The sequence below is a fragment of the Rhinopithecus roxellana genome, chromosome 16 (assembly GCF_007565055.1).
Source record: "Rhinopithecus roxellana isolate Shanxi Qingling chromosome 16, ASM756505v1, whole genome shotgun sequence".
In the NCBI taxonomy this organism is placed as follows: Eukaryota; Metazoa; Chordata; class Mammalia; order Primates; family Cercopithecidae; genus Rhinopithecus; species Rhinopithecus roxellana.
Genome location: NC_044564.1, coordinates 37,049,459 through 37,193,637, shown reverse-complemented (window position 1 = coordinate 37,193,637; position 144,179 = coordinate 37,049,459). Strand labels below are relative to the sequence as shown.

The 144,179-nt window shown below is 43.1% G+C and overlaps 1 protein-coding gene and 1 pseudogene across 7 annotated transcripts; one reads left to right on the top strand and one right to left on the bottom strand.

Annotated features, from left to right (window-relative positions):
- Window positions 1-53,381: 53,381 nt before the first annotated feature.
- On the bottom strand, window positions 53,382-142,149 carry SPIN1 (spindlin 1). 7 transcript variants are annotated; one of them, XM_030919549.1, is made up of 7 exons: window positions 141,937-142,070; window positions 124,917-125,057; window positions 104,894-105,103; window positions 84,494-84,542; window positions 70,070-70,323; window positions 64,232-64,465; window positions 56,202-57,006 (listed from the first exon to the last, which is right to left on the bottom strand). In XM_030919549.1, the coding sequence occupies exons 3-7, from the start codon at window positions 104,943-104,945 to the stop codon at window positions 56,807-56,809; spliced, it is 789 nt and encodes a 262-aa protein (XP_030775409.1). In that variant the 5' UTR covers window positions 104,946-105,103; window positions 124,917-125,057; window positions 141,937-142,070; the 3' UTR covers window positions 56,202-56,806. The 7 variants fall into 7 exon arrangements, with proteins under 7 accessions (XP_030775408.1, XP_030775409.1, XP_010369487.1 ...); XM_010371185.2 differs by lacking the exons at window positions 124,917-125,057; window positions 141,937-142,070 and adding exons at window positions 112,337-112,510; window positions 141,053-141,395; XM_030919552.1 differs by lacking the exon at window positions 124,917-125,057 and adding an exon at window positions 97,945-98,063 and having other exon boundaries at window positions 56,723-57,006; window positions 141,937-142,078.
- LOC115893936 lies at window positions 119,739-120,667 on the top strand (annotated as a pseudogene).
- Window positions 142,150-144,179: the final 2,030 nt, after the last annotated feature.

The following is a 144,179-nucleotide window of genomic DNA, read 5'->3' as shown; positions in this document are numbered from 1 at the left end:
TCCACCAGGAGTTCATCTTGTATCATAGTTGATGGATCCCGTGTCTCATTTCTAAGTTGGAGCATCACTTTGCAGCTCCCAACCAGGGCCAGCCACGTAATTTGAAAGGCTCGGTGCAAAATGAAAATGCAGAGCCCCTTGTTCAAAAAGCAGGAAAAGAATGGGCCAGCAAAGGAACTAAAATACACAAAGGCTTTTCCCTTTCTTCCATGGTCTCTCTTTTGACCGATCATGGTGTTTTTATTTGCTACTGAATATCATGTTTTCTTGGGACAGGGTGTCAACTTTCACACTTGCCCAGGGGCCCTGCCGAGTGACATGGTGGGTACACAGCCCACCAGCTGCTTGCATGGCCATGCCCACCCTGAGATGCCACAGGTAGTGCAGTAAAAGCATCTGATGTCAACCCCACACCCCACCACACATACACACTCAGGCTCCCACTGACCATGGAGGGCACCAGTGGTTGCTGTGTGAGGGTGGGGATGGGGAGGCCATGTGGGGCCCAGGACACCAAAGGGAGGGAGATGAGCAGTCAAGAATGTGCCTGGGGGAGGTAGCGAATCAGCAGCAGATGGGAGCACACATGAGACAGGCTCCAAGTGCTCACATATGCTCCACTGTGCAATGAGGCCTCACTCATACCACACAAATTCAAAGATAAAATAATTAAGAATTTTTTTTTTTTTTTTTTGGAGACAGAGTCTCACTCTGTCACCTAGGCTGGAGTGCAGTGGCACAATCTTGGCTCACTGCAACCTCCACCTTCCAGGTTCAAGTGATTCTCCTGCCTCAGCCTCCCAAACAGCTGGGACTACAGGCACCCACCAACATGCCTGGCTAATTTTTTGTATTTTTAGTAGAGACGGGGTTTCTCCATGCTGGCCAGGCTGGTCTCGAACTCCTGACCTCAAGTGATCTGTCCCCCTTGGCCTCCTAAAGTGCTGGGATTACAGGCATGAGCCACCATGCCCGGCCTGATAAAATAATTAAGAATTTCAAGACAGCAACCACAGAGCACTGAGCTCCAAGGGAAGGGCTCTGTGCCTCCACGGGGCTGCATGGCCATGAAGCCACCCTGCTCCAGCATTGGCAGCAGGAAATACAGTCCATTCCTGGATGGAGGTTGGGTTAGTTCCTCAGGGCTGCTGTAACAAAGACAACCTGGGTAGCTCCAAACAACAGCAATGGGCTGTCTCATAGCTCTGGAGGCCAGAAATCTGAAATCAGGGTGGCGCAGGGCCGTGCTCCCTCTGAAACCTAAGGGAATCCTTGCTTGCCTCTTCCTGGCTTCTGATGGCTGTCGCAATCTTTGGAGTTCCTTGGCTTGTGGCTGTGTCACTCCAATCCTAGATCTTCACCAGTCTCCTTTTTATAAGGACACAGTCACAATGGGTCCCTCCAGTGTGACCTAACTTTAACTATTACATCTGCAAGGATCCTGTTTCCAAATAAGGTCACATTTTGAGGTCCTGAGAGTTAGGACTTCAGAAGGGTTCATCTTTTGGGGGGATGTAATCCAACCCATAATAGAGGTGTGGAGGAAGGAGAGTTTCTTCAAGGGGCAGGACTGGGAAAGAGTTTGTAAGGAGGCTGGACCTTGAAAGAGGTGGCAAGAGCGGAGCCAGAGCGGATTGGGAGAGGGAAGAGTGAGCTTCTCTGTTTGGCTACTGTGAACGTGGTGTTTGGGAGGTAGAGAGGACAGTGGGAAGGTGGCTTGTGGCCAGGGTGGCCCTGGATGCCTGATATAACAACAATATATATATTGTATAATAACAATGATGGTGTTTATTGAGTGCCAGGTCCCCTTTTAGGCACTTTACCTATTTTATGTTAATTTGTTAAATCCTCAAAAAATTCCTGTGAGGTATTTCAGAAACAAAATAATATATGTAACTCCTCACTCTGAAAAAAGAAACTATGATATCAGAAATGTGGACTTTGGTTTTATTAAAAATGAGAAACAGGCTAGGCACAATGGCTTACGCCTGTAATCCTAGCACTTTGGGAGGCTGAGGCAAGAGGATTGCTTGAGGCCAGGAGTTCGAGACCACCCTGGGCAACATACTGAGTGAGACTCCTCTCTACAAAAAATAAACCTAAAACTTAGCTGGGCTTAATGGGACATGTCTGTGGTCCAAGCTACTCAGGAGGATGAGGTAAGAGGATCACTTGAGCCCAGGAGGTCCAGGCTGCAGTGAGCTGTGATCACACCACTGCATTCCAGCCTGGAGAAGAACAGAATGGAATTTTGGCACAGAGCAAGACCCTGTATCAAAAAATATATAAATAATAATGAATAAAAATATAAATATAAAAATGAGAAACCATGAAGTCCAAAAGCAGTCTGCTTGTTCAGACGCTGTAGCTTTCCATGGCTAATCCTGCCTGCCACCCTCCACAGAAGCAGGACAACACAACACGTCCTTTCCAAGCCTTCCCCAGGCCTGGCCAGTGGGAGGATATAAAGCTCTTCCTGAATGATGTACTTCTTTCTGATACAAGAGGAATAAGAAGAATCCCCTGCCTCGTGCTGCCCCCTCTTCATGACTTTGAATCTGAATGAGGACATGATGTCTGGAGCTCCTGCAGCAATCTTAGCACTGTGGGAAAAAAAAAAGACCAAAAGAATTTCAGAGACATCTGCCTAAACTTCTGATATTGTTGTATCTACAAATCCAAACAAGTAATGATCTATCCCCGCACAGCTCACCAAAAAAATACATCCCAACTGTAGACAGTTCTCAAAGCATGTTCTGCAGAACTCCAGGTGATGACGCAAGACCCATGGAGGTGGTTTGCAAGGTCAAAACTTTTCTTTTTTGTTTTGTTTTGTTTTGTTTTGTTTTGTTTTGTTTGTTTGAGATGGAGTTTTCACTTGTGTCACCCAGGCTGGAGTACAATGGTGTGCGATCTCGGCTCACTGCAACCTCTGCCTCACGGGTTCAAGCAATTTCCTGCCTCAGCCTCCCTAGTAGCTGGGACTACAGGCACCCGCCACCACGCCCAGCTAATTTTTGCATTTTTAGTAGAGATGGGGTTTCACCTTGCTGGCCAGGCTGGTCTCGAACTTCTGACTTTAGGTGATCCACGCCTCGGCCTTTCAAAGTGCTGGGATTACAGGCATCAGCCACCACTTATTATACAGAAAAACTGTTTTCTTAATAACACAAAGATGATATTTGTCTTATTCGCTGTGCTGACATTTGCCCTGATGATGCCAAAGTAATGATGGATAAACTGCTGTCAGGACCTGAATCAAGCCAGTGGCACCAAACTATACTCAGTAGTCACTGTATGCTTCTCTGCCAGATACACAATAAAAAATAAGCCAGTTTCACTTAAGAATGTTCACAGTGATGCTCAAGAGTTACTCATTTTATGACATCTCAAACCCTGAGTACAAATCTTTTTAATATTCTGTGGGACAAAATGGGGAGTTTGCAGAAGGCACTTTTGCATACCAAAGTATGTGGGTGTTCTTGAGGAAATGCAGTTGTGTGATTGTTTTAGTTACCAGCTGAACTAGCCACTTTTTCATGGAATATCATTTCTTCTTGAAAGAACAATTGAGGCTGGGTGCAGTGGCTCACACCTGTAATCCCAGCACTTTTGGGAGCCCAAGGCAGGCAGATCACTTGAGGTCAGGAGTTTGAGACTAGCCTGACCAATATCGTTGACACCCCATCTCTACCAAAAAATACAAAAATTAGCTGGGTGTGGTGTTGGGTACCTGTAATCCCAGCTACTCAGGAGTCTGAGGTGAGAGAATCACTTGAACCCAGGAGGTGGAGGTTGCAGTGAGCTGAGATCATGCCACTGCACTACAGCCTGGGTGACTGAGTGACACCTTGTCTCAAAAAAAAAAAAACAAAAAACAAAAAAGGAACAAATGACAGATGAACTATGGATATTTAGACATAGGTATGTGACAGACATTTTCTTAGACATGAATAATTTGAACCTGTCCATTTAAATGAATCAACTGACACCCTTTGTTGCCAGTGATACCATTCAATATTTCAAGCAAAAATTAGGATTTTGAAAAGCTTCTACCCAGCACCAAGAGCTTGACAGCTTCCCAATACTTATAGACTTCTCGTGACAGACTGGTGGTGGCATTAACAAATGTGATTTATGTTTTATGTTATATGAACTAGGTCAACATTTGAAGTTCTGGCCGGGCACAATGGATCACACCTATAATCCCAGCACTTTGGGAGGCCGAGGTGGGTGGATCACCTGAGGTCAGAAATTCAAGTTCAGGATTTCAGCCTGACCAACACAGTGAAACTCCATCTCTAGTGAAAATACAAAAATTAGCCCCCACGCCCTGTAATGCCCCCCCACGCCGCCATGCCCCCTCACACCCCTCCCACATGGAGCCTTCATGTCCACTTTGACCAGGTGTTGTCCTCCTCTCCCCAGATGGTTCAGCATCCACCAACGGACCCAGTGATTCTTGTCTTTTTATTTCAAGATAGCTATAACCTAAATAGGACCAGGAGGATGGCTCAGTGCAGAACAGAGCAAAAACTGCAACTTACCTAGAGCAGCTGAGCGTTGAGAATCTCTCGCTGACTCTCCTGCTCTTTCGGGGTTTTTCTCTACATAGCTATAAGGGCCCCTATCGACCCCAGGCCCTCTCTAAGTCATGCCATATGGTGCAGTTACTCAGTGAGGATTTCCTGTGTGTATCCTTCAGCTTTCCTTCCCATCCAAGAGAACAGAGCCCTCCCTACCCGCCAGCAAGCCCTGTCCAACCCTTTCCTAGCAATTCTGCTTGGCCTCAGGGCCAGAGAGCTGTCCTCCTCCCAATAATTTGCAAATCTGTCTTCAAACCTTCCTCTGGAAGCTTCACAAAAGTCAGCTACTATCACTGGAGTTAAACAGAGCTTCAGAAATCATTTTAAGAAATGTGAACCCAGTGAGCCAATAAATGCTCACATTCATTCCCTTGTGCATTTCCCCACAAATCTTTATGGGTGGTGCCCTCCTGTAGTACCAGCTGGCCAAGATGGAAAGCAAGAAGTCAGAGAGTACCTGCCCCCAGGTAGCTCCCACCTAGAGAGGTGACAGTTGTACAATATCAACACACTGTGGCAAGATCTGCAAGAGGGTGGCTGTCACTGGCTGCAGACACCTGACCCCACTGTCAAGTTCTAGGGCTGGGCACACTGTTGCCCAGGAAGCAGGAGCTGGTCAAACCCCTATGGGGATTTCCTAGGAGATAAACCCCACGGCCCAGGCAGGGCACAACAGAACAGACTGTATGGGGGAAAGAGGTTCAGCTGACAGGACTCTTGATAACACAAGGAAGGGTGGAAATGAAGAGGGAACAAGCCATGACTGTCTGCTCTGCAAACGTAACTTGTCACATTAAAATCACCCACTCTCTGCCCAGGCGCGGTGGCTCACGCCTGTAATCCCGGCACTTCAGAAGGCCGAGGTGGGTGGATCACAAGGTCAAGAGATCAAGACCATCCTGGCCAACATGGTGAAACCCCGTCTCTACTAAAAATACAAAAATTAGCTGGGCGTGGTAGCACACACCTGCAATCCCAGCTACTTGGGAGGCTGAGGCAGAAGAATCACTTGAACCAGGAGGCAGAGGTTGCAGTGAGCCAAGATCATACCACTGCACTCCAGCCTGGCGACCGAGCAAGACTCAGTCTCAAAAAAATAAATAAAAAGAGAAAACCTACCAGGGCACCTGAAAGATGCTTTGCTATGACATAGAACACATTTCTATAGCTTGTATTTGTAAAAATGCGTTTACCAGGTGCCCAGGGCTTTTGATTTTGGTGTTCTGTTTTGTTCTGCTTTTCCAGCATTTTTCCAGCAGCATCTACAGACAACATTTCCAACAGTCACCATCACTTCATCACACTCCCCAAAACTAACCACACGAGCTACTGCTAATTATGACAGCAGCAAGCCCCCTAGCACGAAGTCCTTTTCGTTTCAGAACAAAACCCTTGACATAGACAGCATTCAGTCATCTGTTAAGCCTGACCAGAGAACTACCATCACCAAGTCAGAAAATCACAAAAACCCAATAGTCCTAACCCACAGTTGAAAATTCAGTCCAGGTGCAGCGACTCATGCCCGTAATCCCAGCAGTTTGTTAGATCAAGGCGGGAGGATCACTTAAGCCCAGGAGTTTGAGACCAGCCTGGGCAACATAGCAAGACTCCCATCTCTACAAAAACAAAAAAGAAGAAAATTCAGTCTTTAACTTAGCATGCATCCATATGTGAGTGTGTGTGTGTGTGTGTGTGTGTGGTGGTGTGTATATGAGTGTTGTGTGTGTATGTACATGTGCATAAGGGTTATAAGTGTATATATATGCATGTGTGTCCCAGCTTCCAAACCCCATGGATGGCCCCTCTAGGACTCGGGGCTAGGTCTTGCCTGCCGTGGAAGCCTCCTTTGCTCCTCCCTGACTCCGCAGCCACAGCCTGACACAGTCATGGGCTCAGCCCATGAGAGGCTTCTCTCGTCCTGTAACAGGGAAGAGGTCGCTCAGTGGGAAGGGCCAGGGTGGCGGCTTGCAGAGTGCAGGGCAGGGCCCCACCCCTGGGTTATGCCTGTTTCTAGAGCCAAACCTGCTCTTGGACCTTTTCAAAAGAATCTGTATGCACCGCCCCCCAACCCCCCACCATCCCCTGTCCCCTCTGAGAAAGACTCTCTGTTGCTTGGAGCCAAAACACCTGACTGCTGACCCAGAGGGGATGTTCATGCCCCACGTCCTATCACATCCTCATGAAATGTACTATTTCTCCAGATTAAACCATCTCCAAAGACCTCATTTCATGTGAGGGGAAATTTGAAGAAAGAAGGAGCTGTACAAAAGTTGTGTCAACAGGAAATAGCTGTTCATGTCGGGATGAGGTGGGGGCTCCATTGACTCACACAGCTTTTGACTTGGAACTTTTTTCTTTGAATTTGTATCCCCTGAGTACAACCCAATAGTATTCAGCTTTTGAGACCTGTCATTGTTTTATCATTTTATCAGAATGTTTGTCCATGTCCCCTCCCTCCCCAACTCCTGGCCAGTTACTTGCTTTTAAGAGATAATCCCAGCACTTTGCGAGGCCGAGGTGGGCGGATCACCTGAGGTCAGGAGATGGAGACTAGCCTGGTCAACATGGCAAAACCCCATCTCTAGTAAAAATACAAAAATTAGCCGGATGTGGTGGCGGGCACCTGTAATCCCAGCTACTCAGGAGGCTGAGACAGGAGAATCACTGGAATCTGAGAGGCAGAGGTTGCAGTGAGCCGAGATCGTGCCATTGCACTCCAGCCTGTGCGACAGAGCAAGACTCCATCTCAAAAAAAAAAAAAAAAAAAAAAAAAAAAAAGAGAGAGAGAGAGAAAGAGAGAGAGATTTGATGAATTCTTAAAGGCCAGCCCCTGGGGTGGAGGGTACCATGGCTAGGATGCCTCCATGCCACACCGAAGGTCATTAGGGATACAGAACTCCTTGGGCTCCTTCCTGGGCCATTTTTAGCATGTGCACATGTCCAGGGTCTTAGAGTCTCGCCTGAGAACACGTGACTTCACCTTAGACCAAACCTGGAGACCTCAAGTCACCTGCATTTGGGTAATGAGAAACCACCGCATTATCAGACTCATTCATCTTTGTATCAACTTCAGCAAAAAGCAATTAAAGCAGGAAGTGGGGCATAATTCATAGTTATAGGAAATCATTTCAACTCTTCGGTACCCAGGTCAAAGACAAAAGGCAAGAGCTTTTTTGTGTAAAATCTCTGTAGCGTAAAAAGTCTGCTAGACCTCCCTAGAAAGGACACATTCCAGCAGCCTACGCGTAGACATTTTCTCAGTCCTCCCCATTTTTTTCCTAATCTCATCCACGTGTTTCTTCCAGCTTTGACTGTAAAATAAAAATGAGATTCAGAAAACCACATAAAACAAACATACAGCTGAATGAGTTACCTTCAGAGGAATACCCCTGCACTCCTCACCCAAGCCATGAAGAAGCTTTGCCCCCACCCAAGGTTTTCCCAGGCTCCCTCCCTCCCCAGGAAGGTAGCCACATCCTGATGTCCCTAGAAATCGCCCCCTCACATTTCTTCCTGGTGCGTCACCCTGGCCGCATCCCTAGACACTGTTTCTATCTATTTGTCCAAGTCCATCTCTTTATTTGCCTTACAATTTACCTGTTGAGGCTTCCCCCGTCGCTGGCCCCACCGCCCCACTCTGGTTGTGCTACCTGAAATCACTCCAAATATTAATACTTTATACTCAGCTGGGTGTGGTGGCTCACACCTGTAATCCCAGCACTTTGGGAGGCTGAGGTGGGCAGATCACCTGAGGTCAGCAGTTTGAGACTAGCCTGGCCAACATGGTGAAACTCTGTCTCTACTAAAAAAATAAAAATTAGCCAGGCGTGGTGGCGGGTGCCTGTAGTCCCAGCTACTCGGGAGGCTGAGGCAGGAGAATCGCTTGAACCCGGGAGGCGGAGGTTGTAGTGAGCCGAGATCGCAGCACTGCACTCCAACCTGGGCAACAAGAGTGAAACTCCATCTTAATAATAATAATAATAATAATTTATATTCAAATGCTCATCTCAGGGACTGTGTGACAGGGCAGGGGTTGCTTCTAAGCAGCCCAATCCAAGACAGCCCCTTCAACCACAGCCCCAGGTTAGGTGTCACCCACCCAGTGTGGCCTAGGCCAGCATCTAGATTGGGCCCTCAAGGACAGGACCAGCGTCCTCTCTGTCTTCCTCCCCACTGGCCACACAGAAGGGAGGGTGCAGTCAACTGTGGAGAAGACAGGATTTGGGGTTCCGCAGAGCCACCCAGCTGAGTGACCCTGTACCTTCCCAGAGGGAGGATCTCACGGTCTGGCCAGGATAAAGGGGAGTTAGAGGCCCTTGGAGAGAGTGGGATGGTCCCAGACCCTCCTCATAAAAATGAACATTTGTAAAGCAGTGAAAGTTAAATAAATAAATAAATAAGATGGGTCCTCATCTGGCTCTGCCTTTATTTTAACTTGCTTTGGGGATGACAGAGTCAAACCCTGGGGAGTGACCAGTTGTCTGAGAAAAAGAAGAAAAGGAGAGGCCCCTCGGGTCATCTCTCCAACGCATGGCCTGGTCTGGGCTCCCCTGAATCTGCCCTGCTCCTTCTTGGCACTCAGGTTAGGAGAGCCTCCTTCTCTCCTTCTTCCTTTGGGGGTGATTTTCTGCAAGACACTCAACTGGCCTTTCGTAACTGATATGAGGTTTCCTGTATGTTGTCCATGCCAGTATACTATTTGACTCTTTTTTTGAGATAGAGTCTCGCTCTGTCACAAGGCTGGAGTGCAATGGTGCGATCTCGGCTCACTGCAACCTCCGACTCCCTGGTTCAAGTGATTCTCCTGCCTCAGCTTCCCGAGTAGCTAGAATTATAGGCACGTGCCACCACGACCGGCTAATTTTTTGTATTCTTAGTAGAGACAGGCTTTCACCATGTTGGCCTTGACTCTCTCTTTGTCCATCTCTTCCTCTCTCTCTTTGCCTCTTTTCCTCTCTCTTTCCTTTCTCTCTCTCTGCTCGTCTTCCCTTGCCTCTGCCAGCTGCTTATGCTGCTGTTCTCTCAACCACTGTGTGTTGGGGGCGGGGGGTCTAAAACCAGCTGTAACCAAGTGTCTATGTACGGGAACTGGTCTGGGTTCCCTGGCTTACAGGTTACCTTGTGCCATACCTTTGAAATAAGGGACCTGTCCAGGCTTCCTTCTAATGTCCAACCTACCTCTAATGCTGGCCAGTCTATCTTACACAAAGTTTTAAGTTTTCCTGGTGTCACAGTACTCCACAGTCTCCCTTAAATTCTTTTTTGAAATTTTTCAACATAGTTCCTAGTAGTATGGGCTTATTTGTACCTGACCTATGCTTCTTCAAGACAAAACACCATGCTCCAACCACACGCACACCACAAAACAAAGAACAGGTAAAAAGGGCACACACACACTTTTGCAGTTTGCACCAAACCAAAATCAAAACCAAACTCAGAGTATCCAGAAATCCAAGTCAGGTCAAAACCAAAACCAAAGTATCAAGCATTTCAAGTCAAGTCAAAAACAAAAACCAAAGTGCTGGTACAGGCATACCGTGGGTGATCAGGCCACACTTCCGCTCAAATGGAGTAGGCAAGTTCCAAAACCAATCCTGTCAAGCAATTCAAACCAAGTCAAAACCAAAACCAAAGTGCCAATAAAGCCACGCCGTGGGTGATCAGGCCACGCTTCCACTCAAATGGAGTGGGCAACTTCCCACAACTGGTCCTGTCAAGCAATTTAAACCAAGTCAAAGCCAAAACCAAAACCAAAGTGCTGCTAAAGGCATGCTGTGAGTGATCAGGCCACGCTTCCACTCAAACGGAACGTGCAAGTTTCAAAGACTAATCTTACCAAGTTTTAGATGTTCAGGCTCCAAGTCCTAGTTCCTTCCCGGTGTTCACCTACTGCATTGATCCTCCAAGGAGGCCTGCAACACACTGCTCTGGCGAGGTGTCCCACTGGGACAAATGACTACCTGGGAGCGCTCTCAGGATCCTCGTCGCTGGGGCTGGTCAGAGTTCCCCGCAGGGATGTTTACAGGGCAGGCTTAAGCCGCCTAAGGAGCTGCCTCGACCATCTGCCAATCACCTCGCTTCCCAGTCTGGGAACCAAGAAATGTAGCAGGAAGAGCCGCAGACAAAACTCCTCAGACACCGAATTAAAGAAGGAAGGGGTTTATTCTGCCGGGGGCATTGGCAAGACTTCTGTCGCAAGAGCCGAGTTCCCGGAGTGAACAATTCCTGTCCCTTTTAAGGGCTAACAACTCTAAGAGGGTACACATGAGAGGGTTGTGATGGATTGAGCAAGCAGGGGGTACAGTGATTGGGGGCTGCATGAACCAGCAATTAGATTGGAACAAAACAGGACAGGGATTTTCACAGTGCATTTCTATACAATGTCTGTAATCTATAGATAACATAACCGATTAGATCAGGGGTCAGTCTTTAACTACCAGGCCCAGGATGTGGCACCAGGCTGTCTGCTTGTGGATTTCATTTCTGCCTTTTAGTTTTTACTTTTTCTTTCTTTGGAGGCAGAAATGGGGCATAAGACAATATGAGGGGTGGTCTCCTCCCTTACCATCAGCCCTCCTCCCCCACCACAGGCACTTACAAATTCTGGAAATATCACTGCTTTGAGAAAACAAATAGGTTGTCAGGACGAGCGTGTCTAAGGGGAAAATGCTTTTCCCTGGTGGAATGAAAAACATTAAATCACAAGAATTTCTGTCTATGTGCCACCACCTGAAATGGAAAAGTTTTGTTCATTCCACAAGACAAACAGCTGATGTTTGAGTCCTGACCCCGGGTGCAGTGAGGTCCTAAAGCGTGTAGCATAATCATCAGCATGGCCCACTGTTGGGGGTGTGGGGAGGAGCAGAGACCAGGACCCTATGGGCACTAGGGCCTGGGGATCCCGCAGTCAGGTTGTAACAACCACCCAGGTGTTTCTTCATGCCCATTGTATAAAGAAAGACCACAGCATTGCAGTAAAGAAAAAGTTTAATAGACATGAGGCCGTTCACGACCATGGGAGATGGAGTTTATAATCAAATCGTCTCGTCCAAAGCTCGTGGGTTAGGGCTTTTTGTTTGTTTGTTTTTGTTTGTTTGTTTGTTCATTTGAGACCGAGTCTCGCTCTTTCACCTAGGCTGAAGTGCAATGGTGCAATCTCGGCTCACTGCAACCTCCGCCCCTCGGGTTCAAGCGATTCTCCTGCCTCAGCCTCCTGAGTAGCTGGGATTATAGGTGCCTGCCACCACACCTGGCTAATTTTTTTGTATTTTTAGTAGAGCCAGGGTTTTGCCATGCTGGCCAGGCTGGTCACCCACCTCGACCTCCCAAAGTGCTAGGAAGGATTACAGGCATGAGCCACCACCCCTGACAAGGGTTAAGGGTTTTTCTTTTCTTTTCTTTTATAGGGAGTTCTGCTCTTGTTTCCCAGGTTGGAGTACAATGGCACAGTCTTGGCTCACTGCAACCTCCGCCTCATGGGTTCAAGTGATTCTCCTGCCTCAGCCTCCCGAGTAGCTGGGATTATAGGTGCCCACCACCACACCCAGCTAATTCTTTGTATTTTTAGTAGAAATGGGGTTTCATCACGTTGGCCAGGCTGGTCTCGAACTCCTGATCTCAGGTGATCCACCCGCTTTGGCCTCCCAAAGTGCTATGATTACAGGCGTGAGCCACCATGCCCGGTCAGGGGTTTTTCAAAGGCATTCTGGGGAAAGGGGTGTGGGTGGCTGGGTAACAGTGCTTGCTGCTGATTGGTTGGGGTGTAGATGAAATCACAGTGGGTGGAAGCTGCCCTCCTGCAGGCTCAATAGCTTCTGGTGGGCCACAGGAGTGGGGTTGGTAGGTCCAGGTGGAGCCATAGACGTCAGACATGAAAATAAAACTGAAAAGATATCTTAGGTTCTACAATAGTGATATTATTTGCAGGAGTAATTGGGGAAGTTGCATATCTTATAATCTCAAGAATAACGGCTGACAATCATTTATGTCTGCGCCTTAGCAAGATGCAGGCTGCTCTCCACCTCCCAGCCTGATGGCCTCCCATTAGCTTTACAAAAGTGGTTGAATTTGCAGGGAGAACTATTAACACTATATCCTAAAAGTCTCTCATAGTTAGCTCAGCCCAATAGCCCAGGAATAATCAAGGGGAAGGCAAAATGCGGGGCAGGTTAGCTCAGATCTCTTTCACTGTTATGATTTTCTCACTGATACAGTTTTTACAAAAGCAGTTTCAAGACCATAGCAAGGGGCAGAAACCAGCTCCTCCTCACATCTGAGCCCCCAGAGGAATTCAGGTGGAGAGTCAGCATCCATGGCCAGGGTCACTGGAGAATTCAGGCTCAGAAATCCTGCACATGGGTGTCTCAACATCTGTGGCTCACTTGACTTCTTACGGAATCGAAGACTTTTCTGAAGGGGAAAGAGGCCCCACGGTGGACATTCTAGGATAACCAGCCCCTATTCTGTGCTTCTGCTGAGATGACGCCTGGATGCCAGTGATCAGGCCAGAATTGGGATCCACTAGTAGGGACATCCTGTCACCAGAAAGCAGGGATGTTCCTGAATGTTCCATGGTCCCTTTCCTGATGACTATGTCTAACCCACGTTTCTCTACTCTTAGATCCAAGCAAGGCATTGGCTACCTGCCCCCACCAGACATTTTATTCACCTGCCACATCTTCTCAGTTGAGATGAGCCTTTTTTTTAACCGTCCAGAAACACATTGATGCACTGTATAATGTTTCCGCCAACTACAGATGGCATAGACAACGGTGGTCCCGTAAGATTATGATAGCGTCTTTTTACTGTGCCTTTCCATGTTTAGATATGATAGATACGCAAATTCTTCCCACTGTGCTCCGACTGCCTACAATATTGAGTACAGTCACACACTGTACAGTTTTGTACCCTAGGAGCATTAGGCTTTATCATATGGCCTCCTGAGTGAGTAGGAGGCCGTACCATCTAGGTTTGTGTGAGTACACCCCATGATGCTCACAGGACGACAAAATCGCCTAGCACCACATTTCTCTGAACATATTCCTGTCTGCCGGGCATGGTGGCTCATGCCTATAATCCCAGCACTTTGTGAGGCTGAGGTGAGTGGATCATCTGAGGTCGGGAGTTCAAGACCAACCTGGCCAACATGGTGAAACTCCATCTCTGCTTAAAAAATAAAACATAATAAATAAATAAATAAATAAATAAATTAGCATGCCCAGATGCGGTAGCTCAGGCCTGTAATCCCAACATTTTTAGAGGCCTACATGGGTGGATCACCTGAGGTCGGGAGTTCGAGACCAGCATGACCAACATGGAGAAACCCCGTCTCTACTAAAAATACAAAATTAGCCAGAGGTGGTGGCACACGCCTGTAACCCCAGCTACTCGGGAGGCTGAGGCAGGAGAATCACTTGAACCTGGGAGGCGGGGGTTGTGGTGAACCGAGATCACACTATTGCACTCCAGCCTGGGCAATAAGAGCAAAACTCTGTCACAAAATAAATAAATAAGCTGGGCATGGTGGTGCAACGCCTGCAGTTCCAATTAAGAGACTGAGGCAGGAGAATCACTTGCACCCAGGAGGCAGAGGTTGCAGTGAGGGGAGATCATGCCACATGCCACTGCACTCCAGCCTGGGCGACAGAGCAAGATTCTGTCTCAAAAAAAAAAAAAAAAAAAAAAAAAAAAACATATTCCTGTCATTAACTGACACATGACTGCTCCAGTATGTTATTTCTAAACATATAAGACTCTTTTAAAAAATTAACTACAGTACCATTACCACACCTACTAAAAAGTAAAATAATTCTTTAATACCATCCAATGGCCCATCCAATGGCAAACTAGGTTCCAATTTACTCAATGGAAATTCCTGTTCAAATTCTCCCAAGTTTCAAAGCTTAAAAGGTTAAAAAGTCTTCTTTTTTTTTTTTTTTTTACACTTGGTTTGCTCAGGTGTGGACCCAAAGAAAACCACTCATTAAATGTGGTTGACTGAACAAACATATGAAAAAAGGTCATCATCAGTGGTCGTTAGAGAAATGCAAATCAAAACCACAGTGAGATACCATCTCACACCAGTTTGAATGGTGATCATTAAAAAGTCAGGAAACAACAGATGCTGGAGAGGATATGGAGAAATAGGAACGCCTTTACACTGTTGGAGGGAGTGTAAATTAGTTCAGCCATGATGGAAGACAGTGTGGCGATTCCTCAAGGATCTAGAACTAGAATTACCATTTGACCCAGCAATCCCATTACTGGGTATATAGCCAAAGGATCAGAAATCATTCTACTATAAAGACACATGCACACGTATGTTTATTGCAGTACTGTTCACAATAGCAAAGACTTGGAACCAACCCAAATGCCCATCAATGATAGACTTGATAAAGAAAATGTAGTACATATACACTATGGAATACTATGCAGCCATAAAAAAGGATGAGTTCATGTCCTTTGCAGGGACACGGATAAAGCCAGAAACCATCATTCTCAGCAAACTAACACAAGAACAGAAAACCAAAAACCGCATGTTCTCACTCATAAGTGGGAGTTGAACAATGAGAACACATGGACACAGGGAGGGGAACATCACACACTGGGGCTTGTCGGGGGGTGGGGGACTAGGGGAGGGATAGCATTAGGAGAAATACCTAATGTATATGATGGGTTGATAGGTGCAGCAAACCACCATGGCACGTGTATACCTATGTAACAAACCTGCACGTTCTGCACATGTACCCCAGAACTTAAAGTATATTTAAAAAAAAAAAAATAGTTGGCTGGGCAAGGTGGCTCACACCTGTAAACCCAACACCTTGAGAGGCTGAGGTCAGGCATTGAAGACCAGCCTGGCATGGTGGCGCATGCCTGTAGTACCAGCTACTCAGGAGGCTGAGGCAGGAGAATGGCTTGAACTTGGGAAGTGGAGGTTGCAGTGAGACTGTACCAATGCACTCCAGCCTGAGTGACTGAGTGAGACCTGTCTTAAAAGAAGGAAGGAAGGAAGGAAGGAAGGAAGGAAGGAAGGAAGGAAGGAAGGAAGGAAGGAAGGAAGGAAGGAAGGAAGGAGGGAGGGAGGGAGGGAGGAGGGAGGGAGGGAGGAAGGAAGGAAGGAAGGAAGGAAGGAAGGAAGGAAGGAAGGAAGGAAGGAAGGAAGGAAGGGACAAAATGTGGTTGATTAGTCTCCAGGCCTCTTTCAATGTATTAAAGCCTCCTCCGCCTACTTTTTCCCACACTGTTTACTCACTGAAGAAACCGAGTTGTTTAGCTTAGAGAATCTTCCAGTCTGGATTTGGCAGGTTGTTTCCTTGTGGTGTCAGTAATTTATCCCTCCATGCCTGATTTCCTGTAAGACATTGGTTTAAACTAGAGGTTTGGCCAGCGCGGTGGCTCACGCCTGTAATTCCAGCACTGTGGGAGGCTGAGGCAGACGGATCACCTGAGGAGTTTGAGACCAGCCTGACCAACATGGAGAAACCCCGTCTACTAAAAATAAAAAATGAGATGGGCGTGGTGGTGCATGCCTGTAATCCCAGCTACTCGGAAGGCTGAGGCAGGAGTATTGCTTGAACCCAGGAGGTGACGGTTGCTGTAAGCACAGATTGCGCCACTGTACTCCAGCTCTGGACAATAAGACCAAAACTCCATCTCAAAAAATATTAAAATTAAAATTAAAAAAATAAACTAGAGGATCAATTTTTTTTTCTTTTTTTGGTGCGACTACCTCTTAGATGATGCTGAGTGCTTCCCACAGCATCGCTTCCATCAAAACTGATCAGTGGTTTCAGGTGTTGTCATCCTGATCTGTCCTTTAAAAGTTTTCCATCAAAATTTCCCACATGGCTTTAGCATCCATTGATTATTTTTGTCTCAGTCTGTTACTTCAGTGTGTTTAACATGGTGACTTCCTAATCCAATCCTCCCTTTAGCTTTCTGCGCTGACATTTTTCCATAAAGAAGACCTTTCCCTCCTCTGGTATGGTTTCCCTGAGGTGCCGTTCATGCAGAAAAAGCTGGACACATGTTTGATTCCTTATGAATTTTCAAAACGAGTTACACCCACCAACCTTGAAAGGGAGCTAATGCATTTTATTAAATATTTTTATTAATACATATGGAATTTTATAAATTTGATGTGCTTTGATCCATTGTAGTAGTTTTTCTTTCTAATGCTCAAATTGTCATTTCTGTGACCAGTAGGGCTCCTTTCAAATTAGCTGTGTCCTTCTAAAATGACCCAGAGCTGGGTGCGGTGGTTCATGCTGTAATCCCAGCACTTTGGGAGGCCAAAGGGGACAGATCACGAGGTCAGGAGTTTGAAACCAGCCTGGCCAACATGGTGAAACCCCTTCTCTATTAAAGATACAAAAAATGAGCCAGGCATGGGGGGATGCGCCTGTAATCCCAGCTACTGGGGAGTCTGAGGCAGGAGAATCGCTTGAACCCGGGAGGCGAAGGTTGCAGTGAGCCGAGATCACGCCATTGCACTTCAGCCTGGGCAACAGGGCGAGACTCCATTTCAAAAAAATAAAATAAAATAAAATAAAATAATAAATAATAAATAAAATGACCCCGTAGTTTTTGTTGCCTGGGACAAAATGTGCCTCAGGTTTGTCTCGTGCATTTCCTGCCCCCAGACCGGAATCAGCCATTGCTCCAAAGAGCCATACTCTTTTTTTAGAGGAATACGGTATTTAGCAACCAAATTAAAGAATTAGAAGTGTTACACGACAGGGGTCCCAATCCAGACCCCAAGAGAGGGTTCTTGGATCTCACGCCAGAAAGAATTCTGGGCAAGTCCACAGTGCAAAGTGAAAGCAAGTTTGTTAAGAAAGTAAAGGAATAAAAGAATGGCTACTCCAGCGGCGGGCGTGGTGACTCACGCCTGTAATCCCAGCATTTTGGGAGGCCGAGGGTGAGCAGATCACGAGGTTAGGAGATCGAGATCGGCCTGACCAACATGGTGAAACGCCATCTCGAACCTGGGAGGCGGAGGTTGCAGTGAGCCGAAATCACAGCCATTGCACTCCAGCCTGGGTAACCAAAGCAAAACCCCGTCTCAAAAAAAAAGAAAGAATGACTACTCCGTAGACAGTGCAGCCCCAAGGGCTGCTGGTTGCCCATTTTTATAGTTATTTTTTGATGATATGCTAAACAAGGGGTGGATTACTCATGCCTCCCCTTTTTAGGCCATATAGGGTAACTTCCTGACATTCCATGGCATTTGTAAACGCCAGGGCGCTGGTGGGAGCATAGCAGTGAGGACGACCAGATGTCACTCTTGTCGCCATTTTGGTTTTAGTGGGTGTCAGGCCTCTGAGCCCAAGCCTGCACGTAAACATCCAGATAGCCTGAAGCAACTGAAGAATCGCAAAAGAAGTGAACATGGCCAATTCCTGCCTTAACTGATGACATTACCTTGTGAAATTCCTTCTCCTGGCTCAGAAGCTCCCCCACTGAACACCTTGTGACCCCCGCCCCTGCCTGCAAGAGAAAAACCCCCTTTGACTGTAATTTTCCATTACCTACCCAAATCCTATAAAACTGCCCCACCCCTAAGTCCCTTTGCTGACTCTCTTTTCAGACTCAGCCTGCCTGCCCCCAGGTGATTAAAAAGCTTTATAGCTCACACAGAGCCTGTTTGGTGGTCTCTTCACACAGACGCGTGTGACAGTGGGTTTCAGCCGGCTCCTTTACTGCAACTGCAAGCTGTTTTACCAGCAAGGTCTTTGTGACCTGTCTCATCCTGTGACTCGGAATGCCTTCACCGTCTGGGAATGCAGCCCAGTAGGTTTCAGCCTTATCTTACCCAGCTCCTGTTTAAGATGGAGTTGCTCTGGTTCACAAGCCTGACAGAAGTGCTCATTGCTACCAGATTATCATGGCTTCTAGGTGTTTTCATGGCCAGAACCAGGAAATATTTATGTTGTAAAAATAGAAAAATAAATCCTGAGTTCATTCTGATATTTCTAACTCTGATCTAAAATTACAGAGGTTTTACTAAACTTAAATCTTTTTTTTTTTTTTTTTTTTTTTTTAAGACAGGGTCTCACTCTGTCACCCAGGCTGGAGTGCAGTGGCGCAATCTCGGCTCACTGCAACCTCCACCTCCCGGGTTCAAGTGACTCTCCTGCCTCAGCCTACGAAGTAGCTGGGACTACAGGCACATGCCACCATGCCCAGCTAATTTTTGTATTTTTAGTAGAGACAGGGTTTCACTAAGGGAGGAGACCACCCCTCATATTGTCTTATGCCCAATTTCTTCCTCCAAAGAAAGAAGAAGTAAAAACTAAAAGGTAGAAATGAAATCCACAAGCAGACAGCCCGGCACCACACCCTGGGTCTGGTAGTTAATTGACCCCTGACCTAATTGGTTATGTTATCTGTAGATCACAGAAAAATATATAGAAAAGCACTGTGAAAACCCCTGTTTTGTTCTGTTCCTGTCCTGTTCTGTTCCCTTCTAATTACTGGTGCATGCAGCCCCCAGTCACATACCCCCTGCTTGCTCAATTGATCAGGACCCCCTCATGTGGACCCCCTTAGAGTTGTGAGCCCTTAAAAGGGACAGGAATTGCTCACTCAGGGAGCTTGGTTGTTGGAGACATGAGTCTTGCCGAAGATCCCGGCCGAATAAAGCCCTTCCTTCTTTGACTCGGCGTCTGAGGGGTTTTGTCTGCGGCTCTGCAGCTTGTCCTGCTACATCACTGTGTTGGCCAGGCTGCTCTCAAACTCCTGACTTCAGGTGATCCACCTGCCTCAGCTTCCCAAAGTGCTAGGATTACAGGCATGAGCCACAGTGCCTGGCCCTAAACTTAAAATTTTGTACCTGTATCTGTCTTCTTCTTTTTTTTTTTTTTTTTTTTGAGACGGAGTTTCGCTCTGTCGCCCAGGCTGGAGTGCAGTGGCCGGATCTCAGCTCACTGCAAGCTCCGCCTCCCGGGTTTACGCCATTCTCCTGCCTCAGCCTCCCGATTAGCTGGGACTACAGGCGCCCGCCACCTCGCCCGGCTAGTTTTTTGTATTTTTTAGTAGAGACGGGGTTTCACCGTGTTAGCCAGGATGGTCTCGATCTCCTGACCTCGTGATCCGCCCATCTCGGCCTCCCAAAGTGCTGGGATTACAGGCTTGAGCCACCGCGCCCGGCCTGTATCTGTCTTCTTTTACACTGTAAAGTTTTGTTCTCAATGATCAAAAATTACTGATTTATTTTATTCTACAGTATAAATGTAATAGTTTCCAAATAACAATAGCAATCTTACTACTAAAATTAAGTCATCGGAATACAACTTAAAATTTCTTTGTGGTTCTTTAGTCCTTAGGATCTCTCCTACTGCAGATCAAAATATTGATTTCAAGAGATAAGACTTTAGAAATCTTTTACTTAAAGAAAAAAAATCTAAATCAACTGAATTAAAAACTTTATAGCTGGGCGACGTGGCAGGCGTCTGTAGTCCCAGCCACTCGGGAGGCTGAGGCAGGAGAATGGCGTAAACCCGGGAGGCGGAGCTTTCAGTGAGCTGAGATCCGGCCACTGCACTCCAGCCTGGGTGGCAGAGCGAGACTCCGTCTCAAAAAAAAACAAAACAAAACAAACAAAAAAAACTTTAAAATGCTTTTACTCATTTCTTCTTCCTCTACACCTTCTCCTCAACCCTTAGGTTCAAATCCTTCATTCTCTATAAACAAAGATGTTCAAAGGCTATTAGCACCTCTGTTTATAAGTAACAGGAACATAAGAGGTGCCCCTAGACTGTCACTATTCACTTGTCATCAGGACAATCTTAGCCTCATGGAATGAATTGGAAAGCACCTTTGCAGAAATTATTATTATTATTTTTTTTTTTTGAGACAGAGTCTGGCTCTGTCGCCCAGGCTGGAGTGCGGTGGCCGGATCTCAGCTCACTGCAAGCTCCGCCTCCCAGGTTCACGCCATTCTCCTGCCTCAGCCTCCCAAGTAGCTGGGACTACAGGCGCCCGCCTCGTCGCTCGGCTAGTTTTTTGTATTCTTTAGTAGAGACGGGGTTTCACTGTATTAGCCAGGATGGTCTCGATCTCCTGACCTTGTGATCCGCCCGTCTCGGCCTCCCAAAGTGCTGGGATTACAGGCTTGAGCCACCGCGCCCGGCCGTGCAGAAATTATAACTGAGAAAATTATGCCAGTGAAAAAGATCTGACCTAACCGACTCTACCTTGCTTCTAACCTCTAAGCTGTGTTTGTTCAATCCTGGGAGAAGGCTGAACTAACTTTGGGAGGAATTTATAGTTCAACTTTGAAACAAAGAAGATAACAGTACTTCCCTAAAATAAACCCCCTTCTTGCCTGGTTACCAGTCTGCCTTTGTAGGACTAACAAATTAAGCTACAAAATTAGAAATTGCGGTTTAGAAGTCACGCAGCTTCCAGCTGCAATGTCTAACCCTCCACAAATTGCTCTTGAGATGTTAATCACTGTTGTAAAACCTGAGATCAGTGCTTGAGATATTTTGCAAACCCTGCATTCCGATGCACAAGCTGAGGCCACCCAGACTGGTAATCTGGCTCAACTTGTTCTGCAATCCCACCCAGGAATAGACGACATCAAGAGAAACTCACTTAGATCCCCTACGATTTCATCTCCAATCCAACCAATCAGCACCATTCCCCACTTCCCCACCCCCTACCCACCAAACTATCCTTAAAAACTCCGATCCCCAAATTCTCTAGGAGACTGATTTGAATAAAAATAAAACTCCAGTCTCCCGTAGAGCCAGCTCTGAGTGAAGTAAACCTCTTTCTCGGGCCGGGCGCGGTGGCTCACGCCTGTAATTCCAGCATTTTGGGAGGCCAAGGCAGGTAGATCACGAGATCAGGAGATCTAGACCATCTGGCTAACAGGGTGAAACCCCGTCTCTACTAAAAAATACAAAAAAAATTAGCCAGGTGCGGTGGCGGGCACCTGTAGTCCCAGCTACTCAGGAGGCTGAGGCAGGAGAATGGCGTGAACCTGGGAGGTGGAGCTTGCAGTGAGCCGAAATTGCGCCACTGCTCTCCAGCCTGGGCGACAGAGCGAGACTCCGTCTCAAAAACAAAAACAAAAACACTACCTCTTTCTCTATTGCAATTCCCCCTGTCCAGGCAGCGGGCAAGGAGAACCCCTTGGGCAGTTACAAATTGAAGAGCTTTCTCTCTTTTATTCTTCTTAGGTGCAACTGTATTAAAGTAGAGATGATCTGTTCCTTGAAGGGTTTGGTAGGTCACATCTGCAAAATCATCTTGGCTTGCCTTTTGTTTTGTTTCTGTGGATACATTTTTGGTGATTCAGTTCATTTAACAGTTAAAGGTCTATTCAGGTTTTCTATTTTATTCAATGAGTTTTGGTCACTGATTTTTCTAGAAAGCTATTCATATTGTCTAAGGCTTTTGTTCAAAGGTATAAAATATTCATAGTATTCTCTCATAACTATTAAAATATTTACTTTATCCATAATTGGATTTTTTTTTTTTTTTTTTTTTTTTTTTTTTTGAGATAGAGTCTCGCTTTATCACCCAGGCTGGGGTGCAGTGGTGCAATCTCGGCTCACTGCAAGCTCCATCTCCCGGGTTCAAGTCATTCTCCTGCCTCAGTCTTCCAAGGAGCTGGGACTACAGGCGCCCGCCACCATGCCTGGCTAATGTTTTTGTATTTTCAGTAGAGACGGGGTTTCACCGTGTTAGCCAGGATGGTCTCCATCTCCTGACCTCGTGATCCGCCTGCCTCAGCCTCCCAAAGTGCTGGGATTACAGGTGTGAGCCACCGCGCCCGGCGGATACTCTTCTTTAAATTGTTTGTTTCTTCTCTTTTATCAACTTGCCTGGCTTTGGTACCCTGTAGACACTGAGTGTTATATATAAAGTTTGGGTACTGCAAAAGAAATAGTACTTGAATATAAAATTTTCTTTTTGATTCTCAGCAAGGCAAGGTATAGAAGGGTGCACCCTCACAGATGGAGCAATGGTGAGCGCACACTTGGACAAGGGAGGGGAAGGGGTTCTTACCGCTGACGCAGGCGGCCTCTGCTGCTGTGTCCTTCCCCTGTTGGCTAGGGTTAGACCGCACAGGCTAAACTAATTCCGATTGGCTAATTTAAAGAGATTGATGGGATGAATGCTTTGGCGGGAGTCAGGGCAAAGCAGGTAGCAGGTAATTGGAATGAGTCAGGGTGGAGCAGGTGATTGGAATGAGTTAGGGTGGAGCAGGTGATTGGAATGAGTTAGTGTGGAGCAGGTGATTGGAATGAGTTAGGGTGGAGCAGGTGATTGGAATGAGTTAGGGTGGAGCAGGTGATTGGAATGAGTCAGGGTGGAGCAGGTGATTGGAATGAGTTAGGGTGGAGCAGGTAATCGAAAAAGGTTGCTTTACGAGGAAGTTAAGTTTAAAAGTAGAAGGCAAAGAATGGAACATACTGACATATTATTTGAAAAGAAATTTAGAACTCATATCTAACAACAGGAACAATTGTGTATGTTACCTACATATAATTAATATATGAGCTACATACAATGAATGAGCTTGATATAAGGACAGGCATAGATCCCTTTTGGTGCAGGGATCTATGCCTGTCCTTATATTAAACTCATTAATTATATTGTTCAAATCTTCTGTGCCCTTTTTGATTTCTCTCTGCTGATCTCTCAGTTTCTCAGAGAATTATGTTCCATTTTCCCATTGTGGTAGCTGACTTGGCAATTTCTTTGTATTCTGTCCTTTTCTGTTTTGTATATTTTATCAGATTTTTTTTTTTTTTTTTTTTTTTTTGAGATGGCGTCTCACTCCATCGCCCAAGCTGAAGTGCAGTGTTGAGATCTCAGCTCACTGCAACCTCCGCCTCTCAGGGTCAAGCGATTCTCCTGCCTCAGCCTCCCGAGTAGCTGGAACTGCAGGCGCCCACCACCACGCCCAGCTAATTTTTGTAGTTTTAGTAGAGACGGCGGTTTTACCATATTGGCCAGGCTGGTTTCAGACTCTTGACCTCATGATCCGCCCGCCTCGGTCTCCCAAAGTGCTGGGATTACAGGCGTGAGCCACCATGCCCAGCCTGTTTTATATATTTTGAATCTACAGGATAGGATTATTATATATTCTTTACAAGGTGCTGCTTTTTATCATCAACTAATGACGTCATTCCTTTATTCATTCTTTTATGCTTATTGATGCTTTTTACTTTAAGGAATACACTTTTCCTGATGTTAATTTTGGGTCACCCTACTATCCCTCGATCCTCTTCACCCCAGTCCCAGCCTGCAGAGCCCTCCGGGGGGGATGTGGCTTGGGAACATGGCTGGGGACTGAGGAACTGGGTGGGAGGTATCCTGGGAGCTGGCATTGTGCTCTGTACATGGCAGGCATTTAATAAATGGGGGCTGTTAAGGCTATTTACAAATTTTCCAAAGATGCACAAAAGCAGAGTGCAGGGATCCCAGTTATCCCTTCCGCAGTTCCAACCACCAACTGTACCTTGCTATGTGGCTTCATTCCTCTACCCCAGCTTATCCTGGATTCCTCTTGTGTACTCCTGCAACATTTATGTATCTGCTTATTGATGCATTTTGCTGGAACATTCTTTTTCTTTTCTTTTCTTTTCTTTTGAGACAGGGTCTCACTGTGTTGCCCAGGCTGATCTTGAACTTCTGGGCTGAAGCAGAAACGAGGCCAGGCCCCTCTGCCTTGGATTCTCGATTACAGGCACATGCCAACATTTTGCTGGAACATTCTAAAGCAAATCCCAGACATGGTGTCATTCCACCCATTGATACTTCTTATAAAATTGTTAACTTTTGACACATAACAAAAATAGCCAATTCGCAAAGCTCCAAAAACAGAGCACAATATTGTATTATTGCCCCAACTGTCTGTAAAATATGTTTTTATAATTGATTTGTTCAAATTAGGATTCAAACAAGGTCCACCCTTTGTGTTTGGTTTGTATACCTCCAAAGCCTCTTTTTTTTAGGTCTGTAATCTGTAAGAGTCTCCACCGCCCCCATTCCCGCCCCAAGTTATTTATGCCACAGACTTGTGGACACTTCCTTGGTGGTTGCCCAAAAGCCTTGTTCACACTAGGAATCTGGCCAGTCACTTCCTCTAGGTGGCCTTTAACCTGTTCCTCTATCCCCATCCTTAGCTTTTCACTAACTCACAAACCACCTGGCCCTAAGAAAGAGAAGCCACACTTTGCTGGCTTTGATGACCAGGACATAGGCCAGATAACCGGCAGCCTGGTGGGAGAGGCCAGCAGTATTTTCATGCTGGAGGTTGAACTGAATTTCAATTGTTTTGTCACAAATGGGGATTTTTATTAATAAAAATAACCAGGACACTCATTCTGGCCATCAATTTAATTCCTATTGGCTTCATTCCATTTTCATTCCTGTTGAAAATACCATACATAGCATTAGGACTTTAAAATGATGGTTTCTTCTTAAAACACTGGATTGCTATGTATGTGCATAAGGGTAATTTCATATTCTTCTGTTTGTAAAATGACTCAGTGACAGTTGCTATAAAAATTTCCCTTACTTCTGTAGGTTTCAAATCACTACTATTTTGTGGTATTAACATACTTTGGGGGTTTTGATTTTCCCCACTCCTTTTACCTTTTTTTTTTTTTTTTTTTTTTGAGATGGAGTCTCACTCTGTTGCCCAGGCTGGAGTGCAGTGGCGTGATCTTGGCTCACTGCAACCTTCACCTCCCAGGTTCAAGTGGTTCTCCTGTCTCAGCCTCCTGAGTAGCTAGGGTTATTGACATGTGCCACCACGTCTGGCTAATTTTTGTATTTTTAGCAGAGATGGGGTTTTTTCCATGTTGGCCAGGCTGGTCTCGAACTCCTGACCTCAAGTGATCCGCCTGCCTTGGCCTCCCAAAGTGCTGGGATTATAGGCATGAGCTACCGCACCCAACCTCCCCACTCCTTTTTGTATAAGACCATGATTAACAGCACACTGAGATTAAAAACACTGACACATTCCTCTGGATGCTAGATGTAAAGTTAACAAAAATGCCCTGAGTGTCTTTACTCTTAAGCAAGTCATGAAAATAAACAGGGTTTCTTTCCATTTGCAAAACTCCAAAAACAGAGCGCAAGGCTAACCAACTCCCTGAACTGTGTCCACTGTGGGGGAGCCCACTGTACAATCCCAGTGCCTCAGGATGCACCCAGGGGCTTCCACACATTTGAAGGGACTTCTAGATGGAAAAGACGTGCATTGAATGACACGGTTTTTTTGTTTGTTTAATTTTTTTTTTTTTTTTGAGACATAGTCTCTGTCTGTTGCCCAGGCTGGAGTACAGTGGTACAATCTTGGCTCACTGCAACCTCCACCTCCCGGGTTCAAGAGATTTTCCTGCCTCAACCTCCCAAGTAGCTGGGACTACAGGTGTGCGCCACCACACCTGGCTAATTTTTTTGTATTTTTAGTAGAGACGAGGTTTCACCATGTTGGTCAGGCTGGTCTCGAACTCCTGACCTCAAATGATCCATCCACCTCAGCCTCCCAAAGTGCTGGGATTACAGGCATGAGCCACCATCCCTGGCCTATCACAGAGTTTTGATCAGAAGAGAAGAGAAATCTGTTGTATTTTGGCAGAAAAATGTCATATTGAGTTGGTAAAACTGGAAGGTGAACAGTCAGAATTCAAGAGCTATGCCCAGGTCACCTAGACATCCTAGACTAGGTCAGCAAGAAGAGGAGGGAGGGAGTATACGTTTGCATTCTTGCAACAGCGAGGGGCAGGAAAGGCAAGATTGCAGGAGGTGCAAGGCCAGACAGAACGGAAGACATAGCTGCGCAGTCCCACGCAGGCCCCTCTCAGCAGCCCTGGCAGAGACCCTCTTCAGGGTCATGGTCTCCAGCTAAACAAAGCCACATGCAACTGAAGCAAATGAAGTGAAGGAACCGGGGCTCTGGTTAGCTCCTCCTAAGGAAGCGTGGACTGGACGAGGAGTAGTTTGGGAAGGGTTTGTCTACCAGATGAAAGAGAAAGCCACAAAGGGGCTGGCACTGGGCTGCAAACAAGGACAGCAGTGTGCCTGTTAGCGGACAAACAGCACCCAGTTATATGGACACCAGTACAGCCCCCAGAAAGAGAATGCAAGCCACAAATGGAAATTTAAATTTTCCCGTCGCCACATTAAACACAGAAAGTATACACAGGTAACACTGATGTTTAAAATATAGCACAGTGAGCCTAATGTGCCAAAAATACTATCATTTAAACATCTAACCAACAGTAAATAATTACTGAGATATTTTGTGTGCCGAGTCTTCCAGTTCTCACATTTGTAGCACGTCTGCATTCAGATCAGCCACATTTCCAGTGCCCACTGCCACACGTGGCTGTGGCTACCATGACGGATGAGGCGGGTCTAGAGGCAGTGTGAGCTGGTTATCACACCCAACAAAATTATTTCTGCTTGTGGAATAGGGCCACTGGACCAACTAGATCAACTGCTCATTAACAGCATCCACATCCACCGTCCACACTCATTGTTACATAATTCTCTGAAAAAGCCAAGACCAAACATACTTCTTTAATGATCCATGGGTGAGAGTCTTTGTGGTAGACCCAGCCATGTTCATTCTATGCACAATGATTCAACTAAAGTAATATTTTTCCTTCTTTTTTTTTTTTTTTTTTTTTGAGACGGAGTGTTGCTCTGTCGCCCAGGCTGGAGTGCAGTGGCCGGATCTCAGCTCACTGCAAGCTCTGCCTCCCAGATTTACGCCATTCTCCTGCCTCAGCCTCCCAAGTAGCTGGGACTACAGGCACTCGCCACCACGCCCGGCTAGTTTTTTGTATTTTTTAGTAGAGACGGGGTTTCACCGTGTTAGCCAGGATGGTCTCGATCTCCTGACCTCGTGATCCGCCCGCCTACGCCTCCCATAGTGCTGGGATTACAGGCGTAAGCCACCGCGCCCGGCCTAAAGTAGTACTTTTCAAAGGTTTTTGGAACATGACCCCAGTGAGAATTTATTTTATGCCAATCCCAAACACATAGGCAGGTAATAAACTTTGGTAGCGACTCTCTGCCCTTCCGAGCTCTCAGTCATGTGCTGTTTGTGAGGCTCTGGGGTGTTTTCTTAATGTGGCTTGAGGTCTACTGAACCCACACAGGACCCAGCAGGGGCCCCAGCCTCACTGTGAAAGCCCGGGTCATGCCTGGATTTGTGGTGTGAGCTCCTTCCCTGAGGGAGAAGCTCCCCGATCCCAGGATGACACAGGACAGGCGGGGACAGAGGACACCACACACAATAAACACACACACACCACACACAACACACATGCCACACACACCATACACAACACACACATACCACATGCACACCACACATGCCACACACACCACACATACACCACACACAATATATACACAACACACCCACCACACACACCACATACCACATACACACCACACACCACACACACACCACACGCCACATATACCACACACCACATATACACCACACACACGACACAACACCAGACACACCACACACACACACCCCACGCACACTGCATGCATACACTGTACGTAACATAAACACACAGCACACATCACACATGCACACCACACACCACCCAAACACACACACACCACACATCAGGAGCAGGGCCCAGGGCCTGTGCTGGCGTCCCAGTGGCCGCACCATCTCACTAGTGCTTTGCCTGTACAGAGTGCGGATTCTATAGCTGCCCTGCTGCTCACAGGGTCCAGCTTTCGAGTCTCCCACTGCAATGACTTCATCAGCTGGGGTGGTGACTTTCCAAACAAGAGAATGGGTGGCCCAGTCCCCTGCATTTGTGATGGCAAGTTCACATCCCTGTGAGGCCCTTGAATGAGGTGGTAGAGCGCATAAAGGGTCCTCTCTGGCGGACACAACTGCATGGTGTGACATAGCGGGGACACCTGCATGAGAAGACCTCACAGAGAAGTCTGTTGGTGACAGAATGAAGACAAGCACCAGTGCGTGTGCATGCATGCTGGGTGCATGTGCCTGTGTTTGACAAGGAGGAGAGGACACAAGGATACGAGCACATATATATGACACACACACCACGCATGACTCTCGCCTCCAGCGCTGGGCGAGGCCAGGCTCCCTGGACTGGCCCTGCCCTTCTCCTGGCCCTCTGTCCCTCTAACCGAAGCAGCTGCAGCTACCTGGCCCAGGGCCTCTGCCCCTTGCCTAACCCACTCCTCCCGCTCCCTGGGCCTCACTGCAGTGTCCTCTCCACAGGTGGATCTTTCTCCCCAGCCTCTGTCAGGCCAGTTTAGCTCAAATGGTGCCCTATACTATTGGCACTCAGCATGTTTTGCATGTGGAGCGAAGCAGCCAAATCTCTGTTACATGTATTTGTCTAAGGGTTCCCACGTGCGGAGCATAATGAGGAGTGTGACATTCATCTCCCCATGGCTCTGAGCATCACGAAGGGCCTGGTGGCTGTCGCTCAGTGCTGGCCAGGTGGGCTGCTGTAGAGCCTTCGGTGAAAGTGGATGGGCCCTGCCCCTCCTTCCTCTGCCTGAGGACATCCAGGTAAGACCAGCTACAGAGCTCAAATGTTTGAAATGACCGTAGTGAGGATGAAGCAGTCCACTGTCGCCCAGGGCCTGAGTCAGGAAGAGGTGAGAGCCTCAGACAGTGGCTTGGACATTCGTGTCTCTCTCAACTTTGCTGTTTCCAGAGAAACCAGCCTCAGTCACTCTGCAGTCCAGTCCTGCTGTGGCCCCATCCACACAGGCCTGCTTTGCTTCAAGCCTATCAACACATTGCTGCACTTAACTTTACCCCAGCTCCATCCTTCTCCCCAATCCTAGAAGGGTTGTCTCTTCCTGTTTCCTAAAGATGCCAGAGGTTCTCTTAGGGAGCAGTCTCCCTCAGTCTCACTGTAATGGGTCAATAAATCAGAGGATAGCCTTGTCCCAGAGCAAGGCTCTGGGGCTCCCAGTAGGAGTCTCAGCTCAGATGTCACCTCCCCAGGATGTTTGAGAACGCACATCCCAAAGTACCGTCCCCACCCTGGGCCCGCTGCCCTCCTGTCCATCTTGCTTGTGACTTGCTGACTTACTGTCTTCTTGCCAGACCATGAGCCTCAAGGGCCAGCCCACATCCCACTCACCGTGTACGCAGGACTAGAGCAGAGCCCAGCACACCGGAAGGCCCCAGTAAACCCGGAACTGTTGGGCACATATGAGGGTAAATGGAGCTGCGAAGTGAGGAACAAGGGGAGGAGGCGCAGCCTGGGGGACACAAGGAGTATGGCAGCCACCTGTGTGCTGACTCGGCTATCCAGGCCACAGTGTGAATCTGTTCAGGTCCCCAGGACACAGGCAGCACCAGGTCAGGATGCTGGCATGACAAAGGGGCTGCAGCCTTTGTCCTCCAGGCTAGATCATGGAGATCTTAAAAATCAAGAGATAATTGACACATTGTAAAATTCACCCACTGAGAGCATTATTCAATGAGTTTCAGTAGATTCACAAAGTCAGACTGCCGTCACCACCAATGATCTCCAGAATATTTTCACAGTCCCCAGGAGAAACCCCAGACCCATTGAACAGTTACTCTCCCTTCTCACCTGCCCCTCCCAGGCCCCGGAAACCACTAATCTACTTTCTGCCTCTACAGATTTGCCAATTCGGGACATTTAACATCAGTGAAGTTATATGAAATGTGGCCTTTTGTTACTTCTTTCACTTAGTACTTTTTTTTTTTTTTTTTTTTTTTTTTTTTGAGACAATGCCTTGCTCTGTTGCCCAGGCTGGAGTATAGTGGCATGATCTTGGTTCACTGCAACCTCCGCCTCCCGGGTTCAAGAGATTCTCCCACCTCAGCCTCCTGAGTAGCTGGGATTACAGGTGCACACCACCACGCCTGGCTAATTTTTGTATTTTTAGTAGAGACAGGGTTTCGCCATGTTGGCCAGGCTGGTCTCCAACTACTGTCCTTAGGTGATCTGCCTGCCTCGGCCTCCCAAAGTGCTGGGATTATAGGCGTGAACCACAATGCCTGGCTACACTTAGTACATTTTTAAAATGTGTTTATCTTGTAGGATGTATCAGAATGTCATTCCTTTTTATGGCCCAAATAAAATTCCATGCTACAGATAAACCACGTATCCATTCGTCAGCCAATGGACAGTTAGCTTGTTTCTGCTTTTTGGCTATTGTGGATAATGCTGCTGTGAACATATGTGTGGATATGTCTTTTCATTTCCACTGAGGAGAAGAATTGCTGGGTCACATGGTAATCCTGTGCTTCACTTTTTGAGGAACCTCCTGTTTTCCACAGCAGCTGCACCACTTTGTTTTTATTTTTTGAATCTTTATTTTATTTTTATTGTTTGAGATGGAGTCTCACTCTGTCACCCAGGCTGGAGTGCAATGGCGCGATCATGGCTCTCTTGCAGCCTCGACCCCCAAGGCTCAAATGATTCTCCCACCTCAGCCTCCCTGGGACTACAGGCACGCGCCACCACACCCAGCTAATTTTTGTATTTTTTGTAGAGATGAGGTTTTGACATGTGGCCTAGGCTGGTTTCCAGTCCCTGGGCTCAAGTCATCTACCCACCTTGGTCTCCCATATTGTTGAGATTACACGCATGAGCCACTGCACCTGGCACAGCTGCGTACCTTTGCGTTGCTTCCCACCAGCAGGGCAGAAGGGTGCCAAGTTTTCTACCTCCTTGCCAGCGCCTGTTATTGTCTTTTTTACTAGAGTCATTCTAGAGGGTATGAAGCAAGTATGAATACATATCCTTTGAGAGCAAATCTCTCTCTCCTATCATCCCCAAATTTTAAAACTCTTTCAGTGACACATAATAATAAACAGATTCCAGCCGGGCGCAGTGGTTCACGCCTGTAATCCCAGCACTCTGGGAGGCCGAGGCGGGCAGATCACCTCAGGTCGGGAGTTCGAGACCAGCCTGACCAACATGGAGAAACCCTGTCTCTACCAAAAATGCAAAATTAGCTGGACGTGGTGGCACATGCCTGTAATCCCAGCTACTTGGGAGGCTGAGGTGGGAGAATCCCTTGAACCTGGGAGGCAGAGGTTGCAGTGAGCCGAGATCGCGCCATTGCACTCCAGCCTGGGTGACAAGAGCAAAACTTCATCTCTAAATAAATAAATTAATTAAATTAAATTAAATTAAATAAACAGATTCGAATGCCCCACAAGTGTTGTGGCTCAAGAGGTGTGGACACATGGATGAGGCAGACCAATTCCTGCTAAAGTGACTGTGCTAGTTATTTACCATCCCTCTGCCTCAATTTCCACATCTATAAAAAGGAGACAGTAATATCGTTAAATGAGGAATTAATGAGATGACATACGTAAATCATCCTGAAAAGTGCCTGAAAACAGTAAACTGTCGTTTCTTCTTATTACTTTGAAATAAGCTCCTATTAGTGACAGAGATACTTTTTTTTTCTTTTTTTTTTTTTTGAGAAAGAGTCTCACTCTATCACCCACAATGCATTCAGTGGTGCAGTCATAGCTCACTGCAGCCTCGACTTCCTAGGCTCAAGTGATTCTCCCACTTCAGCCTCCCAAGTAGCTGGGATGGCAGGCACACAGCATCATGCCTGGCTAATTTTGCTCTGTTTTGTTTTTTGTAGAGACAGAGTCTTGCTGTGTTGTCTAGGCTGGTCTTGAACTCCCGGCCTCAAGTGATCCCCCTGCCTCAGCCTCCCGAGTAGTTGGGATTACGGGCATGAGCCACTGTACCCGGCAGAGCAACTTCATTTGTTGCAGCAAATTAGAAACAGCGATCCACTGGCTATTGTGTGATCTTATCAAGGGATAAATAAAACAGTGACAATCTCAAAGACAGCTGGTGGGGTACAGGGCCTCAGTCAGAGACCCTCTTATATATGTGACTGACTTCAAATCGTCGCATTGCTGAGCAAGAGGAGCAAGATGGCCTGGAGTGATCTGAACAGAAGCCACCGGAAAAGTCATACTCAGAGACTAAAGGGAGAGGCTGGAGGAGGCGGACCACAACCTTTCCAAGTGTGGGATTTACCATGCATACTAACGAGTATTAACATTTAGCTAAACAGCTTAAAGAACAGCAATAAACAGACGACCCCTAGGTTAAGACGCAGAGTACTGCTGGCACCTCGCCTGCACTGACACAAGAGCTACTGGCCACACATGGCTATTTAAATCAGATGAAATAAATCTTGTGTTTTTTTTTGAGACAAAGTCCCGCTGTTTCGCCCAGCCTGGAGTGCAATGGCGCGATCTCGGCTCACTGCAACCTCCGCCTCTCTGGTTCAAGCGATTCTCCGGCCTCAGCCAACTGAGTAGCTGGGATTACAGGCACGTGCCACCACACCGGGCTAATTTTTCTATTTTTAGTAGAGATGGGGTTTCACCATGTTAGCCAGGATGGTCTCAATTTCCTGACTTCGTGATCTACCTGCCTCAGCCTCCCAAAGTGCTGGGATTATAGGCGTGAGCCACCACGGGGAAATATAGAGGGGATCCCCAGTCACACCAGTAAAGCGAGAATATCCCTTGAATGACAGCAGTGGAACCTCACATGGAGAAACCTTGTGACCAAAAGCACACACGGAAGGCATTAGAACAGCAAAAATAAGGTGCTCCCTCCAGCGAGGGATTCCAGTAGAAGAGAGTCTTGAAACTCATATGAATTGTTATCCCAAACAGCCTCAGTAACATCTCGCCTGCAGACTATCCCCGCCAGCATCTGCTCCTGGATGGCATTCTGCTACTCAAATGACTTTCCCTTTCCCCGCCCCAAAGGCCTCTGACATGTTTGATCTGTTTCTCCCTCAAAGTCCAGGGACTTTGGCAGGAAAGGATTAAACATACCTTTTGTTCCCTCCTCTCATCCATGTCCATTTTGCACATGGGAAGGAGGCAGCACAAGGGAATGTGAAGAGCCAGGCCTGACTCTCAGGCGAGCCCCATGCGTGGTCTGGTGTCGGTGGACGTGCTAGGGAGTGCACCCGGCCCGGTGCAGGACCTTGATGAGATATTTTTCCATATAAATTGACCCTGGTGCTGGGCTGACTTGTAAGATCGCCTCCATAGCTAATTTTCCTCAAAAAAACTTTCAAAACACCCCACAGAACCACAGATGTCAGATGACCACCACTGTTTCTGGCCCTCCACACTGTCACCTATGTGCTCTCACATTTGCTCCAGCCAGCACATTTCAAATCCACACAAACATGTGCGGGGCATATATGCACGGAGCAAGGACAAACGAGTTTCTTCCCATCCCCAAAGTGGGCTCTGGAAGGTTCTTTGGCAGAGCCGGTTCCTCACAGCAGTAGCCTGAATTTATTTATTTATTTATTTTTTAGATGGAGTTTTGCTCTGTTGCCCAGGCTGGAGTGCAATGGCATGATCTCAGTTCACTGCAACCTCCGCCTCCTGGGTTCAAGTGATTCTCCTGTCTCAGCCTCCTGAGTAGCTGGGATTACAGGTACCCACCACCACACCCAGCTAAGTTTTGTATTTTCACCACGTCGGCCAGGCTAGTCTCGAACTTCTTTTTCTTTCGAGAGAGAATTTCACTCTTGTTGCCCAGGCTGGAGTGCAATGGCATGATCTCGGCTCACTGCAACCTCTGCCTCCCAGGTTCAACCCATTCTCCTGCCTCAGCGTCCCAAGTAGCTGGGATTACAGGCATGTGCCACCACGCCTGGCTAATTTTGTATTTTTTAGTAGAGATGGGGTTTCACCATGTTGGTCAGTCTGTCTTGAACTCCTGACCTCTAGTGATCCTCCTGCCTCAGCCTCCCAATTACAAAGTTGGGATCACTTTGTAGTCCCAAAGTGCTGGGATTATAGGCCTGAGCCGCCACATCTGGCCCGAATTTTGATGGAGGGAAATCCTGGGAGACTTCTCAATAGTAGCAAAAAGGGTGCTCTTAGCCACAGCCTGATGAACCTAGTCCACCTCCTCAGAGTTCCCACCCTGAGGGCCGTGACCTCCCTGGCACAACCAACTTAATTCCCAGCTAAACTCACCTAAAGCAGATTTCAGATAAAGAACTACAGGGAGTGAAAATAAACTGCATGAGGGTCTCACACTCGGTCAGCTTAGCTATTTTGCTTGTTATTCTTGGGTTTTGGTTTTGGCCTCTTGCAGTCTCTGGTCCGTGGGCCACCTCTTGGGGATCTGCCTTTCTCACTGGCTAACCTTCCTTGAGACTGAGCCCTTCCTAGTCTCTGGGCAGGATCAGACTTCCAGCATCAGGAGGGCCTGCCCGGGACCGAGGTACTTCGTTGAGCGCTTGGTCACTCGTGGGCCTTGCTGCACGGTCTCGCTCACTCAGCCCTGTCCCCTGCAGTGCCCACAGGCCGAGTGACAAGCTGCCTCCTGGAGCGCATCTCCATGGCTGTGCCCGGACGCCCAGCTCAGCCAGCACTTGGAGCTTCTTTTCTTGTGTTCCTGATCTTGATCTCAGCCACTCCTTCTGCGCTTTTCAACAAGAGCTTCGCAGCTCATGACAACCTCCTCCTCAGGATCTTTTGGTTTTCACCATTTTCTTTCCTAAAAGGGAAACCTTTAGCTTTTCAGGTCTTCAGCCCTGTCACTGGTCACCAGATTTTACCCAGAGCACCATGGAGATCAGGGCCCCCCAACCGCCGCCGCCTCAGGCATTCACCTCATTCAGACACAAGTGGATATCCTACCACACAGGCGCTGGGTCTAGCCCCAGGGCTTTGAATGGAAGCAACATGCCACCTGGGAGCTTGTTAGCAATACAAGTGCTAAGGCCCGGCGCGGTGGCTCACATCTGTAACCCCAGCACTTTAGGAGACTGAGACGGGCGGATCACCTGAGGTTGGAAGTTTGAGACCAGCCTAGCCAACATGGTGAAACGCCATCTCTACCAAAAATACAAAACTTAGCCAGGCACGGTGTCATGTGCCTGTAATCCCAGCTACTTGGGAGGCTGAGGTAGGAGAATCACTTTAACCCGGGAGGCAGAGGCTGCAGTGAGCTGAGACTGAGCCACTGCACTCTAGCCTGGGCGACAGAGCAGGACCCTGTCTCAAACAAACAAAAACAGAAAACAAATTCTAAGGCACCAGCCCACAACCACAATCATAAACTTCTTCCCACACTTTCCTTTTAGAATTCATGTCTCATCTCAGGACATACAGGTCATAAAATCACATATTCTACTTATTTTTGTAAATTTTAACCAATCTGCCGGGCACGGTGGCTCAAGCCTGTAATCCCAGCACTTTGGGAGGCCGAGACGGGTGGATCACGAGGTCAGGAGATCGAGACCATCCTGGGTAACACGGTGAAACCCCGTCTCTACTAAAAATACAAAAAAACTAGCCGGGCGAGGTGGCGGGCGCCTGTAGTCCCAGCTACTCGGGAGGCTGAGGCAAGAGAATGGCGTAAACCCGGGAGGCGGAGCTTGCAGTGAGCTGAGATCCGGCCACTGCACTCCAGCCTGGGCGACAGAGCAACACTCCGTCTCAAAAAAAAAAAAAAAAAAATTTAGCCAATCTTAAACATTCCCCTCATCCCAAAAGAGCTCCTTGTGCCCATTCGCAGCTACTGTCCACAGCCAGCCCAAGTCCCAGCCCCCTGCTAATCCACTTCCTGTCCCTACAGTTTTCCCTCTTCAGGACATTTCACATAAATGGAACCATACAATACATGGTATTTTCCCCTTGGCTTCTTTCATTTTATCAGTTTTTGAGGTTCATCCATGTTGTAGCATGTACTTTGTCCCTTTTCATATCTGAGTAAGATTCCATGTGTGGATATAACCTACTGTGTTTATCAATTCACCAGCTTATAGAAATTTGGGTTGTGTCCAGTTTGGCACCAAGAATAGAGATACAAAGATCTATATGACCTACATGATGCAGCTACAAGTATTAGTTTACAAGTTTCCTATAGATGTATTTTTTTTTTAATTCACATGGCTCTATTCCTAGGAATATGGTAAATTTGTATTTACCATAGGAAATTGCCAAACTGCTATCCGAAGGGGCTGCAACTAGTTTCTCCACACCCTGACCAACACTTCTTACTGCGTATCTCTCTTTTTATAGCCATCCTAGTGTGAGAGAAGTGGTATTTCATAGTTTTAATTAGTATGTCTCTAATGGCCAAAGATGTTGAGCATCTTTTCAATATTTATTGGCCATCTTATATCTTCTCTTAGAGAAATGTCTGTCTATTCAAATCCTTTGCTCATCTTTTACATGCGTTACTTCTTATTGAAGATTTATTTATATATTCTAGATATAAATCCTTTATCAATATGATTTGCAAACATTTTCTCCATCTGTGATTTTTTTTTCATTTCCATAATGGTGGCTGATGATACACAAGTTTTTAACTTTTAATGAAGTCCAATTCATTTTTTTTTTTTTTTTTTTGGAGATGAAGTCTCGCTCAGTCACCCAGGTTGGAGTGCAGTGGCGCAATCTTGGCTCACCTCAACCTCTGCCTCCTGGGTTCAAGTGATTCTCCTGCCTCAGCTGCCTGAGCAGCTGGATTACGGGTACCCGCCACCACATCTGGCTAATTTTCTTGTATTTTTAGTAGAGACGGGGTTTTTCCATATTTGCCAGGCTGGTCTTGAACTCCTGACCTTGTGATCCACCTGCCTCAGCCTCCCAAAGTGCTGGGATTACAGGCATGAGCCACGGCGCCTGGCCCAATTCATCCATTTTACCTTTGAAAGATTGTGCTTTTGGTGTCACATGAGAAATTTTTGCCCAACCCAGAGTCATGAAGATGCTTGCCTATGTTTTCTTCTACGTTTTAGAGTTTTAGCTCTTATATTTGGGTGTATGGTCCATTTTGAGTTAACTTTTGTGGAAAATATAAGGATCTAAATCCATCATTTTACATGCGAACATCCAATTCTTCAAGCCTCATTTGTTGAAAGGGCAAGTCTTCTCCACATTGAAATGCCTTGGCACCTGTGAGCAAAACTGATTAAGAATAAATCTAAGGGCTAATTTCAGGACCCTCAAATCTTCAATTGATATATATATATATATATATATATATGAATATGTCTATCCTTACCACATTGTCTTGATTACTATACCTTCATAGTAAATTTTATTATTTGGAAATGCTCCAAATTCATTATTTTTCAAGATTTTTTTTGACTATTCTGAGTCCTTTGCATTCCCATAAAAATTTTAGGATCAGCTTGTTAATTACCGAACAAAAGTCTGCTGGGATTTTGATAGGGACTGCCATCTTGAGTCTTCCAACCTATGAACATGGAATCTCTCTCCATTTATTTAATCATTAATTCCTCTTAGCAATATTTTGCAGTTTTCAGTATACAAAGCTTGCACTTTAGTCAAATTTATTCTGAAGTATTTTGACTTTTGTTTTGTTTTGTTTTTTGAGATGGAGTCTTGCTCTGGGGCCCAGGCAGGAGTGCAGTGTCACGATCTCTGCTCACTGCAACCTCCACCTCCCAGGTTCAAGCGATTTTCCTGCCTCAGCTACCCAAGTAGCTGGGACTACAGGTATACACCACCACACCCAGCTCATTTTTCTAGTTTTAGTAGAGACGGGGTTTCACCATGTTGGCCAGGCTGGTCTCGAACTCCTGACTTCGTGATCAGCCCACCTCGACCTCCCAAAGTGCTGGGATTACAGGCTTGAGCCAACGCGCCCAGCCCTATTTTGACCTTCTTGATGCTACTATGGATGGTATTGTTTAGTTTTGTTTTCACAATTTATTGCTATATTGCATATAGACATATACAACTGATTTTTGCATATCTTGCAACCTTGCTGAACTCATTAGCTCCGTTGTGTGCACACGAGTGTGAGTATATGTACCCTTTAGGATTTTCTACATACAGAATTATGTCATCTTCAGACAAAGACAATTTTATTTCTTCCTTGCCAATCTGGATGTTTTCCCTTGCTTTATTGCACTGGTTAGAAACTGCAGTATGATGTCAATGAGTGGTGTGTATAGACACCCTTGACTTACTACTGACCTTAGGGGTATATTCTCTCATCCTAAGTATAATTTTATTTGTAACTTTTTTTTATGGATGTCTTTTTTCTGAGATGGAATCTTGTTCTGTCGCCCAGGCTGGAGTGCAATGGCACGATCTCGGCTTGCTGCAAGTTTTGCCTCCCGGGTTCAAGCGATTCTCCTGTCTCAGCCTCCCAAGTAGCTGGGACTACAGGCGCCCACTACCACGCCTGGCTAATTTTTGTATTTTTAGTAGAGACAGTGTTTCACCATATTGGCCAGGCTGGTCTCAAACTTCTGACCTCAAGTGATCCGCCCACCTCGGTCTCCCAAAGTTCTGGGATTAAAGGCATGAGCCACCGCGCCTGGCCTATGGATGTCTTTTATCAGGCTGAAAAAATTTCTCTGCTATTCCAATTTTTTTTCCATTTTTCTCACAAATATGTGTTACATTTTGTCAAATGCCCTTTCCCCATCATTTGAGATGACTCCTGCCTTCTGTCCTTTAATCTATTAATATGGTAAAATGCATTAATTGCTTTTCTGATATTAAACATGTCTCACTTGGTCATGTATCTAAATCTATATGTTATTTGACTTGTTCATGGGTTTTTGTAACTATTAGTATTTTCATGAGGGATTTTCTATCAGGGTAATACTGGTTTCACAGAATAAGTTGGTAAGTATTCCTGACTCTTCTGCTTCCTGAGTCTGTGAAAAATGGTATTTCTTCTTTAAATGTTTGGCAGCATTCTTCTTGTTTTGTATGCTTTCAGGAATAAACCGGAGGTCACCTAAAAGTGACTGAGCTTCATTGCTGATGAAACTACCAACATCACTTGTACTGAAGCCTGAAGGGTTTTCCCCATCAAGAATAGTCCCTTCTTAATAGCCAAAGGCAGATAAGGGTCACCTGGCTGGGGCTATAGGTAAAAAACAAAGCCTGGCTCATGAATGGGCAAGTCACAGTACAGCTGGTCTTCCACATCTGTGGATTCAACCAATCATGGATCAGAAATATTTGGGGAAAAAAAGAACAAAAATAATATTCATTAAGAAGTACAGAACAGCTATTTATATAGCATTTACATTGTATTAGGCATTATAAGTAATCTAGAGATGATTTAAAGTATATGGGAAGATGTGGGCAGGTTATATGCAAATACTACACCATGTTACATAAGGAACTTAAGCCTATGTGGTTTTTGGCATCTGTAGGGGTCCTGGAAACTGAGGGACTGTAACACTATGTGCTGACAATCTCAGCAATCTGGAAGGCACATGCACAACTCCAAACTCCACAACTTTAATCAATCCCACAGTTTCAAAATCTTTTAAGATTCATATATTGATATAAAACTTAATCTGCAGGTTTAAAACAGGAAGATTCAGGTCATTAGGGTTAGGTTAGGAACATAAAACCATTTTCTCCTCATCCCTAAGATATAGCCTTGCAAGTATTCAAAAATAAAAAAACTCCATGACTTTTAACTATCTCTAAAATCTAAAATGGTAGTTCTCAAACCTGAGTGATGGTAGGTCTGTGCCTCTAACATTACTTAAGGGTGGGGGAACGTGCTTCTTGAACTGCAGTTTCCTGGGCCGTAATTTCAGTCTGGGTGAAACCCAGGAATCTGCACTTTCAATACCCCTCCAACAGCTGCTGTAGCCGGCACTCACACTGCACTCAGCACACTCCTGAGGCAGGTTAAAAGTATTTGGCCTGAGGACGCCTCAGTATCTAAGTCCTTAGGGTAATGAACTGCAGCGTAACTTAGTATGTAACTAACTAAAAGATCAATTTAGGAGTACAGTCATGCATGGCATAATGACATTTTCGTCAATAGCAGACAGCACATAGACAGTGGTCCCATAAGATTATAATACTAGGCCAGGCATGGTGGCTCACGCCTGTAATCCCAGCACTTTGGGAGGATGAGGTGGGCAACACGAGGTCAGGAGTTCGAGACCAGCCTGACCAACATGGTGAAACCCCGTCTCTACTAAAAACACAAAAATCAGCTGGGCATGGTGGTGCATGCTTGTAATCCCAGTTACTCAGGAGGCTGAGGCAGGGGAATCGCTTGAACCCGGGAGATGGAGATTGCAGTGGGCTGAGATTGTGTCACTGCACTCCAATCTGGGCAACAGAGCGAGACTTCGTCTTAAAAAAAAAAAAAATTACAATACTGTATTTTTACTGCACCTTTTCTGTGTGGTATGTTTACATACAAATACCATTGTGTTCCAACTGCCTACAGCATACAGTACAGTGACACACTATACAGGTTGGTAGCCTAGGAACAACAGGCTATCCCAGGCAGCCTAGGTGTATAGTAGGCTATATCTTCCAGGATTGTGTAAGTACACTCTAAGATGTTCCCACAACAATGAAATATAAAATTCTGCAAAAAGTATCCCCCCCAAAAGCGATGAATAACAGTACAATGCATAACGGTATATGTTTTCATACCTTTGTGTCAAACAGTCTCAGACAATCATAGCAGCCAAGCTTCAGTCAACACGGGCACTAACTGTTTAAATTATATAAAAAAGTAAACATCAAGTTGTACTCAATCAAGCTGTCTCTGTGTATCAGTTGTTTTTCTCTACCTCATTTCTGTTTTCTGTTCAAAAACGCTGTCTGGCCACGTGACAGACAGGAGTTCTTTGAACCCATCCTGGTTTGGAGAGCTATCCAATTCTAGAATCCCGAATAAATGTCAGTTAAGATCTAAGCTAAGTTTGTAATTTTGTCTTTAACGGCAATAACAATCTCACATTCTTACTGATCACTCTTAAAGACCATCCATCTCAGGACGGGCGTGGTGGCTCAAGCCTGTAATCCAGCACTTTGGGAGGCCGAGACGGGTGGATCACGAGGTCAGGAGATCGAGACCATCCTGGCTAACACCGTGAAACCCCGTCTCTACTAAAAAAAATACAAAAAACTAGCCGGGTGAGGTGGTGGGCGCCTGTAGTCCCAGCTACTCGGGAGGCTGAGGCAGGAGAATGGCGTAAACCCGGGAGGCGGAGCTTGCAGTGAGCTGAGATCCGGCCACTGCACTCCAGCCTGGGCGACAGAGCGAGAGACTCCGTCTCAAAAAAAAAAAAAAAAAAAAAAAAACCATCCATCTCCAATGAGTAACAAACTTAATGTGCAATAAATTCCGGTCTCTTGGACCTTTAATTTCTTTCTGTCCCAGAGGAGTAACTTAATGGTGACTTAGAAGCACTTCAGCAGATACTAATGAACAAAAAGCACACAAAACACCACTTTATAAGGATCTAAGGTAGCAACTGAATTTTCTGGAAGGGGTGATTTGGGCTCAAGACCTTTTAAAAAGTGTTAACTGTTGATAAGCCAAGGGAAATAAAGGTACAAAAAGACTGGGAGGCCGGCGCGGTGGCTCACAACTGTAATCCCAGCACTTTGGGAGGCCGTGGGCAGATCACAAGGTCAGGAGTTTGAGACCAGCCTGGCCAATATGGTGAAACCCCGTCTCTACTAAAAATATAAAAATCAGCCAGGCTTGGTGGCACATGCCTGTAGTCTCAGCTACTTGGGAGGCCGAGGCAGAAGAATTGCTTGAACCCGGGAGGCAGAGCTTGCAATGAGCCGAGATCATGCCAGTGCACTCCAGCCTGGGCGACACAGCGAGACTCCATCTCAAAAAATAAAAAAAAATAAAGACTGGGGAATAATTTGTATAAGAGAAAATGGTCATGCCAGCCAGCAGCTAATTAAGTTACATGATACCTAGCTAGTTGCCGACTCCCAACAAGCAACCTGAGGCTGGCTGACAGCTATTTGCCCTGCAATCATGTCTCCAAGAGGTGGTTAAAGTAGAAGCAACCAATTAGACCCTGACCGGCCTTCCCTTCTACCACTCATACTCATTCTGCTACAACATTAAACCGGGACAACGCCGCCAAGGCTATAAATCCAGCCTGGTCCTGTAGGATTCAGATTAGGCTTTTCTGTCTGTAAACCTGTGAGGACCTTTTCCACAGTCCTCCTGACCATCCACAACAGAAGGATAACCATGGAAAGGTCCAGCCTTCCGTTTATGACTCAGTGAGCACCATTTCTCCCACTAGAAAGTAGCCTGAGGGGTGGCCGGGCAGCACGGGCTCCAGGACAAGCAGATACCTTGACTTTCTGAGGTTTAAGAGTCATCCTTGCATCCAGCTGATGGGTTCATTATCAATTAAGAACTGCATTTCCTCACCAGGGACTATAATCCTCGCTGGGCACCAGGCCTGGACTACTTCTTGGATCTTACAGAGGCCTCTGTAGGTGACACCACCAACACTCAAGCGGCCTGTAACACCAATCATCACATCATAGGAAATGCTATACTTAACCAACTCCACGCTCGGCCAGAGAACCACGATGGAGGGGACCTGGGGTGGTGCCTTGATAGCACAGCTGGAGGTGCCCCTTAACCACAACCTGGGTCTCAGCACCTGAAAGTCTGATGTGGAGACCAATCTAAAGACTGACTGCTGAACTTGAGAGGAACTTGCTCAGAGCATTTCTTCCATTGCTTAAAGGCACCTCAGGCACTATTCCAATTAACTTCCTTGTTTTTTCAATTATGTACTGTCATTCGTTTCTTTTTGGGGGATTTTCTTCTCAAACTCACTCAAACCCAGAATGTTTTCACTAGATAGTACTTCCCAAACACTGATGACCTAGAACATAATCTGAAAAAAATTCTTCATGACATGAGAGTCTTAAAATTGTTCCTTTAAAAACTAAAAAAAAAAAAAAATACAGCACAAAATTATACCATCACAAGAATCCTCAATAATAAGTACGACAAATTTACTTTACGACATTCCGGTGTTTACGAAGTGCAAAGGCAGTTGATATTATGGTTAATTATAAAAGGAACTTTAAAGTCCCATTTTAATAGTTTCCCACAATTCTATGAACGTTTTTTGAAATCCATTAAATCCCACAATATGCCCATCGGAAAGATAAAGCTGGTATTTTTTCCATGGAAGTAGAGCTCAGAACACGAGACTTTTAAGTCGGTGATTCACCCAGTTCCTTCAAGACTGTGTCCAACCAGAATCACATCAGCACCTTGTTCCCCTGTTCTAATTTGACACTGTTAACTACAGCTATTTTTAAATGGTAGGGAGAAAAAAAAAAATATATATATATATATATATAAATGATCTTAGGAAATTTTATAGTGTAAAGACATAGAAACTAGGAAAGGTTTTGGATATTTTTCTGTGGAATGTGGAAGGAACCTAAAACTTCATCTTTCAATTCGTGATAAAACTACAGAATAGTGTGCGCATAAAACGTAAGTAGTAGTAGATACAGTGCCTGACAAGCCAAAGGTCTTGACTGTAGCTGAAGGAATCCTGCTGGAACCCAAATCCTGTGCATTTGTGTGGTTCTGGGGCAGATGCAGAAACGGCCTTGGTGGATTCCAAAGTGTTAACATTCTGTCTGCTAATGCTCAGCTAGGAGAATTATGACTGTAAACTGAGAATATGCTTCAATTGGCATTTTACTTTTTATTTTCTCTTCCTGAAAGCTACACCAAAATGGCCATCTTTAGACCTAAGCTCCCCAATGGATCATCACAGAACACCACAAGACCTAATGCCTTCATCAGCTTGACGTTTCTAGTCCAAAGTCCAGATGTCATTATTAGTTTTAAGACACCAACAGTGGAAAGTATCTAAACTAAGTGAGCAGCTGGGTGCGATGGCTCATGCCTGTAATCCCAGTTTTTGGGGGCTGAGGCAGGTCACTTGAGGTCAGTAGTTCAAGACCAGCCTGACCAAAACAGTGAAACCCTGTCTCTACTAAAAATACAAAATTCGCCAGGCATGAGGGCGCATGCCTGTAATCCCAGCTACTCAGGAGGCCGAGAGTGAGGAGAATCACTTGAACCTGGGAGGCGGACATTGCAGTGAGCTGAGATTGCACTACTGCACTCCAGCCTGGGCAGCAAGAGCCAAACTCTGTCTCAAAAAAAAAAAAAAAACTCAAAAAAACTGAACAATGGAAAGCTTATCACTAGTCATACTTAGACTAGACACAAATGATTTACAGACAACATGTTAGTGGCTGGGTGCAGTGGCTCACACCTGTAATCCCAGCACTTTGGGAGGCTGAGGCAGGTGGATCACCTGAGGTCGGGAGTTCGAGACCAGCCTGACCAACATGGAGAAACCCTGTCTCTACTAAAAATACAAAATTAGCTGGGCATAGTGGTGCATGCCTGTAACCCCAGCTACTTGGGGGGGCTGAGGCAGGAGAATCACTTTAACCTGGGAGGCAGAGGTTGCGGTAAGCTGAGATCATGCTATATTGCACTCCAGCCTGGGCAACTAGAGTGAAACTCTGTCTCAAAAAACAAACAAACAAACAAACGTGATTCGAATTATGTTGCTAGTTTTATGGGCAATGTACTGTCACTGAATGTGACAAACTTTGCAAAACCAAATTAAGCTTTCCAAAGTGTTTAAAAAAAAAAAAACAGGAAATCATACTATTATTCTAGATAAAGAAATCAGGTCAAACATGTTAAGAAAATCATGCAAGGAAAGAAACTAAGGCACAGAGACATTTTAAAAGGGAGAACAGAATGGACTCCAAAATCCCTGCCTAAGGCTAATTCTTATCGGAATCTCAGTCCAACTGTCACCTGGGACGGTACTCCCTAAATCCCCCCAAATCACAACCATCATATAACTTCAGGCTTTTTCTGTTTTGAGACAGTGTCTCACTCCGTTGCTCACTCTGTTGCAATGGCACCATCTCGGCTCACTGCAACTTCAGCCTCCTGGGTTCAAGTGATTCTCCTGCCTCAGCCTCCTGAGTAGCCAGGATTACCTGCACCAGCCACCATGCCTGGCTAATGATTTTTTGTATTTGTAGTAGAGACAGGGTTTCACCATGTTACTCAGGTTGGTCTCCAACTCCTGACTTCAATCGATCCACCCGCCTTGGCCTCCCAAAGTGCTGGGATTACAGGCGTGAGCCGCCACACCCAGCCTGGCACATTTTTATAATGTAACAGTAACCGCAAATTTTAGGAGCCATTTCTGCTAACTGCATCTCTGAAGATAGGTGGTGGAATACCACATCAATTTACATTTATCTAGGAAGAAAGAATTATTTAACATGACAGTTTAAAAATGTGTAATTATTCCTTTTGGCCCCAACCACCATCTTCCAGTAATTTGCCAAAATTATGAACACAAAAGGGAAGAGGAGAGGCACCTGATACATTTCCTCTAAACCTTTTAGAAAACATGGAGTTGTTCCTTCGCCCACATATACGTGTACCTGTAAGGAAAGGTGATACAGTAGACATTACGGTAATGGGTACTGTTCAACGAGGAATGTCCATGTTACCATGGCAAAACTGGAGCAGTCTACAGTGTTACCCAGCATGCTGTTGGTATTGTTGTACACAAGGTAAGCGCAAGATTCTTAAGACAATTAATGTGTGTATGTATAGAGTATACTGAGCACTCTTAAGAGCCAGGATAGCTTACTGAAACTCGTGAAGGAAAATGATTGGAAAAAAGGAGGAAGCCAGAGAAAGGTGCCTGGGTTCCACTAAACGCCAGCCTGCTCTACTCAGAGAAGCGCACTTTGCAAGAACCAATGGAAAGGAGGCTGGGCTGCTGGAACCCAGTACCTATGAATTTATGGCATAATAGATGTTTTAAAAATCATAATTAAATGGCAAAGAACTTTCTAAGGACAAAATTATTTATATCCACTTTGTTCCATAAAATATTTTAGGTGGGTTATGAAGTTATTTATATATACCCACATTTTTAAAATATACTAGAAGAAAACATACACTTTTGCTACTATATAAATAGCACTGAAGCCAATTTAAGTTGGAACTGACTTGCTTATAAGTTACAATAAAAACTTGAATACCGAATGTGGGTGCCTCACGCCTCAAATCCCAGCACTTTGGGAGGCCGAGGTGGGAGGATCTCTTGAGGCCAGGAGTTGAAGACCAGCATGGGCAACACAGAGAGATCCTGTCTCTGAAAAATCAGCTGGCTGTGCTGGCACCTGTCTGTAGTTTAGCTACTTGGGAGGATCACTTGAGCCCAGGAGTTCAAGGTTACAGTAAGGTGTAACTGTACCACTGCACCCCAGCCTGGGACAAAAAGATCCTACCTCTAAACAAAACAAAACGCTTGGAAGATAAAACATGTGAAATTCCAGTCTAAAGAAGTTTAATTAAACCTTCACCTGCAGTTACACTTTCTTGTATTTTGTATTTTTGAGACAGGGTCTCCCTCTGTTGCCCAGGCTGGAGTGCAGTGGCGTGATCTCGGCTCACTGAAACCTCTGCCTCCTGGGTTCAAGCAATTCTTGTGCCTCAGCCTCCTGAGTAGCTGGGATTACAGTTATGTGCCACCACACCCAGATAATTTTTGTATTTTTAGTAGAGACAGGGTTTCACCATGTTGGCCAGGCTGGTTTTGAACTCTTGACCTCAGGTGATCTGCCCACCTTGGCCTCGCGAAGTGTGGGATTACAGGCATCAGCCATGGCACCCAGCCAACAGTTACATTTTCTAGACTAGAGATCTAGAATGTCCCTTAAATTGCTAACCCTTTAGGAAGGCAGCCTACTACCTTCACTTTCTCGGGACCAAAATATGCAAGTTTTCTTGCCATACTATTGACACCATTCACACCCTCTGCCACGTCACAAAGCTCCACATGGTAGAACATACGACCCACTTGCCTTTAGAAATCGCTCCTGCAATCTTGATAGTTATTTCTTTTGAGCATACATTAAGAGAATGAGATTCTCTTGGAAGTGATAAAGCAGCTAGCTTTCCTTAGAATGTGAGGACCAATGTTATAAATCCATACCAGAAACTGAATTAGTGATGCAATGTCAAAAAAAAAATTTTTTTTGTTTTTTTTGGAGACAAGAGTCTTGCTCTGTTGGCCAGGCTGGAGTGCGGTGGTGCGATCTCACCTCACTGCAACCTCCATCTCTCGGGCTCAAGCAATTCTCCTGCGTCAGCCTCCCGAGTAGCTGGGATTACAAGTGTGTGCCACCACGTCCGGCTAATTTTTTTTGTATATTTAGTAGAGACGAGGTTTCACCATGTTGGCCAGGCTGGTCTCAAACTCCTGACCTCAGTAATCTGCCCACCTTAGACTCCCAAAGTGGTGGAAGTACAGGCGTGAGCCACCGCGCCCGGCCGGGACGTCCAAAAATTCAAGGTGAATTTTAACATCTGCAAATTTCTCCCCCTAGAAATATAATCAACTTTTAACACTTTTCCAAAGATCAACTATTTCAGGTTATATTTGAAAGAAAAAGACTAATTAAATACCTCATGCATCTAAGGCTTAAAGGTAGAAACAAAGATGATGGTTACTTTTCTGTAGTATTCAACAGATAAAACTTTATTGGGCACAACTGTCTGTTTTAAAAGAATGCAGCTTCCCTCTCTGCAGGAATACATTCTGAAAGCAGACGTGCTATTTAAGTCACTACTCATCTAGTCATGAGCTTAGACTGCAAATTCCAGCCCCATGTTTTACAAATGAACTAAGAAGACAATTCAGTGTTCATGAACGCTAAGACAATGCAAAAGCAAACGTAAAACAGATGTGTCCCTTTGGACTGGGCGCAGTGGCTCATGCCCACTGCACTTTGGGAAGCCAAGGTGGGTGGATCACCTGAGGTCAGGAATTCGAGACCAGCCTGGCCAACATGGTGAAACTGTTTTTATTAAAAATAAAAAAATGAGCCGGGTGTGGTGGCAGGCACCTGTAATCTCAGATACTCGAGAGGCTGAAGCGGGAGAACAGCTTGAACCCAGGAGGTGGAGGCTGCAGTGAGCTGAGATCATGAAACTGTACTCCAGCATGGGCGACAGAGTGAGACTCCGTCTCAAGAAAAAACAAACATAGATGTGTCACTTTATTCATAAAAGTTAGATGTACAGTCTTCTCAATCACAATGAAGTAGAAAACGTGAAACATACTACTAAACTTTTAACACTGCTTATTACAACTTTTATGTATGCTAGAAGATGCTAGTGTTCTAAAAAAGATGTAACAACTAAAATCTTCCTAAAAACGAACATTATATGACAAGCAAAATCGACTGCATGGAACTGAAAGTGTAATCTCAAACATCAAAAATAAAGCCAGCCAGGCGTGATGACTCACACCTGTAAGTAATCCCAGCACTTTGGGAGGCTGAGGTGGGAGGAACACTTGAGTCCAGAAGTTTAGGACCAGCCTGAGCAACACAGTGGAGAACCCATCTATGAAAAAAAGAAAGAAAAAACAAAGCAAAACATGGTAAGGCCTTAAGTGACGCCCAATGATGACAGGCCAGCTGAACGGCGGCACGCCCTGGGCCAGGCATAGGCCTGCACTGTGCTCACTTGTCTTTGACACGCTGCCCTCCCCTAAAGGACTGCTCTGAAAATGACCACAGTTTTGTCCTTAGTAGCATCCATCAGATTTAGACTAAATTAAGAATCTAGGCCGGGCGCGGTGGCTCAAGCCTGTAATCCCAGCACTTTGGGAGGCCAAGATGGGCAGATCACGAGGTCAGGAGATCGAGACCATCCTGGCGACACGGTGAAACCCCGTCTCTACTAAAAATACAAAAAACTAGCTGGGCGAGGTGGCGGGCGCCTGTAGTCCCAGCTACTCCGGAGGCTGAGGCAGGAGAATGGCGGGAACCCGGGAGGCGGAGCTTGCAGTGAGCTGAGATCCGGCCACTGCACTCCAGCCTGGGCGACAGAGCAAGACTCCGTCTCAAAAAAAAAAAAAAAAAGAATCTAGTGGCTACTTTAATCTAGTGCTTAAAGCTACTTTACCACAGTATTACAGAAAAACCAAAAGTAACATTTTGTTAAAACCAGGTCCCCAGTACATAAAACAGAGAGTAAACACAGTGCAGGATAAAGACTGACTTTAGGAAAAAGAGTTACTGCTGATGTCATTTCTCTAACAGTCGTCAGACTTTTCTATGAGGCCAGAGGCTCACACTTGTATACACAACGTGCAGGTGCAGGGAAGACCAAGGAAAGCAGCTATCCAATTTTTTACAAAGCCATACAGAGACAAGTTCAAGGAAAAAGCTTTAGGAGTTATTTTCACAATCTGTATGTGAAGACAATTCACAATGCTGCCACTCAACCCTAGGTTGTTAACAACTGTTAACCTATGTTAACATCAAGGTTGGTTTTGTTTTGTTTTCTATTTTTTTAAACACAGTCTTGCACAGACTGTCGCCCAGGCTGGAGTGCGGTGGCACGATCTCAGCTCACTGCAACCTTCGCCTCCAGGCAGGGTTCAAGCTATTCTTCTGCCTCAGCCTCCTGAGTAGCTGGGATTACAGGTGTGCACCACCACACCTGGCTGGCTTTTTTGTATTTTTAGTAGAGACGGCGTTTCACCATATTGGCCAGGCTGGTCTCAAACTCCTGACCTTGTGATCCATCCACCTTGGCCTCCCAAAGTCCTGGGATTACAATGGGCACAAGTCACTGTGCCCAGCCCAACATAAAGGTTTTTAAAAGACTGTCCTTTCACATTTTAATGTGCTTCAGTAATTCCAACATAGAAACAGACAATTTTAAATGCATATATCATCTTCTTACCCTATGAAGGATTTTAGGTAGTTTGTGTGGTACATAAAGCTCTTAACTTTCCCCCCAGAAAGCATAAATTGAAAATAATGAGAAAGAGGATGGTAAAAGCAGAGCCAGGAGTAAGCCTACGCACTCACTGAACAGTCAATGCAAAAAAACAAATGCACAGCAAGGCCCCGTACTTTTGTGTCACCTCAGAGCTGGACAGGGACTGACGCACCACTTGGACCAGTGCCCTCACTAAAAAATTAAGTAGCAGCCGGGCGTGGTGGCTCATGCCTTTTAATCTCAGCACTTTGGGAGGCGGGAAGTGGGTGGATCACCTGAGGTCAGGAGTTTGAGACCAGCCTCAACATGGAGAAACCCTGTCTCTACTGAAAATACAAAACTAGCTGGGTGTGGTGGTGTATGCCTGTAATCCCAGCTACTCGGGAGGCTGAGGCAGGAGAATTGCTTGAACCTGGGATGCGGAGGTTGCGGTGAGCCGAGATCGCGCCATTGCACTCCAGACTGGGCAACAAGAGTAAAACTCTGTCTCAAAAAAATAATAACAATAAACAAAAATAAATAAATAAGCAGAAAGAATGCCAATGTCATGTTTGGGCAAACTTATGTGCCATGACATTTTTCAAAAACCGTCTGCTACTTGGTTTACCAACATCAATCATAAGGGAAGACAGAGACTCTAGGAATGGCTGGAGAAGTAACTTAAAGACTCAATGAATTCTCTCAACTCCACATGCTGCCTAAAAACTTACAAGTACATGACACAGAACAAACCAATTACTATAAAAATTAAGTATAAGATTGTAGATTATGAGCAAAAGAAATCTAGGCTTTTTAAGTCTCCTGTGTAGTTTAAAAAAATAGGTTTATGAAGATACTACTTTCATGATATATTGAAAGTGTCTTTAAAATATAAAGTTATCGGCCGGGCGCGGTGGCTCAAGCCTGTAATCCCAGCACTTTGGGAGGCCGAGACGGGCGGATCACGAGGTCAGGAGATCGAGACCATCCTGGCTAACACGGTGAAACCCCGTCTCTACTAAAAATACAAAAACTAGCCGGGCGAAGTGGCGGGCGCCTGTAGTCCCAGCTACTCGGGAGGCTGAGGCAGGAGAATGGCGTAAACTCGGGAGGCGGAGCTTGCAGTGAGCTGAGATCTGGCCACTGCACTCCAGTCCGGGCGACAGAGCGAGACTCCGCCTCAAAAAAAAAAAAAAAAAAAAAAAAATATAAAGTTATCTAGCTAGGTGCCATGACTCACGCCTATAATCTCAGCACTTTGGGAGGCTGAGGAGGGTGGATCGCTTGAGCCCAGCAGTTCGAGACCAGCCTTGGCAACATGGCTGAAACCCTGTCTCTACCAAAAATACAAAGATTAGCCAGTCCCATAACCCAGTCTCAAAATAAATAAGCAAATGAATATACTTAAAAATTAAAGTATCTATATTCTTGTGATGAAAAATTTTTTAAATTTCTTCAGCATACTTTCTCTCCAAAAAGACATCATTTATTTACTTTTTTTAGTTATGGAAAAAAAATTTTTTTAAGTTCCAGGATACATGCGCAGAACGTGCAGGTTTGTTACATAGGTATACATGTGCTATGGTGGAGACATTTATTTTTTAAGCACAAAAACAATTTTGGGTTATAATTCCTAGTATACAGAGACACAGATGCCTACATTCTAATGACTAATATAAAACCTTTTATTTGGCAATTTGGAAATAAACTTTTTAGATATTAACTTATGAAATACGGTTACAGAAAATTATTCACAGAAAATATTACACTATAGATGGATTACTCAAATCACTCCAGTGAAGTAATTTACTTGAGGTGTTCATAAAGCAGCTCAGAGTCTGGGCACAAAAGAGAGATCTGAGTCTTCATTCCTCTGTAATCCTGCATGAGATACTCAATCTCTGTCCCTTCCTCAAAAGACTGTTAAGAACAAAATAAAATAGTGTGGAAAGTGTTTGGCAAGGTACTTATTAAGCATTTATGAATGCTTTATTAGTATCAAATGCTTTTGTCATCAGAGTTTAATTGTACCAAGAAACAAAAATTCTCCAACAGAGTGATGACTGCTTTAAATAGGGGAGTTGATTCATTCGTTTACAAATACTAGTCATCAACTTTCAAACTTAACTTTGTTATATTTTTGGAGCAATATTTACAGAGCTGTACCCGCGATAGATACCACAGACAGACAATGAATAATCTACCTTCAGCAAGGAAGGTCAGAAAATCCAGACTCAAGAGGGGCACCTGTGCTTCTCAATGGCTCATCTCCTCCCTAAACTACAGACTTCTTCCACCAAAGCTGGAGTAGACCCTGTCTTCAGTCCACCTCAGTAACCTCCACGGTCTTGGGGCATAGACACTGCACTGACACAAACCTAGAAGGCCGGTGTCCCACAGCCCAAGTTTGCACTCATCTCTCACCAAGTATCAACCATTCTCCCAAAAGCAGGTAAATATCCTGGACTTAAGCACAAGATCCTTTGGCCAAAATGAATTGGGAAACATTAAAAAAAAAAACAAAAAAACCACTAATTAAAACATGCCATAAATTCCACTTTTTACCTCATTGATTAAAATAATCAAGAAAGATAAAACATACATAGGTGTTAATATTAGGATGGTGCAAAAGCAACTGCATATTTTGCCATACAAGCAATGGTAAAACTGCTATTACTTTTGCACGAGCCTATATTATTCATTTTTTTATATCTTAGCATTGAGAAATAGTGATTTTTCACTATAGAATCCCATTGTTTATTATTTAAATATGAGTAAAAGCATTGTAAGAAATATTCAAAGCAAGAATAGATATGAAAGTATAAAATACACATTATTTAATTCTATTTAAAAGAATTTTCTTTAAGTTTAAGATCTTGTAAAGTTGAATTTTATCAATGTCAAACTGCAAACTTCAATATTTAATGTATGTGTGATATTGATGATTGCCTCCTCTTCTTTCAGGTATTATTGAATGTTATCAATCAAATAAAAATTCTATTTCTTTCTGTTTCTATGCATATCTGACATTTACATGTGGTGAAAAGGTTACTTGGCCCAAAAACTTCTCAGAATCAAGTTTAACACATCACAATTTGCTCATGAGCACAAACTTTACAGTCAGGAGTTGCACATAAAGGGTTTATTTTAAATGTTTTAAGGATAAGATAGAGTTACATCATAATTATAAAAATTACTTACAGAATTAACAGATTTATATTGTGTATACTTCTAAATGCAGAGAACAGGGAACTGTCTACACATTGTATAAAATAAAATTAAAATTAAAAATGAATTCAAGCTTGAAAGATGAGGTCATTTACCTAATTTTAAAATGTGAACACGAAGACCTCTGACCTGTACACATTCATTCCAACTGCACTAATGATGGAAAACACAAAGAGCGCAGCATTTCCAAGGAACCACAGACATTTCAACCATAATTATTTTGTTATAATAATTGTTCCTGTTTTGTCTTTGGAGAACTTTCATTTTTTTAAGACAATCAGCTTAAGAGTGTTTTCAGGCACTACAATTTGTGACAATCGGAACAGTCTTCTAATGGGTCTACAGTGTTCAGAGATTCAAGCCCAATGCACTTCGTGGTTTGGCACATAAAACGATAAAAGAAACGAAATCTGATTTAGAAGTAACTGTGATTTTTTTTTTAAGAAAACACAGTCCCTTCAAATGCTGCATGACATTTACAACTGGAAAATCACCTTCTGTTGGCACTACATTTGCTTCACCAGTGCATTTTTATCCTAAAACCACTAAAACGGCACAGTAAGCAAATATACAGGAAACTGAAAACAAATAAAAATAAAGAAAACAAAAAAACCTAAATATCTTTAACATGCAATTTTAGTCAGTTACATTGAACATTCTACTTAGAATAGAGCATGCAAAAAAGGATGGTCTGCTTTTAAGATTTTTCTCTGAAGTTTTACGTGGCAGCCTGACATCACACACGCACGCACACACAATACAATAATACTAGAGCAGGTAAATGAGAAAGGCCGATAAAATTTTATACATAGATTCATGTCTTGTGTTGTCACAAGTCCCATGATACTTTTGGAAATTAATGTTGAATTCCTGGAACAAGGAACCAACATTCAGATACCAGAAAAATGCAAGCAATGCATGCAGATCTGACACGTGAGCCTAAAATGAAGCCCAAGATACAAGGGCTTGGGAGCAGAATTAGTCATAGCGTCATTAAGTGTGGTGTAAGCCACCAAAAGAAAGACAGAACGGGGGAAAATGGGGAGAGAAAAAAAAAATCTTCCCTTTCCCTCAGCCCTAAAGGCAATAAATGGAACAATGATTAAACTCATCGTCATCATCACCATCATCATGTTGCATTCATCTAGAAACTGGGAGACCATGTGGTATAAAAAAAGTCATTAAAGTTGCTTGCAGAAAAACCACAATGCAAGTCATTAAGTAATGCTAGAAATGTCTCAATTGACCCAACCCTCAAGATACTTCAAAATGAACTTTATTTTTCCACCCAAAGTGACCGAGCCAAGTTCTGCACAGTCCGTGCATGCTGGACACACTTGCAAACTCCTGCGCTGTAATGTCAGTCTGGACTCTGGGAGCCAGGCTCAGCTTCGAGATTTACATGCAGGGACTCTTAAAGTCAACAGGAAAACACATAGCAGATCTGCAGAATAATACCTGTTCACACACGAGAAGCACCTATGACTTGGGTATCACAACTGCTTTCAGAAGCTTGTCCCTGGCTGCCCACAGTGAAGCACCAGGGACAGAGCGACTGCAGCTGTGGACAGAAAACTGAGGTACTGTGTTTACATGGTGAGTGGTCGTTACCATCCAACAGTACAAGGCACAAAAAATGGGCATCAAGCAAACCATGCATAACGAGGCCTGGAAACCATCAAGAACAGCCACAAAAGAGGTCACTCGGACCTCTGATTCAAACTTTTGGTGTCTGAGTGATAAGCATGCACGTTTAGGCTCTGCCCAAATATCAGGGATGATTTCCAATCTCCACAAGAGACTGGTTTCACATATGGCCTTTCTCCTGGTTGTCAAACCACCAGGGTTCCTCCAAAACGAAGTGAGAGCAGCTGTTTTGCTGATCAACCAATCACACTAGCAGTTCTATTTCAGTTTAAAACAACCTTGCAGGAATAAACCACATAAAGACTCCGTGGCTAAGGGCTGCTATTACTTACACCCACCAAGCGAACACAAACGGCTGGCTCTTTCTTCTATGGTAACGCATCACTGACATGCAAACCCCAAGGGGCCACTGAATGGAATGAATCCACATTAACAGCACACCTGGAGCAGGAACATGCACCCCACAAGGTGTCAGGAGACTAAGCTGCTATTTGTCTAGACATTCTTTGCGAGGAAAAGCCAGGGGGTAGGGGAAAGGGGTGGGTTGAAAGTTTCTGACCATAATCATACATTAGCAATAATAGTAATACAAATTTGAAAGTCCCAGAGAGCTTGTTAGAAGGCAACAATGCCACTCAAAACTTATACTTCCAACATAAAAGCATTGTATTCTTCCAGAAACTTACCAAAAACACACAAACCAGTGATGTATTGTTGCCTTTTAAATTCACGTACTGAAATCCAGATTACTGATTTGTACACAATGTACCACATGTGCTGTCCAAAATACACCTACATTACACTGTGTGGAACAAGGACCTGGGCTTTGCTAAAAAGAATTTATGATTAAAATGTAACAAAAAAAAAAAAAAAAATTCAAAGCTTAGAATTAAAGGTAGCCTTTTACCCAGATTTTTCACCAGATTGTAAAATTCTAATGAGTCATTAACTGTTCACAAGTAATTCATATTTGGACTTATGGTTTAAGGGCTCCAGATTGAAAAGCTCTGAACTTCTGATTTTTTGAAACAAGCTGAAATGTTCCCATATGCTTCCTGTGCCCAAAGTTTGATTTGAAATAAAGAGCAGTAATACAACCATGACTGCCTTGGGTAAAGCACTCCTGTTAAACTCAAGAAAATTATGTCACCCCCATACTAATAATCCACGAAGAAAAGACTGCCAGTGGGGTGTGTGGGGTGTGTGTGTGTGTGTGTGTGTGTGTGTACACATGTATGTGTGTATATATTATATATGTATACACACATATAGATATAGGTAGATACAGATACATATATCTCAAAAAAGGCAATAACGAAAACATCAAACTATGCTTGCATTGTGGCGGCAGAATAACAGGGTTAAGGTGAGGGGGAAATGGTTAAGATCTATTACAATTTTAAATGACTATGATACTAGCTTAACTTTTACCAAACTTGCCTGTAACTCCCCTCCAAATAGACAAGACTTCTTTTAAAAGAAAGGGGTTCTCCTTACACAAAATGCTTTGTGTTCACATCAATCTGTACTATTCAGAACAAAACCAGTTCTGCTGGCAGAGATTGTGGGTTCGCAGGGACATTTAAGCTTTCATTAAACTGGAAAGCAATCAAGTCTTTATGTCTACAAATAATACATTTCATAGTTCCACAAATTTGGCAGAGTTTGTGATGACATCTAGGATGTTTTCACCAAATCGTAGACATAAATATGGAAATCATCATCAAACTTGATGAAATAGACGGAGGGCTTGGCTTCTACTTGATGAATGACCATGCCAGTCCTTTTGGAGCCATCTTCTTTGGCATATTCCACTTGTTTGCCTACCAGGCTGTCCACAACTTCTCCTGGTTCCCTTTCTGCTGGAGGTGAATCATCTATATTTTAAAAAAAAAGAGAGAGAGAGAGCAAAAAAAAATTTCTAAATCAATTTTTAGATATAAATCAACTCACATATTTATTTTCATAACTTAAAAAAAAAAATTAAATACTCTGAATTCAGGATTATCTAGACCAGGAGTCAGCAAACATTTTCGTAAAAGACAAGGCAGTAAATATTTCAGGGTTAGGGGCATATGGTCTCTGTCCCAACTGCTGAACTCTGCCACTGTAGCACGAAAGCAGCCACTGATGATATGCATATAAACAGATGTGGCTGTGTTTCAATAAAACCTTTTTTCATAGTTTGCCGACCCCCATCTAGATATATGAACAATTTTAAAAATCATAACCAAAAATTCATTTGGTCCATGTTTAATTTGTAGCTGTAATTAAATGAAAATAAGTTTGAGTGGCTTTGAAATATAATTTGAAAGCAGACAATTCCTACAGGGATTACTGAGAATATGGTACATATTTAAAATGCCTAAGTACCATTGGTTTACTCTGAATCCTTAAAGCCTCTTCCCCCTCAACTTCACTGCATTTCACATCATCTTCCTAACTCAGTTCCAAAATTTAAGTTTTCCATGCTTTAAAAATTGGTACTGAATGAACTTCAGCCCAGGACAAGTACAGGGGAATCTGAGGATGGCCCAGGCATCTGTACTGCCTAAAAGGTCCCCAAGATTAATGTACTGCTTCTGGCCTCTAAGAAAACACACAGCAACAGCAAATCATCACCACCAACAACAAAAAACAAAGTAAAAGAAAAAAAGAGAGGGGGCTTGCTAGGCAGTTACAATTCTATTTTAAGAAACTGCATGGGTTCTGAAAAACTCAAAGCTCTTTTCGTCACAGTAGCAGGTGGCCTTCAGGTAGGGAAACCAGAGGCTCCAGCTACATAAGAGAGTCCACGTTATCCTGGCACAATTGGTAGCAATGCCATTTTACTCTCACAGGTATCCTGGTGTGGACCATACAACGTACATGTATTAACAGTAGTCTGCCTCTTTGGTTACAATAAAATTCTCTCACTGAATGACAATCCAAAAACTGCTACTGTGATCTCTGGTACTAAGAGTCACAAGCAATAAAAATAAAACATCTGAGCATAATCAGTTCTTTTAAAAGAATAAAGAAATATAAGCTGAACTCTTTTCTTTAAAAATTATCTTCCCTTAAGCAGTATCATCATACTGTCATATTTTTATGGCACTTTCATGTTTACAAAGGAATTTCAAATACACGATCGCACATAAATTTTATAGTAACTGAGCTAATCAAGGGAGTCATGTAGAGGCCTGTTTTAGCATCAGAGCTAGTACTCGAACAAGACCCTTTCAGAACTCATTAGATCAGAGCACCACCACTGTTTCTAAAGGTAAATACGCTTCCACAGCGTGTACACGCGCGCACACACACACACAAATGTAAGTTTGGAGAATTAACGGAGAGGGAAGATCAAAAAATGGTTAGGAAAAGTGATGGAGAACTGCAGACACCCTTGCATTTCCTATGATTAGGTTAACAGTACTTACTCTATCCATAAAAAATGTTCAAGTTACCTCATAAAGGACGGAGAAATGCTTTTTAAAGAAATGTTCTCATGACAAATTCCTGAGTATATAATTTGAATTACCCCTTTATAACAAATGTACACAATTTTTTTTTTTTCTTTTTGAGACGGAGTCTTGCTCTTGTTGCCCAGGCTGGAGTGAAGCGGTATGATCTTGACTCACTGCAACCTCCACCTCCCAGGTTCAAGCGATTCTTCTGCCTCAACCTCCCAAGTAGCTGGGACTACAGGCGCCCGCCACCATACTCGGCTAATTTTTTAATTTTTAGTAGAAACCAGGTTTCACCATATTGACCAGGCTGGCCTCGAACTCCTGACCTCAGGTGATCTGCCCACCTTGGCCTCCCAAAGTGCTGGGATTACAGGCATGAGCCACAATGCCCAGCCCCAAAATTTTAAAAATATGTATCAAAGAAGTAGAAATTCAAGGCCAGATGAGCAAATTAGTACATTAACTAACTTCTTCATAGGAAGAATTTTTTAAAAAAAAGAAATAGAAATGACTGACACATGGCTAATGTATGGAGAGGGCATATCAGTTACATCTGTCCAAGGCCAGATATTCATGTGTTTGAAGAAAGGCCACTGAGTAGTTTTTAAAGGAACAAACTTATCCAAAAGCGAAATTAAGAAAACAATTCAATTCATATGTATAATAGCATCAAAAAGGATAAAATCCTTCGAAGTAAATTTAATAAAAGAAATGTGGGACCGGGCGCAGTGGCTCACACCTGTAATCCCAGCATTTTGCAAGGCCGAGGCAGGAGGATCACAAGGTCAGGAGATTGAGACCATGCTGGCCAATATGGTGAAACCCCATCTCTACTAAAACTACAAAAATTAGATGGGTGTGGTGGTGCATGCCTATAATCCTAGCTACTTGGGAGGCTAAGGCAGGAGAACTGCTTCAACCTGGGAGTCAGAGGTTGCAGTAAGCCAAGACTGTGCCACTGCTCACCAGCCTGGCGACAGAACAAGACTCCATCTCAAAATAAATAAATAAATAAAAAGTGGCCAGGCACGGTGGCTCAACCTGTAATCCCAGCACTTTGGGAGGCCGAGGTGGGTGGATCACCTGAGGTCAGGAGTTCAAGACCAGCCTGGTCAACATGGTGAAACCTCGTCTCTACTAAAAATACAAACATGAGCTAGGCGAGGTGGTGTGTGCCTGTAATCCCATCTATCCGGGAGGCTGAGGAAGGAGAATCGCTGGAACCTGAGAGGCAGAGGCAGCAATAAGTGAGATCAAGCCACTGCACTCCAGCCTGGCTGACAAGAAGACTCTGTCTCAGATAAAAGGAAAAAAGGGGAAAGCGCAAGTGAAAGGAAAGGAGAAAGGAAAAAGAAATGCAATGTTTTCAAAATATTGTTGAAATCAATCCACCAATCAATGAAAAAACACCCCATGCTCATGGATTAGAAGACTTGTAAAGTCTTGTTAACACTGTTAAGAGGGCAATACTCTTCAAACTGATCCACAGATTCAACACAGTCCCTATCAGAATCCCAGGGGACTTCTTTGTTCTGACAAGTTGATTCTAAAATTCTTATGAAATTGCAAGGGACCCAGAATAGCCAAAACAATCCTGAAAAAGCAAGCAGGGGCCAGGTGCAGTGGCTTACACCTGTAATTCCAGCACTTTGGGAGACTGAGGCAGGCAGATCACTTCACTCCAGGAGTTCGAGAACAGCCTGGCCAACATGGCAAAACCCCATCTCTACAAAAAATACTAAAGTTCGCCGAATGTGGTGGCACATGTCTGTAATTCCAGTTCCTTGGGAGGCGGAGGTTGCAATGAGCTGAGATTGTGCCACTGTACTCCAGCCTGAGCAACAGAGTGCAACTGTCTCAAAAAAAAAAAGGAGGAAAAAAAAAAGCAGGACTCAAACTTTGCCAACTGATTTTTTTTTTTTTTTTGAGACGGAGTCTCGCTCTGTCGCCCAGACTGTAGCGCAATGGTGTGGTCTCGGCTCACTGCAACCTCCGCTTCCCAGGTTCAAGCGATTCTCCTGCCTCAGCCTCCCAAGTAGCTGGGATTACAGGTGCCTGCCACCATGCCTGGCTAATTTTTAGTAGAGATGGGGTTTCCCCGTGTTGCCCAGGCTGGTCTCGAACTCCTGACCTCGTGATCCACCCGCCTGGCGTCCCAAAGTGCGGGGATTACAGGAGTGAGCCACTGCGCAACAAGGATGCCAAAACCATTCAATGGGGGAAAGAATAGTCTTTGCAAAAAATAGTGCTTGGACAACTAGATAGGCAGTCACAAGCAAAAAAAAAAAAAATGAAGTTGGACCCTTACCTTGAACCACAAACAAAAATTAACTTGAAAATGCATCAAACACCTGTAAGTAAGAGCTAAAACTATAAAAACTCTTAGAAGAAAACAAGGGTAAATCTTTATGACCCCAGATTTGGCAAACGATTCTTAGGACACAAAAAGCATACTCAGCAAGAGAAAATGTTAACTTGGACTTCAAAGTTTAAAACTTCTGTGCAAAGATCATCATCAAGAAAGTAAAAACAGCCCATGGAATGGGAGAAAATATTTGCAACATGTATCTGATAAAGGTCTTATATTTTAAAAACTGTCACAACGCAATAATGAAAGACAGATAATTCAATTTAAAAATGGGCAGGGGATATGAATAGACACTTCACCACAGATGATATAAAAAGGGCCAATAGGCGGGCATGGTGGCTCACATCTGTAATTCCAGCCCTTTGGGAAGCCAAGGTGGGTGGATCCTTTGAGGCCAGGAGTTCGAGAGGAGCCTGGCCAATATGGTGAAACCCCATCTCTACTAAAAATACAAAAATTATCTGCGCATCATGGCACGCACCTATAGTCCCAGCTACTTGGGAGGCTGAGGCAGGAGAATGGCTTGAACCCAGGAGGCGGAGGCTGCCAGTAAGCTGAGATCACGCCAGTGCACTCCAGCCTGGGCAACAGAGCAAGACTCTATCTCAAAAAAAAAAAAAATTTTTTTTTTGTTTAAAGGGCCAATAAGCATAATGAAAGATGCTTAACATCATTACTCATCAGGGAAATGCAAATCAAAGCCACAATGAGATACCACTTCACATCCACTAGGATGGCAAGAATCAAAGTCAGGTAACAGTAAGAGTTGGTGAGAATGTGGATAAATCAGAACTCTCATAACACTGCTGTTGGAAATGTAAAATGGTCTTTTCGTTTTTAAAATTAGCCTTGCAGTTCCCCCAAACGATTAAACATAAAGTTACCACTACGACCCAGCGATTCCACTCCTAGGTATGTACCCAAAAGAAATAAAACATGTCCATACAGAAACTTGCACACACGTTTATAGCAGCATTACTCATAAAAACCAAGAGGTGGGGAAACAACTCAGATGTCCTTTACTGGATCAATGGCTAATCAAAATGTAGTATATCCATACAGTGCAATTGTATTTGGCCATGAAAAGGAATGAAGTACTGATATATGCTACAGCGTGAATGAAATCTCAAAACACGCTAAGGGAAAGAAGCTAGCACAAAGGACCTCACACCATATAGTCCATTCACAGGAAAGTCCATAACAGGGAAACTGACACATCAAGCATTACTGGTTGCTTAAGGCTAGGGGGTTGGAGGAATAAAGGACTGACAGCTAATAGATACAAGGTTTTTTTTTTTTTTTGAGACGGAGTCTCGCTCTGTCGCCCAAACTGGAGTGCAGTGGCTGGATCTCAGACCACTGCAAGCTCCGCCTTTCGGGTTGACGCCATTCTCCTGCCTCAGCCTCCCAAGTAGCTGGGACTATAGGCGCCCGCCACCTCGCCCGGCTAGTTTTTTGTATTTTTTAGTAGAGACGGGGTTTCACCGGGTTAGCCAGGATGGTCTCAATCTCCTGACCTTGTGATCCGCCCGGCTCGGCCTCCCAAAGTGCTGGGATTACAGGCTTGAGCCATCGCGCCCGGCCGATACAAGGTTTTCTTTTGAGGTGATGAAAATGTTCTAAAATCGACTGTAGTGAGGACTGTACATATCTGTGCATATATTAAAAAGTACAGAATTGTACATTTTAAATGGACTAATTATATGGACTAATATAGCCGTAACGGCTCACACCTGTAATCCTAATACTTTGGGAGACCAAGGCTGGCAGACTGCCTGAGCTCAGGAGTTTCAGACCACCCTGGCCAACATGGTGAAACCCATCTCTACTAAAATACAAAACAAAACAAACAAACAAACAAAAATTAGCCAGGCGTGGTGGTTGGTGCCTGTAGTCCCAGCCACTTAGGAGGCTGGGGCAGGAGACTCGCTTGAGCTGGGGTGGCAGAGGCTGCAGTGAGCCAAGACCACACCACTGCACTCCAGCCTGAGCAACAGGGCAAGACTCTGTCTCCAAAAAAATAAATAAATAAATAAATAAATAAATAAATAAATAAATAAATAACCCAATAAAGCTTTTCTAGGCCTAACGAAATTAGCCCAGGTCACATTCTCTTCTACCTTACCTGTGCGAACGGACTAGTTGTGGAAATAGCTAATCATCTGTCTAAACACTGACTCTGTACTCCAGTTGCTACTGAAAAGTTCTCCCAATTAACTGTTTTCTGAAATCAGGAGTCCCGGACACCTGGGCCACGCTGCACAGCAGATGGTGAGCAGTGGCAAAGAGAGCACTGCACCTGAGGTCTGCCTCCTGGCAGATCAGCAGGGACATCAGATTCTCATAGGAGCATAAACCTTACTGTGAACTACGCATGTCAAGAATCTAGGTTGTGTGTTCCTTATGGGAAATCTAACACCTTCAAAACCACCATCTCCACACCCAACACCCCCAATCCATGGAAAACTGTCTTCCACGAAACTGGTTCCTGGTGACAAAAAGGCTGAAGATTGCTGCTCTGAAGTTCAAGTATTTACAGATGAAATAATCAACGTCTTGGGGTTAGCTTCAGAATAATTGCATTGGGGGGATTAATAGATAAAACTAGACAAGCAATGAGACAATAACCGTTAAAGCTGAGCAGGGGTACAAGGGGACGTATTTTACTGGTCCCTATTCCATCATGTTTTTAAATAAAAGCAATAAGTAATATGTAGTAGTGTTAATTATAAAAAAAACTTGTGGCCGGGCGCGGTGGCTCAAGCCTGTAATCCCAGCACTTTGGGAGGCCGAGACGGGCGGATCACGAGGTCAGGAGATCGAGACCATCCTGGCTAACATGGTGAAACCCCGTCTCTACTAAAAATACAAAAAACTAGCCGGGCGACCTGGCGGGCGCCTGTAGTCCCAGCTACTCGGGAGGCTGAGGCAGGAGAATGGCGTGAACCCGGGAGGCGGAGCTTGCAGTGAGCTGAGATCCGGCCACTGCACTCCAGCCTGGGCAGCAGAGCGAGACTCCGTCTCAAAAAAAAAAAAAAAAAAAAAAAAAAAAAAAACTTGTATCTTATTATAGAAGTCAAGCAGAACTGATTATCAAATATTTTCTTATCTAAAATTCATGACAACCGGATGAAAAATTTCAAAGGCTGTCTTTGTGCATGACTAAAAGAATAATCATATATCCAGAAATAAAAATGTATCTGCAAAAGAGCCAATCAAATATCTTGCACTAAAGTCCAAATCCCTTCTAATTACCAAAAATAAAAGTTGCCAATATATACTTACTGGAATCAGGCATAATGCGAAGGTCGCCTTCTTTGTAATCATCTAAGAGTTGGTACATGTACAAGACAGGGTCTTTCTCATAGGTAATGTAAAACCATGTGTTCATGACAGGTGCACGTGCTAAGACCATTCCCCTCCACTCATCTTTAGAACCATCCTCTGTCTCAAACATATGTTCCACTGCTTTGCCAATCATTGTGTCTGCCAAGTGTGCATCGCTGATTCGAGATGTTGCTGGGGATTTAAAAAAAAACAAAAACAAAAAAAAAGTTGACAAAGCGTTTCACTGATTACCGACTATGAAGACTGAATCTACGAAAGGCGGCTACCTGACATTTTGTCCATGCAATGTATTAGCAAGCATCAGAATCTGGGAAAGCTTTAAAAAGTACAAAAAACCAAAGACAAACTACTGGGCCCCAGCTCAGAGATGGATTCAACAGGAATAGAAGGAAGTATTTTGTCCCAAGTTGGTTAATTGAAAAAAATATGATTTTTAAAAAAATTTTTCTGGACTCATCTGCTCTTGGTTCTGTACCCAAATCAAAGGTTTTAACTGTTCATTCAAGGTACAAAATATTTTTTGCTACTGTTTACTTAACAGTTAAATTTTGAGATAATTTCAGACTTACAGAAGAATCGCAAAAACAGTCGAGTTCCTGTATACGGTTCACTTTGCTTCTCCTGTATTAGCATCTTACGTAACCACAGAACGTTTATTTAAAACTTAGAAATTAACCTATTCAAGGCACAGAGGTTTTTTTTTTATTTTAAAGAAATTGGTGTTTGTTTTCCTTCAGTCTTATTTCCATTTTTTATTAAGGCATAGGTTTTTACTCTCTTGCTCCTACAATCTTATTCTTCACTGCAACCAAAGTAATCACTGTGTCATTGATACCACATTGTGTGATTTAAAATGTTCCCATGCCTTTCCTTCGTAATTTGAAAAACAACCAAACTGCTCACCATGGCCCCCAAGCCCTAAGCCATCACGCCTCTGCCCTCAAGTTTTCCCATCTTCCTCCTCATTGCTCATGCCTTCTCTACTCGGCTCTTCTTCCTCTCCCATTAGGACACACTCTCCTCTGCCTGATGGCTCTTCCCCACATCTTCAGAAGGCCGGTTACTTTTGGGGTTCTCCTCACCAACAAGGTAGCCCCACAAATCCCAGTCACATTACCCAATTTTACCTCTTAGTAACATTCACCATGATCTAAAGTTATCCCATTTTATGCATTTGTGTATTTGTTAGCTGCCTGTATATCTCAATGAAAGCAGAGACCTTCCCTTTCTTGTTTTATACCTAGATCATAGCAGGTCAGTATTTTGTATGATTTAATCAGATGCCCCATATTGGGGGCTCAGGTCTCTGAAATGATAGATTAACAGTTCTAGCCCTTAATACTTTTCTAATGAGGTGAAAATTATCACCTTCATCTTTTTAACACTGGAAAAACTATGAAGGATCCTATTGGTTTTAAGATTTCTCCAGTCCACAATTTTAGATAACTGTCTTTATACAAAATTAAAAGAATTTTCCTAAAAAAAAAAAAAAAAACCAAAAAACAAAAAACAATTAGCGACAGGCACAGTGGCTCACACCTATAATCCTAGCACTTTGGGAGTCCAAGGCGGGCTAATCACTCAAGCCCAGAAGTTTGAGGCAAGCCTGGGCAACATGACCAAACCCCATCTCTACCAAAAAAACAAAAAGTTAGCCAGGTGTGGTGCAGGCCCCTAGTCCCAGCTACTCAGGAGGCCCAGGTGATGAATCACCTAAACCCAGAAGTCCAGGCTGCAGTGAGACAACGTGGCGCCACTGCACTCCAGCCTGGGCTACGGAAGTGAGGCCCCGTCTTAACAACAAAAAAAACCAGTTAGCACTCCTATTTTCCTCATTCAACAGAGTTCTATTTCTGTTAAATCAAAAGAAACAAAAAAGTTAGATTTTCTTGATAAATGTATCACTATTCAATTTTATCAGCATACCCTAAACTTACATGGTTGGTTTTAAGTATGCAGTAATAATAAAAAATTACATAGAATTCCCCCCATGTACGATACTAAAAAACCCCCACTAGTTTCTTAGGGCCAGTAGATCTCAGACTACTAGATCTCAGAACTCCACTGCATTCTTAAAAAATTACTGGCTGGGCACAGTGGCTCACACCTATAATCCCAGCACTTTGAGTCCCAGGCAGGAGGACTGCTTGAGGCCAGGAGTTTGAGACCAGCCTGGGCAACATAATGAGATTTCATCTCTACAAAAAGTTAAAAATTAGCAGGGTACTGTGGTGCGCGCCTGTAGTCCCAGCAACTCGGGAGACTGAGGCAGGAGGACTGCTTGAGCCCAAGGTGTTGAGACAGCAGTGAGCCCTGATCATACCACTATACTCCAGCCTGGGTGACAAAGTGAGATCTTGTCTCTAAAAAAATAATTAAAACATAAATAGAAATTACTACACACCTAAAAAACCATCTGTTTACATAGATAATGCCTACCAATATTTACTACTTCAGAAAATAAAAAACATAGAAACATTTAAAAATACCTATATATCGATGTATTTTAAATTAAAAATAACTATTTCCTATCAAAAGATAGTAAGAAGAGTGGCTTAATTTTTCATTTTTGCAAACCTCCTAATGTCTAGGTTTTAAAAAGAACAAGCAGATTCTCATATCTGCTTTAGCACTCAATCTGTTATGATCTGCTCTTTCGGTTCATGTATAAAATCCAGCCTCTCAAAAGATATGATACTGAAAAGAGTATTCTAATTGTCTTTCAGATAATTCTAAATATTCTTATATGAAACTACAAAAGTCAACAGTTAGCTCCTTAAAGGTTAGTTACAATGCAGAATCTGAAACCATTAATAAATTTGTCATACTGTTACATTACAACTCATGTCTCCAGAACATATAAAGAACTCCCACAACTCAGCAAAAATCAAATAACCTAATTAAAAAATGGTCAAAGGATGTGAGTATTTCCCCAAAGATGATTTACAAGTGGCCAACAAGCACATAAAAAGATGTCCAACATCACTAATCATCAGAGAAACAGAAATCAAAACAAAATGAGGTATCATATCACACCCATCAGGATGACCACTATGACAAAAACAGTAAATAACAACTGCTGACTAAGGGATGGAGAACTGAAACCCTTGTGTACTGTAGGCAGGACTGGAAAATAGTACAACTGCTGTGGAAAACAGTATGGTAGTTCTACCTAAGAAATTAGAATTACGACATTAAAATTAAAATTATAATTACCATATGATTCAGCAATCCCACTCCTGTGCCTATATCCAAAAAAACTGAAAGCAGGATCTCAAAGAAATATCTGCATATCCATGTTTACAGTAGCACTAGTCACAATTTTACATGGTACAATTTTACATTCTACCAAGAGGCAGAAACAATCCAAATGTCCATTAATGGGCGAACAGATAAACAAACTGTGGTATATAGATACAATGCAATGTTCTTTCCAGCCTTAAAAAGAAAGGAAATCCTGTCACACATTACAACATGAACGAACTTTGAGGACATTATGCTAAGTGAAATAAGTTATTCACAAAACAAATACTGTGTGATTCTACTTCTATGAGATATCTAGAATAGTCAAATTCATAGAGACAGAGTGTAGAATAGTGGTTGCCAGGGGCTGGGAATGGAAGGAAAGGCATGTTGTTTTGTTTAATAGGTAGAGAGCTTCAGATTTGTAAGATGAAGAAGTTCTGGAGATCTGTTTCAACGATGTAAATGTACTTAACACACTACTGAACTGTACACTTAAAAATGGTTAGGACAATACATTTTATGCTATGTGGTTTTTTTTACAATTAAAAAAAGTAGTTAGTCTTGCACTTAGAATAGCTCTTTCACCAGTGCATGATCTGGTACCACGCACTATTCATAAAGAAAATACTGTGCTCACTAAGTTATGCAAATATTCCAAATACATAGTGGGAAACTCCACTGTGTAACTGAGAAATAAAAGAGAGTGAAAAGCATGAATTACAGCTTAACAATCTGAAAATATTTCTGACCTTGCAAATCTCCTGAATGGGCTTCAGAGAACCCAAGGGTCCCCAGACCTTGCTTTGGGAACCACTGCTCTGTGACATCACATGCATTCTGGCTGACTGACTTTTTCCTCCAACTTTAGCTTAAGAAAAACATAATTTTAATTATACTCTAATGTACTGTCTGAAGCAATTGCTTCCTATGTAAAACGTAAGTGAAGAGCAAGTAATTTTTTAGACTAAAGTAGGCTGATGCCAAAGTAACTGCTGTTTTCGCCATTACTTTCAATGTCAAAAACCGCAATTACTTTTGCACCAATCTAATACGATAAATACTAAAATTAATAGCAACTATTAGCTGAATGAGGCACATACATCGCTGATTTACATAAAAGCTCTTAGATTTCTTTTTATATTGCTTTACTGTTTACAAAATCACTATTGTTGGAAACCGAGATAATCCCAAACTATGAACAACATGGAACCCTTAGTCCCATCACCAGATACTTGTATAGTTTCTATCCTTCGATGACGAAAGGACCAGCAATCACAGGTCACGCAGCAATATGCAGGAACCTTCAAGTGAGCTACCTGTCGTCTCAGAAGGGGCAGAGACTAAAATTCTGCTGTTAAGATTCTTAATATGTTAAAGTTTCTTATGTGGGAAATGGATTAATGCCATGATGAAAAAGAAATGTAGGATGTGCATCAAGAGGAAGAGCAGGGGTTCAGTCACACTTAAGAAGAGATGAGAATGTTGAAAATAACAAAGACTTAATATCACTTTTAGGAGTAGTAAGAAATATTTGCACTAAACGAAAGATTTCTTTGAAAACTGAACCATATTTATACAGATGAGTAAAGATTTAGCAGTTGATATCTAAAGAGAAGATTAACAAAGTAACTTGCTACTAAGGCAGAATTAACTTCCTAAGGAAACTCATTATATCCCAGGGACACAATGGCACAGTCTGAAGAAAAACAAAGCGAGGAGACTGAACTAATTTCTTCCTGTGACAATTTGATCCCAAAATTCCTACCTAGATATGCTGAAGCTTTATTATTTAATGGTATAGACCTTTAAAGACAATTCTAAAACTACAAACCAATATTTTAAACAAGAGCAGCATCACTGTAATAAGAAAGTATTTCAAAATAAATGCTTCAAAAAAAGTAGTATTAGTTTGGGTGTATCCCACCCTACTAATAAAATCAGTAATTTATTATTTACCTTAGACCTTATGCCTTAAGGAACACTTGCAAGGCAAAACTGACATTGCAAGACATTTAAAAAGAACCATTCATTTCCACAAACATTCTTCAGTCAAGCTCTGTGTATAATAAAGATCACGTTTTGGTTGCTTAAATTTTGGCTCAAAGTCCAATTATCATTTACATTGTACACAATCAAAGATACACTTTCACAGAAAGATTCCAAAAGAAATGCACAGCATTCTCTTATCTTTTGTATCTGATGAGATTAACACACAGGATATTTGAGCTACTGATAACCTTACACATCAGAGTCCAGAAAACAGTGAGCAAAAATGTTAAAAATAACCGTATTATAAATTATTAGGTGGCAAACTTCTTGGGGGGAAAATACACATCTCTATATCCCTCACACAGTTCCTTGAACTGCTTTGGATCAATTTTTGTGGTTTTCGGTGATTTAATATAATGTTTATCAAGAGGGGTGCTTGTGTTCCAATAAAAGTGAAGTATTAATAATGTAAAATAAAAAAGCATCCATTTCAATATCATTTTTAAAGCATATAATGCACAAATTATAAAAAGAACTTACCAACTCTATCAGGGAGGACTTCAAGCGCAGAAACTCTTTCATCTTTATTAAGTTCTAGTCCATAAACACAGTCAAATCCATCGTATTTTATAAGATACAAAGAAGGATTTACAGGCACCTGGTCCAGAACGGTTCCTTTCCACTGGGTAACAGGGCCATTCCCCTCTTTCCACCCATGCTGAATCCTGCAGCCTACGATGTTCCGCCGGGGCTGGGAAACAGGTTTGCTCGGACCCACACTGCTCCGATGTTTTCTGTATTCACACATATACACACATAAGGTATTATCTCAAAAGTATGCATGCCTAGAGCTAACATAACCACTGGCTAGCATGATCTCATTACAGATGGTCCCAACATATGTACAAACTCATGTTTGCCACATTCCTGCTTCAGGTGACTCAAGGTGGTTATCTTCCACCCCGTACCAGTGGTGGTGAGTGTGTAACACGGTATGTTAGTAATACGAGCTTGTTGTGCACTTCCACTGTGTATAGGCAGAAAAAACTACTAGTCAATAGCAACTTAAGCCCTACCATTAAGCATCAGGTTATCAGCTTTCTGAGTTTATTTTAATTCAATCAACTCAAAATTATCCAAGTTAATTAAAGAAGGACTGATCCATGAAATACATGTTATCAATAATCACACAGGTATATAGCTTTATATAATATCCACTTCAAATTAAAAAGAAATGTACAACTATTCAATCTCACCCATTCCCGTGCCCAAATAATTCTGCCTGTACAGGCTTAACTAACAAAAATAAACTAGACAATTTTCTATTAAACTGAGGTCCAGACTAGCTTATATCAATGCACTACAGAAACATTACTTGTCTAGGAAACACATAATCTTAAAACTGAAGTTTATAACAAACAATGTAATATTACAAATTATTGAAACATCAAACTACTTTTTTTCTGGTTTATTATTAGCAATTGAAAAATCTACATAGAAAGTTTATAAATAATACACCTGGCTCTTGATACCAGGAAAAAATCTTCATTTCACCTTGAAACCTTGGCTTCTTGGATGCAAGCTGAAGGCCAAAACCAAGACAACAGATGCTCATATATGCCGAGAATGAAAAGAGCTGAAAGGAATTCCGTTCCCAGTTTTATGGGTATAAAGCTCTCATTTCGTACACTATGAATAAAAGTGACTAACATCTGATATATAACACAAACAAGTTTTAAGGAAACAATTTATTGTAGGTTGTAATAGTTAAAACTAAAATTACGTATTTTCTAAATAATTTACTCTAGACCGGTAACATAAATTTAGCTAAGTCAGAGGGGAACAGGCTATGAGAGACAATAAGGAGTACTCGCTGCAGAAGGGAAGCTTCTCCCCTGGGGTGAAAAACTAAGCAAGGAGATCTGAACCTAACCAAGGAGACTGGGAAGGAGATTCACAAGGCTAAGTGCAAGACTGTAAGGCCAGAAAACTCAGGTCTGCCTAAGCCCCCCAGGACTGTGCGAAAACCCAGCAAACCTTCCTTCCAGAAAGACAAAGCCCCTCTGAGTACACAATCCTCACTGACCAGGACAGGACCACAGGGTAAGGAAAGCAGGATTCAGGCAGAAATGAGGGTGGCAGGTCTCAGAAAGTATGACAGAGGTGGCTACATAGAGAGGTCTTAAGCTAGGAAAGTTTTCCTGGAATCCTCTCGTTTACACGGGTCTGGAAGCATCACAGTTGGACAACATACGAAAGTATTTTGAGGAGGAAAGAGACTAACAATGTGACAGATGTTCTGACAGGCGGGAGCAGGCCTCAAAAACAGGCTTGTGAAGTAGATGAAAACTACTATTGAACACTGAGCAAATGACAGAAGCCACAAAAGAGAGACTGTGATGATTAATTTTATGTGTCAACTTAACTGTGCCACAGAGTGCCCAGATTAAACACTGTTCGCGGGTGTGTCCGTGCATTTATATCAGCAGACTGAACAAAGAAGATGTCCTCACCAATGTGGGTGGCCATAATCCATTCTGTCAAGGGCTTCGATAGAACAAAAGGTAGAGGAGGGAGGAATTTACCCCTTTTTCTTCCTGCTGGCCTGCCGGAGCTGGGACATCAGTCTTCTCCTGCCCTTGGACTGGAACTGACACCACTGGGTCCCCTGGTTCTAGGCCTGCAGACTGAACTCCCCTTCCAGCTTTCCTGAGGCTTGGGTTACAGATAGCACTCCATGAGATTTCTCAGCTTTCAAAATAGCATAAGCCAATTTCCTCATAATAAATCTCCTTCATATTTTATCTATTTCCCAATGGTCCTATTTCCGTGAAGAACTCTAACATAAGAACATATATCAGAAACGGGAAAGATGAGAAATGAGATCGCTAGAAAAGATGAGAAATGAGATCACTAGACAAGATGTGAGAACTACCAGACAAAGTAAAGAATAATTTGAAAATTTTTTTTCAGAAATTAAGACTAGAAGAACATGAGAAGAAACAGACACCATGGGAGCATATGAGGAAAGTGGATGATGAAAAGGGGACAGATGTGGACAACAGCAAAAAGAATTAAGAGATAGTAACAAATATTCCAACTTCTGTATAATAGAAGAACCTAAAAACTAAAATCAAAGTTCACAGAAGAGAGTACTAAAAACCGTAATTCAAGAAAACTTTCCTGAAACAGAACACTTGAACATACAAATGCACCCCATGGGAAAACCCAGAATGACTGGTGCTAAGGCATATCCAAGTCAAATAAACGAATTTTAAAGAAAACAACACAAAAGGACCAAATCATGTGTAAGGGACAGACTCAGAATTTGACAGCAACACTCTATGCCAGAAGGCAACAGAGTAACAAACTTAAGGTTCTCAAGGAAAAGAAAATGTGAGCCAAGGATTTGTTCATCAGCCAAGAATGCACACTGACCTTCGAGTATGAAGGCCTCCAACAAAACTGTAATGAACATGTCAGAAGGCAGGGGATACTGTTTTTATCAAGTTACATGACAATGAGCTTCAGATAACCAAGGAACTCACAGAGAAGGTTCAGCACTGAGAGGAAGCAATGAATACATTTAACTGTGCAACAAATGGTGACAAGGAGAGACTATAGTGTGTAACCGTTATCTGTTCTGATATTTCAAATTTAACACAACTCTCAAAAACAGGAGGAAAGAATATGTAAAGTAGAATAAGTATAGTGAGTGCCTTATACAACTTAGATCAAAAAAATAATTTAAATTAGGATTGCAGAGAGAAAGGAGATGACAAAGAGCTAAATTCAGTATTGTTCACAGTAAGGAACATATATATATATATAAAACAAAAATAAATAAAAAGTCTGTAACTTTACTACTCAGAGATAGAAGAAAGTTGATTTCTAGACAACTGCATAATCTCTAGGAATATACAATAACATCCAACTGGCCTCTTCAGGACAACAGCTGGTGAAGGAGATATTTCCACTTTAGAATACAAGAACCTTTTGTAGTAATACTTTTTTTCTTAAACTGACAACCAGTTACATATCTTCTTTTGATTTCTAAGCAGAAGATCCAATGAGTTACTCCCTGTACAGGATCGGGCTTTCTTCATATTCAGCGCAAAGGCTAAGGTTAGTTCCCAAACCTCACTAAGGATAGAATTCAATCATGTGTCCCATTTTGTAATTTACACAGACATTCCATGATTACTACCAAAATTATAAACAAATACAGCATCTTCAATCATATGGTAGTTAACTTTGTGTGTCAAATTTGGTTACACCACAGTACTCAGATATGTGGTCAAACACTACTCTAGATGTCTCTGTGAAAGCATTTTTTAGCTGGAATGAACATTTGGATCGCAGACTATGAGCACCAGCAGACTGCCCTCATAATGTAGGTGGACCTCATCCAAGAAAAAAACTGGCCTCCCCAGAGAAGGCAGGAATTCTGCCTCCAGACTGGCTGTTCATGCTGCAGCTTCAACTCTTCCCTGGGTCTCTAGATGGCTGGCTATCCTGCAGATTTTGAACTTGTTCAGTCTCCCCAATTGCATTAGCCAATTCCTTAACATAAATCTTCCCCGCTTCCCTCCCCATGTGTTTCTTTCTCTCTCTCTCTCTCTAGAGGCATGAAATTTTCTACCCTTGATTTTCAAGAAAACCAACATAAACGTGACCTATGACAGCAGAATTTTTTGTTGCTGCTGCTCCCTCCTACACTTGTTAGCAGCATTCCTCTGCAAATGGGAATTATCTGCAGTCGCTCCTGATAATGGCTAGAATCACATGTCAGAATAAGCAGTTTTTGTACTAGACACCTCCAAGGAGCAAATAAGGTCTCCTCCCTCTTGAGCATTACACAAAGGGCTTGCATCTTGCCAGTCCCCCTCCTCAAACCGGCCTGGGGTCCTTTAATTCTGAGGATGCATATTCCTCTTTTGAATTGATTTTATTTCCTCATCTTCTTATTAAGAGTTACCTTTTGCTGTAGTAAATGATACCATGAGTCTCATACTTAACATTTTGTTCTGTGTTGTCTACCTGTCTTCTGTTTTCCTCACTTTCCTCTCTTCCTATATCTGTGCCGCTAGAATGATTGAAGTTTCTTTTCACTAAAGCCTCTAATGCAAATGATGTATCTTATTTCTAGTCTTCCAGCAATTATCTTTAATGTTCCACACATTATACCTAAACTTTCATTTTTCTATTACAATCTGTGATTAATCAAAACCTACACTTTTCATCTCCCAACCAAAGCAACACTAAAACCAAACAAGAAAAAGTCCTTAGTAAAAGAAGAAAAACTTAAAACCTTACCTGGCTAATTCTACTGCATTGCTGAAATGTAGACTTTTCTTCCACACTGATATTTTTCATTTTGCTACTATAACTTTTTAATTTAGAAACAAGAAAGGTTTTTTGGTGGCTTTTGGCGTAGTATTTTCATTTTTTTCTCATGTATATTCTGTCTTTCTAGATACATCCTCTGGTAATTCTTTCAGGTAAAGTTCAGAAATACCAACTTGCTAGATTTTTACAAGCCTCAAATTATTATTTTGCCCTCATCCCTGAATTGCCTATGTATACAAATCAGGTTCAAAATCTTTTTCCCCTCAGTACTTTGAGAGACAAAAAAACTTTCACTGTCTTTTGTAATCTAGAATTACAGACGATAGAAACCAATATGATCCTTGTGTTCCTTTGAGGGGCAATTTTCTCTTCAAGGTATTTTATTGTTATTATTTTTGGAGGGAGTCTCACTCAGTCACCCAGGCTGGAGCATAGCGGCGCAATCTCAGCTCACTGCAACCTCCACCTCCCAGGTTCACGATTCTCATGCCTCAGCCTCGCTAGTAGCTAGGATTACAGGTGTGCACCACCACACCCGGCTAATTTTTGCATTTTTAGTAAAGACAGGGTTTCACCATGTTGGTCAGGCTGGCTCAAACTCCTAGCCTCAAGTAATCCACCTCACCTCAGTATCCCAAAGTGCTGGGTCTTCAAAGAGTTTTAGAATTTTCTTTGTTCCTAGATTCTAAAATGTCACAAAGACTTGAGACATGTGTTTTTAATTATCCCTCACAAGAAGTTGGTCAATCTAAAGACAGCAGAGCAAAATTTTCACCCATATGTAGTCTGGATTATTCTCCTCCTCCAACCCCTTTTGGACTGTCATTAGACAAATGCTAGCACTTTTAGATCAATCCTCCATGATTCAACTGCCCTCTCATATTTTTCATCTTGAAGAAATCTTTAGCTCAATTGTTAGTGAATTAAGTAAACTCTACTTTCAGCCTATTGAATATCTTGCATAGTATTTTTAACGTCTAAAACCTAGTTCTTTGTCATCATACCTCGAATGGTTTTTCTTCTCAATGAACATGCTTTCTGATATCTAAGTTTCATTTTTTCCTGATTCTTCTAGTAACTCTTTAGGATCAGGTCTCCTCTGTTTTCTACACATACATGGTGATTCCTGGCTTGTACTTCTGTTTTGACTAGTGACGGTCTTTTATGTGTTTCGTGCTCTAAGATGCCTCATGATTCTTGGTGTTCGTATTTGTAGATGCAAGTCAAGATGAAGTGGCATTTGTAGATACAACGTATGTCTTCAGTTCAAGTCAGACTCTCTGGCCTCTGAGCAGTAAATGCAGGTTCTGATGAGAGAAGCCACGACCCTCATAGCTACACAGAGGCTAAGAAGTGACAGGTATCTTTAAGTCAGGAGGAGGTAAGCTGAGCATCTTCTGTTCCAATGTCAATTCTGTACAATCAATTTTCTTACCCTTTTAATATTTGGTGACTGTACCCAACCCATTCTATCTCTGATCCTGGCAGTAATCTGAATCTAGTTTATTTACTTTTTGGCACCAGAGCTCCTCAGTGGAGTCTTGACATAAATTTGTTGCTATCTGCTTGAGATCTAGAAACTTCTTAGTGCTCTGGTCTGCCAGCAGATGACCTTTTTATATTAACAGTAACAAAAACTTAGAATTTTGATAATTTCATAATTTTACTACAAATTATGATGAAGTACTATTTTCTATCTGTGTATAAAATGAATAAAACCTTTCTAGTGATTAGTTTGGCAATATCTGTCTTACCATTTGGAGTTTCCATTGTTCCAGTGAGTCCACATCTACAAACTTATCAAAAGAAAATAATAACGGATGTGCACAAAGATGTTACTAACGGGGGAAACTAAACATATAAAATGTTTAACAATAGGCCCCATTAATTTAAAAGTTCAGAGCGTATCTCTATGATGAACTATATACGTATTAAAAATCATGAAAAAGAATTTAATTTTAAAGAAATGGGGTCTTGCTATGCTGCCCAAATTGTCCTCAAACTCCTGGGCTCAAGCAATCCTCTTGCTCTGGCCTCCCAACTAGCTGGAACTACGTAGGGGTGCCTGGAACTACGTAGGGGTGCCTGCCACCATGCCCAGCTAATTTTTAATTTTTTGTACAGACAGGGTCTCACTATGTTGCCCAGCCTGGTCTCAAACTCTGGGGCTCAAGCAATCCTCCCACATTGGCCTCCCAAAGTGCTGGGATTAGAAGTGTGAACCACTGTACCCAGTCTTAAAAACTTTTCATTTTAAAAACCCACAGGTGTAAAACATGGCCACATGAAAAATTTTTATACACAATCCTTACAGGTATGTAGGAAGAAGTTTTTAAAAATATACATTAAATCAGCCGGGCGCAGTGGCTCAAGCCTGTAATCCCAGCACTTTGGGAGGCCGAGGCGGACAGATCACAAGGTCAGGAAATCGAGACCATCTTGGCTAACATGGTGAAACCCCGTCTTTACTAAAAATACAAAAAATTAGCCAGGCGTGGTGGTGGGTGCCTGTAGTCCCAGCTACTCGGAGGCTGAGGCGGGAGAATGGCATGAACCCGGGAGGCGGAGCTTGCAGTGAGCAGAGATCGCGCCACTGCACTCCAGCCTGGGCGACACAGCCAGACTCTGTCTCAAAAAATAAATTAATTAATTAATTAATTAATTAAAAATACATTAAATCATTAACAATCTCTGGGAGATGGCATTATAAATAAGTTTTCTTCCTCTCTGTTTACCTGTTTTCAAAATTTTCTACAACTTAAGTATTTCACTTTTGCAGCCACATAAAACACAATTGTTTTTTCCGAGATGGTGTTTCACTCTTGTTGCCCCGGCTGAAGTGCAATGGCGCGATCTCAGCTCACCACAACCTCTGTCTCCCGGGTTCAAGCAATTCTCCTGCCTCAGCCTCCCAAGCAGCTGGGATTACAGGCATGTGCCACCACGCCCGGCTAATTGTGTATTTTTAGTAGAGATGTCAGGTTGATCAGGCTGGTCTCAAACTCCTGACCTCAGGTCATCCACCAGCCCTGGCCTCCTGAAGTGCTGGGATTACAGGTGTGAACCACCGTGCCCGGCAAATCACAATTTTTAATTACTGCTACATTCATGCAATGTGTATACTAATTCGGCAAGAAATTTATATAAAAACAGACTTGCATATTTTAAGGATGGCAATTTCTACATTTATTTCTATTGCCTTTTTGTGATTCAAGAGCAATTCTTCTTTCAGAATGTAACTTTGTCGTTTCCAAAAGAAGGATTAAAGAATATCTGTTATAGATACAATTTCTGTCCAATTTTTTTAATGAATAACTACATTTGACTGAAAAGGCAAAGGAAACAAAGGTAATTTTCCCCTCAAGGCTGAAGGCAAAAAACGAGTTATTTAATAATATACTAATTGTTAAATCTGGAGTCCAGCTTTCCAATTACGGGACCTCGAACGCACAAGGCTGCTGAGCAGCCAAAGTTCACAAGGCAGAGTGTTTAAACAAACCGAGACTGTGCTCACCGCTAAGAGCACTGAACTATGGAAGCTGTTAACAAATTTATTTCAGTTCTTCCAACTAGTACCTACTTGAAGACAGGTTTAGATACACTAACAATATCTGATATTTGATGTAGATTACTGAAGCTAGGTGAGGAATGCCAAGATTTATGATATACTACTATATATTTTTCTGTATATTTAAAATCTCCCACAGTAAAAAGTTATTTATATATGGAACAATTTCCTAAAAGATATTTTAATTTCTTATCACTTATTAGTTCTAAAAAATAATTTTAAAAAACTATTAATAACAAAAGTTGCTTACTTACATGAGCTGAAATAGTGTATACAAAAGCAAACTACTAGGAATTACTAGAAAGGAAATAAAATGACCAAACACCCTTTGGTCATATCTGGATCATTCAGTCTAAGAATATCCCAAATAGAGTAAACTGATTAGCAACTTAAATGTGATTTAAAATGAAGGTTCTTTGAATATAGTGATTTTAATTTAAATACTCTCTGGATATATATATTGTTAAAAGCCCTTCAGTCTGTTATATTTTCTTGGAAAAGGTGTAAAATATTCTTACTCTCATTTATCAGTTACTAACATCCCCTCACAGGGCAATACTGTAAAACAAACATCAAGATACTTCATTCAACCTGGGACATCTTGAAATGCAGTCAGAATTAAACATCTATAACCTCTTTTATTGTTTCATAACTCCAGAAGCTATTTCTTGAAACAATTCAAGAAAAAAATAAAGTGATTGAAAGGTATTTAGCATCATTAGGGATAAGCTGGTATCAGTGTTAACGGCTAAAAACACTTTTCTTGTACTTTCAATGTGAGTAAATGGTGAATAATTACACAGCACTACAACCACCTTTCACTGCTATAATTTTGTATACTAATTTCCAACCACAATTTAACTTTAATTCTCCAACGTGCTTAAGATACCATTCCAGGGCGGGCACGGTGGCTCACGCTTGTAATCCCAGCACTTTGGAAGGCCGGGCGGGTGGATCACCTAAGGTTGTGGGTTCGAGACCAGCCTGACCAACATGGAAAAACCCTGTCTCTACTAAAAATATAAAATTAGCCGGGCGCGGTGACACATGCCTGTAATCCCAGCTACTCAGGAGGCTGATGCAGAAGAATCCCTTGAACCAGGAGGCGGAGGCTGCAGTGAGCCGAGATCGTGCCATTGCACTCCAGTATGGGCAACAAGAGCAAAACTCTGTCTCAGGGAAAAAAAAAAAAAACCATTCCAACAACGATTTAGGCCAGTGCTTCTCAAATTTCAGCATGCATGTGAATCATCTGGAGATCCTCTAATGAGACTCTCCAAACCAGCCCCCAAAGCCTCTTGGATTCAGCAGCCTGAAGAGGAACCAAAGAATTCCTATAAGCTCCCAAGTACCGAACTGATGCTGCAGTCAATCCACGAACCACACCTTGGGTAGCACTGATTTAGAACATATGTGTTCATGTTCCCAAAAAAGTAAACTGAGATTGTAGGAAACATTATGTACTCTTCTCAATACTTCAAAGTACCATCACTTTGTGCTGAAGTCTTGTGTTGAAAAACCTGTTTAGGAGTGCAAAAGGCTTATTGGGGAAAAAATAAGACAAATAAAGAAATGGAAAGGAAAGGAAAGAAAAAAGACCTTTCATCTTTTTACCTAGACTCCCTTAATGGCTTGAATTAATTCCTATTCCTAATCAGCATTTAAATATCTAATCTTGGTATCCAATATTTACAGACATCATACATGTTAAATTTTCAACAATCACAATTCTACCACATACCTGTAAATGCCTGTCATACACTGTATACTAGGTTGTAAGAATTAATTACTGATACTCTTGGTCTATTTGGTATTGTTATAAAGCAATTCTCCTACTCTGGGCTATGGTAGATTTTAGAAGAAAAGACCAGTTAAATCAAGATAACTTTCTTTTTGCAAGATGCAAACCAGAAAGAGAGGGAAAAACCTGCTTTGCTGGTAATTGTTGTTCAATAAAAGTTCTATGCCAAGTACTGTCATTTCCCAGATTAAAATGTCAACAATAAAACAAGATAGATCCTAAAAAAGTCAGTTCTCCATCCACATTAGCATGGTTCCTTTCACTACTTTGTCTACACACTGTGTACTTTGGGAATACCAGAGATGTCCACAGCAAACATTACAACAGCTTTAGGGCCTCCAAGTGCTACTCTCATTGCTGGCATGAATGACTTACTGCAAGGAGATTAAAAAGCATTCAATGTTCTGACCAACTTAAGACTGTAAACACCATGGTGTACATAGATGCCCGCACCAAGAGTTACCCAGTCTTCATGTTCACGACTGAAATAACCAATTTCTGAGAAGAGAAAGCAAAACGTGCAGTTCAGTAAATATGGCATGGTACTTAATAACATGGGCTCTGGAATCAGACTGTCCTATTTGAGTCCTAGCTCAATCACCTACTAGCTGCATGACCTTGGACAGGTTACTTAATGCCTTCATGCATCAGTCTCCTCATCTGCAATAAGGGGTCATAGTTCCTACTTGACAGGGCTATCATGAAAACTACATGAGAACACACCAGGGACAAGGTGGAGTACAACGACATTTTTGCCAGTGACTAGTATTTGTGTCTTATAAAATGGGAGGGGAAAAAATGCCTGGAAATACCTCCATTTAGTGTTTAGCAGATTCTAGTCCACTTTCTAAGTTGGTGAAAAATATACCAAAATCCAATCACCCCTTTCAACAGGTAGCATGGAATGGAAATCTATTCCCTATTCAAATTGCAGGATGGGGGAGGGAATTTACATTTGAAAACTGAAAAGAAGTAATAAATTTGTCTTAGACACTCCCCAACTATATTTTCCCTCCAAGATGTACTTTTAGGCTGGGCACGGTGGCTCACGCCTATAATCCCAGCCCTTTGGGAAGCTGAGGTAGGTGGATCACTTGAGATCAAGAGTTCAAGACCTACCTGGCCAACACGGTGAAACACCGTCTATACTAAAAATTCAAAAATTAGCTGGGCGTGATGTGGCTCGCCTGTGGTCTCAACTACTTAGGAAGCTAAGGCAGGAGAACCAGTTGAACCTAGGAGGTGGAGGTTGCAGTGAACCAAGATTGCAACATTGCACTCCAGCCTAAGCAACAGAGCAAGACTCCGTTTCAAAAAAAAAAAAAACCAGATGTACTTTTACTGCAAATGTTTGTCCCAAATCATGGACAGCCCAGAAAGGTGTATCCACCAGTTCCACCCAAAACAGTGCAAGGTGCTCGGCCTGTAGGAAAAAAACAAGATTGCTTCTATTTTCTTAAAAAACAAAAACCCAGCTATATAATGTTTCCTGTGCGGTCTCAGTACTTCACACCAGACTCCCTGAACCTTCCTAACACCTTCAGGGACAGGTGCTACTGCTCACTCAGTGCAGTTCTGTGACTTTTCCCTCAAGCAACCAGAGGTTCTTTCTCGGCCCCCCAATACTGACTTGAGAAGAGACAGAAGGGGTGGCCACCATCACTGAGTCCCAGTGTCAAGCCAGGTGGCCCTTATTCCTTGCAACTCCCGTGAGTCAAAAGTGGAGAAAGTGAAGGGGAGAGGGATGCTATGGTTCTGTGTTTTTCTATATTTGATTTTCATAAAAATTGCATTTTAGAAAGGAATCTATGCTAAAAAGCTGCAAACCTCATTGTTCCAGTTCAATACCTTGATTTTAGACAGGATTAAGCCAACCTTAGATACATTAAGGAACTTCCACAGGCCTAACAGCCAAACTCCATCAGGCTTCCTAACTCGCCTGGGAGAGCCTGCCTCCCCACCAGGCAGCCTCTTCAAAGCTCCATGCAGCCATCCCTGCTCACTGCATGGGAAAAACATTAATAATCATCATTCATGAATGTGGAAACTTCTGTTTCAGCCTTTCCTTCTACCCATCTTCAGATTCACACTGAGAATAGGAAAACAGGACTCACAACTTTTCCTTTCAGTTTCTCCCTTTTGCTAGAGAGTAATATGCTCAAGGCTTCCAGTCTTCAAGACAAGTATGTATGCCTGTGAAAGCACTAAATCAAGGTCCCCAAATGTGGAACATACAGGATGAGAGACTTTTTCAGTTACTATGCATATGAACTTCAGGTGTTTCGTTTCTTATGCTTTAGGGAATCAAACCTATGAATTAATGAACAGTATTGCCTGTTAGGATGAGGCAGATGGAATCTTACTGCACAAATAACACGCCCAAGAGCTCAAACCTATTAATATCTGAAATCCTAAATGAACTTTTAATCATAGATGATTAGAAAATATGGAAAAATGATTAGAACGCACATTAATATTCTAAAAGCCTTTAACTTAATTTGCAAAATCTATTTTGAATGAACTGTTCTGGTCTTGCAAAGTTAAGGTTTAACTTGCCTTTGTCCCCATTGTATTTAAGTTTTTCATCATTACCTAATATTTATGGCTTACATTTGTTTTTATTGTTATGCTTTATTTGTGGCAAGACACAGCTTAGCATTTATAGTAATGACGTGATAATGAGCAGAAACATATCACTGGATATGGCAAAACCATGAAGATGATGAGCACATGGATAAAATTCGAGAAACTATTAAACCTCAGAGATACAAGAACTTACGTAGCTTACCTCCACATTTTTACTTTCCAGGTAGTTTCTTATGCTAAATATTACAAATATTTGTATTATGTATAATGTACACATTTTGGAGACTTTTGTTTGGTCCAATCACTAACAATTACTGAAGGGCATTCATCTAGCCCTTCCCTGATAGCCAAGAGGCCTCACATCCTCTTCAGCTATTACAGTGTGGTGTCTAAGGGGCATACACTTTCAATACCAATATTTTGGGGAAAAAATGTTTTAAAGAGTGCCTCACATGGTGCTAGGGTCAAGGAGTGTCTTCTCCGTATTTAATCATCTGTGACTAAAAAGAGTCTTACAATCAGAACAGATTGTTAGAGTGACATTTCCAGTTTGTAACGGCATAGTCACCAGTATAGGCTAGACAGTTGTGAAATCAATTATATATAATAAAGTGAAAGTGGGCCGGGCGCGGTGGCTCAAGCCTGTAATCCCAGCACTTTGGGAGGCCGAGAGGGGCGGATCACGAGGTCAGGAGATCGAGACCATCCTGGCTAACATGGTGAAACCCCGTCTCTACTAAAAATACAAAAAACTAGCCGGGCGACGTGGCGGGCGCCTGTAGTCCCAGCTACTCGGGAGGCTGAGGCAGGAGAATGGCCTGAACCCGGGAGGCGGAGCTTGCAGTGAGCTGAGATCCGGCCACTGCACTCCAGCCTGGGCGGCAGAGCGAGACTCCGTCTCAAAAAAAAAAAAAAAAAAAAAAAAAAAAAAAAAAAAAAAAAAAAAAAATAAAGTGAAAGTGAATATTATAATTGAAGACATTAACAGAATCTTAATTTTCTTTTTTGGATATAACTATGTCACACACACAAAAAAATTTAGGGAAAAAAGTGGCTTCTGTAAGCTGGTATTTATAGAATTTAGGATTGAGAACACATTGTCGGTTTAAATACATGGCTATTGCATTATCTTTTAACATGGATATGCTTTCCCTAAATTCATAAGCTTTTCCTTCATATAAAAATGCTATAAAACAGTGAGCGTGTGACCACATGTTAGGCAGGCCCTCCCAGCATAAGACATGGTCTCTGCCCAAAAGGAACTCCTTGTCAAACAGTGGACCAAGACCAGGAGAGAAAACCTGCACACAAGGCCCACACAGGCATTACAAGGAGAGAAGAGGGAGAGGTTCACCATGCACCTGCCACATTTATTACAACAGTTTTCCTTCCATTGGCCCAGTTCCCATTAAACTGGAGATAGATCATGTCCCAAAGGCTTTTAAAGGCTGAAGGGTAGAACTGGCACACTTCAGCCAGGCCAAGGGGAAGGGAACAGACAGAGAAGATGACTACATACTATTCCTCATCGCACACTACATCTCCTGTGAGCTAGGAAGCCCTCGATCACAGGGGAGGGGGCCTTACCTAGGTGATCTTGTATGCTGCGTAACAAAAGGTCACAAAACACTATTCTAGAACCAGTTTCAGAACTGCTTACTTGTGGGATGTCCTCTTCTTCATCATGTTGGCAGATACTCCAGCATGGCCTGTAAGAGAGATGCATATACAGTCGATGAAAACCAGATTTAAGAATACCTCAGAATGCAGGAAATCTTAACTTCCGAAAAACTGCTATACAGAACATGAAAAGGCACCATTACCAGCAAACATGTAAGAAAAGCCATTTGTTTACTGAACTTTTAAAAAGGAGATACACACAAGAGATTCTTGAAAGACAAAATAGCAGAGGCAACAGTTCTCTACCCCCTCAAATCAGCCATAAAAGCACAAAACCAGAATTGCATGGACAAGAACTACAAGAAAAACTAAGTGTCAGTCTGGTGTGGAGGCTCATCCCTGTAATCCCAGCACTCTGAGAGGCCAAGGCAAGAGGGTGGCTGAGGCCAGGAGTTTGAGACAGGCCTGGGTAACATAGCAAGACCTTGTCTCTACAAAAAAAAAAAAGAATGAGCCAGGTGTAGTGGTGCGCACCTGTGGTCTTAGACACTCAGGAGGCTGAGGTGTGGGGAACACTTGAGCCCAGGAAGTCGAGGTTGCAGTGAGCTGTGTTTGTGCCACTGCAGTCCAGTCTGGGTGACAGAGCAAGACCTTGTCTCAAAAAAACAAAAACAAACAAACAAAATAACCTAACCGGGCACAGTGGCTCAGGCCTGTAATTCCAACACTTTGGGAGGCCAAGTTGGGTCGATTACCTGAAGTCAGCAGTTTGAGACCAGTCTGGCCAAGGATGATGAAACCCTGTCTCTCCTAAAAATACAAAAATTAGCCAGGCGTGGTGGTGTATGCCTGTAATCCAGCTACTTGGGAGGCTGAGGTGGGAGGACTGCTTAAAGCCAGGAGGCAGAGAGGTTGCAGTGAGCCAAGACTGCACTACTGCACTCCAGCCTGAGCAACAGAGTGAGACCCAGTCTCAAAAAAACAAAACAAAACAAGACTAAGTGACAATCCTAGCCATAAAGTCCTAAATGGTACAGAACAGTCTTACTGTCATAAACAACTGAAAAACAGGATGAAATATATGAAACACCTGGTTTCAGCTGCTGGCCGATAGGCAGCACAGGTGTGTGGGATCTGGGAGCAGAAAACACACATGGGGAACCCTGCACAGGCCCTGACCTCATTCCTGGAAGCAATTTTTGGGCATGGTGTATGAAGGGGGAACCAAGAACACTATCCTTTTACCATGTCGTGAGTCAGTCTGGAGTTGGGAAGGGTGGGCTGGCTGGAATTTGTGGAACTACATGTGGGCAAGAAGGGATCTACTCAGAAGGGAAGCTCAAAAAGTCTGCATTTGAGAGTGGATGTCTTAAGTCTTTGGCTAACACAAATCTGCACATAATTCTGAGAAGTCACAAAGGGACAGTTGTCCAGATTCCATCGTCACCTCTTAACACTTGGGGCAATCAATAAAAATGGCAACAGATGGCCCTAACTAGGAAATATGAGGAAGCCTGGAACAAAACCTCAGCACCTGCTTACCAAAATAGACTCCAATACTCTCTAAAGGGCATCAACAAAGTCCCAACACTCAACAACACGAGGTTTCAAACGTTCAACACCAACAAAAATTATTAGACACAAAAAAATTAGCAGATTGTAATTACATAATCGAGTTGGCTATGAGTGAAATAAAGTATTTAGCAGGCAAGGACATTGAGAACATTAATAAATATGTTAAAATATTTAAAGGAAAATAAAAATACTTAAAATACAAAATGGAAAATATAAAGAAAACAAACGAAATTAGTGAAAAACACACAATCTGAAATTAAAAACTCACTGAATGTGAGATACAAAGATCGGTGACTTTGATACAGAGCAATACAAACTACTCAAAATAGCACACAAAGAAAAACCTGGAAGAAAATGAGCACAACCTCAGTGACCTTTAGGACAATATCAACTGGCCTAACACTTAGGAAAGTAGAATCCAAGACAAAGAGTAGAGAGAGGAGTGAGGGGAAAATATAATGGTAGAAAGTTGTCCAGATGTGATAAAATGCATATAACCACAGGGCTAACAAGCTCAGCAAAGCCCAAGAACAAAAACAAAGGAAACCACACCAAGGCACTTCTTCATCAAATTTCTAAAAACCACTGATACAAATAAGTTTTTTTAAATAGCTAAAGAACAGAAGATACATTAAATATAGGAAAACAAAAATAAAACTGGCTCCAAAATTGATGTCAGAAACAACGTAAGCCTGAAGACAGTGGAATAAATCTTTAAGGTGCTAAAAAATAAGCAAACCAGGCTGGTGCAGTGGCTCACGCCTGTAATCCCAGTACTTTGGGAGACTGAGGGGGGCGAATCACATGAGGTCAGGAGTTCAAGACCAGCCTGGCTAACACAGTGAAACCCTGTTTCTACTAAAAATACAAAAAATTAGCTGGGTGTGGTGGCGCACGCCTGTAACCTGTAATCACACCTATTCGGGAGGCTGAGGCAGGAGAATCGCTTGAACCCAGGAGGCGGAGGTTGCAGTAAGCCAAGATTGTGTCACTGCACTCCAGCTTGGGCAAGAAGAGCAAAACTCTGTCCAAAAAAAAAAGCAAACCAACTTACCTATGGACTTAAAATGCTATATTCAGCAAAAAATACCTTCTACTTGCAACACATTGATAATTAAACTAAATGGAAACAGTCTAATTGTACCAATTAAGACTATAAAGGGAAAAGCCAAACAAATTAGCTTCAAGACAAACAATGTTACCACAAATCAAAGGACAATTCCAAATTCTAAAAGAGTGAATTAATTAAAAAGCCATAATAATCTTAAATGCATATGAACTCAGTTACAGAGTACTGAAACACATGAAGTAAATCTGACAGAAAGACAAAGACATATCTATAATTATACTTAATTATACAACTCTCTTCTCTCAGCAGTTGATATAACAAGTGGATAGGAAAATCAGAAAGATTATCATGAATATGCCAATCAAAAAAATAGAAAAATTTAAAAGAAAATCAAAAGGAATATAGAAGACCTGAACAATCTGAACAACCAACCTTATTTAGTAAAGAATACTAAACCATTAACACCAAAATAGTTTTCCAAGTTCACATGGAAACATTCACTCAGATACATACTTCTGAATCATACAGGTCTCAGGCGGAGCATGGTGGCTCACATCTGTAATCCAGCACTTTAGGAGAGGCCAAGGTGGGCGGATCACTTGAGGTCAGGATTTTAAGACCAGCCTGGCCAACATGGTGAAACGCTGTCTCTACCAAAAATACAAGGGGGAAAAAAAAGAAAAAAAAAAAAAAGCCAGGCATGGTGGTGGGCACCTGTAATTCCAGCTAAGGCAGGAGAATCGCTTGAAACCGAGACGTGGAGGTTGCAGTGAGCCAAGATCACGCCACTGCACTCCAGCCCAGAGCACGACTCCATCTCAAAACAACAATAACAATAATAATAATAATAATAATAATAAAAGTCTCAACATGTTTAAGACAATACAATCTGAAATCAAAGTTTATAGTTCTTCCATGGAGACTAAAACTGGGAGATGGGCTGACTGCCAAGAACCGCTCTGCCCACTTCACCCAGCATGTTCATACGCACTGAGACGTGGACAGAAGCTCAATAATAGCTAATGGGTGAAGAATTAAGCATGTGATGGCTTCAAACAGTGAAGACAAGATACAGACTGAAAGCAGGAGCAAGTCTACCTGAAGCATCCCTGGAACATGTCTGGTCTTAGAGTAGACAAGGATGGAAGGAGGTAAGAAATGAAAAAAAGAGAAGTAAAAGTAAAAAGTTTTTCAAGAGCTATTAGAATTGCACCAGGTGTCAAGAATCCTTTTCAATCCCCAACATACACACAACCCCACACTGGATGTACTGAGTGCTGGGTTCTAGGAAAGGGTGCCTCAAATGCTAAACATCCCCCTATGTCCCCAGAGTCAACACTTCCATTTAGAAGAAACAGAATTTTGCTATTTATCACTCAAGAAAAGGTAAGCCATTCATAATCAAAGAATTGAGAAAAATGAAAGTGAGCAGCACCACTATCCCTGAAATGATCTGAGATCTAAAATGATTATAAAGAATTGGCATCTCCAAGGAAACTGAAGATATTATAATAACAGAATGGGAACAAGAGTCTATGAAAAGGGAGCAGCTCCTGAAAATTAAAAAATAAATAAAGAGAATCTGGCATTTAAAAAGCTTGCAAGTTAACTAATTTGTCCATAAAAAGTTAAACAAACTAAAAAAAGCAACAACTTCTTAGACTAGTCAGCGAACTAAGGTCACAAGACAAACTGTCCGCAAAACTGGAGAGACAGGCAGAGACAGAGAATCACAACTTACTAGATCAGAAACCTCCACACAGGAACCAGGGCCATGGTAAGAAAAACCTAAACTGCAACCGACATTGCTGGAGAATCAGCATAGGCAAGTCTGACAAAAACTTCAGGGGTTGGGGGCTGTCTTAAGAGGACCCCACACTTTCCTGAATTTTTCCTCTACAAGCTGGAGAAGCTGGTCAAGCCATCCTGTCCCACAAGGGGTGGGGATGGGGAGACTGAGAAGCACAAGCAAAGGTCACAACCCAGGGGTACAAGCCTCAAGAAAAGATTGACAGGCAATCATAGAGTCGACTACAGACTGCTTCCCCTCCCCAGTACACCTTACCACCACCCTGCTAAAGACCTATTACCACCACAGCTCCTCTTACCCAGACATCATGTGCGCCTTTCAACAAGAAATCACAGGCTTATTGAAATGCAAAAAGTAGTATTAAGAGACAAAACAAGCATCAGAACCAGACTCAACTAGGCAGGGAATTACCAACTAGGTCTGTTAATTCCACCCAGACCAGGAATTTAAATGAACTATGATTAATATGCTAAAGTCACTAACGAGTAATATAGACAACATGAAAGAATAGATGGACAATATATACAGAAATGGAACTTCTAATAATCAAAGAAAGCTATGAATAAACACTTTAACAAAAGCGAAGAATGCCTTTCAGATACAGGCTTATTAGTAGACTGGACAGGACGAACCAAAGAACGTCTGAGTTTAAAGGCATGTTAATAGGAACTTCCAAAACTGAAAAGCAGAGAAAAACCCCTGAATATCCAAGAACTATGGGACAAGTACAAAAGGCATAACTTACACATTATGGAAATACAAGTAGGTAAAGGAAGAAAGGAACAGAAGCAATGTAAAGCAAAGACTGGGGGTTTTTTTTTTTTTTTGAGTCTTGCTCTGTCGCCCAGCCTGGAGGGCAGTGGTACCATCTCGGCTCACTGCAACCTCTGCCTCCCAGGTTCAAGCGATTCTCCTGCCTCAGCCTCCCAAGTAGCTGGGATTACAGGCATGTGCCACCCCAGCTAATTTTTGTATTTTTAGAAGAGATGGGGTTTCACCATGGTGGTCAGGCTGGTCTCGGCCTCCCAAAGTGCTGGGATTACAGGCGTGAGCCACCACGCCTGTATAAGACTGAGATTTCCCAGAAATTAATGCCAGACACCAAACCACAAATCCAGGAACCTCAGAGAATGCCAAGCCGAATAAATGGCAGAAAAAAACTACACCAAAGAGTATCATATTCAAACTGCAGAAAAATCAAAGGTAAAGAAAAAAAAAAATCTTCGCTGGGCATGGTGGCTCACACCTGTAATCCCACTGCTTTGGGAGGCTGAGGTAGGTAGATCACTTGAGGTCAGGAGTTTGAGACCCACCTGGCCAACAAGGTGAAAATCCATCTCTATAAAAATACAAAAATTAACCAGTAATTCCAGTTACTCAGGAGGCTACAGCAGGAGAACTGCTTGAACCAGGGAGGCAGAGGTTGCAGTGAGCTGAAATCAGGCCACTGCATTCCAGCCCAGGTGACAGAGCAAGACTGTCTCAAAAAAAAAAAAAAAAAAAGAAAAGAAAAGAAAAAGAAAAACATCTTGAAAGAAACCACCTTACCACAGAGGAATAAAGAATTATATAAGACTTCTCCTCAGAAGCCATGCAAAATAAGAAGATAGTAGAGGGAACTATTTAAAGTGTTGAGAGGAAAAAAACTACTAAACTACAGTTTTATATCCTGCAGTATATCCTGCAGAATTACTTAAAGGGAAGGAGAAATAAAATACTTTCTCAGACAAACAAAAAGTGATGAAATTTTTCACCAGCAGACCTGCCTTGTAAGAAATGTTAAAAAGAAGGTCTTTAGAAAGAAGGAGGACTGGCGCGGGGGCTCACGTCTGTAATCCCAGCACTTTGGGAGGCCGAGACGGGCGGATCACGAGGTCAGGAGATCAAGATGATCCCGGCTAACATGGTGAAACTCCATCTCTACTAAAAATACAAAAAATTTAGCTGGGTGTGGTGACAGGCGCTTGTAGTCCCAGCTACTCGGGAGGCTGAGGCAGGAGAATGGTATGAACCCAGGAGGCACAGCTTACAGTAAGCCCAGATGGCGCCACCGCACTCCAGCCTGGGCGAGGGAGCGAGACTCTGCCTCAAAGAAAAAAAAAAACAGAAGGAAAATTTAGCTGGGTGTGGTGGCAAGCGCCTGTAATCCTAGCTACTTGGGAGGCTGACGCAGGAGAATTGCTTGAACCCGGGAGGCGGAGGTTGCAGTGAGCTGAGATCGCACCACTGCACTCCAGGCTGGGCAACAAAGCAAGACTCCATCACTCCATCTTTTAAAAAAAAAAAAAAAAAGAAGCAAAATATAGGTCAGAAGCTCAGATCTATATAAAGGAAGGAAGAACATTAATGAAAAAATAAGTGAAAATAATATAAAATAATATAATAACATACAATATACAATTACAATAAAAACATATTTATAATAAAAATAGAATATAAAAACTTTTTTTCAGACAGGGTCTCACTACTCTGTCACCCAGGCTGGAGTGCACTGATGTGATTATGGCTCATTGCAACCTCAACCTCCCAAGACTCAAGTAGTCCTCCCACCTCAACCTCCCAGGTAGCTGGGACTATAGGAATGCACCATCATGCCTAGCCAAATTTTTTTTATTTTTCGTAGAAATGGGGTCTCACTATATTGCCCAGACTGGTCTCAAACTCCGGGGCTCAAGTGATCCTCCCACTTAGGCCTTCCAAAAGGCTGGGACTACAGGCATGAGCCACAGCACACTGGCCTGGCCTATTTTTCTTAATCGAGCAACAATGTATGTACACACACACACACACACAAACACACGCACAAAATGAATGGCAGTGATGATGATACAACCAGACTAGAGAGAGAATTAGGAATACAGCCATCCCTCCTTATCTATGGGGGACTGGTACTAGGACCCCCTTCGACACCAAACTCCAAGGATGCCCAAGTCCCTTACATAAAATGGTGTAGTATTTGCATCTAACATAGGCACATCCCCTCCCATATACTTTAAATCATCTCCAGATTACTAATAATGCCAAATACAAAAGCTATGTAAATCATTGTTACAATGCATCATTTAGAAAAAAATGACAATAATGTACTTGTTTATAGTATAGGCATAATGATATTTTTCTGGATATTTTCTATGTGTGTTTGGTTAAATCCACAGATGTAAAACCCACAGATGCAGAGGGCCAACTAAATTTTATCATTATAAGGTACAAGGCACTACCCCTAACGCAATATAATGTTATTTCAAAGTAGGTTTGGGGAGGGGGAGTTTTGTTTTGTTTTTTTTTTTAAGGAAAAAAAACGGGGAGAGGAGGGGAGGGAAAAGGGAAGAAAGGGAGGGAGAAAGAAACGGAGAGGCCAGGCGCGGTGTCATGCCTGTAATCTCAGCACTTTGGGAGGCCGAAGCAGGTGGATTACCTGAGGTTGGGAGTTCAAGACCAGCCTGGCCAACATGGTGAAACCCCATCTCTACAAAAATACAGAAAGTAGCTGGGCATGGTGGTGTGCACCCTATAGTCCCAGCTACTGGGGAGGCTGAGGCAGGAGAATTGCTTGAACCCAGGTGGTGGAGGTTGCAGTGAGCTGAGACCACGCCACTGCACTCCAGCCTGGGCGACAGAGCGAGACTCCATCTCAGGAAAAAAAAAAAAGGACAGGTAGAAAGGAAGCGAGAGAGAAAAAGAGACACAGAGAAAGAAAAGAAAGAAAGTAGACTTGGATTACTTGTAAATGTATATTGTGAACTACAGGGCAATCACTAAAAAAGTTTAAAAACTTAACTGGCTGGGCACGGTGGCTCACGCCCGTAATCCCAGCGCTTTGGGAGACCAAGGTGGATGGATCGCTTGAGCTCAGGAGTCCAAGACCAGCCTTTGTAACATGATGAAACTCTGTCTCTATTTTTAAAAAATTTTTTTAAATTAACCAAAAAATCCTTGATATGCTAAGAAATGGAAAAAAAGTGGAATAATATAAAACGCTCAATTAAAACCACAGAAGGTAGAAAAGAGTGGAAGGCAAAAAAAGGAAAAAAGGACAAGGGCAAAGAATAGACAACAGCAACGTAAGTATGGCGCGGCATCACCCCACCTACATCAATAATCATTTTCTACGCTACTCATCTAAGTATACCACTCCAGACAGACTCAGAGCGGATCAAAAACAAGATGCAACTTCACGCTAGGTACAAGACATCCACTTTCACTATAAATACACACACATTTAAAGTAAATGGATGAAGAAAAGATACAGCTTGCTACCAATAATCAAAAGAAAGTGGGAAGCTATATTAATGTTAGAGAAGGCAGCGTTTGGAGGAAGAAAAGTTATCAAAGATAAAGAGGGGCATTACATAAAACAAAGGTGTCAACTCTCCAAGAAAACAGAACAATCCTTAACGTGCATGTGCCTAAAAATGGGGCATCAAAATATGTGAGGAAGAAAACTGACAGAACCATAGGAAGAGACAGATTAACTCCACTAAAGGTTGAGTATCTCTTATTCAAAATGCTTGGGACCAGAAGTGTTTCACATTTCAGAATATCTGCATATGAAATGAGGTATCTTGGGAATGGGACCCAAGTTTAAACACAAAATTTGTTTCATATAAACCTTCTATATACCCCTTGAAAATAATTCTATGTAATATTTTAAATAATTTTGTGCATGAAACGAAGTTTATACTCATTGAAGTATCAAAAACCAAAGGTGTCACTAGCTCAACCCATGTGGACAATCTGTTATCATCATCATTCCTGACACTGAATTTATATGCTACCAACAGCAACCATTCTCTTACACTAATTCACATACAAGTTCTTAACAGGAAAAAATATAGCACTCCATTAACACAGTGAAAAAATAATGTGTTCAGGATACCTAAGCAGCACAGTAGCAGCGCCAGAATACCTATGTCAGCTATTAACAGCAACAACAAACAACAGCTTGCCTTTACTCTTCACCTACAACGCTGTGTTTTGTGTGTTTTATTTTTTTAGGTGAGAAAAAATATTAGAAGCAGTTGAGGCAGCAGAAAGTGGGTCCTTAGGAATGAGCAAGCATTCTACTGGATGGTTTTTCAAAGTGTTTCCTCTAGTCAACTGCCTCATGAACAAGTTTTTATCTTAAGTTTCTCTTTGATAGTATAAATTGACATGGTTTCTTGCTGTATTACAAATGCACCCTGCTCTAGTCCTCCAATAAGCCCATCACACGTTTTCCCCATGTCGTCAACAGGCACTTTTTCTTTAGTATTAATGTCATCTTCATCACCCAATTGTGGAATCACGTGAGTTACTCAAAAAGTTTCAGATTTTGAAGTATTCTGGATATTAGGTTTTTGGATTAGGGATGCCCAATCTATATTATGGTTATGGACTTCAACATCCTTCATCAATAATGGACAGATCCAGAAGACATAAAATCAGTAAGGATATGGATGAACTCAACAAGCACCATCAAATCTATCTGACTACAGATCAAATCTAATCTATATATTTGATCTATAGTCAAATCTAAAGACTACTTCACACCCAACAGCAGCAGAATACAAACTCTCTCAAGTTCACATGGAAAAAACACACCAAAACAGACCACATTATGAACTGTAAAACACAGCTTCACAAATTTTAAAAAATACAAATCATATAGTATATGCTGTCATACGACGATGGAATTAATCTAGAAATCAGTAACAGAGAGATGCCTGAAAAATCTCAAAATACATGGAGATTAAACAACACATTTCTAAGCACATGGGTCAAAGAAGAAACTGCAAGAGAAATTTAAATATATTTTGAAGTAAGTGAAAATGAAAACATAACTTACCAACATTCAGCAAAAGCAGTGCTTACAGAGAAATTTATAGCAATTAATGCATTAATTTATAGCAATTAATAATCTTTTCTTTTTTTTGAGACAGCGTCTCGCTCTGTGGCCCAGGCTGGAGTGCAGTGGCATGATGTTGATGCGCTGCAACTTCCACCTCCCAGATTCAAGTGATTCTCCTTCCTCAGCCTCCTGAGTAGCTGGGATTACAGGTGCACATCACCACGCCCAGCTAATTTTTCTATTTTTAGTAGAGACAAGGTTTCACCATGTTGGCCAGGCTGGTCTTGAACTCACCTCTGTCTCCCTTAGCCTCCCAAAGTGCTGGGATTACAGGCTTGAGTCACCATGCCCAGCCAAAGAAAGATCTAAAGTCAATAATCTAAGCTTCTTAGGGAGCTAGAAAAAGAAACCACGGTGAGGAGAGGAAAATCAAATTATAAAATTATAAAATCAATTTTTTTATAAATAAAATTATAAAAATTAGAGCAGAAATCACTACAGTTGAAAATCAAAATCAATAGAGAAAAATCAATGAAACCAAAAGTTAGTTGCTTGTGGAAATGCAAAATGGTACAGCTGCTCTGGAAGACAGTTTGGCAATTTCTTGCAAAGCAAACATACTTTTAACCGTAAACCAGGAGTTGTGCTCCTTGATATTTATCCAAGTGTTGAAAATATCCCTACACAAAAATCTGCACAAAGATATATATAGCAGCTTCATTCATTTTGTTGTGTTGTTTCCTTTTTTTTTTCTTGAGACAGGGTCTCACTCTGTTGCCCAGGCTGGATGAAGTGTGGTAGCATGATCAGTGCTCACTACAGCTTCTCCCTCCTTGGCTCAAGCCATCCTCCCGCCTCAGCCTTCCAACTGGCTGGGACCACAGGTGTGAGCCACGGTGCCCCGCTACTTTTTGTATTTTTTGTACAGATAGGGTTTTGCCATGTTGCCCAGGCTGATCTAGAATTCCCAGGCTCAACAGATCAGCCTACCTCGACCTCCCAAAATACTAGGATTACATGTGTGAGCCACCACCCTAGGCCTATAGCAGCTTTATTCATAACTGCCACAATTTGGAAGCAACCAAGATGTTTCTTCAGTAGGTGAATGGATAAACTGGTGCATCCAAACAGTAAAATATTATTTGGTGCTAGAAAGAAATGAACTATCAAGTCATAAAAAGACACAGAGGAAATTTATGTACATATTAATTACTAAGTGAACAAATCCAATCTAAAAAGACTCCATACTGTATGATTCCAACTGTATGCCGTTATTCTGGAAAAGACAAAACTAGGGAAACAATAAAAAATCAGCACTTGCCAGGGGTTAAAGGTGAGAGAGAGAAGAACAATGGGAAAACAAGGGATTTTCAGGGTAGTGCAACACCAAGAATGAACCTTAATGTAAACTATGGACTTTGGGTGATAATGACACATCAATGTAGGTTCATCAACTTTAACAAATATACCACTCTGTGGGAGGTGGGGCGGGGATGGGGGAGGGTATGCTGCAAATTTGTGAGGGAAAGGGATATATGGGAAGGAACTCTGTTATTTTCCTGAGTACTTAAAACTGCTCTAAAAAAAAAAAAAGTCCGTTATCTCTTTGCAACTCTAAAACTGTATCAAGCAAGATCATAAGTTTAAAAACTGTCAGTCTAGACTTATTCTTCTGTCATCAACGCTGAGCTAGAAAGTCAGGCGCTGTGGGGCACACCTGTGGTCCCAAGCTACTCAGGTGACTGAGGCAGGAAGATCACCTGAACCCAGGAGCTTAAGTCCAGCCTGGGCAATACAGTTAGACTCCTTCTCTTTAAAACAAACAAAACTGGGCCAGAAAACAGTAAGACAAGAGAGTAGTATTGTCAATATTGAAGCAAAATGATTTTGAACTCTGAACTTCATACCTGGTTAAGTTATTAACTGACAGTATACACATTTCTATACACATATGGGCTAAAAATTATATTTCATATACATCTTCTTTGGAAGTTACTGAAGGATACATTTCAGGAAATAAGAAAAGTAACATAAACACACAGGATCTGAGAAACCATAGATATAACCTAGAAGAGCAGAAGGTTCCAGCAAGACTTATGTGATATAGGCTGACAGACCCATTCAGGTGGGAGTGAGACACCAGGGACTCGAGAAAGGCTGTTTCCAAGAAACTGACTCCACGCAACGTAAGTGTAAGAAGGTAAATGACCCCATCACAGATTAAAGGTTAATAACTGATGTAAAAAAAGTTTATGCAAGTAATGAAGAAAAATAGATGTAATATCAGAGAAAGGAAGGCCAAGTAGGCCCTTACAAGCCAAGATCACAAATAAAACTGTACAGACATCGTTTCTCACCCACAAGACAGACAAAACCACATATTTGACAACATATGTCACTGGCAAGACTGTGAGAAGACAGAAACTCTTTACATATTTTATTACTGGTAAGAATGCAAAATGGGCCTGGCACCACGGCCCACAAAGCTCAGGAGCTCAAGAACAGCCTAGTCAACATGGTAAAACCCCATCTCTACAAAAAATACAAAAATTAGCAGGGCGTGGTGGCACATGCCTGTAGTCCCAGCTACTTGGAGGTTGACGCTGAAGAATCGCTTGAGCCCAGGAGGTTGAGGCTGCAGTGAACCCTGACCATGCCACTGCTCTCCAGCCTGGGTGACAGAATGAGATCCCATCTCCAAAAAAGAAAAAAAAAAAGAATGCAAAATAATACAGAATTGATGGAGGAGAATCTGGTGAGCTCTCACAAAATTATACATGAATTGAAGATTTGACTCAATTCTATTTCCAGAAATTTATCCAGTGACACAACACCAAGACACACTGACAAAGGTAAGCTTTTTTTTTTTTTTTTTTTTTTTTTTGAGCTGGAGTCTCACACTTCACCCAGGCTGCAGTGCAGTGGTGCGATCTTGGCTCACTGCAACCTCCACCTCCCAGGTTCAGGTGATTCTCCTGCCTAGCCTTCCAAGTAGCTGGGATTACAGGCACCCACCACCATGCCCAGCTAATTTTTGCATTTTCAGTAGTCATGGGGTTTCGTTATGTTGGCCAGGCTGGTCTCAAACTCCTGACCTCAAGTGATCCACCCGCCTCGGCCTCCCAGCATATTGGGATTACAGGTGTGAGCCACTCCGCCCAGCCCATTGTAGCTATTATCTGTAAGAGCGGAAGAGTAGAAACAACTCACATGTCCAGTAATAACGGATACCAAATGAATATGGTACAGCCACACAATGAAGTACTATTCATCTGTAAAAAACAATGAGGAAGAGCTCTACATACTGCTAGAGTGGTCACCAACACACACTGTTAAGCAGAAAAAGTAAAGAACAGTAAGTTAATGGGTACTTATTAACTGGATACTGTTATCAGTTTGTCACTAAAAGGGGAGTTATATCACCCATCACTGACTTCCCAGTGGAAAACAGAAGATCCTTTAATATATAGCTTTATTATATCTATTTGTTAAAGAAAACAGAACCGTAATTTATAAAATAAACTATTCTATGACTCTAAAACAGTTAAACGATACTAAACCATAATATGCAAGAAACAAAATACAACCAAAACTGTTTAACAGAGACTTACTCAGGCACATGTTCCAAAATAAGACCAACTGTTTTAAATGAACTTTGTGTACACTCAGATGCTCCAATGATAAAGACCAATGTCTGATCCAGCAGCTCATCTAGATCAGAAATTCTAAACCAATCCCCATCTATATCATACTTCCTGACTTCCAACCCTATGACTCACTCCTCCCCTTGAGTTCTCACTTAACTATTGATAAGTTCTTGGAAACTGAAACTTTACACAAAACAACATAAAGCAGGTCCTCGAACACTGTCAGTTCAATGTTCAAAGCTGTTTCCTTGTAACACTGGAAAAACTGGTTTTGTTTTCCTTAAAGTCACAGTTTGCAAGAACTTATGGACAACATTAAGTGAGGACTTACCATATCTTTCTTTCTTTGAAAATTTCACTGAGAGTCCACCAAGGTGATACTCTCCTTGTTGCTCACTCAGCTTTGTATGACAGACAGTCGTCTCTGGGGATGCAGCAGGTAAAGAAATATGACTACATAAACTTAAAAGAGAAATAAGAAAATATGAGAGATGAGTGATCATCATCTATGGAGGACATGTGATAATCCATCTCCAAAGAAAACACTTCACAGACTCCCCAGTAAGGCAGGAGAAGTCCAGGCAACAAGAGCCATTTCCTCGCAGACAGCTTGCCATCATCTTGGTGCCTTCCTAGAGGAACATCCTAGGATCAATAGACTCAAGGAAAGCCTCCAAATGAAACAGAAACTAATAGCAGAGACACAAAGAAACTCATAAGCAACAAGGCTAATACTAGAAAGGCTGTTTAAAAAGCAATTTATCAGCAGGCACAGTGGTTCATGCCTGTAGTTGCAGCACTTAGGGAGACCAAGGCCAGTGGATCACTTGAGCTCATGAGTTCAAGACCAGCCTGCACAACATGGCAAAACCCCATCTGTACAAAAAATACAAAAATTAGTAGGGTGTGGGGGCACTCACGCCTGTAGTCCCAGCTACTCAGGAGACTGAGGTGGGAGGATCTCTTGAGCCTCAGAGGTTGAGGCTGCAATGAGCCAAGATCATGCTACTGTGCTCCAGACTGGGTGACACAGCAAGACCCTCTCTCAAAACAAACAAAAAATAATTTATATCCCCAGAAACATAAGCTACTTGTATGTATGAAATAAACAAGTATGAGGATAAAAAAGCTGGGTGCAGTGGTACATGTGCCTATATTCCCAGCTACTTGAAAAGCTGAGATGGGATGATCTCTTGAGCCCAACAGTTTGAAACCAGCCTGGGTAAAAGCAAAAGGGGGAGGAAGAGGGAAGGCATTTAGAAATTAAGTTGCTGACTGAAATAAAAACACAAAACAAAACAGAAAAGGTGGGAAAATATAAAGTCAATAAGCTTCCCCAGAGAATGGAAAAACGTGCCGGGTGCACTGGTTCACGCCTGTAATCCCAACACTTTGGGAAGCCGAGGCAGACGGATCACAAGGTCAGGAGTTCGAGACCAGCCTGGTCAACATAGTGAAACGCCAACTCTACTGAAATAAAAAAAAAATAACAAAAAACAAAATTAGCTGGGCGTGGTGGCATGCACCTGTAATCCCAGTTACTCAGGAGGCTAAGGCAGGAGAGGCAGAGGTTACAGTGAGCCGAGATCATACGACTGCACTCCAGCCTGGGTGACAGAACAAGACTCTGTCTCAAAGAAAAAAGGGGGAAAAAAAAAAGGAGCCAGGGTGGCTCAAGCCTATAATCCCAGCACTTTGGGAGGCAGAGGCGGATGGATCATCTGAGGTCAGGAGTTCGAGACCAGCCTGGGCAACATGGTGAAACCCTGTACTCTACTAAAAACACAAAAAAGTTAGCCGGGTGTGGTGGTGCATGCCTATAATCCCAGCTACTCGGGAGACTGAGGCAGCAGAATCGCTTGATCCTGGGTTTCGGTGAGCCAAGATAGTGCCATTGCACTCCAGCCTGGGCAACAAAAGCAAAACTCCATCTCAAAAAAACAAAAAAAGAAAGAAAAAATGTATCATAAAAGGAAAATACTGCAACCTTTGCTAAAATACTAAAAATGGAGGTTAACACCAGTGGAAAACATGTGAAAAAAATTTTTTACCATATACCTGAATAGTACTTGCTACCCAATGTCATTAGGCATAAACTGCGACTTAGCAACCAATTAAATTTCAACATAATTATAGATAAACATAAGTTATTTTCAAAATAGAAATTCCTGATATGGTGAATGAGATAAAGAAAATATAAAATTATTACTTTCAAATGTTTCCTCAATCATTCACCCTCTATGTTAAAGACAGGTACTGGGGGTCATGGCAGATGTTGGAAGTTGCCTACCCAATCTATTTACCACTGTAGCAGTTTTAAAACATAGCCACAAATTCTTTGCTACTTCTCCCATCAAGTAGAGTGCCTATGCTCCCTCCCTGGAAACTTGGTGAGCCTTTGTGACTGCCTCAATGAACAGAATGCAGTAGAAGTGAACCTGTGTAAGTTCCAAGACCAGATAAAGGCCATACAGCTATAACAGTTTCTCTTAGGGATACTATCTGGAAGCCTCCTTTAAAGGTCCCCGCAAGAAAAGAGATGCCCCAGGAGGCCAGGTGGCTAAAGCTCCAGGCTATTTAAGTTCTATCAGCCAATGGGCCGGGCGTGGTGGCTCAAGCCTGTAATCCCAGCACTTTGGGAGGCCGAGACGGGCGGATCACGAGGTCAGAAGATCGAGACCATCCTGGCTAACACGGTGAAACCCCGTCTCTACTAAAAAATACAAAAAACTAGCCGGGCGAGGTGGCGGGCGCCTGTAGTCCCAGCTACTTGGGAGGCTGAGGCAGGAGAATGGCGTAAACCCGGGAGGCGGAGCTTGCAGTGAGCTGAGATCAGGCCACTGCACTCCAGCCTGGGCGACAGAGCGAGACTCTGTCTCAAAAAAAAAAAAAAAAAGTTCTATCAGCCTATGTGAGTGAAGAAACCTGCCTGAGGGCATAGCTGAGCCACCTAATCAACTCTAAAATGCCTACCTGGGCTTCTTGCTGCCTGAGACAAAACCGTTTTTTGGTGATTTTTCTTTCATTTGCAAACAGACACATTGGTAACTGATACAGGGACTTAAAAGCAGCAGACCATTTGCCTATGCTAACAGGAAGAATTATTAAGACTCTATTTTACAAACAATACGGATCCCGGGGTCAGCAATCTTTCCAAAATAGGGTCTACTTCTGTAATACTGTGAAATATATATATTTGGCCTTCCTCCTCCTCTTGACGTACAGCTTCCAATACCCTTGGAAACTCCAGAGTGTAAGTGTCTTCCGTTTGCTATGGGATAACCAGAGACAGCTTCAGGATGGCAACTGGTCTCTAGTAGGACCAAGGAATGACTTGAGGATCAGAACTTTCAACCACCCATCGTTACAGGACAGGGGCTGAAGGCTGAGTTGATCATCAATGACCACTGATGTAATCAATCATGCCTACACAATGAAGCCTCCATAAAAACCCCAAAAGACAGGGTTTAGAAGAGCTTCCAGATGGCGCTACACTATCTGGAGGTTCCTGGAGGGTGGTAGATGCGCCAATGCCCCTTTCTGCATGCCTTGCCCTGTGCATCTCTCCTCCTTCCATCTGGCTGTTCATCTGTATCCTTCGTAATATCCTTTATAATAAACTGGTAAAAGTTAAGTGTTTCATTGAGTTCTGTGACTTGCTCTAGCAAATTAATTGAGCCCAGGAACAGGGCTGTGGAAACTCCAATTTACAGCTGTTCAGTCCAGAAGTTCCAGAGGCCCAGATATGCACTTGAACTGGCATCAGAAGGAAGGAGCGGTCTTGTGGAACTGAGCCCTCAACCTGTGAGATTTGATGCTGTCTCCAGGTGGACAGTATCAGAACTGGATTGACGTGAGATGGTCTGCTGCAGAATTGCCTGGTTGCTGATGGGAAGCAACTCTTCCCCTTCGCACATATGGGTGACCAGAGGTACTGTGTTGTATTGAATTACGTAAGAGAATAGGCGGAGGCCGGGCACAGTGGCTCATAAGTGTAATCCCAACACTATGGGAGGCTGAGGCAGGAGGACCGCTTGAGCCCAGGAGTTCAAGACCAGCCTGGGCAACACTGCGAAACCCCGTCTCTACAAAAAAATCAGCCAGGCTTGATGGCACACACCTGTGGTCCCAGCCAGTCAGGAGGCTGATGCAGAAGGACCGCCTGAGCTCAGGAGTTCAAGGCCACAGTGAGCTCTAATCGAACCACCATACTCCAGCCCATGTGAGAGAGAGGGACCCTGTCTCTTAAAAAAAGAGAGAGAGAGAATAGGTAGGAAAAAGCACTTTGGTTTGTTTTTCTTGTATCTTCTTACACAACATTAAAAATAAACTCACGGTCTCTTATGCTAAAATATCTAACACGCCAACTAGGATTTACACAGAACCTATTTTGTCTTTACGCCTATGCCACATGCTATTTAAAAAAAACTAAACGATAAGAAAATTTCAGATCAAAGTACTTGTTAGGATTAACAATCTCCCCCTTAAAAAAATAAAGTCTCTTGGTTTAGTTCCTTCAGTTACTTCTACCATATTACACTTCACTTTACTCAGCCTGCTAGGTTTCTCACAAGATGACTTCAATATCGATAAAGAAAATAGCAATGTTCACAGCCATGAAAAACGATGAAATCATGTCTTTTGCAGCAACAAGGATGCAGCTAGAGGCCATTATCCTAAGTGAACTAATGCAGAAAGAGAAAACCAAATATTGCATATTCTCACTCATAAGTTGGAGCTAAATCTTGGGTTCATGTGGACATAAATATGGAAACTATCAATACTGGGGACTCCAAAGGGAAGGAGGGATGTAGTAAGGGCTGAAAAACTTCCTGCTGGAACTAGTATATTCACTATCTGGGTGACAGGATCAATAGAAGCCCAAACCCCAGCACCATACAATATACCCTTGTAATAAACCTGAACACGGACCTCCGAATCTAAAATAAAAATGGAAATTTAAAAAAAGAAAGAATGTTGAATCTCAAATGCTGTATGCTTACATAATATGAACTTTGGAAAAGGAATTACTATTTCAAATGACAGAGACCTAGGAGGTTTCACAAGTCAATAAACACCTGACAGCAATTTTTTCAATTAATGAGAAGAAATAAAAGTATCTTATTCTAAACATTATGATCAATAATAATACTATTAAAAGTGCCAGGCCAACTACCTAAACATTTGACTCACATCTCATTTAGTCCTTAACCCCAATAGGTACATTAATAGTCCTATTTTTTGGCCAGGTGCGGTGGCTCAGGCCTGTAATCCCTGCACTTTGGGAGGCCAAGGCAGGAGAATTACTTGAGGTCAGGAGTTCAAGACTGGCCTGGCCAACATGGTGAAACCCCATCTCTACTAAAAATACAAAAAATTGGCCAGGCATGGAGGTGCATGCCTGTAATCCCAGCTACTGGGGAGACCGAGGCAGCAGAATCGCTTGAACCCAGGAGGCAGAGGTTGCAGATCGCCTGGAACCAACATTGCCTAAGCGACAGAGCGAGGCTCCATCTCAAAAAAAGCAAAAGAAAAAAAAAGTCCCATTTTTTTAGATGAGAAAAACTAAGGCTCAAGAAGACTAAGAAATGTATCCATCTTTATACAGCTAATAAGGGCTAGGATTCTGAATAAGCTCTCATATACCTTAAACGTCAGTCATCACCAACCCAAATTAATCTTACTGACAAATATTAAATACTTAAATGAATATTATCTTTGTAAAACAGAATCTAAAATAAAGACAAGGGGTACTCAGAGATCTTAATTCTTGTGGTTTTTCTACAATGGAACTCCCAATACTATAGTAAATAAATAGAAGAAATTGTTCTAAATCACTTACGTTTGTACTATTAATAATAATTTTTATAGAATAATTCTGATTCATTTGTCAAAGAACCCTAAAACGTTACGACAGACTTTTTTCAACATTCAAATGTATGTCTGAAATGGAGAAGAATGCTTTTCAAGTCCCAAAGAAAGTGTGACTTAGCTATTTTATAGGGTATCCTATAAGATTTTGTTTATCTTTATTGGGGGGTACACTAAAAATCAGGCAAAGACTAACTTCTATTCGAGTTATACTAGCTATGTGCCACAAAAATAAGATTAATGTAATTTTTACCAAAATTTCCATACCAGTAAACTTCTTTCAAATAAACACAAGAAATTCCAAGTTTATCTTTCTTCCTTAAAGCTGCTCCAACTCATGTCACCTCACTTTAACTCTTTCGAAAAGAACTCCTTTTACTATAATCCTATTAACAGATATTTACAATTCACTTGCTAAATTTACTAGACATTTACAACCTGCTAGAAGATTATACAGAAATTTCATGTGACTACTTCCCTTTCAAGAAACTTAAATCTGCTTAATATATGCATATGTGTATAACATACTAGAAATGACAGTTTTTCACTAGCTATTATGTGAAAGTACCCAATTTTACACTTGTCTGAAATGTATTATATTAAAATATATATTTAAGTATGTGTAGAACCGCAATGCCTACCTGCATCAGCTCTGGACCGCTGGCCAGGTGTCTTTCCGAATGGGGTCTTCATTCATCTGTATTTAAGTGAGCAGCAGAGCTGCTGGACTAGGGTGAAAATTCAATATTCTCCAATTTGAAACTTTTCACAGAATGTTAGTGTTTTCGTTAATCCACCATCCAAGTGTCTCTTTTATAAGTCCAGCAAAAATACGTGAAATCACAAGCACTCTGTAAAATAGTGAAACAGTTCATTACTAGAGTATCAAGAGAGCAAAATTATGCCTAGTGAGCCATTAAACATAAAATTGTAAGCAAAAGTATTAGCTAAAGTGCATTTTGTCCCAAAGCAATTAACTTTATTTCCTAAGACTTGGGTTCTTAGGACATGACAAAGTAGAAAGGAGAAAAAGAGGTTGATAGACTATTTAAAAAAAGAAGCCTGGGACATGTGCAAGACCCAAAAGTGAAGTTCTCCCAAGATCAACTGGAATACAATACAGCTGCTGTCTGGCATCCCCATTATTATCCTAAAGCATCCTGCTGCTAGAAACCAGAAAAGGGTGGATGCCGGGATTTCACAGAAGATTTAGACAGCATGGCCCACCTCTCTAATGGAACACCAAGAACCAGAGTATGGGGGTGGGAGACCGGGGTGTGAGGTCACGGGGCAGGCAGAGTGGAAGGACAGCATGGGGGCAGCACAGGAAATCATGTTCAAGACAGAGTAACAGCAAGGCTGAAGATCAGTAGGCCAGGGTCTTGGGCAAGAGAAAGAATTCTAGCCAAACACGTCTCTACGTTTCCCTTTCTGCTCAGAAGCTTCCAGAAACTAAAGAAGATCCAGGAATTTCAGAGGAGTCTCAAAAAAAGTTTCTCACCCATGCAAATGCCAAAGTCATTTTATGGAAGCAGTGTTATCTTTTATTTATTTTTATTATTATTATTTTTTGAGACTGAATCTTGCTCTGTCGCCAGACTGGGATACAGTGGCGCAATCTTGGCTCACTGCAGCCTCTGCCTCCCGGGTTCAAGCAATTCTCCTGCCTCAGCCTCCGGAGTAGCTGGGACTACAGGCATGCACCACCACGCCCAACTAATTTTTGTATTTTTAGTAGAGATGGGATTTCACCATGTTGGTCAGGATGGTCTCGATCTCCAGACCTTGTCATCCACCCGCCTCGGCCTCCCAAAGTGCTGGGATTACAGACATGAGCCACTGCGCCCGGCCAGAAGCAGTGTATCTTTTAAACCAAATTTAGTTCCTAGAGATATAGCAGGTCTGTCTCAACACTCAATGATCTAGAGAGACTAGGCCTAAGATGAAGGCTATCAGGACAACTGGTTGCTTACTTGCCTTTCCCTGAGAGCCTATCCAGCTGCCACATCAAATCTCATATCCCTCTTTTCCCTCATTCAACTCTCTTCCCACTCAGACCTGTCGAATGGGTCCCTATCACTCTCTTCCCCCAGCCTATCCAAACCTCTCCAGAAGGTAAAGTCGTTCTTCAGTAAAGTGCAGTCTACTTTGACCTACCACCAATAGCTCCCCCAAAAGACGGTTGTATTTCTCACCGCATACCCTGGCACAATCTCTCCTACCCCAATCCTCACCCTAGAAGCACATGTCATAGCACTAGTCATAATAGTTATTCCTTTTTGTTACTTTTCTACCCGTTAATCTTCCACCAGTCATCTGCACACATTTGTTGAAGATTATGTTATCGGCTTTACTTCTTTTCCTCCATAATTCTCATCAACATTCTTGGCAACCTCAATGTCCACACATGTGATTCATTCAACCTCCCCTCTGGCTCTTAGACACCCTCCCTTTAAACCACTTACCCTACACTTCATCTATGCTCACAGTCCCAACATAGACCTTTTTATCAACAGTAACTGCAATAACCCCAAAACCTTTATTTCAAGTATCTCATACTCAAAACCATCTCTGATCATTCCAGTTTTCTTACACTGACACTCCCATTCCAACAATTCTTTGATGCAACCAGTACCAATCTACAGCTTTACTGTTTTTCCAGTATCGCATTACCTCCCTCAGGGACTAACTTCCCTCATTACTCTGCTTAGATTTTCATGGATGGTCAATCACATTATGATGATTATTATTCCATTGCTTTTCTCAATTCTCTTACCCTTCTCTTCTTGTCACTGTAGTATGGCAAAACCCTAACCCAAATCCCCTGCTAGAGTGATTACAACGTAAAGTGGTTAAATGTGGATGAAAAACATACACAAATTTCACTTCAAATTTGTAATCTCATATCTCAAGTGAGCATTCAACAATACTAACCACAGCCTCAGCAGACAGGCTTGCTACTGGCTAAGAAAACAGAAGCAAAGAGAACTACTCAACTACTCATAACTTCACCACCAAATTGACTGATCAGTACCCTTTGTCTCCATAATAAAAGATGCACTATCTCTGAGCCACGTTCAACCATGTTACTTGCCTAATCAATCCCATCCTTTTTCTCTGTATACATTTACCACTAGCATAGTTCCATCAGCATACAACACATGATGTAAAGGCCAGGCGCAGTGACACCTGTAAACACAACACGTTGGGAGGCCAAAGTAGGCAGATCACTTGAGCTCAAGAGTTCGAGACCAGCCTGGCCAACATGGTGAAATCCTGTCTCTACAAAAAACAAACAAAAAAAATTAGCCAAACGTGGTGGCGTATGCCCTAAGTCCCAGCTACTCGAGACGCTGAGGCAGGAGAATCACTTGAACCCGGGAAGCAGAGGTTGTAGTGAGCCAAGATTACACCACTGCACTCCAGCCTGGGTGACAGAGTGAGACCCCATCTCAAAAAATTACAATAAATAAGATCAAGAGCTTTTATAAAAAAAAAAAAAAAAAAAAATCATGATGTAGGCCGGGCACAGTGGTTCACGCCTGTAATCCCAGCACTTTGGGAGACCAAGGCGGGCGGATCCAGATCACCTGAGGCCAGGAGTTTGAGACCCGGCCTCTACTAAAAATAAAAAAATGAGCCAGGTTTGGCGGTGCACACTTTTAATCCCAGCTACTTAGGAGGCTGAGGGAGGAGAACCGCTTGAACTCGGGAGGCAGAGGTTAGAGTGAGCCAAGAATGCACCACTGCACTACAGCCTGGGTGACAGAGCAAGGCTCTGTCACAAAAAAAAAAAACAAAAAAAAAACCCATAATGTAATATTTCCCAATTTTAAAAAACCATGACTCTATTCCCTTTCTGTGCTCTTTAGAGAACGACTTCAAAGATTAAGAAAAAAAAATTTTGTTTGAGATTACAGGCATGAGCCACTGCGCCCGGCCAAATTAAAGAAATTTTTAAACTACATAAAATCAATTTATCCTAACAAATTCATTCGATCAAATGAGAATTTTAACTTACTGATATTCTGAAGTGTGCACCTTTCCAACAGATTAAAGCTTATCTTAGCAATATTTTCTGCTGCTTTCCACTTCATTAAAATTTCAAGTTGAACTTAGTAAACTAAAAATTTAAGACAGGAGTTGAAGGAAGAGTTGCAGTGGGGGAATGATACAAGGTGGCTATTTAAATAACATTAGCATGCAAAACTCCAGATAAGAGCCCTTCCCTCGGCTGGGTGTGGTGGCTCACGCATGCAATCCCAGCATTTTGGGAGGCTGAGGTGGACGATCACCGGAGGTCAGGAGTTCAAGACCAGCCGGGCCAACATAGTAAAACTCAGTCTCCTCTAAAAATACAAAAATTAGCCGAGAATGGTAGTGGGCGCCTGTAATCCCAGCTACTCAGGCGGCTGAGGCAGGAGAATCGCCTGAACCCAGGAGGTGGAGGTTGCAGTGAGCTAAAATGGTGCCACTGCACTCCAGCCTGGGCGACAGAGCAAGACTTCATTTCAAAAAAAAAGGTCCTTCCCTCATGATGAGAGGTAGTCTAAAAAATAATAATAAAATAATGACCCTGGTTTTGTTTTAACAGCTGCCACGTAAGGCTTTCAAAATTCAGATGAACTAGAGCTTTCCTAAAACAAATCCCACTCTCCTTTGACTGGAAAAGGCTAAACTTAATTTGCTCAGGTTTGTTTAAAGGTATACCATATCTCTACCTCAAGTTATTCTACTAAGTGATTAACTTCGTAGATGAAAACTGAAGGAAACAAAAAAAATTTAGGTTCCGAGTTAGCATTATTTCTAGGTTAGCAGAACCTTCAAGTGTTATGGAAAATATTGTCAAATGGAGCTTAATTATAAGACCATTAAGAAGAAGGTCCTGCATTCAGAGAGACCCATCAATAGTTACTAAAACCATCAGGAGAAAGGCTGCTGGAGAACAGTAACTGTATGGTATCAAAGGATCGCTCCATAAGTTACCTGTTAATTATAAAGGGGAAAATGTTGTTGCTTTACAATAGAGCAATCTTGACCCTTCACTACAATAGAACGGAAAGATAAAACAACTTGGCATCATTAAAAGGGAATCGACTTCCCTTTATCCACTTCTTAATGTGACATGACAAAGCAGACTACATCACTTATAAAATACTCTCGTTTTACCTCCAGGTGAAGTGTGGCAATATATTAAAAAAAAAAATCTAGTCAAGCTTTTAGATGGAATGTCTAGTTTATATGAAATACAGGTGATGCAGAAGCAACTTAGACCAACACCATGAGGAAACAGACAAATTAAATTAGTAAAGTGGACTTTGCACATGAAAAGTGGGCCATACTCTTCAAAAAGTCAGTGTCAAAAAAGAAAAATGGTAGACATACTGCCCTAGACTAAAAGAGACTAAAGACTCAACAATAAGACACAATGAATAAACCACATGGTTTGGTTGGGGGTTGGGGGGATGCCAAAAGCTACAAAAGACACTTAAGGCCAGGCACAATGGCTCCCGCCTGTAATCCTAATCCTTTGGAAGGCTGAGTGGTGGATCACTTGAACCCAGGAGTTCAAGTGATCAACACAGTAAAGATAGCTGGGTGTGGTGATGCACATCTGTAGTACCAGTTACCAGCTACTCAGGAGGCTGAGGGAGGAGGATCACATGAGACCAGGAGGTCAAGGCTGCAGTGAGCCATGATCGAGCCCAGGCAACTGAGGCCCTGTATCCAAAAAAACAACAACAACAACACACACACACATATACATTTAAGACAACTGGGGAAATTTAAATGCAGACTAAATATTAGATATTGTAAGATTATCGTTGAATTTTAAAAGCACAAGGACATTGTGGTTATGCCTGAGAACGTATTCTTTGGAAACACATGCTGAAATGCCTAAAGAGGTAGACTTGCAATTTCTGTAAGCTAACTTCAAATAATTCAGGGAAAGAAAAGAGTACATACATGAGGGTTAACATAAGTATCAAAAGACAAAATTACAATAATGTGGTTTAAGGATCTTAAACAGCTTTATTTGCAATTCTAGAATCAAGCAACGCTTTGTTCCATAAAATAGAATGAGCATTCCAGTGAGCAGAGTAGAGGCTACATGTACAGACACAATAGGCCTGAAGAAAGCATAAACAAAGAACTGTGAAAATAATTGAAAATCAAATCTGCTGGAAGTTTTTTAATTATTTTCAGCCTTAAAGAAATGTGATAATGGGACCTGAGTCACATGACAGGCAGCTTTAGTCCTCTGATTATAGATCAGTCTTTTACCTACACTGTTTTGTAAAATGTTGGAAAAGACTAATGGGCTCCAGAGAAGACCCCCATCCCTCTAAACTTAATCTTCATTGTAGATTAACTTCCTTCTCTTACACAAAGACACTAAGATGGAATGTTAAATAAACTCTTTTAAATTGGAAAAGGAAAAGAACTGTAACTAATCAAATTGCTATAACTCATAAACCAACCTTGTATGGAAAATGTGGCAATCCTGTTAAACTTGTTTTCTGCCTAAATAAGCAAGACCTTAAACTTTTCGGCTTCAGAGGACTGGCTGGCTCTATTCCTCTGGATTCTGTGTTACCCAGTTGGCTGCTCTCAGTTTTGCATTTGAGTAAAACTCGTTTGTTTTTTTGTTTTGTATTGCTTTGTTTTTTTGAGACGGGGTCTTGCTCTGTTGCTCAGGCTGGAGTGCAATGGCACGATCTCAGCTCACTGCAACCTCTGCATCCCGGATTCAAGCTCTTCTGCCTCAGCCTTCCGAGTAGCTGGGATTACAGGCATGCGCCACCACATCTGGGTAATTGTGTACTTTTAGTAGAGACGAGGCTTCTCCATGTTAGTCAGGCTGGTCTCAAACTCCCGACCTCAGGTGATCCGCCCGCCTCAGCCTCCCAAAATGCTGGGATTACAGGCATGAGCCATCGTGCCCAGCCTGAATAAAACTCTTTTAAACTTGACTGTGATCCTTTTGATTATTTCAGGATGGCAGAACAAAAAGCAGATTGGTCATTTCAAAGTTACTTTCCTTGTAAGGAAGGAATGAAAAAACAGGAAAATAGAGAAATAACTGATTGGGAACTGCATTATCATGCCAACTGGAACCGTCTGGTTTGAGAAATTAAGGCTATTCCTCTCTCCTGATTTCTGGGAAGGTCCAATAACACCTCAGTTTGGTAGTCTGGAACCATGAGTGGCTCCATTTAGATTTTAGTCTGGTCTACTGTTGCCTAGTGCAGATTAGCTCAAAACAATGGCACCACCTACAATTTTTAACCAACACGAACATGGCAAAATCTTTTTTAATGTAGGTGAAGAGCATATTAGTGTTCACTAATGTTATTCTTTGTACTTTTATTTCAGTTCAAACTTTTTAGAAATTAAGAGAAAAAAGATGCTGGATTTTCCTTTGCTAAGTCTATCTTCATTAAATATAGTTAAGTACTGTTATAAAGTTTCAATGCCGCAAAATAAATAGCACTCGAATCTAAAATTTTCTTTTTCTTCTTCTCAGCAAGGCAATTTACTCCCATAGAAGGGTGCACCCTCACAGATGGAGCAATGGCGAGCATACTACCTGGACAAGGGAGGGGAAGGGGTTCTTATTCCTGATGTACGTGGCCCCTGCTGCTATGTCCTCCCCCAATTGGCTAGGGTTAGACCACACAGGCTAAACTATTTCCAATTGGTTAATTTAAAGAGAGTGATGGGGTGAGTGGTTTGTCGGGAAAAATGGTTATGACAGAGCAGGAAATCAGAATGAGTCAGGGCGGAGAATGAGTCAGGGTGGAGAATGAGTCAAGGCAGAGAATGAGTCAGGGTGGAGCAGGTAATCAGAATGAGGGTGGCAAAGGTTGCTTTAAGAGGAAGTTAATTTTAAAAGCAGAAGGCAAAGAACTGAACATACTGACATTGATTCTTTGAGGAGAAATTCAGAACTCATATCTAACAGTATCCAGGCCTGCAATTTTTCTAATCTTAAAAATGTGTCATGAACTTAAATTCTGAAACTCAAAATTCTCATTCTATAATAATCTCAAAGGAGATCAAAAAACTCTCCAACTACTTACCAGAAAAATGACCGTTCACTGAGCACTCTCTATGTGTCATGCACTCCTCACAACCGTGAGGAGGATACGTACTATAACTATTCCATCTTGGAAACTGAAAAACTGCAGCACAGACATTAAAGTAACTTGGTCAAGGTCACACAGACTGCAACTAGCATTGTCGAGATACACTTCCTATTTAAAAATAAACACTTAGATTGCTTCAATAAAGGAATATGGTATCACGAAATCAATGACCATGTATTGTCTCCAAAAAGGCTAAAACATGAACATTTCAACATTTCAGATATAAAAGCAGTAATCTCAGGAAGTAGAGTCATATCAAAGTATTTGTTGCCTGTTGCTATTACTGAACAGTGTTATTTATAAAGAAAATAGATTCCTAAAACTATTTACGCAAAAATACTAACTTCCCAAATCTTAACACCAGGACCACTAATGAAAAAGTATACAGGAGCACTAATAGTGAAACATGTCAAGCCCAAACTGAAGCTTGGGCTGTCAACAAGTTGTCTTAAAACTGCTGTCTCGGTATGTAACAAGATCTAAAAAAAAAGGAAAAAAATGGTTGTCACACAAGGTTAAATATGTGAAGAAACATATACTTTGTTCTTCCATTTCCTGGCACCCAAATTCCTAAAACTCTAGGAATACCAGTGTCTTTTTTATGCTAATGAGATGAATGATGTCTGATGGCTTCTGGACAGCCTCAGGAAGTGGCTTGATTGCCAGGGGAACCCGCCAGTGGTGAGAGGGCTGGAACTTTCAGCCCTACCCTGGGAAGGGAGGCGGGTAGCGCAGAGGGCTAAAAGCTAAGTTGATCACTAGTGGGCAATGACATAATCAATCATGCCGGCTTACTGAAGATTACAGAAAAACCCTAAAGGACAGGTGCAGAGAAACTTAAGGTTAGTGAACACATGGAAGTACTGGGAGGGTGATGAGCCCAGAGTAGGCAGCGGAGTTCCACACTCCTCCTTTGCCTTATGCATCTCTCTTCCATCTGGCTGTTCCTGAGTGGTATTCTTTATTATAAAATGGTAATCTAGCAAATACACTGTTTTCCTGAGTTCTGTGAGTGATTCTAGCAAACCTGAAGGAGGAATCACAGGAGCCTCCAATTTATAGCTAGTGTGTCAGAAGCACATAATATAACCTGGACTTGGCTGGGGCATGGTGGCTTATTCCTGTAATCCCAGCACTTTGCAGGCCAAAGGCCAGCAGAACACTTGAGGTCAGGAGTTCAAGACCAGCCTGGCCAACACAGTGAAACCCTGTCTCTACTAAAAATACAAAAATTAGCTGGGTGTGGTGGCACGCACCTGTAGTCTCAGCTACTGGGGAGGCTGAGAGAGGAAAACTGCTTGAACCCGGGAGGCGGAGGTTGCAGTGGACCGAGACGAGATCACACCACTGCACTCCAGCCTGGGCAACAGAGTGAGAACTCCATCTCACAAAAAATAAATCAGTAAATAAATAAAATTAATAACCTGGACTTGGGATTGGCATGAGAAGTGGGAGCAGTCTGGTGGGATGTGATGCTATTTCCCAGTGGATACTCTCAGAATTAAGTTACACTGTAGGACAACCCACTGGAGTCATCAGAGAAAATGAGACACAGATAATGGAAAGAAAACCCACACACATTTGATCACAGAAGTGTTGTGCTGAATACGAGTATAGAGAATAAGAATTTGCTTTTCCTTTAAAACATAGTGGGGATTACATGTATTATCACAAACATACAAAAAAATATAGCTAAAATCTGAATACAGGACATAGATATTAGATATGAAGGGCTAATTAGCTTTCTTAAATATGGTATGTAGTTACAAAGAATAACAACCTTACTCTAAGAAGTGTCATGATGTTTGCAATTTAAAGAGACTTTCAAATGGTTCAATAGCAAAAAACAGAGCAAAATGTAAGCAAATTAAAATACTGATATTGGGTATACAGGTTGGGTCACTGTGCTATAGTTCCAACTTTTCTATGTGTAGAAAATTTCATTTACAGCCAGGTGCAGTGGCTCACACCTGTAATCCCAGCATTTTGGGAGGCCGAGGCAGGCAGATCACCTGAAGTTGGGAGTTCGAGACTAGCCTGACCAACATGGAAAAACCCCGTCTCTATTAAAATACAAAATTAGCCAGGTGTGGTGATGCACGTGTAATCCCAGATACTCAGCAGGCTGAGGCAGAAGAATCTCTTGAACTCAGGAGGCAGAGGTTGCAGTGAGCCGAGATCACGCCACTGCACTCCAGCCTGGGCAACAAGAGCAAAACGCCATCTCAAAAAATAAAAAAAGAAAAAGAAAGAAAATTTCATTTAAAAAGTTTGGGAAAAAAACAGCAGGGGAAAGGACTAAGTTTAGACCTAGCAGCAGCATCACAAGAGTTTACCAGTTAAGTTTGTAACTAAGACATCATTATTAAAAGTAGACAAATGCCAGATGTGGTATGCATCTGTAGTTCCAGTTCGGAAGGCTGAGGTGGGAAGATCCCATGAACCAAAGAATTTGATGCTGCAGAGAGCTATGATCAAGCCACACTGCACTCCAGCCTAGGTGACAGAATGAGACCCCATCTCTAAAAATAAATAAAACAAAAATAGGGTAAGAAAGGATGGTTTAGCAGAAAAGAAATTTAAAAACATAAAGAGGAAAAGACAGCAAAATATCTGCAATTCCTGAATGTAGATGCTGAGTACAGATATTAACTGCCTGTTTCAACTTTTCTATGTTTGAAACGTTTCACAACAAAAATTTAAGGGTCAATGGTTTTAGGTTTCATAGTTCTGGAAAGAAAAAACACTCAAAGCACAACTCAAAACCTTCCTAGGTAACTACAAGAATTTATTAGATATTCTTGGGCCGGGCGCAGTGGCTCATGCCTGTAATCGCAGCATTTTGGAAGGCCAAGGCGGGCAGATCACAAGGTCAGGAGATCAAGACCATCCTGGCTAACACGGTGAAACCCCATCTCTACTAAAAAAAAAAAAAAAAAAAAATTAGCCAGGCATGGTGGCGGGCACCTGTAGTCCCAGCTACTCAGGAGACTGAAGCAGGAGAATGGCGTGAACCTGGGAGGCAGCGCTTTCAGTGAGCTGAGGATGCGCCACTGCACTCTGGCCTGGGCGACAGAGCGAGACTCTGTCTCAAAAACAAAAAAAAAGTTATTAGATATTCTCATTTAAAATGTTACAATGGGCAGGGAGGGGCTCACACCTGTAATCCCAACTTTGTAAGACCAAAGTGGGAAGGTCATTTGAGTCCAGGAATTCCAGACGTTCCTGGGCTACACAGTGAGACCTCATCTCTATAAAAAATTTTTTAAAAAATTAGCCAAGTGACGTGGTGCACACCTGTAGTCCCAGCTAACTGGGAGGCTGGGGTGGGAGGATCACTTAAGCCTGGGAAACAGAGGTTGCAGTGAGCCAGGATGGCAGCAAGACCTTTCTCAAAAAAGAAATGTTACAATGGATGAAACCTAAGGACGATGTTCTAGGGGCCTATGGTGTAGGTTCTGCCTTTAGCTGAAACTTCAAAGATTAAAATAAAGGGCTCAATCCTTACAAAGTATTGCTAATTACACAATGTTCAGCAACTTAAGGATCCTGGCAAAGCAGCTATCATATATACCAAGTAGATATCTGAAGGCCTTCAGAGCCCAAATTCTCCTATCAATATAAAAATTATTAGGCCAGGCGCGGTGGCTCACACCTGTAATCCCAGCACTTTGGGAGGCTGAGGCAGGCGGATCACAAGGTCAGGAGATCGAGACCATCCTGGCTAACATGGTGAAACCCCGTCTCTACTAAAAATACAAAAAATTAGCCAGGTGTGGTGGCAGGCGCCTGTAGTCCCAGCTACTCAGGAGGCTAAGGCAGGAAAATTGCCTGAACCCAGGAGGTGGAGGTTGCAGTGAGCCAAGATCATGCCACTGCACTTCATTCAGCCTGGGTGACAGAGCGAGAATCCATCTCAAAAAAAAATTATTAAACACCCTAAACCACTAAACATCTAAACACCAAGTTTTAATACAAGTGTAATACATGGTCAACATTTATAAGGACCAAGGATTTGGACAGGAGAAAAATTTTATCTTCATCTTTCCTAACCTCTACCTGAAGTACAGCAGTTCCTTCTATCATGAATGTAAACAAACCACAGTATCAGTAGTACTTCCAACTTCTCAACAATAGAAATCACATATATTTCCATCCCATTGAATTTGTTGTAGCTCAAAACACCATTTAAGCTCATCAACTGACACTTGACTAGACTTGCCACCAGAACAGACAGAGCACAGACTCTTCTCATGCAGGCGCGCAGGCACAGCTCAGGTCAGCCATGTGCTTATCACTAGGCCTGGTCCTTACGCATCAAATTGAATGCAGAATTGCTGACTGTGGTATAACAAAGAGCTTGGATGGCCTTTGTCCCAGCTCCAGTTAGTGCCCTTTAAATCCCTGAAATGTCCTGAGAGGGACAGGGCATCTCTGTGATTCACGGTGAGCACCTAGTTTATACTAACAAGATGTCTCAGGATGTGAGGCTGGGGAGCTGGCCAAACCAGAAAGACCAATCATGGCATCAGAAGGCTGGGGCTCTGAGCCCCAGGATGGCAGCCCCAAGTCCAGAGAAGGGAGCTAGAAATTGAGTTCAAGTTCAAAGCCAATGATTAAATGGATCATGCTGATGTAATTAAGCACCAATAACTCTGGACACAGAGGCTCACGTGAGCTTTCCTGGTTAATACTCTGTGTGTATAGTCACACATGGAGACACCGAGATGATCCACCCTGTCTCCATAGGAGGGTATGAACACTTCACATCTGGGACCTTCCCAGACACCGTCCTATATGTCACTTCTGATGGTTGGTCCTAAGTTGCATTTTTTTTGTTACAATAAACTGTCAGTACTGGACTTTCTTGAGTTTTGTGAGTCATCCTAAGTGAATTATCAAACTTGAGTGTGACAGAAACCTCCCATTTGTACTCAGTCAGAAATAAAAGTAACACAGGAGCCCCTCAAGTTTGCACCTGGTATCCAAAGTGAGAGGGCAGTCTTGTGGAAACCTATTAACTTTGATCTAAGTCGAAATGTATCGCAATGATACATTCCCCATCAACAATTATTTGTTGATGAATATATAAAAGGAGATAAGCCAAAGACCACCACACAACTGATTTTTATTAAACATCAAAACCTTAATTTTGGCCCAGTGCAGTGGCTCACACCTGTAGAGTGTGAGGCCTTGGGAGGCCAACACTTTAGGAGGCCAAGGCAGGCAGACTGCTTGAGGTCAGGAGTTTGAGACCAGCCTGGCCAAAATGGTGAAACCCCGTCTCTACTAAAAAATTAGCCAGGTGTGGTGGTGCGCACTTGTAGTCCCAGCTACTCAGGAGGCTGAGGTACAAGAATCGCTTGAACCTGGGAGGCTGAGGTTGCAGTATGCCAAAATCGCACCACTGCACTCCATCCTGGGCAATACAGGGAGACTGCCTTTAAAAAAAAAAAAAAAAAATACGGCCGGGCGCAGTGGCTCATGCCTGTAATCTTAGCACTTTGCAAGGCCAAGGCGGGAGAATCACGAGATCAGGAGATTGAGATCATCCTGGCTAACACGGTGAAACCCCATCTCTACTAAAAACACAAAAAATTAGCCGGGCATGGTGGCGGGCGCCTGTAGTCCCAGCTACTCGGGAGGCTGAGGCAGGAGAATGGCGTTAAGTAAACCCAGGAGGCGGAACTTGCAGTGAGCTGAGGCTGTGCCACTGCACTCCAGCCTGGGCGACAGAGTGATACTCCATCTCCAAAAAAAAAAAAAACACCTTGGCCAGACAAGTGGCTCACGACTGTAATCCCAAGACTTTAGGAGGCCAAGGCAGATCACCTGATGTCAGGAGTTTGAGACCAGCCTGGCCAATATGGTAAAACCCCATCTCCACAAAAATTAGCCAGATGTGGTGGTGTGCACCTATAGAGCCAGTTACTTAGGAGGTGGAGGCAGGACGCTTGAACCTGGGAGCCTGAGGCTGCAGTGAGCCAAGATCACACTACTGCACTCTAGCCTGAGAGACAGAGCAAAACTCCATCTCAAAAAAACAAAACAAAAAAACCCTTAATTTTAGTATCTTAAAAAACAAAATCTGAATTATCTATGTATCAACAATATTGTCTTGTCACTTCAATTACTGACAAAGAGGTCTGGTGCGGTGGCTCACGCCTGTAATCCCAGGCTGAGGCAGGCGGATCACGAGGTCAGGAGTTCGAGACCAGCCTGGCCAACACAGTGAAACCCCATCTCTACTAAAAATATAAAAATTACCCAGGTGTGGTGGCATGCGCCTGTAGGCCCAGCCACTAGGGAGGCTGAAGCGGGAGAATCACTTGAACCCGGGAGGTGGAGGTTGCAGTGAGCTGAGACTGTCCCATCTGAACTCCAGCCTGAGTGACAGAGCGAGACTGTCTTTAAAAAAAAAAAACAATTACTGACAAAGACGTCAGTCTTCTGTTTAACAGGGTAATAATATTTGTCTAACTGTTTAAATATAATTGGTTTCTGTTGTGATCCTGTGTATTTCATTCATTGTGTTCAGAAAGATTCTGAAAAGGCATCCATAGGTTTCATAAAACTGGCAAACAGTCCATGGCACAACCCTAAGTGCCCAAAACTATGGGCAACAAGCAGTCTCTCTGGGTCTCTGATGGGTTTCTGAAGGTCACCCGCAAGGATCAACGTAAATGGCCAACTCTTGGTAATAATGGACTGGTAATTTAAACAATCCTCCCAACACAGCTACAAAATTAAAGTAAAATTTACACGGACATCCCTTGTAAAAACTATCAGAAACCAGAGTTTCTTAGAGAAATAGCCGATTCCAGATGAAGAGAAGGATATTAGAGGAGCTTGAAATATCCTGTCATACCAGAAGCAAGAAAGCTCTATCAACGACTGCTGGAATTATGTTAAGGATACAAACGGGGTTGTTTTGAACTATTTTCTTGACTTCTGCATATAACTGAAAACTACCATGAGAAAAAGTTGAAAATAGGCCAGGCACAGTGGTTCACACCTGTAATCCCAGCACTTTGGAAGGCAAGGGAGGGAAGATTGCTTGAGCCCAGGCATTCAAGACCAGCCTCAGGAACATAGGGTGATCTCATCTCCACTAAAATTTTAAAAAATTAGGCACGGCAATGCATGCCTGTAGTCCCGGCTACTAGGGAGGCTGACACAGGACAGCTTGAGCCCAGGAGGCCAAGGCTGCAGTAAGCCAAGATCATGCAACTGCACTCTAGCCTGGGTGACAAAATGCGATCTTGTCTCCAAAAAAAAGCTTTCTGCCCATGGATGACACTGAAGCATCATTAAAGTCTCTCTTCTCCATGCCATCATGTCTAAGTTACAGTCTCCTAAAGAGCCCCAACAGCTGAGGAAGCTCTTCACTGGAGGGCTGAGCTTTGAAACAACGGATAAGAGTCTGAGGAGCCATTCTGAGCAATGGGGGATGCTCACGGGCATGTGGTAATGAGAGATTCCAAACACCAAGCTCTCCAGGGGCTTTGGGTTTGTCACATGTGCCACTGTGGAGGAGGTGGATGCAGCCATGAATGCAAGGCCACACAAGGTGGATGGAAGAGTTGTGGAACCAAAGAGACCTGTCTCAAGAGAAGATTCTCAAAGACCAGGTGCCCAGTTAACTGTGAAAAAGACATTTGTTGGTGGCATTAAAGAAGATACTAAAAAACATCACCTAAGAGATCATTTTGAACAGTTCTGAAAAACTAAAGTGATTGAAATCATGACTGACCGAGGCAGTGGCAAGGAAAGGGGCTCTGCCTTTGTAACCTTTGACGACCATGACTCCGAGGGTAAGACTGTCATTCAGAAACACCAGCCTGTGAATGGCCACAGCCGTGAAGTCAGGAAAGCCCCGTCAAAGCAAGAGACGGCGAGTGCTTCATCCAGCCAGAGAAGCGAAGTGGTTCTGGAAACTTTGGTGGTGGTCATGGAGGTGGTTTCGGTGGGAATGACAACTTTGGTCATGGAGGAAACTTCAGTGGTCGTGGTGGTTTTGGTGGCAGCGGGGATGGCTATAATGGATTTGGTAATGATGGAAGCAATTTTGGAGGTGGTGGAAGCTACAATTATTTTGCCAATTACAACAATCAGTCTTCAAATTTTGGACCCGTGAAGGGAGGAAACTTTGGAGGCAGGAGCTCTGGCCCCTATGGTGGTGGAGGCCAATACTATGCCAAACCATGAAACCAAGGTGGCTATGGTGGTTCCAGTAGCAGCAGTAGCTATGGCAGAAGATTTTAAGTAGGAAACAAAGCTTGGCAAGAAAGGAGAGTCAGAGAAGTGACAGGGAAGCTACAGGTTACAATAGATTTGTGAATTCAGCAAAGCACAGTGGTGGCAGGGCCTAGATGCTACAAAGAAGACATGTTTTAGACAAATACTCGTGTATGGGCAAAAAACTCGAAGACTGTATTTGTGACTAATGGTATAACAGGTTATTTTAGTTTCTGATCTGTGGAAAGTGTAAAGCATTCCAACAGAGGGTTTTAATGAAGTTGTTTTGTTTGTTTGTTTGTTTGTTTGCACCTATGCTGTTGATTGCTAAATGTAATAGTGTGATCGTGATGCTGAATAAATGTCTTTAAAAAACAAAAATGTTGCACACACACACTAAATATATGCATGAAAGCATCAAATAACTTGGAAGATAGTAAGGTAAGAGAGAGGCAGGATCTAAAAAGGCAAACCCTACATTTATAACCACTTTGGTCCCTGAGAGCAACTGCCAAGGACCAGCTGGGTTTACAGGGGGACTGGTAAACTCATCTCCCTTCGAGTTGGAATCCTGAATAGCTGCACTTAGGAAGTGAGGGAAAGGGAAGCAGCCAGGCTCTAAGACGTGTAGCTCAACTGCAACTTATCTTTATCCCCAAAACTGAACCAAGGTGATCCCAAACTGCCTATTCCCTAAGATGCCTGAGGTAGAAAGAAGCATAAATCTTCTCTAGATATATCATCCTAGACCCCATATTATTCAAATGATATTTAATATGTGATCTACTAGATGTGCACGTGTGTACACACACACACACACACACACACACACACACACACACAGAGCCAACAAGGAGAAAAAAATGAAAAACCAGCAGGAAAAAAAAAAACAAAAAAGAAAAGCAGGCCAGGCACAGTGGCTCATGCTTGTAACCTCAGCACTTTGGGAGGCCGAGGTGGGCAGATCACCTGAGGCCAAGAGTTCGAGACCAGCCTGACCAACATGGAAAAACCCCATTTCTACTAAAAATACAAAATTAGCCGGGCTTGGTGGCGCATGCCTGTAATCCCAGTTGCTTGAGAGGCTGAATCAGGAGAACCTCTTGGACCCGGGAGGCGGAGGATGCGGTGAGCCGAGATCACGCCATTGCACTCCAGCCTGGGCAACAAGAGCAAAAATCCCTCTCAACACACACACACACACACACACACACACACAAAAGGGCTGGGCACGATGGCCACGCCCGTAATCCCAGCACTTTCGGAGGCCAAGGCGGGTGGATCACAAGGTTGGGAGTTCAAGACCAGTCTGCCCAACATGGTGAAACCCTGCCTGTCTGTATAAAAACTACAAAAAATAGCCAGGCATGGGGTGGCTCAGGCCTGTGGTACCAGCTGCTCAAGAGGCTGAGGTAGGAGGATCATTTGAGCCTGGGAGGTCGAGGCTGCAGTGAGTCGAGGTCGTACAACTGCACTCCAGCCTGGGTGACAGAGTAAGACTCTTGTCTCAAAAAAAAAAAAAAAAAAAAGAGAGAGGGAATGATTCCAGTCACAGGAATGAATTTTAAAACTGACACTGTACGTCTTACATAAAAAAAAAAAAAAAAAAAAAGGAAAACTTAAGATACAATTCAATAGCTTCTTTTTAATTTAAAAAAATTAGAGATGAGGTCTCACTATGTTGCCCAGAGTGGTCTCGAACTCCTGAGCTCAAGTAATCCTCTCGCCGTGGCTGCCCAAAGTGCTGGGATTATAGATGTGAGCCACTGCACCTGGCCACAATTCAATAGCTTATTTTAACACTTAGAAGAAAACTGACAACTTAGAATTCCGTACACATCAAAAGTATCCTTCAAAGGGGAAGATCGGGCCGGTGGCTCACACCTGTAATCCCAGGACTTTGGGAGGTCGAGCGGATGGATCACTAGGGATCAAGAGTTCAAGACCAGCCTGGGCAATATGACAAAACCCTGTCTATACTAAAAATACCAAAAAAATTAGCCAAGCATGGTGGCACACACCTGTAGTCCCAGCTATTCGGGAGGCTGAGGCAGGTGAATGGCTTGAACTGGGAGGCAGAGTTTGCAGCGAGCTGAGATCACACCACTGCACTCAAGCCTGGGCAACAGAGTGAGACTCCATCTTTTTTTTTTTTTTAAAGGAAGATCAATTTGAGGCATGTCTAGACTAACACATACTCAGGAAATTCACTACCAGAAGTTACACAAAAGGTGGGAAGCATAAAGGATGTTCTTCAGGCAGAAGAAAATGTTCCAAGATGGAGGATCTAGTTAGGAAATGAAAAAGATAAATTCTGTGGGTAAATCTAAATGGTTATTGAAAACACAAATTAATCACATCAAGATAAAATACAGACAGAATTAAAACAACACAATAATGACAATGTGAATAAAAATGAGCTCAACAGACTATTCAGGAGAGGAGGTTAATATCAAATAATATTAGATTTTGATAGTAAAAGATTCATGTTTAAGTAACTTCCAAGTTAGAACAGCAGAACAAACATAAAAAAATAGCATCTAAAACAAGGCAAGAAAGGACAGGAAAAGGTACAAAACAGGCTTGACAGGTAGAAAGTGCTTACTAACAGATTTGAACCTAAATGTCAGTTACTTTGTCAAATGCCAATAGACAGATGCTGTAATCACAAGAAACACACAAGATTTTTAAAAATTCTAGTATATACTGACTGGGCATGGTGGCTCATGCCTGAAATCCCAGCACTCTGGGAGGCCAAGGCAGGTGGATCACAAGGTCAAGAGATGGAGACCATCCTGGCTAACACAGTAAAACCCCGTCTCTACTAAAAATACCAAAAAAATTAGCCAGGCATGTGGCGGGCACCTGTAGTCAGGCTGAGGTGGGAGAATGGCGTTGACACGGGAGGTGGAGCTTGCAGTGAGCTGAGATTGCGCCACTGAACTCCAGCCTGGGCGACAGAGCGAGACTCCAACTCAAGAAAAAATAATAATAATAATTCTAGTATGTATTGTTGGCAAGAGAATCTTTCAAGACATAAGTACAGTCATGCCCCATGCAGTGACGTTTCAGTCAACAATGGATCACATATACAACGGTAGTCCCGTAAGATTATAACAGAGCCAGGCACAATGGCTCACACCTGTAACCCCAGCACTTTGGGAGGCCAAGGTGGGCAAATCACTTCAGTCCAAGGGATGGAGACCAGACTAGGCAACGTGGCAAAACCCCATCTCTACACACACACACACACACACACACACACACACACACACACACGCCAGGCATAGTGGCAGGCACCTGTAGTCACAATTACTAGGGAGACCGTGAGGATCACTTAAACCCAGGAGGCAGAGGCTGCAGTTAGCCAAGATCGCACCACTGCACTCCAGCCTTGGCCACAGAGTGAGACCCTGTTTCAAAAAAAAAAAAAAATTATAATGGAGCTAAAAAATTCCTATTGTCTAGTATTTCATAGCCATTTGTGGTGATGCTGGTGTAAACAAACCCACTGTGCTGCAAACAAAACTACTGTGTTCAAAATCATATTATAGTACAGGCCAGGCACGGTGGCTCACGCTTGTAATCCCAGCACTTTGGGAAGCTGACGTGGATGGATCGCCTGAGGTCAGGAGTTCAAGACCAGCCTGGCCAACATGGCGAAACCCTGTCTCTACTTAAAAAAAAAAAAAAAATGAGCCAGGCATGGTGGCAGGCACCTATAATCCCAGCTACTCAGGAGGCTGAGGCAGGAGAATCGCTTGAACCCGGGAGGTGGAGGCTGCAGTGAGACGAGGTCACGCCATTGCACTCCAGCCTGGGTAACGAGGGCGAAACTCCATCTCAGTGTGAGGGGTAGGGGGAGTACAGTACAGGGCAGGCACGGTGGCTCACATCTGTAATCCCAGCACTTTGGGAGGCCAAGGTGGGTGGATCACGAGGTCAGGAGTTCAAGACCAGCCTGACCAACATGGTGAAAACCCATCTCTACTAAAAATACAAAATAGCCAGGGATGGTGGCACATGCCTGTAATCCCAGCTACCTGGGAGGCTGAGGCAGGAGAATTGCTTGAACCCGGGAGGTACAGGTTGCTGTGAGCCTAGATCGTGCCACTGCACTCCAGCCTGGGAGACAGAGCGAGACCCCGTCTCAAAAAAAAAAAAAAGTATAGTACAATTATGTACAGTACATAGTACTTGACAATAAACAACTATGTTACTGGTTTATGTATTAACTATATGTTTAATCATTAGTTTAGACTGTACTCATACTTACTTAAAAAAGAAAAAGTTCAGTGTAAAACAGCCTCTGGCAGGTCCTTCAGGAGGTACTCCAGAAGAAAGCACTGTTATCACAGATGACAACTCCAAATGTGTTATTGCACCTGAAGACCTTTCACTGTGACAAGGTGCCGAGCTGGAAGACAGTGATACAGACGATCTTGAGTATTCGTTTTCTTTTCTTTTTTTTTTTTTTTGAGACAAAGTCTTACTCTCTTGTCCCCCAGGCTGGAGCGCAATGGCGCGATCTCGGCTTACTGAAACCTCTGCCTTCCGGGTTCAAGCGATTCTCCTGCCTCAGCCTCCCGAGTACCTGGGATTACAGGTGCCTGCCACCACACCCGGTTACTTCTTGTATTTTTAATAGAGATGGGGTTTCACCATGTTGGCCAGGATGGTCGTGAACTCCTGACCTCAGGTGATCCGCCTGCCTCGGCCTCCTGAAGTGCTGGGATTACAGGCATGAACCACCGCGCCTGGCAAAGTATCTTAGCTTTTAACAAAAAGTTTAAAAAGTAAAAACAAAAGTAATACACTTTTAAAATAGAAAAGGCTTACAAAATAACAATACAGAGGAAGAATTTCTATACATCTGTACAATATGTTTGTGTTTTAAGCTAAGTACTGTAAGAATCAAGAAATTTAAAAATTATGAAGTTAATAAAGTAAAAAAGCTACACAGTTTCTAATATAGATGCAAGAAAAAAGTGTCTTCGCTGTCTGAGTGCAGTAGCAAAGACTAGATTGAAGAATTGGGGGGGTAGGCCGGGCGCAGTGGCTCACACCTGTGATCTCAGCACTTTGTAAGGCCGAGGCGGGTGGATCACGAGGTCAGGAGATTGAGACCATCCTGGCTAACATGGTGAAACCCCATCTCTACTAAAAATACAAAACTTAGCCAGGCATGGTGGCGGGCACCTGTAGTCCCAGCTACTGGGGAAGCTGAGGCAGGAGAACTGTGTGAACCCAGGAGGCGGAGCTTGCAGTGAGCCGAGATAGCGCCACTGCACTCCAGCCCGGGCGACAGAGCAAGACTTCGTCTCCAAAAAAAAAAAAAAAAAAAAAAGAATTGCGTGGATGGAAAAGAGTAAGCTAACGTTAATTTATTATTGAAGAAAATTTTTTTCTATAAATTTAATGTAGCCTAGCTGTACAGGGTTTGTACACCGTCTACAATAGTGCACAATAATGTCCTAGGCCTTCACATTCACTCACCACTCACTCACCCAGAGCAATTTACAATCCTGCAAGCTCCATTCATGGTAAGTGGTCTATACAGTTGTACCATTTCTGTATCTTTTATACCATGTTTTCACTGTACTTATAATTACTTACCATTGTGTTCCAACTGTCTACAATATTCAGTTCAGTCACATACTATACAGGTTTGTAACCTAGGAGCAAATAGGCTTATACCATTTAGCCTAAGTGTGTCAAAGGCTACACCATCTAAGTTTTGTGCAAATACATGCTCTAATGCTCACCTAACAATGCATTTCTCAGAACATACTGTCATCATTAAGCAACACATGCTTGAAAAATAAGACTGAAATTAAAGAGTAAAAAAGGATATACCCTGCACATACTAACCAAAGGAAAACTCTACAGCAACATTAATATCAAGCTAAATAAACTTTACCTCTAATAATACTTCTCCCTTAAAATGAACGCTTAATAGTGGTTTTCTATTTTTTCCCCGCTTTGGAGACAGGGTCTTACTCTGTCACCCAGGCTAAGTGCAGTAGTAAGATCGGGGCTCCTGAGTGCATCCTTCATCTCCCAGGCTCAAGTGATCCACCCACATCACCTTCTCGAGTGGCTGGGACTACAGGTGTGTGCCACCACACACAGCTAATTTTTTTTAATTTTCTGTAGAGATGACGTCTTGCTATGTTGCCCAGGCTGGTCTCAAACTCAAGACTCAAGTGATCCTCCCGCCTCAAGCCTCCCAAACTGCTGGGATTACAGGCATTAGCCATCACACCCAGCCAATAGCGATTTTAATAAAAGACCTGGTTGATATACAGCTCTAAATACCAATGCATCTAAGAACATACCCTCATACTATGACAATGTACAAAGCACAAAGTATCGGTGCTAAGGAGAAACTGACAAATGCAAAATCAAAGTATTTATATATCTCTTTCAATAACCAATAGAACAAGGTGAAAAGCTTCTGCACAACAAAGCAAACAAATGACAGAGTGAAGAGACAACCTGTTGAATGGGAAATGATGTGTGCAAACTATTCATGACAAAGGACTAAAATCCATAACATGCAACGAGCTCAAATAATCAACAATTAAAAAAAAACAAATAGGCCGGGCGTGGTGGCTCAAGCCTGTAATCCCAGCACTTTGGGAGGCCGAGACGGGCGGATCACGAGGTCAGGAGATCGAGACAATTCTGGTTAACCTGGTGAAACCCCGTCTCTACTAAAAATACAAAAAATTAGCCGGGCGAGGTGGCAGGCGCCTGTAGTCCCAGCTACTCGGGAGGCTGAGGCAGGAGAATGGCGTAAACCCGGGAGGCGGAGCTTGCAGTGAGCTGAGATCCGGCCACTGCACTCCAGCCAGGGCGACAGAGCGAGACTCCGTCTCAAAAAAAAAAAAAAAAAAAAAAAAAACAAATAATCCCACCAAAAAGTGGGCAAAGGCCATCAAAAAACATACAAATGGCCAAATGATATACGAAAAAATGCTCACATCAGTAATCACCAGGTAAATGCAAATAGAAACTACAATGAGATAGCACCTGATCAATTAGGATAACTATTATCAAAAACACAAACAACAGACGCTGGCAAGGATGTGGAGAAAAGGGAATTCTTACACATTGGGAATGGAAATTAGTAAACCTATTACAAAAAACAGTACAGAAATTTCTCAAAACACTAAAAATAGAACTACCACATGATCCAGCAATCCCACTATTGGCTATTTATCCAAAGGAAAAGAAATTAGTATATCGAAGGGATACGAACACTCACCTGTTTATCACAGCACTATTTACAAAAGCAAAGATACGGAATCAACCCAAGTATCCATGGATGAGCAGAGAGATAAAGAAAACGTGGCGTATAAACACAATGGAACGCCATTCAGCCAGAAAGAAGAATGAAATCATGTTTGCAGCAACATGGATGAAGCTGGAGGTCATTATGTTAAGTGAAATAAGCCAGGCCAGGCACAGAAAGACAAATACCATATGTTCTCACAAATACATGGGAGCTAAAAAAAAAAAAGTTAACCTCATGGAAATAGAGAAAACAATGACAGGTATCAGAGGCTGGGAAGGGATGGGGGGTGAGGAAGACAGGTTGGTTAATGGGTACAAACATACAGTTAGAAAGTTCTAATGTTCTATAGCAGAGTAGGGTCACCATAGTTAGCAAATATATACTGTATATTTCAAAGTAGCTAAAAGAGAAGGCTTGAAATGTTACCAGCACACAGAAATTATATATACTCAGCCAGGCATGGTAGTTCACACCTGCAATCCCAGCACTTTGGGAGGCTGAGGCAGGTGGATCACTGAGGTCAGGGGATCCAGACCAGCCTGGCCAACATGGTGAAACCCTGTCTCTACTAAAAATACAAAAATTAGCCCAGCATGGTGGCACACACCTGTAATCCCAGCTTACTCAGGAGGCTGAGGCGAGAGAATTGCTTGAACCCAGGAGCCAGGAGGTTCCAGCAAGCCGAGATCGCACCACCGCACTCCAGCCTGGGCAACAGAGCGAGACTCCGTCTCAAAAACAAAAAAAGATAAATACTCAAGGTGATGGATGCTCCAGGTACCCTGACTTGATCATTATACATTCTATGCATGTAACAAGTATTCGTATGTATCCCATAAAGATGTAAAATATTATGCAATAAAAGGAAAAAATAAGAATTTAGCAATGTATTTCTATGCAAAGTCTTAAAACATAACATCTCAACATAAGCGAGAACGTAAGTTCCACAATTTGTGTCTCTCATTAAATGTTACATTTTTCGTGTAATAAAGTAGGCCCTTGGCCCTCTTATCCCTTGAATTCCACATCTGTGGATTCAACTAACCTCAGATTTTAAAAATCTTGGGAAAAAATGGTTTCATCTGTACCAAACACAAACTTTTTTCCTTGTAGTTATTCCCTAAACAATACAGTATAACCATTTGTATAGCATTTACACTGTATTACATACTACGAGTAATTCAGAGATTAAAGTATACAGAAAGATGTGAATAGATTATATGCAAATACTACACCATTTTATATAAGAAACTTGAGCATCCATGGATTTTGGTATCCAAGGGGGGCGGGGGGTGAGGAGTAGGTCCTGGAACCAATTCCCTAATATGGAGGGATGGCTGTATGAATTTTTTTTCCTATCAAACTCTTATTGTTAACAGTGGCAGAATATTCCAGTGTATGTGTATGATGGTCATTTACTCTGTCTTAACTCCATTATTGGACAGTTGTTTCTGATTTTTCTCAATTACAAACACTGATACAATGAAAAACCTTACACATACATATTTGTATACTGTCCAAATTTACCTATACAATAAAATCCTAGCAGTGCAACTGCTGGATCAACAGAGTACATACATTTTAAATTCTGTTTTAGTGTAGCTATCCTCCAAAGAGGTCCTAGCAAAGTACAGTTTCACCAACGATGCAAGTTATTTATTTAAGGGCTATGCATTTAGGTGAACCTTTCCTTATGAACTAATATTTTATTAGTCTCGCTCTGCTGCCCAGGCTGGCTCACTGCATTTAGGTGAACCTTTCCTTATGAACTAATATTTTATTAGTCTCGCTTTGTTGCCCAGGCTGGCTCACTGCAGCCTCAACTTCCCCAGCTCAACTGATCCTCCCACTTCAGCCTCCCACGTAAATGAAACTACAGGCACAAGCCACCACATCCAGCTAATTATTCTTTTTTTTTTCTTGAGGCGGAGTGTCACTCTGTCACCCCAGCCGGAGTGCAGTGGCACGATCTTCGCTCACTGCAACCTCTGCCTCCTGGGCTCAAGCAATTCTCCTGCTTCAGCCTGCCAAGTAGCTGGGATTAAGGCATGGGCCATGATGTCCGGTTAATTTTTATATTTTTAGTAGAGATGGGGTATCGCCATGTTGGCCAGGCTGGTCTCAAATTCCTGACCTCAGGTGATCCGCCTGCCTTGGCCTCCCAAAGTGCTGGGATTACAGGTATTAGCCACCATGCCAGGCCAAATATACACTCTCATACAAGGTGAGTGCCTGTTTCTCGTTAGGTGGGAAAAAATCTAATTGAGGCATCAGGCCTTGTGGGATGGGCCTCAGCCAATCAATCCAACTGTTAAGAGCCCTTTCTAACCCCTTGAACTATAACACTGAATCCAGAACCTCTACTTAGTGAGCCCATATCAATAAATTCTGCCTGACCCAACTTAATGTTCCTTCCTCTAAAACACTACATTCCTAAGCTCCATTGCCACAAATACTCCTCCAGGCTCCTGACTATATAGTGGCAAAACTACACAATCTTTCGGAGTGTAGCATACCTTTCTCATGGGTCACCTCACTCTCCGGGGCCTGCTGCCAACTACAGTCCAGTCACAGATCCACAAGAAAGAAGGATTACAGGGCAGATTATCAGAAAGACAGTACCGTGCAGAGCAACTACCCAAAGGGAGGCCAATTACAGGTTTTTCAGGCAAACAGAGATTAAGTTCCTCTGAAAAGGGTTGGAAACGCTGCTTCTCTGGCAAAGGTAGCAGAGCAGCACTTAAGGATTGAAGGTTTCCAGCTTAAACAGACTCTGACCATATGCCTCCAATCCAATTTTCAGGATTCCATTCCTACCAATCAATTATCTCACCCACAAATTGAGAATTACATTTGCATTTTTAGAGCAGCCACAGAAAACTTCAGGTCCCTTGCATGCAACCCGAGCTAAAAATTCAAAAGCCTGAGCTCATCATTCTGTTTTGTCTGGTTTGAACTTGGCTAAGCTGAACTATATTCCCCCGAATTTCCTTTCCTTTATGTCTCCTTGCATGGCTCACAGAGATTCTTGTGCAGCAGGTGAAGGGTGCAGGAGATGAAGCAACCACCCTGCAGCCTGCACACACTGTTGCTGCTCATCTTCTGACTCACCCCATTCATGTGAGGCAGTGGTTGGCCGAGAATCACAGCTGCATCCACTCCACCTTCCTCTGGGTTCTCCTTAAGCTTCTCTGCTCCTGGGCTACATGTACCAAGGATCCAACTCTTACAGGCCACCCACACAAGCAGGAACAAAGGCAACTAGAACTAGCATGGTTTCCATGTACCTTGCCTGTGGCCTCCTGTGTCATCTTCTTCCCCACTTCACATCCATCGTTCTTTCTCAAACGACTGCCCTGTGGACTTCAAACTCCAGCATCAAGCACAAAGACAACAGCCTAATAGAAACTGCTTGGCCAGCTTCTACACTGTGTGAACTCAAGTCACTGTAACACATGCCTTAATACATACACAGACATATTTCATGTATGTTTTTCTTTATCCATCCTAGTGGTTTCATTTTTCTAAACCTTATGAGGTCCTGAAAAGAAATTACAATTGCAAATCAACAAGGCCAGGTTCAGTGGCTCACGCCTGTAATCCTAGCACTTTGGGAGGCCAAGGCAAGTGGATCACCTGAGGTCAGGAGTTTGAGACCAGCCTGACCAACATGGAGAAACCCCGTCTCTAAAAATACAAAATTAGCCGGTGTGGTGGTGCATGCCTGTAGTCCCAGCTACTCAGGAGGCTGACGCAGGAGAATCGCTTGATTCCAGGAGGCGGAGGTTGTAGTGAGCCAACATTGTGCCACTGCACTCCAGCCTGGGCAACAAGAGCGAAACACCCTCTCAAAATAAATAAATAAAAGTCAACAAACTGTTACTTAATAATCACTGTATGACAAATACCTGTGCAGCAGACAAGACATTTAACCAACTGGACAGCCTCAATTTCCTTATGATTTAATTCTAGCTACTGCACAGGGTAGCTTGAGTCCTCACAATCCAGACATTGAGCTAGATACCAGAAAAGTAATTACAGGCAAAAACAGGAACGGTTCTGCTTTCATGAAACTCAGCCTTTGTGGGAAAACTAAAATTAATTAAATCACACAAACTAATATAACACTGTAATTCTGATAAGCACCAAGAGGACCTGACTGCAGAAGGGTCAAGAAAAAACTTCAAGAACTTCAGACAGCCGGGCACAGTGGCTCATGCCTGTAATCCCAGCACTTTGGGAGGCTGAGGCAGGTAGATAGCTTGAGTCCAGGAGCTCAAGACCAGCCTGGGCAACAAGGCAAAATCCTGTCTCTACTAAAAATACCACAATAAACTAGCCAGGCATGGTGGCTCATGCCATAGTCTCAGCTATTCAGGAGGCTGAGATGGGAAGATCACCTGAGCCCAGGGAGGTCGAGGCTGCAATGAGCCAAAACTGTGCCACCGCACTATAGCCTAAGTAATAGGAGTGAGACCTTGTCTCAAAAAAACAACTTCAGGCCAGGCACAGTGGCTCACACCTGTAATCTCAGCACTTTGGGAGGCAGAGGAGGGCAGATCACTTGAGGTCAGGAGATGAAAACCAGCCTGGCCAACACGGTGAAACCCTGTCTCTACTAAAAATACAAAAAATTAGCCGGGTGCGGTGGCAGGCGCCTGCAGTCTCAGCTACTCAGGAAGCTGAGGCAGAAGAATCGCTTTAACCGGGAGGTGGAGGTTGCAGTGAGCCAAGATCGCACCACTGCACTCCAGCCTGGGCAACAGACTCCATCTCAAAAAAAAAAAAAATTAGCCAGGCGTGGTGGCACACACCTGTAGTCCCAGCTACTTGGGAGACTGAGGACGGAGAATCGCTAGAACCTGGGAAGCGGAGGCTGCAGTGAGCTGAGATCGCACCACTGCACTCCAGCCTGGGCAACAGAGCAAGACTCTGTCTGGAAAATGAAAAAAAAAAAACTTCAGGCAACCGATGCTTGTTGGAGTAGGTGATGAATATCAGTATACTCCAATCTCTTTATCTTATGAAAATTTGCAAGCATGCACACAGAAAATTTCATTAAAAAGTGATGCTTGAGCCAAACTCTAAAGACCAAGAATAACTGTTAACAAAGAAAGGCATTCCAGGCAGAAGAAAAGAACAAGTGCCAAGATTCCTGGTGGAGAAGATGGAGGAGAAGATTCCAGGAGAATGAAGGAGGCCCCATACAGCTGGAGCAAAGAAAGCAAGGGGGAAACTAGTACAAGATGAGGCTGAGGCCCAAAAGTAATTAGTCATGCACCATCTAATAACGTTTCTGTCAACAGACCCATAAATCAGTGGATCCATATCATGAGGCTGTTTTAAGCTAAGTGCTATTTAAAAAGACAAAAAGTTAAAAAAAAAAGTTTAAAAACTTGTTAAAAACTTACAGTAAGCCAGGGTTAATTACTGAAGAAACTTTTTATAAATTTAGTGTAGACTAACTGTAGTGTAGACTAACTGTAGTGTTTATATACAGTCTACAGTAGTGAACAGTAATATTCTAGGCCTTCACATTCACTCACCACTCACTCACAGACTCAACCCAGTGCAACTTCCAGTCCTGCCAGCTCCATTCATGCTAAGCGCCCTACACAGGCATTCCATTCATCTTTTATACCATGTTTCTACTGTACTTTCTCTGTGCTTAGGTATGTTTAGATATATAAATACTTACCACTGTGTTCCAACAGTCTACAGTATTCAGTTCAGTCACATAATGTACAGGTTTGTAGCCTAGGAGCATTAAGCCATACTACATAGCCTAGGTGCCAGCAGGTTGTCCCATATAGGTCTCTGTAAGTACACTCTATGAGGTACACAATGAGGTTCTCTGAATGTATCCCCATTGTTAAGGGATGTAAAACTATATGTATACCAAATATATGTGTACTCTTGAGGCTACTCTATAAACTTTTGTCCTTAAGGCACTGGAAAGCCATTCGGAGTTTTTTTTGTTTTGTTTTGTTTTCTGACACGGAGTCTCACTCTGTTGACCAGTCTGGAGAGCAGGGGCATGATCTCAGCTCATTGCAGCCTCCACCTCCCAGGTTCAAGCAATTCTCCTGCCTCAGCCTCCTGAGTAGCTGGGATTACAGGCATGCACCACCACGCCTGGCTAATTTTTGTATTTTTAGTAGAGATGGAGTTTCACCATGTTGGCCAGGCTGGTCTCAAACTTCTGGTTTCAGGTAATCTGCCCACCTCAGCCTCCCAAAGTGCTGGCATTACAGGTGTGAACCACCATGCCTGCCCGGCCACCATTTAGAGTTTTAAGTAAAAGGCTGACATGGTAAGATCTGCCTTTTAAAATGTAATTTTTTTTTTTGAGATGGAGTCTCACTCTGTCACCCAGGCTGGAGTACAACAGGGTGATCTCGGCTCACTGCAAGCTCCGCCTCCCAAGGTTCAAGTGATTCTCATTAGGAGTAGCTGGGATTACAGGCGCATGCCACCATGCCTGGCTAATTTTTGTATTCTTAGTAGAGATGGGTTTTTGCTGTTGTTGTTTTTGAGATGGAGTCTCCCTCTGTCGCCCAGGCTGGAGTGCAGTGGCGCAATCTCAGCTCACAGTCTCTGCCTCCCGGTTTAAGCAATTTTCTTGCCTCAGCCTCCCGAGTAGCCGGGATTACAGGCACGCACCACCACGTCCAGCTAATTTTTGTATTTTTAGTACAGATGGGGTATCACCATGTTGGTCAGGCTGTTCTCGAACTCCTGACCTCATGATCCACCCACCTCAGCCTCCCAAAGTGCTGGGATTACAGGCATGAGCCACCACGCCCACCCTGAAAATGTTATTTTTTAAGGCTGTATTGGTGCCTGACGCCTGTAATCCCAAGATTTTGGGAAGCCCAGGTGAAAGGACTGCTTGGGGTCAGGAGTTCAAGATCATCCTGGGCAACACTGTGAGACCTCATCTCTACAAAAAAAAAGTTTTAAAAAGAAAATATGCCGGGCGCGGTGGCTCAAGCCTGTAATCCCAGCACTTTGGGAGGCCGAGACGGGCGGATCACGAGGTCAGGAGATCGAGACCATCCTGGCTAACATGGTGAAACCCCGTCTCTACTAAAAATACAAAAAACTAGCCGGGCGAGGTGGCGGGCGCCTGTAGTCCCAGCTACTCGGGAGGCTGAGGCAGGAGAATGGCGTAAACCCGGCAGGCGGAGCTTGCAGTGAGCTGAGATCCAGCCACTGCACTCCAGCCTGGGCGACAGAGCGAGACTCCGTCTCAACAACAACAACAACAACAACAAAAAAAAAAAAAAAAAAAAAGAAGAAAATATAACTGTTTTGCCACTAACAAAATCACAAATGTGTTTACCTTTCACCCCACAATCTATCTTAAAGCTGTAAGTGCACAAATACAAAACATTATACCCACAAGGTTATTCATTGCTGCAATATTTATAACAGCCAAGAGAACATAAACAACCCAAATGTTCATCAATAGGAGATGAGTTGCAAGCACAAAAGAATGCACTTCCACAAAGCGATCTCCAGAATGTATTAAAATAAAGCAGAGCAGTGTGCATAGAATGCTGCCTACTGTGTAAGAAAGGGAAATAAAAATGTACACATACACTTACATTTGCAAAAATGAAATATCAGAAGAATAAAGCAGAAACAACTGGGGCAGGATAGAAATTAGTGGAGGGACAGAATTAAAATGAAGCTGTGAACATAACTTTTTAATACTGATTGGATTTTTTAACTATATAAATGTTCACATAAATGTTCTACATGTTAAAAAATACATTAAATGAAAAACTAAAGCAATTCTTAAAGGAAGAATTTCAGGCAAACAAACCAAATTAATTATCAAACACAAAATCAGAGAAATGCTTTTCAAATGGCCTTACAAATCAGAATGTCAACTGTACATGCTTATGTGGATACATTTTAAGAACAAAAAGAACCATAACCAAACATAAACCTAGAGTTGCTTGTTATTAGTGTTATTTTCAAACTACTACATTACTATAAGATAATGCAATTACATTAATGCTGCTAAGAATGTAAATTTTCAACGTTAGAAAAAAAGGATAAGCTCATAGTAAAAACTCTGTGATGTTAAATTCGAACTGGAAATACCAATATAAAAATCAAAATCTGTATGTTTCCCATGGCTGTCCTATAAAAGCATGGGCATCCTAACAGTAAGAACATATAACAATTTAGATTTTTGTATCTAAATTCTACTGCTCAATAAAACAAGCTGCAAGAAACGGCTGATAGGTATTTGGCAGGAAAAGCACAAAGTGAACCTCAGACTTCTCGTGTCAGAAAGCAAGAAAAGCTTCAGAGATTACGTGTCACATCAAAGCAAAGAGAACTAGGTTGAAAGGACCTCAACACGTCCAAGTTGTGACAAGTTACGGAAAAACAGTGAGTATTTGATTAAAACACATTGGATAAGGCCAGATGTGGTGGCTCACGCCTATAATCCCAGCACTTTGGGAGGCTGAGGTGGGAGGATTACTTGAGATCAGGAGTTTGAGACCAGGTGGACCAACAAGGTAAAACCCCGTCTTACGAAAAACACAAATTAGCCAGGTATGGTGGTGCATGCCTGTAATCCCAGCTGCTTGGGAGGCTGAGCCAGGAGAATAGCTTGAACCCAGGAGGTGGAGGTTATAGTAAGCCAAGGTCCCACCACTGCACTCCAGCCTGGGTGACAGAGCAAGACTCTTTCTCAAAACTAAAAACACAAAAACACACACTGCATGCATAAAAACTCATGGGTCTACAATGATGCTCAAGAGAGAAAGAAAAAAGAAAGTAATTCAAACCCCTACCTCCAAAAAAAAAAAAAAAATCAGGCCAGGCGAAGTGACTGACACCTGTAATCCCAGCACTTTGGGAGGCCGAGGTGGGCGCATCACGATGTCAAGACATCGAGGCCATCCTGGCCAACATGGTGAAACCCCCATCCATACTAAAAATACAAAAATTAGCTGGTTGTGGTGGCGCACGCCTGTAGATCCAGCTATTAAGAGGCTGAGGCAGGAGAATCACTTGAATCCAGGAGGCGGAGGTTGCAGTGAGCCAAGATTGCTCCACTGCACTCCAGCCTGGCGACAGAGCGAGATTTCGCCTCAAAAAAAAAAAACCCCAAAGTACGAAAAAGGGACATTCTTTTCTCTCCTTGTGGCCTGTGTCAGGTTAAGTAATAGTAATTCACACATATGATGTGTTAAATAATGTAAACACAGGCCCAAGCATAAACAACTACAAAGAAACATAATCTAGTTTTTAAAAAAAACTGCCTATTTTGTTAACATGCTACTATAATCTAACATCTCAAATGGTATAAAGATGCCTTACTAGTCTTTTCATCTATTCTCTCAACCTTTGGATAAAATATTCACATTGAATAAATCCTTCCCTCCCTTCAGGGAAAAAAAAAAAAAGGCACATTTAACGTAACATTAAATATTCTGAGTTCAGACCAATACCCCATGTCTCAAATGACTTCACCAGCTTCTCTAACAGACTAGACTCTGGAGATTAAAGATCCTACGCAGGCAAATTTCTCTAACCCACCTTTCAAACTGTTCTAAAACACAGGTCCAATCCTGTCCCTGCCTTTCAATGGCTTCCCCCTACCTATAAATTCAACACCAACCACCTTAATGTTATATGCAGAATTTAAAATGTGGCCCCCAAATTCACCTCTAGACAGATCAGCCGTAGGAAAGAAACTACAGGTGGTGTAGGCAGTGGTGACATCATCATCAATATCAACTGGGCATTTACTGTATACCAGGAGCCTATGAATCATTTTACTTCATTTAAGCTCACCCCAATGAGGTAGGTGTTCTCGGCCCCTGCTATACGTAAACACACTCACAAAAGAGGATAGAAGATAGATAGATAGTAGGTAGGTAGGTAGGAAGGAAATAGAAAAAGAAAGATGAGGGAGGGAGGGAGGGAGGGAGGGAGGGAGGGAGGGAGGGAGGGAGGGAGGAAGGAAAAGAGATTAGAGAAGAGAAGAGAAGAGAAAAGAAAAGAAGGGGCTAACTTTTGGCTGGGAATGAAATCCCCAATGGCCTCTGCTTCTGCTTTCCTGTCCATCCAGATGTCTTTCCTCTCCCATTCTGATATTCTGTAGAATCACCTTCTCTTCCCAGATACCCTTCAGCACAGAATTCCCTCATTATATGCATGTGTATCTCCTCTATCAGACTATAAAGTCTGTAAGGATACATCTGTGTTTATATATTTAGCCAAACATGACTTGTTCTATAAAGGGTTTACGGCAATTTTAAGGTCATGAATAGGTTCCCAGTAAAGGTGTAATTTAAAATTAAATTGGACTGAATACTGACGCACAACTAAGCCAACTGTTTACTTCACAATAAAAAAATGCTAACAACTACAGCAAAGTTCAAAAGCAGAAAGGAGAAGGAAATCAACATCTACTGGCGTCAGCTGCTGTATTTCAGGAACTGTACTGAAAACTCTATAAATCCATTTCACGTAATTCTCAGAACAGACTTACACCATAGGTTTTATCCCAGTTTATAGTTAAGGAATTGAAGGTTTTAAAAGGCTTTGCGGGTTGGCTCTTTCACCATTATTTGCTGGAGTTTGGGTTTGCAGGCTTTCTGGATCATAGATTTCTTTCCAGGCTACCTTGCAGCAATTTGTGAACTGGCATCACTTTCCGCTGGGTCCCAAAGATCCAGGAAGAGCTTAGTGCTGTTGACTAGCCCTCGGATGGACCCACCACAAAAGTTTAACCCAACCTTGACCCCAGAATCTTCACAAATGCTCACTGAAGAAAATTCCCAGGACGACTCAGGGGCCTTTCTTCTGCTCAGAGATGTCAATAAAGAACTTTAGTAACATGACTTTCAACCCTAGGACCTTCCCTTCTACCAGGAGATTCATTCCAAAAACTGGATAGAAGAGAAACAACCTTCCAGGACACCAGAGATGGCTTGCTATCTATGCAGAAAGAAAGTATGGTAAAATTGAGATCCCTGTTACTCAACAGATGTTCTTGGCTTGAAAAACAACTAGACACCGGGCCAAAGGGAGAATTCAGAATGAATCAAGAAGGCAGCCATTCAAACGAGCTGCAGTTTCTGTGTCACAGACAGCCTGAGAATGCTAGAACAGGGAATCATGACACCAAGCCACTTCAACCATAAACTGTCATTCTTGTACTTTTTTTCTTGCTGATAATTTTATGCATTCGGTTGAGAAACCTACTCTATGCTAGAACAGCCTGTATACCAGTAATTCTGATGAAGAGTTCTGGAATTTTTTTTGGTGTATTTTCATTTCTGCCATGATACCAGTAATTTATAAGAGATCCATGTAGCTTGAATGTATTTGAGTAACTTCAACATACTTTAGCTCTCCTCTCTGATGTGACCCAAAGAGCCAGTAGGTCCTAAATGTCCTTTGTGTGTCAGAAGCCTGAAGTCAGTGAGATGAAGTCCAACATCAAGAATTTAAGTAAAGCAACTTGTGGGGCAAGAATGTAAAGAAAACACTGGGTAGTTTGGCAAGAGCATAATTATTGAATTTTCTGGTTTTCAAAAATGTGAACTCCAATAAAAGGATCTTCAATGTACTATTTTTGCAATTTTCAGTAACAAATGTGTGTATAGAGAAAATAAAACTGACATATTCGAGTAGCTTTAAAAAAAAACTTTCTTTAAAAAAAAGGCTGCATGATGAATCAGTTATGTGGCTTTGGACCAGTAAGGAGTCAATTTCAACCCAGATTGTTCTGACTTGGAAGGCCATTGTGACTCCATATCAAACTCCAGACTACACTGTTTTCACAATACCATAATATCTTCTAAACTGAACAAAATACTTGCACGAAATAGTTGATTCTCTTCTTCCAGTTTCTTTTCATTCATGGAAAGGGAAAGAAGACACATTGAATTAAACGTCCAGCAAATATAAATACAGTATTAACATTGAAACGCTTTCTCAGTAAATATTTTAAAGGATAAACCAAAAGAATTATATATCGAACATACTAGAAAAAAGATGCTAGCAATTAAGGAGTGCAACCAGTAACGTTATAACTAAGTGCAATCAGGTAAGTCACTCGGAAGTGAAAACCACCTAAATTTCTGTCAATAAAAACCAAATTAATAACTCTCATCAATATGATAGCCAAATTTGAGACACTACCCACAAAATGCAGAGGGGCACACATTAACCACATCAATATTGTGATCCCTCAGTCCACAAGGCAGACATACAATTATCTGAGATACACTGTAAGGACACCAATAACCAACATATGGCATCGCAATGGCTGTTCCAGGGAACATCCATTTTCACTGTTCCCTGGATTTCAGGCACAAAAAGATGACTGAAGACATATACTGGCCCTTTTGCCTTGACCCAATTCATAACCATTGTAAAAGTAACCATTTCGCTACTCAAAAGATTATAAAGAAATTCTATTTTTCGTAAGAATCTACGATCTACTAGCACACACATACTGTACCTTAATATATAATTATCAAATCTGATAACGAACGTTCTGCAAATTACCAGCTACTACAATATTTTGGTGTTTGCCTTTTAACTAAAGCTGGGGGGGAGTAGGGAGGTTGGAAGAACACTCATTTTACTTGCCCTTTCCAAAATTTCACTTCAAAAGAGTGTTTAAAAACTCAGTATGTCCAGATATAAATCTCCAAGCTTAATTTACACTGCTTAACAAAAGCGATGTAGAAAGCAATTACTGTACCCTCCATCAATCCTTTCGGATTGCATAGAATTCCTTCCAGAAAATTCCAATAGAAAAAAAGTTAGACAGGTATTTGCGTTTTGGTGCGTAAGTCGTCTTTGGCACACGTCACGTAGCGTGAAATCCTTTAAGACGTTTAAATGTTCCTGGTATTGTTTTGTGATGAACGTGATAAAATAGTCAAACAATCCATATTTACCAAGAGTAAAAACACTTCCACCACGCACGGAAAATCTCTCCAAAACACAAAATCTGATTCAAAAATTATAAATAAAAAGAGAATAAATGTAAAAGCAAATGCATAAACAAACTTCGAAATGCGTATGCGATGACATTACTGAAGCCATTACTCAAAACGAACCTCTCTAAAATCGAGAACGCACAATCAATGCAATAAGATGCTCGAGAAAGCCAAACCCGAGGCGCTGCGCAGTTCCCGCATCACACAATTCATTTCAACACATTCCTTGACGAATACATCCAAGGTCACTCACGATGGAGAGGAGAGTGCCTCTCTCTCTCCAGAGCACGCAACCCGTTCGCCGCGCCCCCACGGAGGGCGGCGAGGAGACGGGCGCATCAGGAAAGGGGCTGCGCGGGCGCGAGGACTGGCCGGTGGGCGTTCCGGCGCCGCGGAAACCCGCGCATCCGCGGAGCCTGCAACTTGCAAGATCCGCGGCCATCCCCCCGGGCCTGGGAGGGGTGGCCCGAAGGCAGGCCCGCGTCCCCGGGGTGACCCGACCCGCCGCGCCGGGGTCCCGCCCCTCCCCCCGCCCCGCCCCCGTCGCCTGCCCGGGATTATGCAACGCTCCCCCTCCCCGCCCGCATTCTGGCGCAGCGCCCCCTCCCCGCGCCCGACTGCGCAGCGCCGCCGCCCCCTGCCCGCGGGCCTCCCCGCCCGGCTCCAAACAAAGCGCGCGCTAAGGGGCCAGCGGCGGCCGGGAAACTGGGGACTGGAGGGTGGCGGCCATGTTGGCGGGGGGCGGCGGAGATTGGGGGACTGAGGGGTGGGGGCCGGCGAACAAAGGAGCGCGCGCCCGCCCGGAGGCCCAAGTCCGCCCCGCCCGGGTCCCCGCCGTGGCCCGGCCGGCAGGGGGCGCTGTGCGGGCGCCGCCCGCTGGACAATGCTCCGCCGGGCCCCGCGCGGGCCGCGCTCACCTGCGCCCCCGGGCAGGCCGCCGCACCCCTGGCCCGCCGGCAGCCCGCACCCCCTCACGACCCACGCCCGCCCTGCGCGGGCCTCACCTGCTGGCCGCCTAGGCTGCAGTCCACAGGCCCACAGGTTCCGTCGTCTCTCGTTCGCGCTCCCGCCGGCCCCAGCCCGAGCCAGACGGCGCCTCCCCGCCCCCGCTCCCTCGCCGCGGACGCCGCCCGCCCCCCAGCAGCCAGGGCGCACGCGCACTGCGCCCGCCGAACTGCGACGGCCGCGCCGCCCCGGCGCCTGGCGCCGACGGCGGACTGCGCAGGCGCAGTGGGGCGGGGCGGGGCCGGCGGGGGCGGGGCCCGGTCCCTCTCACCTGGCTGGCGGCAGGGCGGGGCCCGAGACCGGGAATGCCAGGTGCGCGAGGTGAATGGGCGGTGGCAGGCGCGCGGAGCCCGGGCGCCTGAGGGGGCGCAACTTCTCCCGGAAGGCACGCAGCCTCAGAAGGACTTCGTTTTTGCGCAGTAGGACGTTGAAGAAAGGACAAGCCCCCTTTGTCCTGGGACGTAAGCCGCAAGTGGTCCTGAGTAGTGCACACCGCGAAGACTGAGGAAGCTGGATCACAGGGCTGGGCCGTGAGCCCTGAACCTTGGAGAACGCCGCATTACTGCTCCAGCGCGCCGGTTCAGGACCGCGGGACGCGAGCCCTTTAAAAGGATGGATTTGCTTCCTGTGACTCCCTGGAAGAGACGTCTTCACCACCGCACTGCGTAGAGGCCGGCGTCGTCGCCCGCTCACCTCGCTTGCTGCCTCCCCGCACAAAGCCCAGCCCAGGTAGCTCAGGTTAGCTGGAGCCCCGGAGCCTCACCTACAAATACCTGGCCTGGCCTAGGTTGTGTGGGGACGGGATGTGGCTTCTGCAAGCCCAGAAACCTGTTTCCACTCCCCCACCAGAAATGGAAGTCACCCAGCTCTACTCGCAAGGTTAGGAGCCAAAAATTCCCATGATCGCACGCGAATTCATTTGACTTCCGTTTCAGTTAAGATGCCTTTTCAGCATTTTGTTGCTTGTTTGCAGGAGAAGGGAGAGAGGTAGCGTCAAGAATAGTTTTTACTCCTGCAGAGTCGAGTGCAGGACTTGAAGGCTGAGTTCAGGCACTCTCCCCTCCCCGCTAGCCCCGTGTCCTGGAGCAGGTCACTGACCCGGTTCCTCGAGTGCGACAGCGCAGCCTCATCGTAATAAACCGCCTCCCAAAGCGTTGTCAGATCAAATTTCAGAACATGTTATTGGAAAGCACCTTAAACACTCTAAACTGCGGCACAATTATTAGCAATACTCTTTGGGGTTTGAATGGCACCTTTTCTTCCAAATAAGATTGATAGATGCCTACTCAAACAAATTGAAGTGCTTGTCTCAGATGACACACTTGGCAGGCATGGGACGTTCACAGGCCAACTAGAGGGCTAATTTCAATACTGAGATATAAAAGTGTATCGCTGTACTTACAAGTTCCCAAGTGTTGAGAAATTACTCACTCATTTGTGTATTTAATGTCTTTTTTGTGTGTTTGTTTAGACGGAGTTTCGCTCTGTTTCCAAGGCTACAGTGCAGTGGCATGATCTCGGCCCACTGCAACCTCTGCTTCTTGGGTTCAAGCAATCCTCATACCTCAGCCTCTCGAGTTGCTGGGATTACAGGCGCGCACCACCATATCCAGCTAATTTTTAAAAATATTTTTAGTAGAGACGGTATTTCGCCATGTTGGCCAGGCTGGTCTCAAACTCCTGGCCTCAAGCAATCCGCTGGCCTCAGCCTCCTAAAGTGCTAGGATTACAGGCGTGAGCCACCATGCCGGGCCTGTTGAATGTCTTATAGTGGGATTATCTCAGAAACAGAGGGTAGGTGCCAAAAAGTCTGCTGGTTGGAAGAGTTCATCTCGTTGGTGAGACCCCTGGGTTTCTCCACCTCAGCACTGTTGGCTTTGGGGATGGGGTAATCCTTTCGTGTGGGGTCGGTTCCATGCTTTGTAGGATGTTTTAGGGCATCCCTGGCCTCCACCCACTAGATGCTAGTAGCACACACGCTCCTCCAAAATTTACAGAAAATGTCTTCAAAGTCAAATATGTTGCCCCACCTCCATCTCCATCCCCCAACCCCTGATTTAAAATGTGGCACTAGTAATGATCACATTGGGAGCTGTTGAGAATACGCAGGACTGTGGCTTACACCTGTAATCCCAACACTTTGGGAGACTGAGGCTGGAGGATGGCTTGAGCCCAGGAGTTCGAGACCAGCCTGGGCAACATAGCAAGACCTCAACTCTAAATTAAAATAAATAAAATTTTA

Bases quoted from the DNA above. Each gene is read 5' to 3' on its own strand.
- SPIN1 (XM_030919548.1), bottom strand. From the start codon at position 104,945: ATGAAGACCCCATTCGGAAAGACACCTGGCCAGCGGTCCAGAGCTGAT. The intron at 84,543-104,893 runs GTAGGCATTGCG...TCTCTCTTACAG, and splicing joins GCGGTCCAGAGCTGATGCAG to GCCATGCTGGAGTATCTGCC. The intron at 57,007-64,231 runs GTAAGTATATAT...TTTAAAATATAG, and splicing joins TCGCATTATGCCTGATTCCA to ATGATTCACCTCCAGCAGAA.